The sequence below is a fragment of the Lagopus muta genome, chromosome 4 (genome assembly GCF_023343835.1).
Source record: "Lagopus muta isolate bLagMut1 chromosome 4, bLagMut1 primary, whole genome shotgun sequence".
Classification (NCBI taxonomy): domain Eukaryota; kingdom Metazoa; phylum Chordata; class Aves; order Galliformes; family Phasianidae; genus Lagopus; species Lagopus muta.
The window spans coordinates 58,327,746-58,471,924 of NC_064436.1; the positions used below are offsets into that span (position 1 = coordinate 58,327,746).

At 37.7% G+C, this 144,179-nt stretch overlaps 2 protein-coding genes and 1 pseudogene across 5 annotated transcripts; 1 reads left to right on the plus strand and 2 right to left on the minus strand.

Moving 5' to 3' along the window:
• Window positions 1-26,279: 26,279 nt before the first annotated feature.
• On the minus strand, window positions 26,280-26,373 carry LOC125692791 (U2 spliceosomal RNA; annotated as a pseudogene).
• Window positions 26,374-53,866: 27,493 nt separating this feature from the next.
• Window positions 53,867-103,947, plus strand: CLNK (cytokine dependent hematopoietic cell linker). Its single transcript, XM_048942147.1, has 18 exons — window positions 53,867-53,959; window positions 69,279-69,350; window positions 70,308-70,357; window positions 74,579-74,619; window positions 76,816-76,978; window positions 79,151-79,224; window positions 79,519-79,564; window positions 82,499-82,527; window positions 82,859-82,878; window positions 83,903-84,031; window positions 86,784-86,811; window positions 88,868-88,886; window positions 90,042-90,111; window positions 91,113-91,153; window positions 95,462-95,595; window positions 95,956-96,033; window positions 97,948-98,103; window positions 102,370-103,947. The coding sequence occupies exons 2-18, from the start codon at window positions 69,295-69,297 to the stop codon at window positions 102,514-102,516; spliced, it is 1,281 nt and encodes a 426-aa protein (XP_048798104.1). The 5' UTR covers window positions 53,867-53,959; window positions 69,279-69,294; the 3' UTR covers window positions 102,517-103,947.
• A 1,279-nt stretch (window positions 103,948-105,226) lies between these two features.
• Window positions 105,227-115,624, minus strand: ZNF518B (zinc finger protein 518B). Of its 4 annotated transcripts, none has more exons than XM_048942133.1 (2): window positions 115,481-115,624; window positions 105,227-109,035 (listed from the first exon to the last, which is right to left on the minus strand). In XM_048942133.1, exon 2 carries the CDS (start codon window positions 108,831-108,833, stop codon window positions 105,582-105,584), a length of 3,252 nt encoding a protein of 1,083 aa, XP_048798090.1. In that variant the 5' UTR covers window positions 108,834-109,035; window positions 115,481-115,624; the 3' UTR covers window positions 105,227-105,581. The 4 variants fall into 4 exon arrangements, with proteins under 4 accessions (XP_048798090.1, XP_048798093.1, XP_048798091.1 ...); XM_048942136.1 differs by lacking the exon at window positions 115,481-115,624 and adding an exon at window positions 115,335-115,453; XM_048942134.1 differs by lacking the exon at window positions 115,481-115,624 and adding an exon at window positions 114,847-115,172.
• Between the last annotated feature and the right edge of the window lie 28,555 nt (window positions 115,625-144,179).

A 144,179-nucleotide genomic window follows, 5' to 3' on the forward strand; every position in this document is an offset into this window, starting at 1 on the left:
AATCTAGGAGCTAATCCAGAGCAATAAGATCATCCGGGGTTGTTAATAATTGTAAATGATGACTGGACTAGGAAGCAGACAAAGAACATCTCAGAATGTAACTGCAGAAAGATATCACAAATTCACAGATTCATATGTGTTGGAAGGGACCTCTGGAGACGACCTTTTCCAACCCTATTCTAAAGCAGTTTCCTACCGTAGGTTCTACAGGAAAACATCCAGGTGGGTTTTGAGTCTCAAAGGCAAAAACAGCTGCTTAGGCCTATATAGGCTGGCTAGAGAATTTACCTATGGCTGCGTGGCTGAGGATGCTAGGTTTTGGATTTGTTTCTATTTGTTTCTTTCTTTCTTTTAGTTTCCTTGTTTTCTGGGGATACGTTCATACGTGAAATTCAAGAAACTTGAAGAGATCCTTGTCTCAGTTCTACTTAAAGTCATAGAAGAGCACCAATTATGCTCCTAGCTGTTTCTTCACAGGGCAAAAAGATATATTTTTTTTCCTCTGTATCTTGCTGAGCGCAACTCTTTGAAAAAAAAAAAAAAAAATGGAAACAGCCTGGTAATTATGTACATACTAAAACGTACTCAGTCATTCATAGCTCATAATGTCTTTCAGAAAACAGAGAGATAGTGGTGTGAAATCTCAGGCCAAATTCAAATTCTATTTCTTTCTTTCTGAATACACACATGAAAAAAAAATGGGGCAAAAGAGGAGGGACGCCTTTTACCCTGGACAAAGTTATATAAAGACAAATAATCATTAGATAAATTTAAAAATATATTTTATTTCTGTATAAGGTATATTTAAAATTAGATTATTTATTATATTTAATTATTAGGAAAATAAATTAGAAAACAGTTGTCCACAAGAAAACTGATTTTAAAGTTTTGCAGCTCAGGTGGATGCCTTTACCAGCACCAAATCCATCAATTGCATGGCCTTCTGCTTTTATGAGAAAAGAAACTGAATGGACTTGGCTGCATAAACACACAAAAACAAAAGCAAGGTAGTTTACCACACCAAAGCTTTAATTCAGCATATATTTAATCAAGATTGTATTTTTCTGTTTTGGTAATTAGGCTGGGTTTTTTGTATGAATAAAATTACTGTCTTCTTCTACACTTCCTCTGTAATTCTTGCTCAGTTTTACACAGACTAATGAACAATTTATTATAGAATAAATTAGTTTCTATACTGTATTCATGCAAAAATCTCAGCATGAAAGGTGAATTCCACTGTTTTATTTTGCTAACTCTAAAAAAGTTATTTCAAATAAGGAAATTAATTCACATGAAGCTGAGACACGGCATGTCAAAACAAACAAACAAACAGGTATAAAACCCAAGTTTTCTACAGTGGAAACTGCTGCCCTATGAATATATGTGGGCAGCATTAGCAGCAGTGTGGATTCCCAGTCTTGTGCCAATGCCCAGGTACATCCCGAAGAAGATGCACCTCATTTTGCTTGTTTCACAATTGCACAGCACAGCATCAGCATCTCTCATTCCTAATATTACATTCTCATGCATAAGGTCCTTCTTACCTCCCCATCCCCTGCAAAGTAGGGCCCAATCCTCTCCCTTCCTATACTCACTCAGGTTCCCCACATTCATCTCTGTCTTTGCTATGTCACATTTTCTTGACTATGCTTTCATATTCAGAAAGGAAAATACAAATCTTCTGAAAGAAAGTTAAGCTCAGGAACAAGTTTTATGCACATATGTCAGCAATATACCAACAAGCATCATTGGTTGTCAGTATACGTATATCTTACAGACCAAATGAAATCTCTGTAGAGAATGTCATTATTATCACATTAAAATGATCACATTCCCCCACTGATATATATATCACCTTTTTTAAAAACTGCTAGAGTCAACCAGAAATCTTCTAAAATAAAGAATGCAATTCCCCTTACAGTATCTAAACAGGTAGGATTAAGATTGGATATAAGGTAAAAGTCTTTTACAGTGAGGGTGGTGAAGCACTGGCACATGGGTTGACTCATGTTATCTGCAATGCAAGGTTAAAAATCTCATCATTTGTGACCTTGTACCCATTTTGCATGATAAAAGATTCTTTTGTACTTATGGCTTGCTTTGGTAGGAAGTGGGGCAACAGAGAGGACAGGACATGTATGTATTCCCAATGGAAAGTCCTAGGTTCTGAAGACGTAGCACTTAAGACTGGTTTCAGCAAAACCTGAAGATAAAGCAATGAGTGTTGAGTCTATTGGGCCTCTAAGAGCTTTTTACAGACCATGGGGATTCCATAGATGATTTCACTGTTCTGTTAGAAGTAACATTTAAGAAGCATATTTTCTGTAGGCTTTAGTGTGCTAGAAAGGAAACAGGTATTCATGGAAAAAGCTTCTGGAACACATGAGAAACAGATTGGAAGAGCTCCTTAATGGTGAAAACTAGCCAGTTTGCAGCAACAAAAGCTCCAGTTCATGAAGATGCTCATTTGAAAGCTTGAATAGAAACAAGTGAGCTTTATGCTTTTTAAACTTGTTTGAAACAGTATTCTATTGCTGGAAACAGCTTTTAAAGTTTCAGGCAGGGGCCATGCATCAACATCCTAGTCTTGTTGCATTGGAAGTGCAGTGAGAAACAGAATCCTCTGCTGGAAAAAGTGTATCTCTTGAGGGATGATATTCCAGTCCACATTTTACAAATGTGTCACAGGAGATTATTTCAGCAGGAGAGAGAAAGCAAGGCTGACTAGCTAAATCATCTAGAAATGTTTGTGCGTGGGCAGGGTATCTTCTCTAACAACCTTAACCAGTGGAACTCCCCAACAGTCCTGCAGCCCTGGCTGTCAGCCTATATCCACAAGCCCTTGAAACAGGATCAGTACGTAGGAGACTCATTTCTTAGGTCAATATTTGGGGTTTGATGGTTTTGATTTTTTGTTTTTTGTTTGTTTGTTTGTTTGTTTTTGGCTAGTAAAGGAATTTGTGCATTAGCCAGCTGGCAGGGCTTTCTATATGCTTTTAAATTTGACTCCAAACTCAGTGTAACTAAATGGTATCTGAATCAAAAATGTCTACCAATGCTATATATTCAAAAACAGACTTTTTTTTCCTCAATCCGAATTTCTTTCTACTTCCACTATGTGAATTTTAAATGTTTTTATCAAAGAAGGTCTAATTTTCAGCCTAAAGCAAGCCTTTCCCCGTGAAACAATAAAACCATCATATGAATGCAGTAGCAGTGCTTAACAGTAAAGGAACAGGCTATGAATCTTCCAATCCCATATCTTATTTCTACAGATTTTGAAAAAGGGGATAATTTTAAGTGTATTGTATAACACCGGGCTTTAGATTTCCTGGGCATTCTTTGATTGTTTCTTTTCTGTGTAACATTTCGTTTCACAACAGTATTACCATAAGAAAGTAATCCATGTATGCAAACAGTAAGAGACACACATCCTTCTCAGAGGCATAGTTTGAGCCATGGTTAATCAACAAGGTTATTCAAATTTCCCAAGCTAAGACCTGCTTTTTGCTTGATTATGCTATCATGAACTTTGAAATAATTTAGTCTGGAATTTTCTGTGCTCTGAATCCATAAATCAAATGATCTGTGTGTACAGGTTCAAGGAAAGCTTCAGCCCAAACAATATCAGAGTAAAAAAGTTTGTTTTAACAAAAGAGCAGATAGAAAAAAAAAAAAAAAGTTGCCCATTTAGGTTTATGTACTGTGTGCATTGCTGTAGAGAGCTGCAAAGCTCATTTTGCATATATATTTCACCCTCTCTGAAAGTATTTGATCAGATTTAATTGAATTTCTCTCAATCCCATTTTACCTCTTTACTATGTATAATAGATTACTGAAGAAAGTCAGAAGTTCCATCTATCTGCTGTATCTAAGAAACAACATAAACATAAACTTGTATAAAATCATTAGAATCCTGCTGGACTTGAAAGCTTAATTATTTGCAAACTGTGCCTGCAGCTGTCAAGTTTTTTGTTTGTTTGTTTTTGAATGAATTTGACTTTCTCTACACTAGATTTCATTGCGTGTAGTCTCTAGATTCAAAAGGAGCACAGAGACAAAATGTGTCCAGTATTTCCAGTGTCTTCTGCTAAACATCAGCAAATACCAGATGGCTACCTCCATCAGCTGCAAAGGCACAGAACATACTGGGCACAAGAGAACCACATGAAGATCAACACATCAAAGTGCAAAGTCTTGCACCTGGATCATGGCAACCCCACTATCATTACGGGCTAGGACATGAGAAAAGAGAACACAGCCCTGCTGGAAGGGACCTGGGGGTCCTGGTGGGTGGCAAGCTGAACATGAGTCAGCAGTGTGCCTTTGCAGCACAGAAAATCAACTGTATCCTGGGCTGCATCAGAAGAAGTGTGGCCAGCAGGGTGAAAGAGGTGATCTACTCTGCACTTGTGAGGCCTCACCTGGAACACTGCATTTAGATGTGAAGTCCTCGGTGCAGGAGAGATGTGGACCTGTTGGAGTGCATCCAGAGGAGGTCCACAAAAATGTGCCAAGGGATGGAACACCTCTCCTGCAAGGGCAGGCTGAGAGAGCAGGGGCTGTTCATCCTGGAGAAGAGATGGCTCCAGGGAGACCTGAGAGCAGCTTTTCAGTATCTAAAGAGGGGCTGTAAGAAAGAAGGGGACAGACCCTTTAGCAGCATCTGTTGTGTCAGGACACTGGATATATAGAAAAAAAAATTACAATAAGGGTGATGAGGCACTGACACAGGTTGCCCAAAAAGGTTGCTGACCCATCCCTGGAAACACTCAAAGTCAGGCTGGATCAGACACTGAGCAAACTGATTCAGCTGCTCGTTGCAGGGGGGTTGGACTCGATGACCATTAACGGTCCATTTCCACTCCAAGGATTCTACGATTCTATGATTCTATTTTAGATATGAGTAAACAGGGGACAAGGATCCTGGGTGAGAGATTGAGTCTGAAGCTACAGAAAGTATACATGAGGAGGAAGACCTGGTAGACATGGTGAATGGCACTGACTGCAGCCAGACAGCAAATGAAATGATGTTGAAATTATAAACATGCACCCATAAAAACCATGGAGTCAAATTTTCATCTACTGACATAGGACTTTGGCAGAAAACTTCTGTCACTTTCTGGTTTTGAGGTGTTTTTTCAATTTTATTATAATTTTCCTTGTTTCTCCTTTTCCTATCCTGGGAATATTCTGTTTGTTTGTGTGTCTGTGTGTATGCATGAGCACACACACAGAAAAAACAACAACCAGGCAACAAGTGGCTATTGTCAGTTGTACAAAATTACTCAAATTAATACACACACACACATATATAGAGTGATATTCTTCACTCAAAACAATGTCTCTGCCATTTTACTCAGCCATTTCCCAGACTATGCAGCTTTCACTTTCAAGACCAAAATGAGCCAATAAAATTAACAGATTTATCCTTTCACTAATTTTTGAAGAAGCGCTTTTTTGAAACCAGGTTTATTGATGATAATTGACTATAATTAAGCTAAGCTGTTAACTCTTGCTCATAATATTATTATAGCATTGTAAACAAGCTCAGCAATCTTATTAAAAAAAGAAACTGCAAAAACAGAATTACTCATTCCCTCCCAAGCTTTCTTCTATTCATAATTGGCATCAGCATGTTTGCTTGTTGTGATAATTCAGTGATATGACAGACTGAATAAATGTGTCAAGAGTTCTTATCAACAGTTTACTTCTCCCATTTACCACTTTGGGTTGTGTATTACCTTGAATGCTGCTGTTCTGAACTTGTGATTATACTTCTATAGCTGGTCAATTGCAAATTGGAACAGCAGCACCAGGAACATGAGATGGTCTTTGAAGGAGATATTTAGTCTTAAAATAAATAGAAAAAAAAAAAAAAAAAAAAAAACAACATGCTTTTTAGAAGGATTTAAGAATGTTATTTCATTAGAAATAACGCAGGCTAACATTTTCTTGGGATTTAATATAGAATTAGAGTATGGTTATGAAATCTGTTGTTTTGTAGGACATATAGTTTCCCATAAAATATTATACTTGCATAGAACCAAATCTGATAACATGAGGAATGTAACTAAAAAAGCAATTTTCCCATAGCCGAATTACGTTAATACTGGGAATACAAAATTACATTTCAATTTCAAAGAAGTCCAGGAACTCTAGGAAAATCTTAATCGAGACTTATGTTAAAAATACATAAATTAGTGGAATTTACATATCTTAACGATGTATATCTTTGTTAAGTGTTTCTTCAGTCTCACGTGATTTTAACTACATATTTATCTGGTTTATGTCTTCAGTTTAGGGATATCTAACGCATTCAACACTTTGAAAGGGTAGATAATGGAACAAGGGAAAATGGTTTTAAGCAGAAGGAGGGAAGATTTAGGTTGGATGTCAGGGGGAACTTCTTTACAGAGTGGTGAGGTGCTGGAACAGGCTGCCCAGAGAGATTGTGGATGCCCCGTCCCTGGAGGTGTTCAAGGCCAGGTTGGATGGGGCTCTGGGCAGCCTGGTCTAGTATTAAATGTGGAGGTTGGTGGCCCTGCATGTGGTGGGAGGGATGGAGATTCATGATCCTCGAAGTCCCTTCCAGCCCTGGCCATTCTGTGATTCTGTGATTCAACAATTATCATTTATCTTAAATTATGACAACATAAATGTGGGTTAAATTAAACTGCAGTATTTTTTATTTTAAAAAATCTATACTGCTCAGAATAGAGACAATTAGATTTTTTGGGAATTAACAATATAAGTTTCAATTCAGATTGTTTTATTTAGTTATTTATTTTAAATAGCACTGTCATAGCAGTTGCAACATTTCAAAACGGATTAAGTGACTTGGAAATTACTTTGTAAATTATATAATCCTTTGAGAGCTTAAGTTTTGTTTAAAGCTCTTTTAAATTCATAAACAGAATTGCTGACATCAATTACCTATGTATAAATGTTTATATATATGCATTAATGAACATGAAACTTGACATCACATTGAATCAACCACAAAGTGATTAAAATAGTCCCTGAATATTTTAAAGCTCTTTCATACAGAGTTCAAAAATACTGAAAACATAATAAAGTATCAACAAAGTACTTCTATCATTGCAAGAAAAGAAGAAACTGTCAGAATACATAGTCTTACTTCTAGTCTGCAATCAAATATTCTACCTTAATGTAGATACAGTTTTCAATACAGATATTAATAAAATTCAGATCTAATTTTTTGATGGGACTGTCTATATCATGCACAGAAACTTTTTTTGGTCACAGCAGGTAGTTTCAAGTACAGCTTTTCTGACACTCTAGAAATATAGGCTTTCATATTTGTCAAACAATCACCTTCCATATAAAAGTAAGCTATGCTTGATTTTAGATAGAGATTAAAGAAAAAAATTATCACTCATGACTATGAATGTATAGAACAGATTGGTGTGATGGCCAGAGGATTTGACTGTTTCTAAGTGAAGACACTTTTTCCTGACTGCAGTTCAAGCAACACAGCAACACACTGAAACCTAAACAGGTACGGAAATTATGCAAGCCTAACAAGCACAAGTGTCTTTCCATAGCCCTCAGGACTCTGGTCTGTTATTCCCAAATCCCCAGCTCTCAGCCATAAGCATTACAAACTCAAGTAAACAGGCAAACAAACAAAAAAACTCCCTACAAAAGAAAAGCAGACAATATTTTGACAATTTTCAATTTTAAATATCAAACCATGAAATAGATTCCCTGGTTATTTATTTTCATTGAAACAATGCATCAGACAATCAAAAGTTCTTCCTAAGAATACTGGGAAATACAAACAGAATATTGGAGCTTGGTCATTTCTTAGAAAAGTATTCTGAAGTCTCATCTACTGTTTCATAGCAATAGAGAAATTATGGAGAATTTCCAAACTTTTAAAATACTCTTCAGAATACACCTGAAGAAAACTTTCAAACTGATGATGTGAAAAATGCAGTGTGAAAAACAAAAAAACAAACAAAAAAAAACACATGGGGAATTTCAGGAAAAAAATTGGAAGTGTGAGAATAGTCTGATTACAGAAAACTGGAAAGATAACCTCTTTCCCCCCCCCACTTTTCCCATGTCATGACTCCACGCTACAAAATAAAAAGTAAAGGAATATTACAGCAATCTCAGTGTCCCTAGGACAGCTCCCAAAATCTTTTAGATGAATACCCCTGACTGACACCAATAGAGTAATTCACTACTTGTAAAGGAAAAGTAATAAACTGGATTTTAAACCAGGAGAGCAAGCTAATCAAGGAGGTGTTGGGTACTGATAATGAGTCTTTACCAGAAAATCTGGAGGTTGGTTTATTACCTATTTATACGTTATTTGAGTTCAGATCCTATTTATAAATTTGGGCACATTCTCTGCTAGGTGATTCCAATTACTTGGTCTATAATTCAGCTGCTGAATCAATTCTATCAAGATGAAGACGGTGCACTTGATGAGATCCTATTTGCTGAACAATGGTAGATAGACGTTTTCTTAACAAAATAATAATAATAGAAAAATCTGTAAGTAGGCTAGACACAGTGGTAAGTCAGCCTACAAATGCAGGCCTGTGTTCTGTTGCACAATGAGTCACAGCCTCACATATGTGTGGTGGAGTGTTACTTACAGATGGAACTGTCAAAATCAGGTTTTCATTATACAGGATGACAAATGTAATCCTCACGAGAGACATTTCTCAGCATAATGAGATCTAATCTCTTTAATTTCAACATTGGTGTCTGTATTTTTATCGTTAGATCCAGATTCACTCTCTTCATTTGTTTCTTCAACTTCCTTCTAATTACTGCATTTTTTATAAGGGTTCACATGTTATCACTTTCTTTGTCATCTGTAACCAAATGTGGGAGAGAAGGGGAAGAAGCAGAAATACTCCAAACTGAAAATATTTATTCCTCCCTTGCACAGTTTTTTCTCTTATTTCTGCTCTCTGCCACATTGTTTTCCAACTGATGGAACATGGAAAGGAGTGCAAACAAGATCTGTTAGAACTGTGTCAGTATGGCCCACTTGAATTTTTGCTGTTGTGAGGTCATGTACAGCACTGAATCCTCCCATGAATTTGGACTATTGGACTGTGTTGCAGTTTTGTATTCCTGGTTTCTTTGACCATTTGCTGTGGAATCAGCTTCCTCTGAATCTCTGCTTATCCCACAACTGAGATGTCTTATCGACTGCTAAGCTAACAAAGCTAAAGAAGAAGCAGATGAAATTGCAGCTGACAAATGCAGATATCATTGCTGTGGATTCAAAATTTGAAGGTTTTTTTTTTCAAGAACTACAGATTTTCAGACTAAAGTACAGAAAGCAATAAGAAAAAGGTAAAATCTTAAACTTTTCTTCTACAAAGAGGCTTCTATGCTTATATATCCACCAAACAGCTTGTGTTTCTCAGGTACAACAGAATTCACCCAAGGATCTATGTATATCCAGTGAGTTACTTATTTCACAGGATCACAGAATCATAGGAGTTGGACAGGACCTCTGGAGATCACTGGGTGCCCTAAAGTAGGTTGCACAGGGAAGCATCCAGGAGGGTTTTGAATCTCTACAAAGACTGAGACTTCAGAACCTCTCTGGCCAGTTTGTTCCAGTGCTCTGTCACCCTCGAAGTTAAGCAATGTTTCCTCATGTTCATATGGAACTTTCTGTGTTCCACTCTGTGCCCACTGCCCTTGACAAATGTCAGTGGGCAAAACCCTTTTATTTTTCACTGGCTATCCACAAGATGAAAGAGAATACAAAGAGTTATAAAAAAATGAAAATGTAATCACCTCCGCCTTTTATAGTAATAAAAAGACCATATATTTCAGCAGTTATCACTTTTGTACAACTGGGAACTCTGTTTGCTACAGAAATCAGGAAAAAGAAATGTTTTCTCTTGAATTAGTTGCTGCATTTCCTATGCACAGCCTATGCTCATAACCTTTCTTATTCTTCCCCACCCTAGATTTCTGATGCAACTCAAAGGAAAAAGAACATAAATCTATCTACAATACTTCAGATAATCATGTAGTCATTTCCTTTGTGAGTCTTCTGACACAAAGATGACATTTGAATTTGCTGTTTGGGCTCCGTATCTAGATGTCATACTACCAGAGGCTTCAGAGAGAGATGTGCTGAACCAGCACTATTCAAACAGTATCACACTTCTTAGCTTGCTAACCCTCTAGTTCCTGCACAGAGACAGCACTGCAGAACTTTTAGGCCTATGTGCCTCTACTTATATCTGTAACAATGGAAATAAGCATAATACTCAAAAAAGGGAAGGAAAAGGTTGAAAGCTAGTGTAACCATACATAACTGATATAGATGAAGAAGATGGAGTAGCACTTTACTGCCTTCCATCCATAAAGAGCTACGGAGATTATGCTGCAGCCAGTACCTAATGCTACCTCCATTTGCTCTTGCTCAGCATGATTTCAGAAGGCCCTTTGGTATCTGTGGGAGGGAGTACAAACTTTAGTACTTGTATTTGCAGAAACAGACAGGTGTTTGCTTGTCAAGTCAGTATAATGTCCATAATAACTAGTTTGCACAAATCAACGTGCTTGGGTAAGGTAAACAGATGGTGGGAAATGCATCATATTTTCCCACCTGATGCAAACACTTTTGAAAATCTTTTACGAATATTGCCTCAGTAGAGTTAACAGTGTCACAGTCAAACATATTTAGCATCCCTTTTCACTTCTAATTCAAGGTACTTATGCATTTGTACTTTCTCTATCCATGCCCATATGTCTCAAGACATACATTAGATATGATTCTTGATTGTTATTGGACTCTCTTCAAGTCAGAGGGACTTCTGCCATGGATGTAACTTGTGACAAGTAAGATTTTCTCCAAAACCTCTTTTTATTTTAACCTCAAGCTTTCTCCCTGTTTCAACACTCAGCTGCTGCAGCTAAAATCTTCCAAATACACAGTTAACTTCATGTAGATAATGCTTTCCGTCAGATTCTACTAATCTGCTTTTAACGTACACGCTGGATATTACCTGCTTGTTTCTTAAAGCCTGGTTTAGTTAGAATGAAAGTACCACATCACTGTAGGACACAGAGATGAATAAGCATACTATCCCAGTAGCAACAAAGTGTCTGAATCTCCAGTTACCCCTAGCATCTGTAACTCTCTCAAATAGGTAACAATAACCAAGTTAGTTTACTGTAATATCAGCATATGCAATGCTCTTTATGGGGGTCAGAATGTAGACAGCCTTCTGCAGCTGAAGCAGAACCTCTCTGACACCTCAAGATGCCTTTTTGCTCTCTTGAAAGGGTGACAATGGAAGCCCAGCTGCAAACTGAGCCTCAGTTTTGTCAATGTCTTGCCAGTTCCACACACCTTAGAGCTTAGATGGATGTTTCCTACAAGCCTAGCATTAAAATAGAAATAGAAAATCAAACACATTTTATTTCACTGGACAGTATTTAACAATTTAATTTAACAGTCTAATTGGTACATGCATACTGACCTTGTCTTAGCACACAAGTCATGGTCATCTCCATATGCTCTGCTTCTTTCAACTGATTTTCCACACGAAGAGTGGACAGGCACACTCTTCTTGGTCACTGGTGGAACCTTGTGTCAGCATTAGCAGTTCTGTGTGCATGAGAAATGTGAACACCACTAAGCACAGTAACCAGCCAACAAATCTGATAGGATTTGCCTCTCTTATTTCTGCTTCCTACATCTGAATTGGTTTACTAGCTTTGCTTTACTTTAATAAGAAGATAGAGACATTGGTAAATGCAAAGCTCATGTTACATTGTTATGATTTAAATTGAGTTGAAGTCACACCATGTTGATTACATTGGCTATAATTCCTGATGTAAACACTACCAGAATTAAACCAGCTCTTTCACCAAAATAACTTGCTATTTACATTGGAAGGTAAGATCTGACAAATCACTACTGCAAAACCACAGACAATTGGTGTAGTTTTGCAGAATCACAGCCCTGGAATCTCATAGAATCTGTGATTCTCTCACAGCTAGCTCAAAAGGTTACAACTGAGCAGACAGTACTGACAACAGTGCTTCAAAATGTTATAAATATAGATAGCGACAAATGACTACTCATTAACAATACAAGTCAGTGCGAGATCTTACACAGTAGATTTGTCTGTGTTTTGTCATTAGTTCTACTTTAACATCAGACAGGCTGCAAGGAAGCTGGAGGTAGCAGCCAATGGCAAACAAACTGCCACCAGGCACACATAGATTGGAATATAAACTTTCTTTTAAAACTGTCATGTAATTCAAAACAAAATAGGAATACGGAAATTAAAAACCCTGTAGAATTAAAAACCCTGTCCAGAACCCTGTAGAATGCATTTTTTTTGATGCTTTGGCTCTATCATTTTTCTCCTCACACAACAGTTTCAGTGAAAGAGAAGAGGTCTCCTGTAAGTCCCTGTTGTGATCCAGTCATCCTGACTTTAAGTCTAGTCTAAACAGATTTACATATTTCAGGACAGTATTGTACCACTGAAGGTTAATCTGTTTTTTGTTTTTAAAGCACTCTACACATTATTATCCATAGGACTTTTTGGATAAAAAAAGTAGAATTTTGAAAGGAAAAAAAAAAAAGATTTTGACAGTTCTCCAACTTAATCATTGTAAAATTGAAACATATTTTCATTCCAGTCAAAGGGAAGGTGGTAGACTCACTCTTAAATCCCTTTTCTCACAAGGCAGAACAGAAGCTACACCCTTGTCCTTCCAAGGCAGGTCATGAAGGAGCCTCTTACCTTCGTAACCTGAGTCCAGAAAATTCTTTCCATATGCGGTCACATCAGAATTATCATTTTTCTAAAGAGCATTTTGGTTTCAAAAGATGAATATTTAATAATTTTTTTCTCTCTAATTTTTTGTTCAATCTACTTTGGTTATAACAGACTCCCAAAGCAGCAGACAGAGAGGATATTGATTCCAGTGTTGATTCCTGATTCTGTAGACACTGTATTTATTTGAAAGTGAAATAAACATTTTTTAAAATACATTTTTTTCCAAAATGACATTAGGAGTGACAGAGTAAGATTAGAAAAGTCAGTCAATGAATAGTATGATGTAAAGCAGATGGAAAGAACTATAAGCAGCCTGGGACCCTATAGCTGAAGTTATGTCCTGACACAATGTTCTCTGCAGATCATAGTCCCTGTCTTTCTTTGAAATGTAGGAAAATGCAAGTCAGAACAAACAAACAAATGAAGAAAAAACACATACTAATGAACAGAAATGACATATTTAAAGGAATATCAGGTCTCCACAATAGGAATCAAAACACTCAAACTTCAATAAATATACATGGTGATAGAAAAATTAAAAAAAACCTTCTAGATTGCTGCTGAATCAATTTCTTTTTGCAAATGTGATTAAAATTTAATCTCTCTGTCACTGTGGTTGGAAAACAAAAATGAAAAATAAAGACATTCAAACAGCAGATAAAAAAATTGTAAGAACACAGTCTGAATGCACAGAGGCAATCTTTACTCCCTTCTTCACTAAACTTCTAAATGAGCAGTCACTGGCAATAATAAATGCTGTATATTGCACTGAACATGTACCATAAGGCTGCTCAATTCTGACAAGCCTTTTTGAGTAATCCAGGTTTCAGACATTGCTTTCTCACAGCACTAAGCATTCTAAATAGTGATGAGTCAGAAAAGAGAATAGAGCAAGAATAGAATGAATAGGATGAAAATTAGCAAACAAATAAAAAGCCTAACAGCTTGCATCTCCAACTTTTGCCCATGCACTTGCATATTTTTAGAGAGTATGCTTTGATACTGTTATATAACATGCATATACACTGTATAACATACTACTAACAACAAAAAAAAAGCCAGTGAAGATCAAAGTCCTTTTCCAATTACTAATTCTTCAGACATTTCTGAAATATTAGAATTTATTTAGATTAGATCTACTTTTATTTAAATCCTGACACATTAATTTGGAAGAAGTTTTGTATCTCAATTAGAAAACATCTTTCCAGATCACATTAGAAAGCCCAGAACATTGTTCCACAAGCTGACGAAACTGGATATCTTAATTCAGTAAGCCATCAGTCCCATATGCTGAGCCCTAGGACAGTGAAGCTGAGCATCTGTTCTGCTGCACCACATGCACATGAAGACGCCTGTGAAAACCTGACTTCTTCCAAATGGTTCGTAGCAAGTGGCAACCTATTTAGGGTAAATCAAAAAGACAGAAAGACTCCAAAATCTTTGCATCATTTCCTATTTTAAGCTACATCTCAAGCTACTTATTCACTGTTTTCAAAGCCCTACATTGCTTTTCCTTTCCATTCTTCAATATACTATTTAAACCTCTCCTGTTTTTATCAACATGAATGGTTATCACTGCCATTCAGTCTGCTGACACTTGCCACAATTTGTATAATCAGACAAAGGAAATAGTTTCTTCATTCCTGGATAATGATCCATACATAAGTCTTGTTGCCATGACATGAAAATAAGAATAAGGATTTGAATGTATGTAGTTAACAACAACAACTGACATTTAGTATCAGGGAATTTTTTACATTTGTTGGTAAGAAAGATGGAGAGAAACTAACAAGATTTATCCCATGTTTATCTTGCACAGAACTTCTGCAGTAGATAGTTTTTGAACACAATGAATATAACTCATTAATGGTGTTAAATTTGGCATATCAGTTAATTTCATGTTGATCTTTCGTCTCTTTCTTACTTTGAATCATCATCATGCCAAAGATGAAAGATTGTGTAATAATACAAGAAAATAATTTCTCTTCACTGTGAACACACATGTAGGAGGGGTTGGTTTCTTCTTGCCAAGTCCCACATTTTAGTCATAGGATAACGGGAATTACCTTGAATGCTCTCCAAAGCCACATAAAAATAGACCTTGGAGGTGTGTGACTACTGGTGCCAAAGCTATTCTGCTTTGGAGAGACAAGGGGGAACTGCACCTTATTAACTCCATATTAATTTTATAAAAGACTAAACTGTATGAAAAACTGTTCATTTCAGAAAGAACTAGAATACTCAGCTTAATGCAAGACTTTTAAGTGCTTTTACTGAATAGAAATTATTCAAGCCCTTGTCTTTGACATCTGATTTGGACATTTAGAAGACTGTATTTTTAATATCAGTTTCCTAAATAAAGGACAAATTTACAAAGATTATATGGAATTATTCTGAAGGAAAAAAAAAAAAAAGAGAGAGAAAAATATATCAGGTAACAGTGGAGTGGGAAAAGATCCTTAAACAATTTCAGAAATTTTAGGTTAAAAAAATAATCATTTACTAACAAATAAATATGAAATAATGGTATGATCTTACTTTATTTTTCAGGCAGGCATTAGTCATAGAATCATAGAATCATAGAATCATAGAATCATAGAAACATAGAATCGCAAGGAAACGACCTTGGAAACGACCTGCAAGATCATCTAGTCCAACCACCCTCCCATTCCCAGTACCACAAGCACTAAACCATATCACGCAGCACGTCATCCAGATGCCTCTTGAACACTGCCAGGGACGGCGACTCCACCACCTCCCTGGGCAGCCATTCCAGTGCCTGACCACCCTCTGAGAGAAAAAGTTTCTCCTAATGTGCAACCTAAACCTCCTCTGGTAAAACTTCTTGCCATTTCCTCGGGTCCTACTATTTGCCTGGGAGAAGAGGCCAGACCCTTTTGCACCACAACCTCCCTTCAGGAAGTTGTACAGTGCAATGAGGTCTCCCCTGAGCCTCCTCTTCTCCAGACTGAACAATCCCAGCTCCCTCAGCCACTCCTCATAAGACTTGTGCTCCAGACCCCTCACCAGTTTCGTTGCCCTTCTCTGGACACGCTCCAGGGCCTCAATGTCTTTCTTGTAAATACAGCACAGAGGGAAAAAAAAAAAACAAAAAACAAACAAACAAAAAAAAAAAATAAACCTGCAAGAAATCACAGATTTGCAGAACAGTTTAGATTGGAAGTGAGATATTGAGATAATCTAAGACCAACCTATCTGTTCAAGCAGGACCATTAAGGACCACATCTAGTCAAGTGTTGAGTATCTCCAAGGTGTGAGAGCCTGCAACCTCTCTGGGCAGCCTATGCCAATGCTTGGTGACCCTATCTTCTGCTCAGAAAAAAATTCAAGTTTGTTCATTTCTTCCTATTGCTTCTTTTCTTGTTCACTGAAGATCAATGTCTTAAATCTGCTTTCTGTCTCACTTCTGCAGTTATTTTAAATTATCCTTTCAGTTACATCTTTATCTTTTCATCATTTTCTTCTTTTTATGTCATACGTTCACAACACCTCTCCTCATCATGGCAAAATACGAAAAGCAAAACTGCAGCTCACTTAGCACATCCGCAAACCACCTCACTGATGTTACTAGTTTTCCTTCTTATATGTTCGTTATTTTCTCACTTGCAAGAATTCTGAATTTCTCAGCCAGACACAGAGGCACAATTATTTTTACCTTATTTTACGCATCCTGCTGTGTATGTCTACAGGCTCAGAGTCAAATGTCTGCTTCCTCAACAGCTGATAATCTTCCAAGCTCTGTGGGACTTGTTTACTACTCTGTGCCAAAGGGGCACAATGTTCTTTGAGTGGCTCTAGTAGAGTACTGTTAAATTTTTTACAAAGATGAAAATCAATGATGGACAAAAGCAAGAAGGAATTAGCTTTCACTTAAGTACTTCAAATCGGTACATTTTTGAAGGAGAGTTCCATTTACTCAATTCTGCTATTGTAAAGATATAAACCTCATAATTATTTTGGCTGCCTTTGTTGTTGTTGTTATTGTGTTGTTTTGGTGTTGTTTGTTGTTTTTGTTTTTGTTTTTTTTTAACTAAAGCATAAATATGCAATCAGTGCCTGATCTGAAGAAGTCAGAATGGGGTTTAATTTATCTCTTAAAATATCCAGGTTAAAGTAGCAGCAAAAAAAGTCAGATGTACAATATGATTACACAAATCCACCATACAAACTAGCTAAGTGTTTAATAATACCAAAAATAGTCTCTCTATATCCAATATGTACTGTGGAATAAGAACTTTCCTGCTTTTTTGATCAACCACGTACATTGTGATGTAAGATGAAAAAAATGGATCTTTCCCCATGTGCTTTACTGTGTGTGAGAGATAGCCTGTCCCAGTGGACATTAGAACCTAATTTTATTTCATTTTTCCCTTTGCAATTCTGCCTCTGGGTGTCCTGGACAACTATTTGTCCTATGAAACAGGAGTAACAAGGCTGACCTCTACTGAAAATTGCTTTGAAATCTCATGAGAGAAACAAAATAGAGAACACGGGAATTATCGTAACAAGATGATAATCATTTAATTGTTCACATACAAGCAAAACTTTACAAGCTAGTGCAATAATCTTAAAACAGTGTGAAAATTCTACTTTTGAAGACTGCTCTGCTGTGTATTTGCTAAAGAGTATTCTGATGTTTTCCATTTTTCAAGAAGATGCTATTACTTGTCTCTTGGAGCAATACCAGTTATCAGCAACTTCACTGATAAGCAATAACTTATTGTAGATACCTGAATTATTTTGTCAGTGCAATTTGAGCATTTGTTCTAATACATTTGGGTACTTTCAGCATGCTCAAGTTTTGCTTTCCTACAAAATAGGAGAGCTAATAACCACTTCTGTTAAACTATCGAGTTGATTGCATAAGTTCCAGGCAAAATTTAAAGCAATCAAACTTCTGTAAAAGGTTGAGCTGGAACAGCATCCCTCTGACATTTGCTTCCTTTTGGGTAGAAATGGAGAAATTGTCTACTTCAGCTTTATCATCCTGAATTATCCAAATCATACAAGGTTGTACTGAAGAATTTTCTGGAGTTATTCTGTAAGAGGGTTATAAGTCTTAATAACCAGAAAATCCTTCTGGTTTTGGTATAATCTCTTTTAACAATTTGGATTAATTGAAGTAGCAAGTATGAAAAATATGTATGCTAAACAGTAGAAGTCACTGTGAGGTTCTGCAATTCATGCTCTTTTCATAACAGCTGCAGTAGGCCATTCATACCACAATATCAACACGTTTCCCATTTGTTTTCCCCAAAATAAAAATAAGCAAGCAAGCCTTTCCCTCACATCCACCTATTCATTCTAGTGCCTTTGGTGAGTAAAATTTCCGGAATAAGGTGTAAATTAGTTATTCTATTGAAATGTATGTATTTTTTGATTGAGAGAAAATTTTCGTGTATGGCTCTGAGTATTGCTAATTGCCTCAGAAGCCTGATGCTGAAATATGAATAAGCAGTCATGATTATAACTGCATGATATAACAGCCATAGCTGTATGCTTGTCTTACCAGTGTTAAAGAATAACAAATTGATACAGCTACAAATAGAAAGGTTTCTCCTTATATTGCAACCAATATCTTCTATCCTAGTGGGAGTCCAGAAAAAATAAAAAGTATGTACCAAAGTATAATTATGTGACTGTTTTTCTCCTAGGGCCCACACAAGAACAAAGGCATGGATACTGGGGGGCAAACAGCCACCAATTGACATGAAAAATAAAATAAATGTACCAGCTCAAGGATAGAAAGAATAATGGCTTGAATAATTGGTCAAATTTCAGGCACCATGCTGAGTGAACTGTCAAATTTTCTTTGTCATATGCTGTAGACTCACCAGATGAAACAAATTGTTGTATAGTGGTTTAAAAAAATTTATAATATTCAACTACGCTAACTTTTTCCTCTTTACATGACAGAAAACTCAAGTGTTAGGATGAAAACAGTGATACGGGAAGGTACAGCACCAAAGATATAGTAAATAAATTACAAAAGGGAAAATGTATTAAAATAAACAGAACTAGGCAAGTACCTTCTATAGAATAAACATCTGAGAGTTGACTGGAACACATGAAATTAAAAAAAAATCCAAAATAGAACAGAGTTGGAATGAGGTAATACAGAAGAATTAATTAATTCTGTAAATGTTTATTTTCTTGTTTTCCCCTTGGTATATCTACTAGCATTTTAATTTATTATTACTCTTATTTGGTAGTATTGGTAATAAGCTGCTTACTCTAGTTTAACACAAATATATTGTCATTAAGATTTAGAACCATAATGAAATATGAATAAATATTATTTTTGATGTCAAAACATCTCTCATTTGCAATACTATGTTGCAATTTGTTTTGTAAGCTCTCTATGTATCTATATAAAGTAGTATGCTTACACAGAATGCAATAAGCTTATTTAATAAAGAAAATTACTAATTATTCTGTGGCCTCATAAATCAGGTCATATGAGAGATATTCATATGTTTTCCTTAAGGGAACTTACATTTCAGAAGTAAGAAAAAAAATGCATTTGAGGGCATATTCTAATTTAATATACAAAGCTTTGGAAAGCATGCTATAGAAACTGCCAAACAAGATGAAAATTGCGTATTTTAAGCAAGCTGGTATTAAAAACTTGTCTATAAAATTTGTTTATATTGAGAAATGAACTTTCAGCTTCCCTGAATCAGACATGAAGTTCCACATGGTGAGAATGGGTTTTTTTTTTTCCCTCTGGACTATACCTTCTTTAAGACAGCTAAACCTAAGTTCTTGCAGAAATTCTCAGCATTAACAAATCAAATTATTGATTGTTCACACTGACTTTGATCCTGTAAATATTTAAGGAATGTTTAGTTTCAATTCTTTATATTCAAAGGGAGCACCACTGCTACCATATACGAACTAGCTAGATAAATACTTAAACCTTTAAAATATTTGATAACAAAAAATCTAATATCATAGCCTATAAAATTCAATCAGTGAATCCAGTAAATCTGAACACAGCTCATTGGCCCACAAAATCATTTTTGAGATAGGGAATTTTAACATGTGCAGTATACTGACAGTGAAAGGGCCTTTAGATTTCCCAGGTGAATGGCAGTGTTCATCACCAGCTCCAAGAAAGTGGTAGATGATCTCACCCATGGTTTCTGATGGGTAGGATACCTATATTCTGCTAAGAGGAATTTCTGGAACACTAGATTATATTCTGGCATGATTCTTAAGACAGTTGGAAAGTGCCTACACACTTAATATTTGAACTTTTAGAAAGGACATATACATCCTGGGAGCAATTACTGTTGGAATGATTATTGTTTTTTCCTTTCTTTGTTGTCCAGGTTAGCTTGGGGAAAATAAAATCTCCAACATGTTTAAAAATTGTGAGCAAAGTCATACATGTCTTTATTTCCTGAATTAACATTTCTCTTTTGGTGCATTTTTGTAATTCTGCTACAAATGTCTAATTTACAGGGGGGAAAAAAAGCAATCAGCCAAGCATTTTTGCAATTCTGCTGTGAACTGATAGTATTATTCCTAGGATGTGCTAGGCTACTGTTTTCTGCCAAGACCGCATTTGTGTCTCTTAAGAGCTAAATAAATTTAGTTAAATCCTTTTCATCTCTGAACTGGAACTTTTTCCTACTGTGTTTGAATCAAACGCATTAATGCACTAAGGCCCACAGAACCAACTGTATGTCTGTGCCTGAAAACTTCTGCTACATTCAGTTTAATGAGGCAACAAAATACTTTGAAGGGAGAAGTGCCAAATTTTACTGCACTTTACTGTAAAGCAAGGGATGAAACTTTAAAAAAGTTTCCTTCCAAATGAGGAACACAGCAGTTCAGGTTTATTTCTGGTGTGTTTGTAAGTTAAGATGGGTACATCTCTTTGACGTTGTCACTCAGGTGATTTTGGACACAAACAATGCTCTGCATTCCTGCTTGATGCAGCTGAAATGGTGTGAATTGGAAATAAAATACACAAGAAACTCTGTAAAAGTTCAAACAGTTCTGCTCCAAAAGCGATGCCTATTTACTTCCACTGAATCTACAACAGAAACAAAGAGGACAATAACACTATTTGACAGAGCAAATTCTAAGCTACAAAATGCTATTTTTCAACATAGTCAATAGCATTATGAGCTGAGCATTTTCACCTGCAATGAATAAAAGCCTGCATGATGCTATGCTCATGTAAATCTTCATGGTCATCAGAATGTGCCTTGCCTTTCATGTTGCTTTCACCACTGCTGAAACACAACACTCAAAACCTGCCTGTGCTCAAATTCAATCTTTGATTTCCGTAAACATTCAGCAAGTCAATGGGTGCCATTTTTTCCACATGGAGGAATTCAGTGATGCACCTTTTCTTCACACATGCTTCCATGTCAGGAGTCAGTTTGTCAGACTGCCCCTCTGCTGCCATTTGTCACATGGCAACAAAATGTAATGGAATATTGGTGAGAAGGTTCAACTTTTACTGCCATTCCACTAACATTTGCCTCTGACATTGCAGGCTAACATAATAATACAGGAGGCGTTACTTTCAGAGAAAGCACTGCACATGTTATTAAGGAAAATTATTTTTTTAATAGAATTATATATACCTATCATCTTCTTTAAATCACTGGGCATGGAAAAATCACCACTCAGAATATGAGGTGTTTTCCAGTTAACAGATTGTAGGCAACATTCCCTACCTCACACTCCCTGTTGTCCTTACATTTAACTGGAAATTCTCTCAGTTCTTTTCCTAAACTGAATGGCACTTGTAGACAAGTTTCCATTTCACTACTTTTAAACTGATCAAAGCAATTCCTGTAATTATGTGAGCTTCTGGCAGTTTTTGTACTAAAACTACTTCATTAGGTGCTGCTATTCTTTTCTAATTTTCACTGTATCTGTCATTTATAAAAACTCACATCAACATTTCATGCATCCACATTAACTGTGACTAGAGAAACAACTTACTGGATGATTCTTTTGAAGAATCTGCCTCAAACAAAAATTTATTAAATGAAATTACAAAGCATCAATTAGCATACCCTGATACCAATTAGGTAATCTTATGTTAATCTTTCTTAACTCATAGCAATCATGGCATTGTTCACTTAGGATAAGGAACAAAACATGACACACAAAAAAGAAACTGTAGGGGTTAAAACTGAAAATAATCAGAACAGGATATGAAACCAAAATATTCCTAAAATTATCATACTTCATAAATATGTATGAGGCTACTAAATAGAAGATATGCTTTCTTATTTTATCTGTTTGCTTTCTTATCATTTGTCATGAATTATAACTACTCTACATTATCTCGCTATATTCCCCCTTCATTCCCAATTTATGACCTTTCACTATGATGGGATTCTGTTTTCAGCAAAACACACTGAAACTATTCAGGGGATGGATGTAGATTCTTTGCATCATCAATTGAGATGGTAAAAAGGCTCAGCTCCAATAACTTTAACAGAGACAGTTGCCATAGTGCTTTCATCTGCTATGTGTTGGAAATACATGTTTGATGTGAAGTTCAGAAAATCTGTGGATAAAATAATACAACTCCACTGTAGACAAATCTTAAACTTTTGGATTTTTATATGAACTAAATTTATACTAAACTAAAATTATACCATTTGCATAGTTCCCTATAACCACAGATTCTTATCATAAATGCACCTAAATCTATTTTGAAATGGTTGCCAGTCCCTCAGACCTTCTAACAACTCTCATTTTCTTCCCACAGCTCAGTCTCCTCAAACCCCCACATTCTGTCCTTAGAAGTTCTCAGCGTCTCCAGTCTTCTGAGGAGAAATGTATTCAGACTCATGCAACATTTAACAAGTGGCCCTTGGAAGTCAGAGAAAAACCCAATCACCTGTATCATATCTCAGTTAGAAAGCATCGTCTTTGCTTTGGCTCACTCCAACTAGCTCTTTCCCAATAGAGGGAACAAGTTCTAAGATATTCAGATGCAAGCCACATTTATTCTTGAGGAGTAGTATTCAGTTCTTGTGCTTCCTTTACTCAGTAGTATGGACACAGCCCAAACAGGCTCCAAACCCTGAGGGTTCCAGAGATTTCAGGAAAACAATCTGCACACCAGAAGACTGCTTCCAAATTAAACCCAGTCCATCACATTGCATAGGATCACATAATATTCTTTTAGATTAATATGGTAATTAAAAAGCTGGAAATATACTCAATCTGGCATTTTGATAAGTTGTTTCAAACAGGTTTATAAATATTTCTGAGAATATGTGGTCTGAGTACAGTCCTGTAACACGCAAGGTTAAGCACCCATAGAAAATAATTTAAATCTCAAGTATCTCCATGTAAAGTGGAAAAAAATATATTATAAAGTGATATCAGGTAACTGGTATGGAATGGTCATTGTTCAGAGCAGGAAAAATGGTCATTTAAAACTGACAATCCACGGCACTACCACTTCCCTAAAATTGTAAATTTTACATGAAGGAGCTGAATGAAACAGAATATGCCATTACTTTAACAGTGCTGTTGCAGACATCAGCTAACAGAAGGTCTTTTCCTGGCCCTTATTTCTCTTGTAGCACATGGGGCGCTCCAAGGAAAGGTTGGTTGAAGAGCCCAGGCAATCAACAATAGGTGACTCTGATAACAGAAATTGGATTCCTCTACTCCAAATACTGAAGTCAAGTATTGGAGCTGAAGAACTGCTTTGGTTTTAGTAGTCTAAGAGTAGCACAAATCCAATAGCAGTACAGAAGGAAAGGAATGACTAAACGAAGGAAGAGAATTCTTCATTGAAAATTAGTTTGGTTTCAGTAAGTATTGCATTAACAATTTGCATGTGGCTGGTATCAAACATCACATGGCAGAATATATGAAGTCTGTGCAAAGATATACAAGAAAAATATTTTTCTAAAAGCCCTACTTTAATACAGCATCTATCTTTTTTGATCCACCTTATTCTCTCTTCTCATCCTCTCAGACCCTTTCATTTTAGTTGTTCATATCAAACTACCAAAACCTATCAAACTTTAATTGCTGTTAATCTTGCTAATGTCAGGAAGTTTTAGAATAGTTGCAGCTATTTTGTAGTTCCAAGGAGGTCATTTTCATTCTTTATCATATATTGTTACTAAGACAGCACTAAATGGATGCAATTTTGCTATTCCAAACATTTTAATCTCCATATGGGAACAGAAATAAAGTGTATTTACTCAGGGCATTGTTATGTAAGATTAACTATATCCATGAGGAAGTTTCCCTGTATTATGAGTACTGTTAATATGTTGTAACTTTCACATATAGCCAAGATCTCAGTTGATTTAGATTGACCATTACAAGTGAATACAGTAATTTAAATGATTTGCTCTGTGTTCCTAACTCAGTTTAAGGAAAACAGAGCTACTATTAGGCAATTTGGTATGCTACTTTTAAAACAGCAGCTTGTATAGAGCTTGTTTAGCACAAGTAGCTAAATTTGCTAAAGCCTAAGGCCACAGGTCTTGAACTTTTTTACCAGTTATAAGTAAGGAAGATCACAGGGTCAGCTGGAAATGAGGGATAAGCAAGTAAGAAAGACAATACTGACAGCCTGTGAAACTGTTGGTAGATTCTAGAGCCCTAAAGACAAGAAAAGAAACAGCTCACCTAGAAACAGTGAAAGGAACCAAAAAAGAGAAGTAAAATCTCCTACCATATTATTAGTATCGGTCAGGACTGTTAGATAAAAGATTGGGAATGTAGAATGTAAGGAGCAATTGCTCAGGGATTTTTTTTGTTCTGGATTCATTCTCAAAGTCACCCAGCTTGAGCTGTTACTGCAAATTTAACTCTGCAGATTTTTGTTTGTTTGGATTATTAACATTGCAGAAACAGACAGACAAACCCTGTTATGGTGGCTGCCTTGTACAATTTTTATAACAATTATGTAATACATAATTTTCTCTGTCATCAGTAAAAGCCTTATATCACTTTTTCTGTCTCCAGTTGCTATTTATTCCTGGTAACTTGGTGACAGAAACTGTTTATTTTTAATTTTATCTTTAAAAAGTATACATTTTAGCTCAGAGAGAATATATGACCCTTCTGTACAAGGTGTATATATTATTTTCCACCTGTAGCTGATTTTAAACTTACCACACTCTTTGGATTTCTTATTCAGGTTTCTTCCAATATTACCACTATGACTTTTCAGGCATGTGCTTGGATGCCACTGTGAATTTTATGTGTAGTAAAAAAAAAAAAGTATCATATTATAAACCAATGCGTCTATATGCATATATATAAGCATTTTACATAATATAGACACTTCTGATTGTCTATTTTTATTGAGACTATCATAGAAATCCAGGGGATTATTTCATTCTATACAGCACACACCTAGAAAAACCTTGCCTCTACCTTAAGTGTCCAATCTGATCTGACAAACAAGGGACACCAAGTTAACTCTTAGGTCCAAATACTGATAGCTGTAGTGAGCCACTAAGAAGTATGCTTTGTTTTCTGAAAACAAAAACAAACACGCAAAAACAAACAAAACAAAAAACACAAAACCACCAAGAGCTATGGTGCTTTTTCACGCTATTTCCTTTATATCACTGAAAAATTCAGGCTACACAGTGCGTTTTCGGACAGAACAGATTAGAGGTTTCTACTGCAACTGTTTTCTAACCAAGCCTCCTCAATGCAGAAATGTACTCTCTGCTACAAAGGTGATGTCTCACGTTGCTCTCCCTCCTCACTTGTCTCCATTTATCTTGTCATAATCCTGCATGAGAAGGGGAAAGGGAAAGAAAGAAAATGTACATATTCTGTTTACAAAGCAGGACCTGTTTTCATAACTAGGAATACTGTGACACTCTTGAGATATACCCATCTGCCTTATGCTTTATATAACATTTATTTCTTCACTTTCATACTTAGAGCACAGCATCTTCAATAAGTCCAGTGCTGTGCTCCGGAATACTATTATCCATATTGCATTGCACAGGGACTCCACCACCAGACTTTATAGAGATTGATTAATAAACCTGTGGAATTGAAAACCTAAACCTATGATTTCAAAATCTAAATCTTAAACTCTGAGTCATCACAATGTATTGCTACACTAGAAATCACGTGCTTTGAAGAAATATATCATACTGAGAATAGATTGGTGGAATTTTTGTTTTTATGCTCATCAGTTCACTAGGCAGAAGACAAACTCTGACTAGGATTTAACAATATGAATCGAAGTCTGCTACATTTTGCAACTAGCTTTTATCGTTGATTACAAAATATTTATTCAATGTTTACATTGTCCCTCCTCTTGTTTCTACATTTATTTCTCTCTACACTCTAAACACACCTTTATGGCTTTTCATGACAGTATTTAACCTGCTGAGTGGACTATACCAGTTCTGTTTTAGTACATATAGGATCATACCAGCTTCTACTAGTTCAGTACCTTCACCATATGTAGACTATATATAGATATCTTTGTAACTTACACTGATGAGTTCTCTTATCATAGATACTACACTTGATCTTAGCCAAAAGGCTGAGAAGCAAACGTCCTACCACCGATATGTCCATTTCTTTAAATAAATTGCTAAGTATTAAGTATCTTTGTGTGTGATAATATAGTTGGGGCATACACACATTCTGGATAACATTGGAAAAAAGATGAATTTAGTTATTCTATGCTGAAAATCTCTTGATTAATTTCAGTCTTGTCTTGCTCTCCTGTTGTTCTGTTTGACCTATTAGCACAGTATGCCAAATTTTCAAAAGTCCATTCATGCTTCACTGTCACTCTTCTTTAAGCATCATTAAAGCATTGATATTTAGAAATTCCAATTTAGTCAAAGGTGAAAGTCTGTTTTTTAAGTATCTGTCTTCAGAAATGTGACGCTTAAGCAGAAACATTAAAGTATCAAAGAGTGTCTGAATGTCAATTTTTGGAATACTGATAATCATCTGAACTTTTGACATCTGGCATTTTTCTCAACTACCTAAAGAATGTGCTTCTAAAGTGCTATTACAGTGGAGAACGTGATACAAGCAAATTAACACAGACGCAGTACTGATTTATCAACAGAGTGGAAACTTGTTACAGCAAAGAAAACTATTGGTGATTAGCATTTATAATCTTACTTGGCTTGGAATGTATACAAGGGATGCTCTGAAAGTAATGCCTCCTATTTTATTATGTTGGCCTACAACATCAGAGGGAGATGTTTGTGGGATGGCAGTAGAGGTTGGACCTTCTCAACAATTTTCTATTACATTTTGTTGCCATGTGACAAGTGGCAGCGGAGGGGCAGTCTGACAAATTGGCTCTTGACATGGAAAAAAAGGTATGTCACTGAATTCCTCCATGTGGAAAAAATGGCACCCATTGACTTGCTGAATGCTTGCTGAATGTTTATGGAGATGAAAGAGTGGATCTGAGCACAGTGAAGCTTTGAGTCTTGTGTTTCAGCAGTGGTGACAATAATGTGAAAGACAAGTCACATTCCAGTGGCCATGCAGATTTATATGAACACAATATGCAGGTTTTTGTTCATTGCAGGTGAAAATGCACAGCTAATGGTGATGACTTCATTGAAAAACAGCATTTTTTAGCTTAGAATTTACTGTATCAAATAGTATTCTTGTGCTCTTTGTTTCTGTTGTAGTTTCAGTGGAAATAAATAGGAGACATTACATTCAGAGTGACATACATAGAAGGTTTGCATCTGTACTGTTAGAGGAGGAGAGAAACAAAAGGTAGCAGACGAAGTAGACACACTGCCTCTTTCAAATACGTGCTGTCTGTCACCAACTCAGAAAACCTAACAAGGTACATGCTACATGAAAGACCAGAAAAAGATATGGGTTCAAAATAGAGAACTCAGTCAGCCTCTATAACGAAAGGGATTTAACTGCTTTCAGTACAGTGGCAGGAATAGCAGCAAAGAAAGCTATATGATTCAATTGCAATAAGCCCTGCTGGTTGTTGCTGGATTGATAACCCTACAGGTTCTAACCATGAAATCCTCATTGGGTTGCCTCCTAGATTTACAAAGAGTAGACAGTCTTGAATGATTGTAACCTAATCCTTATACCAAGACATCTAGCTTTTAGAGAGCAGAAGACTGGGTAAGCAAATCTCCTAAATTAGTCATCTACACTCCTGTAGTCACTGAAGAGAGATGGACACAGAATAAGGCTATTCATCTCATCTATCTTGAGACAGAATTAATAGTTCTGTAAAGATAGTGATTTCTCTGCACTGACTAGAGAGTGAGCCTGATCACTATCTTAGATTAGAGCTGTATATTTTTGATGGCTGAAATAAAATAAGATGAATATAAGCCAAAATGACTAGAATTTCTAGAAATCCATTTATTTTTCTTTTCATCTTGAGTAACCTGCAATCACCGGGAACAGTACAAATTACTACATTTTCTCTGCTCAGTAATTTTAATTCAGTAACATTTAGTCTAATATAAATTTATTCAAAGATGCCATATCCTGTTCAAGAAAAAAAAATTCCTGCTTTGCTTTCAACTGTTTAATTTTTGAAATAGATTATTTTAACCTTGCATCATCAATTATGCAAGCGTTCCATTTTATTTAAAAAAAAATCTGAACAGTAGCCTGTAAGATGTAAAATTTCTGTTCATGAGTTTTCTTTCACTTTTTCATTCTATCTTTTTACCAGTAACAGAAATTTAAAAGACAGATGTATAGGAAACACATTAGAGAACTAGCATTAAGTAATTAGCGAAAAATGTTATTTTAGTTCAACAAAAAGGCTTTTAGCAACTTGCTTTTCATTGCTGGAGTAACTTTCCTTTGTAATTTAGTACATCTCCTGCCTAGGCCTGTATTTCTCACTTTTACACCCAACATGTATAAATCGCCTCTCCATCTTCCCCAGACTGACTTTGGATTCAAAGGCATGTGGATAGGAATAGCTCCATGTTCTTTCTGCTTAAGCTGCTGCTGCTCAGCAATAAGAAATAAACAGAAGTACAGCATTAGCTACTTAAGCAGACTAAGTTCATGGCAGGGATGCTGTGAGACAGCATAATGATGTACATTTAATACATGATAACCATAGAATCATAAAGGTTGAAGAAGACCACTAAGATCATCTAGCCCAACCATCAATCCATCCCCACCATGCCCACATCTCCCAGTGCCACATCTACCCTTTCCTCAAACAGCTCCAGTCTCAGTGACTCCACCATCTCTCTGGGCAGTCTGTTCCAGTGCCTCCTCTCTTTCTGAGTGGTAGTTTTTCCTGATATCCAACCTGAACCTTCCCTGGTAAAGCTTGAGGCCATTGCCTCTCATCCTATTGCTGTTACCCAAGTGCAGACGCTGACACAACCTTGCCACATCTTCACAGAATCACAGAATCACACAGGATTGGAAACGATCTGCAAGATCATCCAGTCCAACCACCCTCCCATTCCTATCAGTGCCACAAGCTACTAAGCCATCTCTCGTAGCTCCTCATCCAGGCGCCTCTTGAACACTGCCAGGGATGGCGACTCCACCACCTCCCTGGGCAGGCCATTCCAGTGCCTGACCACCCTCTGAGAGAAAAAGTTTCTCCTAATATCCAACCTAAACCTCCTCTGGTAAAACTTCTTGCCATTTCCTCAGGTCCTACTATTTGCCTGGGAGAAGAGGCCAGACCCTTTTGCACCACAACCTCCCTTCAGGAAGTTGTAGAGTGCAATGAGGTCTCCCCTGAGCCTCCTCTTCTCCAGACTGAACAATCCCAGCTCCCTCAGCCGCTCCTCATAAGACTTGTGCTCCAGCCCCCTCTTCCCTTCTTCCTCTCTTCCCTTACAGGAGTTGCAGACAGCAATAAGGTCGCCCTTGATCATCCTCTTCCCCAACCTGAATGAGCCTAATAATTAGATGCAAGCCTAATTTGTACGTTAAGATGCTGATATCTGAGTGGAACAGCTACAAAAGCTCAGTATGCTGGGGTTCTTCTGTTTGCTTTGTGTTTACTACAAGGGCCACATGCATACAGCCAGTAAATTAGACAAGGAAAAGTAAATAAGAAGTGGAGTGAATGGAAAAGGCAAAAGACATATAAAAGAATAGGAATTTGATACTTTAAAACAAAATTCAATGCTCCATAATTAGTTTAATATTATATTCAAACAAAAATCTAATTATTAATAATTTGATCATCAGAGCAATTTCTATACTGTAAATAGAGATTCTTGCTTAACTAATTTGTCTCGAAAGACCTGATTTTGAGTGTACATGATCTTATTTTATTCTTTTTACCGTTGGGAATTTACCAAAGAGAGAAGTGGCCTTTGAGTAAGGCTCCTACCTCTCATTGTGTGTGGGCTTCTATTGGAACATTCCTAAAGGGTCATCACACTCTTACCTACCAGCTCACATGTGGGCAGCATGCACGTGAATGCTGAACTGCAAGGCCCAACACATCTCATTAAGTTTGTCTAACTGAACCCTAGCAAGGTATGTCAGGCTACATGTGATTTTTGGCTAGCAGCCATCAGGTACAAACATGAGAGACTGTGAGGCTGCAGGCACAACCTTAAATGTGGGCCACTTCAGTAGCTAAAACGTGTTATTACAGTTGCCATGGGTGGTTAGCACCCCCCACACACAGTGCTGGTAAGTGCAGTTCTAGATCTCATTTGTTCACGTACGTCCCTGTTTTCTTCCCTTATTCCCACCTCCTCCCTCCATAGAAATGGAGCAATTGCCCACAGGCTTTCTATTATCATGGCTAGTTCTACAGTAGCATTTGTCCAGAAATCACTCTTTCCAGGGCTCAGCTGATGAAAGTGATGAAGCAGGTGCACTGCATGAGTAAATATGTATTGGCAAGATAAAGTGCCATTTCAGCTGAAGTAGTGATTCTGAAGCTAAATCAGCAATGTTAATTCCAGTTTCACTGAGCAGGGGGAAGTAACAAGGTTTGTCAAAGTGATGGTAATTTTCACTTGAAAGAGATACAAGAAAAATATTCTTCTGCAATCTGTACTCTGGTTTTATTTAGTAAAATATTCCATCGATTTTCTCTTAACAGACTTCAGAACTGAAAGGGTTTGATAGTCTGAACTTTATTGTAGTATATAATCAAAGACATTTAAGAAATTAACCATTAATTACCATTTGATGAATAAAATCACTAAAGGATGGGCTTGAGTGGCCAACATCCAGGTTTGATCTTAGGTTTAAAAGTGCTTCCACTGAATGTGATCTGTTTTAATCAAGCGCTTTAAAAAACCTTTTTTTCTTACACTTAGAGAAAGAAGACTCTACATCATTTCCCTTTGTTGGGGCTGTGATAAGAGGGCAACATTTTTTAAAAAGTAAGATGCATACATACATGCTCTCTATGACTGACTGAATAAGTAGTCCCTTTGCTCCTGCAGTTCGATGTACTTGCATCTATAAGCAGTGCTGCGCTTATGCAGGTCTCACAGTTAAAATGGGAACTGCTGTCACCTCAATTGTCACAGTAATAACTGCACTATCCTTCATTCCCTGTACTGCAGGGTTGACATAGTATCTCAGAAGTTAACATAAAATAGCATGCCTCTAAGCTCTAGATTTTACAGCTGTCTCTTAAATGCAAACACCATGCCCAGCCAATTAAGGATGGGACTCAATAACCCACTGCCTAACTGCATATGCCAAGATGAACTTTCCCAGTTGTGCTGACATATGAAGCCAGCATTGTAACTTGGGAGTAGTATCTGCTCATACACCCTGCATAAGCAAAGTACAAAAGAACAGGTTGATTGCAAAAATTATCCACAGGAAAGTTATTCCTCTTTCATTTTCCTATAATAATGTTACTTACAATATCTATTCCAGCATATGTATGCATAAAGATCCATAATTATGCATTAATTTCCTGGTTTTAGCTTAATTAATATTTGAAAATCTCAGCTCTAATGTATAGATAAGTTATAATACAGATGATACTTTCTTGATAACTTCACAAATCATGCTTTGATGAAGCTTTCCAGCCTGGGTTATATTTTAATTGCAAACAGGTTATATATATTTTGATGCTCTTGTGTAAGCATAATGACACAAATAACATAAATTTGTTTAAAAAAAAAAAACTCAGTCATTGAAAAAAAAAGAGAAGTAGTTTTGAAATCTTCTCATTCAGGAATACAGAAAATAGAAACAGCTCCAAGCTTGGATTCTTAATGCATTCTCCTAAAAGTTCAGCTCTACACAGAGTTCAGTGTATAGTCTACATTAAGTTCACTATCTTCAGAATATCAGCCTACAACTAAAACAAGGCAGGACTCTGTCCAGTTAGCTCACTTAGTCTGGCAGTTTAAAGAATATAAAGATTCAGTGAAGTAAATACACAGGCCTGGAAGACAACTAAATTCCATCACTGATTTCAAATAGTACAGTTCCCACATGAGATATGCCTGCCAAACTGCAATCTAACATGGGCAAAGTTTGAAAAAAAAAAAAAAAAAAAAAAAAAGTGAATTGTGCAAGTCTTTTTAACTCATCAATTTGGCTGTAGCTCTCCTGAAGATTTGTATATCTTTAATCTTCCTGAAAGCAGCCAGCATGCAAGGTTACCCTGCAATTCATATTATCAAAAATATCCTCTCAGTTTGAACATTAACGCAGGATTTTCAAGGTGTGAATATTACCCCAGATAAGAACTTCAGTACAAGACTTCAGATATATATGACCATCCCCAAACCCCTTATCTGATCAATACAACTGCTACCTTAATGAAGAATTTACTGCCTTAGGAAGATGAATTATTTTCCAAAAATCTATGAATTTCAGAAATACGGATACAATGTTATAAGTGTTTTGTATATTAGCATTCATTTGGTAGCTCTTCTTAACTGAGAGCAATACCATACACAGGGGACACCTTTATTTTATTTAGCTTTGAGGCAAAAAAAAATAGATTTTCTTTTCCAAAATATTTTGGGAAGTAATTCTTACACTGAACACCTACCCATTAATATATAGCTTCTAAGCAGTAACCAGCAGGCACACATTACACCATTACACTGCTGATATTTGCCACTGAGAGACATAAAGAGAGAGACATGAATACTTTTGAATGCTCAAGTATTTTTCTGTTATAACATTATAGTTCTATATAACAAAACATAGGCAAGGATTTGTACATTTCAGTTCTCAGCAACTGAAAACTCTACCACTTTCCTGCAAGAGAAACCAGTCAAAGCAAATGCACTGGACAACAAGTGCTCTTGGTTGAAACATGGGGTTCTGCTGTGTTCATAGTAATTAGATTGTATTCTGGTCACAGCCCTGCAGGAAAGTGTTTCAAACTGAGCTCTTCCCAGTCATATTAAAGAGCCTATGTTTTTATAAAGGAAGCTAAATCCTCTGTTAGCTATGATGGTCTGGAAACACAAAGTCCAAGTGCTCATGTGAATTCATAGCATTCATCTTCATCTTTTGAATTAGACCTGCTGAGGAGCTGGATTCGCCTTTCAGTTTACTAAGTTCTCAGCAGAACCGAAAAAAAAAGAAATAGTGATTACTCTGTAATTCAAAATCTTTTATGAATAACACCTAAAACAGAATGTTGCAGGTTTTTTAATTACTGGGGAGACTTCTTGACGGTAACTGCACAATCTGGTGAATATATCTTTGAGAAAAGCCTTGACTTCAAAATGGAGGAGTTTTAATTGTTCCTTCATTGCCGCTTGTCAACAGTTGGCACCAATTTCACAAATTTCAGTTAGCAGCAGTTAGTTCCTTTGCTCTGTCGGATGTGACAACTTTGTCACCCCTTTCAATTTTCTGGACTTTTGCAAGTTGTCAGAAAGGAAAATATTAAATTGTGTGACCTCAAAAGTTCAATTGCTATGTGACCTAAGAAAATGTCTATTTATGAATAGCATCTGTTTCCCTTTGACATTAAAATCTTTGCATAAAAAGTGTACAGAAAGTTTATCATTTAAAAAAAGTAAATCAGTTGAAATTCAGATGTGCCTATTCTTTTATAACTATATAAGTCTGGAAATTTTGCATGGCTCTCATTGCTGTATTAACTCAGCCTTGAGTCACTAGAAATGGATTAAAGTAATCTGCCTTCTCTTTTGACATGTTGCACAGACAAAACAGAAAACATCGAGCTTATGAGGATTCAATTAAATAGGTAGTTCCATTCTAACAGGTCTGAAACAGATATTGACTGTTACATCTTTTAGATATACTCTAATCCCCAACTATTAGAAAACAACAGCAGTGATTTAACATGGCTAAAAGGTAATTTTATATAAGTTGAAAAATTGTAGATAGAAATGAATGAATATTCAGTTGAGACAATTTAAATACCTAAGTATTCCTAACATATATCGAAAACATCTGTTTGCAGTTCATTACTTGATTCAACTTTATTACCTATTAAATGTTTTAATTAATTTCCAAAGATATTACCAAAGCTAATGCTTATTCCCTATACAAATACTCATCTACTCTGATTGCTCTTAAATTTCTGAATAGAAATACTTTTAATCCTGCATGAACAGCTGAATTTCAGATTCTCTTAAGACTTAAGACATGATTATATCCTACTATTAATTAAAATTAGCATATAATTTAAAAGAGGAAAAAAATGAATATACATTTTAGAAAGCGATGCTCCCTCCATAGACATACTTGTCCCAGGATTTCTCCATAGACATTTTCCAGAAGCTTCTTAGAGTTAATCAGTGCCAACAACTGATATTTGTGGCCCCTTTTTTAGAATAACAAATATGATAATACAATTATTTGTAGTACAATGCTGCAGCAACAGAGAAAGAAGCGGTTGAAATGAGACTTAGAAATGTTAGAAAGTAATTAAGCCCAAACATCAAAGGTAATGGGTAACTAGGTACAAAAGCTTTTTTATTGCCCTTTTATAAGGATTGTTTTCTGATAAGTAATGGAACTTAATCTGATAGCATCATTCTTTTTATTAAAATATAGATATCAATTTTACAGTAAGTGCTATTACAATCATTTCAGAAGAATATTTTTTTCTAATGTTTGCTTTAGACGTAGTATAACAGTTGTAGTGTAGATATAGCCTATCTATATGACTGTAACATTGTTAAAGATTGACTATGCATCTCCAGGATACGTTACTTTAGCCCTTAGCACATTGTAACTGCAATTATATTTGTGGTTCTCATGTTCATTCGTGTCTGTGATGTTCATAGACCTGCATGAGCATATTGCATGCAGGAGGATGTGCTTCCTCTTCACCTTGCCTCCTACTGCTGACTGTCTTGACAGACAAGCAGATGCAAACAACTGGTAATTCAGATCTATTGTCGGTGCATAGCTTTTTAAAATGTTTCCTACTTGCCATTTTGCAATTTTGCCACAAATTTTCTTGGAATCAAATGACAGCTAGCTCAACTCCACCACACCATGCCCTCACTTCCTCTTGTCAAAAAAAAAAAAAAAAAAAAAAAAAAGCAAATATTTTGGGAAAAAGAAGTCACAGGATGAGATAAGGACAGGGAGATCACTCACACATTACCTCATGGGCAAAACAGACCCAACATGGGTTATACATTCATTTGTCACCAATCACTAGCAATCTACATCAGTGAGAAACTAGAAGAAACTCAAAACATCTTCCTCACATCCACTGTTTTCTATCACTTCTCTTCAAAGAGCACAGAGGAACAGGGAATGGGAGCTGCAGTCAGTCGATATGTCATACAGTATATGGAACATCCTTTTTGCCAGTTTGGGTCAACTGTCCCGGCTGCGTCCCCTCCAAGTTCCCTGTGCACCTCCCAGCCTGCTCACTGGCAGGGCAGCATGAGAAGAGAAGTCTTTTGCTCCATGTAAGAACTGCTCTGCAACAATGAGCCTCTATGAACAAAATTAACTCTATCCCAGCTGAAAACCATGACAGAGCTTTCCATCTAAGTCTGCTTCACTTCCTTTACAAGTCCAGTCTATCAGTTAGGGCAAGCATCACTGAAAATGTGACAGCATCAAAGTGTTCTGGAGCAATGGAATCACTAATGTGCATGCTAAGAATTTAGTCTTGTAACACCAGACCTGTAGCAAATACAGTTTTTGATAAATTGAAGTAAACTAACACAGTATAACATCTGTTTTCTTAAGAAAACTGTTGGCAGGAAGGAACAGCTTCAAGAGAACCTTGCGTTGCTACTATGCACAAAGCAAAAACAAAAAAATTATTCCCAGATGTGAAAATCACAGTGAAAAAAAAACAATCTTTTTAAATGTTAAGATCATCTAAGTATTTGAAACAAAACTAGCTTTTTCCCTATGGATTTACAAATTCCAGATGTTTCAAGATTATAATGCCAGGCAAAATTTTGATTTGGCATCAGAAGAGAAATGGGAAGAATAACGAAATTCAAAGGGAAGAAAAGGAACATAATACATTTGTTGGAAAATATTCCAATATATTTTAAAGAAATCATTATTTTCAAATCTCATCCAGATCTCCCTGCAAAGTTAACTCTTCTCTCACTGGTATTTCAGTCTCCCAGACTAGACCTAAATCACCCTGGTATTTCAGTGTCTCAGCTTACCCAGATACAAGGCCCAAGCGAACAAGGATTTCTAGCCTCAAGCCCTTTCTGTTAGATATCATATACTTGTTTAATGGCTTCTTCACAATTACCACATTTACAAAGTTTTATCCAGATAGTGTGGAGAAGCACAGCTTCATTTTCTTCTGCTCAACCTGTATAACTCGAGCCTAAGGAGCCTTGCTTGGAAGAAAAGCAGTCTAAACAATTCAGCAATACCTTATCAAGTTGGGCATATGGCAACATTTAAAAATATAAGTGTATTTGGATAAATACACTTTTTTTTTTTATCACTTAATATAGTACTGTCCTTTTAGACTTAGACAAATAGTTTGGATTCCAGTAGTAACAAAATTAGGGATCTTTGGTTCAACTCTGCTTTTCCTTAGCCTATCAGGAATAAAAACAGACATGGTACAATGTCCCACAGTTACAAGGCACATTTTGTCAGTAGTCTGCCACAACCTCTCTCAAGTCCTGTGGTTTTGTAGTCATATCAGTTCTGGCATCTTCAGTTTTTCTCTCTGTGCTCTGGCTTATTTCTGCCTCTCTCCAAATAACTTCCTAACCCAAACAGATCAAATAAAAAACATTCGTTCTAAATAGCTCCAACTTCTAAGTGGTTATATGTACCACCTTGCTACTTTTTGGAAAATATTGTAGTCTTCTACAGTTACAAGAGCAGGGCTACGCCTTTCCCTAAGTTCTATTACCTTTAAATTAACAACTATTTAAATTATTTTCGGGTCCATAAAGCAGGCCATTCTTTTATTCAGTAAGAGTTTCCTATTAAGATATTGGATATTTAAATATTTTTTTTTCTTTTTTCCTAATCACCTTCACTGTTTTGGTGTTTATCAGAGGTATTTTCTGGTACTGAGACATTTATTACAGTGCCAACAAATTCTTTGTATTTCCCTGTGAAAGACAAATTCTTTCATTCCTTTCTGCCAAGTGGTTCTCAGTGAAGGTTGATCAACAACCTGCAAAGGCGGGGGACTTTTCCTCCAGGGAACTGCACCACATGTATTTGCTCCTTCCAAAGTAAATGGACTTGAGTATCCAAGCTCAGTATGACCCCAGCTCCTGGATACTTCGTACCGTGGCTCTAAGTTTTTGTCAGCTGTCTAATTCCAGCAGAGCAAGTGTTTTTTTCCACTCCAACTTAAAAGTTGACAGACTTTCCTGCCAGCTGCTCTCTTCTTTCAAAACATTAAAAAAAATATTGCCATTTATGTTTATTACCTTCCAACTTTGGTCTAAATGTGCATTCTCATACAACTTTGATCCTGTCCCAGTTTGTTTTGTTTAGATAACTCTTCCCTCTCTGATATAATTCTTTCTGGTACAGAGAACCTCTTTCCAGAACTTGACAAAAAAGCAAGGTTCTTCCTGCTGATTTTCATCAAATATGCAAAGAATGTCAGAAGAAAAAAAAAGAAAAAACAGACTAATGGCAACACAGACGCAGCCATGTCCATCTCATGCCAAATTTTAGCAAAGATCTATCAATAAGGGAGAAAGTTAGGAAACATCAAATTCTGTGGACCATCACATGAAAAATGTATAGCAAATCTGAGGGTTCTCTAGGATGTTAAATATACTGATTTCCACAGGAAGATAAGAATTTTTTAAAAGTCTTCTAACCATAACCATGTAACATATTGTAATGGAACTTCTCATATTTTTCCTCTAAATAAAGATAACAAATAGACATCTATCAAGCATTTTTGTGCCCAATTTCATTCGTCTTCCTCTTTCACAAGCAACAAGTTCTCTACTTCACAGTAGCAATTAAACATATACTTAACTCACCCACCTGAAAGAGCAGTTGTCAGAAAATAGTAAATTTTTATTTTATCCCACAAACTGCGGGCTATGTTTTTTATTTAAATATTTCTAATCATGACACAGCATTTCAACTCAAAGCCATAGAACCAAAATGACATATCTGTGTTTGACAGGTTGGGAGATGAGGATCGCAACATGCAGGATGCTGAATCTGTTACAAAACATAGTTCAGAAGAACTTAAGTTTTCCCTGTGGTGTTGAATTTATAGACGGAACGCGCAAACCTTGCCCACTGATGCACAACTATGACGGATTAAAACTTAATATATTTGTTTCTTTCTCTTGCTCCTGACCACAGAACAGAGGTCGTTTCTATCCCTCCTGTTCACTTCATATAAATCTCAGTAATATGACAGCTTTTGGGGGTATATATAAGCAATTAAAACAACAGCCATTTCAATTTACATCTGCGTGAATTCGCTATCTATGCTTGTAGTCTCCTACTAGTCCATGCTAAATTCAGCTTCTGAACAAAACACAATTCCAGAGAGAATCAAATACAGAAAACCTCAGATACAGGAATGCAAGACTTCTTGTGAGTGGCTCAACAGAATTTCATTATTTTCTGAGAAATCCTCAGGCACATTTGTTTTGAAAATCCAACGAAAAAGGCTGCTTTTAACTATGCACCAGGGCTGTAAACATGAATTATCCAGTTTCAATGATCTCTGACAAAATTAAATTGACTCCTGGAACACAGGGTTAATTTATCTGCATTTTGAAATCTTTCTGAACTCCACTTGAAAATACAAGACAATGTTTTAGGAATATTCTATCAATCATGTTATCAAGAGGAAGTCAACAGGGGAAAGAAAAAAAAAAAAAAAGAGAAAATAAAAGAGCAGCAAAGTACATCCTTTTACCCTAAAGCCCATAGCTATATTTCCTCTATATGCCTTTTCTCAATGAGAGTACAACCAGACTACATCTTTCCTAAACCTGATTCAAAGAAAAAAAAAAAAACAAAAAACAAAAACAAAACAAAAAACAAAAAAAAAAAACACCACACAACAACATCAATGTCATCTAATTTCAATAGAGGTAAAAGCGAATAATTTTAAACTCATGGTATTGTCAATGCCAATTTATTAATGTCCAGTTCTACCTGGATGAACTGGAATTCATCTAAGTGAGTTTCATCTTCTTTATTGTGCTTCAAAGTTTTACCCCTGCTTATGAAAGCCAGAAGACATTATTTCTGCTGTTAATTTATTTTCTATATTCCTCTGCAAGTAAGCATTTTTTTACATTTTTAAATTCTATTTCAACTAATTAGCAGGTGTGCTAATAAGTCTATCACTAAAATTATATTTAAATTAAATAAAAAGAAAAAATATGTATTCAAAATTGAAGTCATTATTTATTTCCTCTGTTGTTTTGTTGTTTTTATTTTATTTTGGGGTTTGTATTGTTGTTGGTTGTGGTGGGATTTCTGTTTAGTTGATTTTTGTTTTTAGTTGGTATGGTTTGGGATTATATATATATATATATATATAGAAGAATATAAGCTTTGTGTTTTCAAGATTTCCCTCAGAGTTGGAAGCATAATCCCATTTCAAAGAAAAACTGAATCTGGTGTAGCCACATAACTTTGCAGCTGTGGCATTTCAGAGAAAAATAAAATATACAGCAAGAGTCACCCATGAGAGTTGGCAGCTGCAAATACAATGCTGGTCTTTCGATCATCAAAGCAAAATTTGGAATCAAATACATAAAAGAAACCAGCAAAATGTGAGAGAAATATTTTTATCAGCCTTAACTGCATAGAAGTCTGTATACACAAGCCAAATATAACTTGGCATATTCCCTGTAAATCAGAATAAGAAAAAAACTTGTAGGGAACTATGTATAATGTTTGTTCAAAAGCAAAATCTTCTCTGAATCTCAGTAAAAGTAGTTCTGTTGGATACAGAAAAAACATTATTTCTTATTTTCCTTATATCTGTTGTAATTATTTAGTAAGCTGTAGAAATGGAATTTCAAAGACGCTAGCATTTACATGTAAAAATAAAAAATATGTGGCTAAGTTTTATTTCATAATATAAAAAAAAAAAATCACAGCATAAAGTAATCATCATCTCCTACAACTTCTGAGAAAATGAAGAGAGAGGCATGCTTTATCTACCTATCCATAGGATGATGTGTTTTTCAACAACGTGATCCTTTATTGCATCACACAGCTAAGATGCTTCCTTGAGAGTGTGTTCAGTGTGCTTTGAGCTGAGCTCTTTTTGGGAAATATCCTCAAAAAATCTTTCAGTATCCGAAACAGATGTAACCAGCTGTTTATGAAAGCAACTATGTGACTGTCAAGCAGTGATGATCACTGCCCAAGAAGATACAGAATTACCCAGATCTGTCTCTCTAACACACAGCAGTAGTGGAATGAAGTACTTTCTGGAAGTTAGCTGGTGAACAGCCTTCTTCAGTAACATTTTTCATTGTTTTAACTCAAAAGGTCTCATTCTGCAGAATACTATTTCAAACAAATGTTCAGAGTCACTTCTCTTAAAACATCTCTTTTTATTGCTGTTTCCTTCCATGGAAATTAGGAAAAATTACTCAGGCTATTTGAAGTAGCTGTCTGTATTTCCCCCATCAATTCAGCAGCAAAATACACTTCCACTAATAGATATACATTTCCCATGCACGTACACATGCTGTGCAATTAACTCACATAGGCATTCAATACAAAGTATCAGATTTCAAAAGCTGATAAAATATTTTCAATAAATTTGCCTCCACAGCAACCTTATAAGCTTCAGAAACTGATTATTATTTGCATAGGGTTGGCACTGGGCTTTTGCAAGGGGATACTGCTGAATTACACTCAGTAACGCATCACTGTTGTGATAAAGAATTACTCAGTGTCTTTATAGACTAAACTTATTAAAAAAAAAAAAAAAAGAAGAAAAAAAATAACAAGTAACAAATGACATACTCATGTTGCTTTATCCTGAAACGGGGATTCTTCCATTTGCTAAATGCTTCAGATCCCATGTAGTATTACAGTAGACTTTTTTTTCTACTACCATTAGAAAAATGAGCTTTCCTCTAGTACATAATGGGAATTACAAACTGAAGATTAAAGTAATTCAAGAATTCATTTCAATTTGTTAAATATACAATGCAAAAATAAAACAAAAACAAACGCAAAGCAATACAAACTGTATAAAGTAAACTGGGAGGTTTGACTATGAAACAATGAATATGTTGCATACTCCTAGACCCCAAGAGTGGTATTTCTTCTATCTTTTAAAAGAGCAACAGAAAATTAAAGAAAAAATAACTGGAAAATAATAGTAACAACATTGTCAGTACATAAGATACTGCCTACAGTGACAAACTAGAGACTCTACCAACAAATAATAACGGTCAAACATCTAGTGCTACTATGACCGTCACTAGCAGTCCTTTACCTTCATTGCATTCCACAGACGAAGTACGTAAAATGAAAATGCAAGGCAATTCAAAGGAGGGCCAAAACAATGAATGTGGGATAGGGAAAATAAGCCGCGTGACAAGAGATCTAAAAAGCTCCACTTATTTCATAAGTGCTTGATCATAACTCCATGCAATAGCTTCTTGGTAGTGGGAGGCCTTTGAACCTTGCTGACAATGACATAACAAGGTGCAATGACTAGAAATGGAAATCAGACAACTCAACTTCAAAGTAGTTGAAATTTCACAAAAGATGACGTTTCAGGGAAATGACAGCAATTAAATGCTCCAGCAATTTAGCTTTACTAATACTTTGAGCCCAGAAAGTGAGATTAGATATATTTCTCAAAAAAACAAACAAAAAAAAAAACAAAAAACAACAACAACAACAAAAAAACACAGAATTAATTTCTCTTTTTAAAAAGAAATTCCTTGGCTTGTGAACGTGCCATGAATGGAAATAGGGCTCGAGAATTTTTCTGGATTCAAACTTTGGAATTTGATTAAATATCACTCATCTTTTATTCCTGAGTCCCAGGGAGAAGGCACATATCCTAAATGCTCTTCTGCATTAAAGCGAGAGAACGACGTGGAGCTATGTCAGCAGAGGATTAGGAGAAGATTCTTTACTAGTAGATGCTGGGTGTGAAACAAGCTACCCAGGGGTAACAGCCCCAAGCTGCCACAGTTCAAAAAGTGTTAGGACAGTGCTCTCAGAAATATAGTTTAATTTTCAGGTGGTCCTTTGTGGAGCCAGGAGTTGGACTCAGTGATCTGTGTGGGCTTCTTCTAACTTCAACATCCAACTCTTCTATGGTGATATGACTGTATGATTACAAATTTTGTCCTTTTTTTTTTTTTTTTTGTAAAAATGCATGTAAATAACTGAAAATTTCCTCAACTTGAAATTTGGTGCTGCTGAAGCAAGGGTATGAGCTCCCTCAGAAGCACCAGAGTTTAGCTATGGGGAAGGGGAAAATATTGTGAAAGATAAGCCTCCAAGCCTACCATCTAGAATGTCTTATTCCAACTCTATTGAACAGAAAAAAATAATCACTGAATTTAGAGTAGGAAAGAAAATCCAGCACAAATGGCAGAAACATTCAGTTTCCAAAATTCCTAAGTAAAAAGAGTAATATTTCTCTCTCCATGCCCTTGTCACAACAAAAAATTCAAACTTCGATAGCATTTCACTGTTACCCATGTTAAAATGCTTTCTGAGTACAGAAGTCTGTCTTTTCCTGACTTTCATTAAAATAAACAAAGATAAAACAAGATGTTCACACACACATTGTTAGTTTTTGCCCTCATTAATTCCTTTAAATTAATCAAACTAGTTAAAATCAAAATAGTAACATAATCAGGCCTGTATTATTGTAAAAAAAAAAAAAAAAAAAAAAGTGAAATATACCTACATATAAGTCTAAGCATGCAAAACGTGATTGAAGTGCTTAAATAGAGCAATTTCATGAACATAATCCTTTTCCTACTAATGGTGATCGAGGTTCTGTACATGCTATTACTACACTACTTCTTGCCATTTTTATGTTCATAAGTGCATTAGCATTTAGAAACTCAGAATGGAAACCATGAAAAAGATTTTGCTTGTCTCATGCCTCAGCCCAGATGAGTCTGTTATTTCTGAGACAGATATTAAGGATGATCACAATATTTTATCCATATAAAAATACTTCTATATTCTAAACGTGAAAATGCTTTTCCCTATTTTATGTACAAGTCTAGTATTCCAGCCTAATTAAACTTAGAACTAGCTGCCCAGAGAAGTGGTGGAGACACAGTACCTGGAGAAGAGTAGATGTCGCATTCATAGAATCATAGAATGGCCTGGGTTGAAAAGGACCACAATTATCATCTATTTCAAACCCTCTGCTATGTGTAGAGTTGCTAACCACTAGACCAGGCTGCCCAAAGCCACATCCAGCCTGACCTTGAACGGCTCCAGGGATGGCATATTGACATGGTTTAGTTGTATGAAGGTGATGGGTCAGTGGTTGATCTAGATCTCAGTGCTCATCCCAACCTATAACTATGCAATTCTATGCAAGATTCTATTCCAGTCTATAATTCTATGCAAGCTTCCTGAGCAATTCCTATGGAAATCTTGCTACATAGCTAATCTAGCTGTGCAAAGTCTTCCTGTGCTCTATAACCCAGTTCCAAAGCAGTCTGAAAACTTAGATGTGTGTTACTAGAGGTCAGAGGTGCATGGCTAGAGTCAGAATTGCGCAGTCATTCTCTGATCAATTAGGGCTAAAAAGATAATGAGGAACCTGGAGCATTTTCCTTATGAAGAAAGGCTGAGAGACTTGAGACGGTTCAGCCTAGAGAAGAGAACACAGACAGGATCAAATCAATGCTTATAAACATCAAAATGCAAGACTCAGGAGGATGGAGCTAGGATCTTCTCAGTGGTGCCCAGCAACAGGACAAAGGGCAATGGGCAGAAGCTGGAACACAGGAAGTTCCACATGAACATGAGAAAAAGCCTCTTTATTTTGAGTGTGACAGGGCACTGCAAGAGGCTACCCAGAGAGATTGTAGAATCCTCTACCTCATGCTATGGAACTTGTGTTAGCAGATGGAGTTGCTTTACTTATTTATGTTTTAGAGACTACTTTATGTTTTAGAGACTACTTTTATTAACTGAAATCAAAGGGATCTGTACTTTGGATAAAAAGAATGCTATGCAAATATACAGGCTCCAAAAAATTTTCATTTTTGTCACTTTAGAGTCAACCCCCAAAATTAATGGAAGCCTTTTACATGAATCTCTGTTTCTCATCAGTTGAATTCTGATAATACCATGCTTTGAAGATTTATTAGTCAATGTTTATGATGTGTTTAAATACCACAATGATGATGTCATAGGAAAGATTCTCACAAGTCTTTACATTAAAATCACTATCTTCAAAACAGTTTCCAGCACTGTGTAGTAAAAATATAAGATTCAGACTTAAGAAAGAAGAATCATAGAATAGCTTAGGTTGGAAGGGATTTTAAAACCATCCAGTTTCAACTCATATGCCGTGGGCTGGTTGCCATCCACCAGATCAGGTTGCCCAAGACCCCATCCAACCCAGCCTTGAACACCTTCCTGCAGGGATGGGACATCCTCAGCTTCACTACACACCCTATCAAAGTGTCTCATAATCCTCACAGGAAGGATTTCTTCCAAATGCCTAACCTCAATCTATTATCTTTTAGCTTAAAACTTTATTTAGCTTAACCCTTCATCCTGTCTGCTATGAGAGACCACATACCTTTCTCTTCTCTAGGCTAAATGACTCTAATTTTCTGAGTCTTTCTTTATAGATATGCTCCAACCCTCCAATTACCTTTGCAGCTCTGTTCCAGAGCCTAACAGGTTGATGTCTTTTTTTTTGCTGAGGGCCCCAGAACTGAACGGGTAATGTATCACAAGAGTAGGTGATGTCTCAGAGGGCAAAAGAGGAGAATCACTACCTTCAAATAAATCGTTTCTGAACAATTCTCACTCATTGGATGTACTTAACTACTTATTAACGTGAAAGAGTATCAGCTAAGTTAAACAGAGAGAAAAGAGAATTGGAATAATTTTGCCCACACAGGACTTCTGCCATTTCATAAATTCTCAGTTCTGAGTGCAGAACATTCCTAAAGCTCTGCTAATGCTGAATCTTTGTACAATCTCTCAAATTCTCTCTCACATCGCTGTGAGTGAAACAATGCTGATAACACACGCTTTACTTCTTGCTGAGCATCACTGTATGGAGACAAGAATGTTTCAGTTTCTCAACTTCCCATACTGCCCCCACCAGTGAGGGGGGGCTGAGCCTTAGAAGCTGAACCAGGACAGCTGGCCTAAACCATCTAAAGGGATATCTCGTATCACAGGCATCTCATAAACCCATAAAACTGAGTGGAGTTGGCCTGTGCCCACAAGCTCCCCCTATCTCTCTCTCCCATCCCAGGTGGAGAAGAGAACAAAAAGGCTACGTGATTTTTAACCATTGGCTGTGCATGCCACAAGCATTCTTTTAACCAAAACCTTTGTTCTAGTAACCTGTACCAGGAAATATAACCAACCACAAAAAGAACTGAAAGAAAAACTACTAAGAAAAGCATAAGCATTTGCAGAAATCTTCAAGTGGTCAGTTTTTATTTGAGTTTTGTTGACCTTTCTCTTAAGTTTTCTAAGCCATAGTGTGAGGTTTTACTATCTTTTCTGTCTAAAACTTGCCACCTCCAGTTCGAATTTGTTAAACATATCATTAGTAAAATTTCAAAATACCTTGTCTGCACTCAAACTCAAGCATGGGATGTGTTACTTTTGTTAACAAAAAACCCTCTAAATTCAAAGTGCAGACAGCATCACAAAAGCAATGTTCAGAATTCAGTCTTTCAGCCACTGATTTGTTATTCCATACAGAACATCACCTGAGCACTTCCGAGCAACACAGAGAAGCCACTACTGCATTTGACTTTCCCATCTCCTCCTTCACATCCACTGCCATTCCAGCCACCCTAGCAGCTGAGGATGTCCAAGCAAGACTTGAAGGTGCCTTTTACCAAGTTGTGCCATCTGTGCCACAGAGAGATGAACAAAACTTTCTCTGACAAAAAAGTCTTCTGCAATTTGTGCAAAGCCAGATTAGAAGCAGAGCACAGTTCTAAGGAAAGGTTGAGGTTAGAGTAAAAATCCTTCAGTTTAACCTAGGAAAGGAGCAGACACAAAAGGCTTCCTTAAAACTGGAATCCAGGGCAGGTGTGCTTTCAGAGCCCATCAAAGCCCAATGAATCAGACACAGCCCAAAGGACATGTATTTGTTCTATGGGTATGTGGCCCCATATTGAGTTTAACCCTCCTGCAGCATTTTCAGGCCACTGTTCATTGTAGAGGGAAAACTGCTTGAATTTAACTCCATGCAGTAACTTAACCCAGATGGAGACATGGCTTGAGGTTGGCCAGGCACCCTTGACCTTAAAGCTGTGCTTCCTCTGCAGGACTTTGAAGGCATATAGAGATGTGATGGAGATAGAATCCAGCTTGTACACAGACTTCATATCCTGCAACAGGATTGGCTGGAGGAATATTGTTCATGACAATCAGAAGATTAAAAAAAAAAAAAAAAAAAAAAGTATCAGCACAAGAGAACCAAGGGCATTGGTGAGCTCGCTATCAAAGGGGCAGGTGAGGAGCCACAGGAACCTGGAATGGCTTACAGCACTGAGCCTGGGGAGGCACAGCCTGAAACTGCAGCAAACTCCTTGGGAGCCAGGTGCAGTGAAGGACATTCAGGAAGGTCTCTCACATCAAAAGAAATGATCCCATGCACGAGTACCAAGCCAAGGGCCTGTCTTTGTCCAGGTTGTAGAGGTACTGGTGTCTTAATAAGAAGCAGTAATGACCAACAGCCTTAACAGAGTCAAGTACACATCAGATACACCTCATGCTACATAAAAATTAAGTGTGTGCATGGAAGAGGAGGAGGAAGAGATGTGATTTGCTTTTTCCACTTTTTTTTTTTTTTAAATTAGCCCTCAAATATTTTCACTGTATTTTGAGTAGCACCAGAAGTAATTCTGAATACAAACCATCATCTCCAAGACTTTGCTCATCATCTTACCAGAGAAGCATCACCCTGCTCAGTGCTGCACAGTGACTGCAGCAACCCTCAGCTCACCACTGAACAAACCACCCAGGCTGGCTTCACTAACAAGCAACAAAATAAAAAGTACAGCTGCAAAGGGCAAACTCAGCTCTAGTTCTTTCTTCAAGCTACTCTCTGTAACTATAATAATGCTATAAAAGTCATGATCCCAGTTGTTCAAATAGGTCCATAACAGCACATGTCCAGATATCTGTCCACAGTAAGCACCAACTAGAGCTCAGGAGGCAGCATGCAAGCAAGCAAGCACTTATCAAGCTGTCCACTTGTAATCTGCCCTCTTGCAAGTTTGGCAAGGAGAGCACATCCTAACTTTGAAAGTGACTCCTGATTTAGGATTGCTATATCAGTGCACCCTGCAAGTAAAGTCCTCATATCTTCCTCTGAGCCCCAGTGTCCTCAGAATCACCAGATCTGTTTTGAGAAGGGTTTATGCTCTGGGAATAAGACAAAACAACCCAATACACTTAAACTAAATATCTGGCTACAGGTAGGAAGCAACAGGGCTTCACTTCATTTGGCAAACTGAATACAATCAGCTGTAGCAACAACAGATCCCTTGTATCCTTGGTAGAATGTAACTATGCTTTCCTCTCCACTTGCCCCTTCTGCAGAAAGCAAATAAACCAGTACCTCCTCTGAGAGTGACTCTGGAGCAAGAAAGCAAACCTTCCCCCATGAAGGCATACAAGTGGGTAGAATGGGGCAACAGGGAGGTTGACCGTGACCTGAACAAGAATCTGAGGCTCCATGGCCACCCTGTGTTGGCACAGCAAGTCCATCTGCTGCTGCAGAAACATCACCAGCAACTCCCTCAACATCCCAGAGGGTCTCCACACCTAGGCTGGGGAACACAGTGTAAGGGATGAAGGGACATGGGGGAATAGAAAGGCTCCAGCTCTGAAGCAGTTTATCATGTCAGCAGAGAATTCCAGTTCACACAAGGAGGGCAGAGTATCCACCCCCCAATTCAGGATACTGGCTCACCTATTGGCTTCCTTCCAGGCAGCAAATCTAGCCAAGGTCTTCACTAGACAGGAAGTGCTAGCTGAAAAGAATGTGGTTGCCAAGTGCCTGCCCAGAAATGGGACTGTTTAGGTATCTGGCTGCAGGGTCTAAACCTGCTGCTGCGCTGAACAGTGGCAGAGATACCACCTGCATGAGATGTGAGCACCCTATGTGGCATTCAACTTCACATACATCCTGGTGGGGCTGACTGTTTCAGCCACTGACTTCTACTTTCCTGAAGAACATCAAGTGCTTCCTTTGGTGGAAAACAGCTGAGTTTGGAATGTGCACGGAAACCCAGCCAGAAGGACTTCATCCTCATATTCATAGACAGATAAGCTCAGCTTATCTGGTGTTAGTTTTCATAAAGGAAAAGATGAGCTGACGTGGTCAACAGCATCTTGTCTTGTGAACGAAAGAGACTCCTGGCTTATGCTTCCTACTAACTTTTGAACTTAGTAGCAAAGGCAACCTAATTTTTTTTTTTTTTTTTTTTTTTTTTTTAGCTGCATGCCAATCCAGAAGCTTATGGTTTCCAGGGTTGCAAAAAGTCACTAACCACTTACTGTCACTGTGGTACTCTGAACTACATGTGTATACACCTAATAAGACCTGCGTCTCTATGCTAGATAATGTTCATCACTGCTATGCTGAGAAAACATTACTTTTGTCTGTAATACTTTGTGCTGAGGTACAGAAGGTGCTGGTGGGCACAAAGAAGGCAGCCATGGTTTTATTATTATTATTCTATCTGATTGATAACTCTCCTTGGTAATCTGTTTCAAAGCTGGCATAAGAAAAATAGTAAAAAGAAATAACTCATGCTTCTCATCTTTGTAACAAAGACCAGCTTGATTTTGTTTAGGAAAAAAAGAAGAGACAAAATATGACATTTCATTCTAATGCCTGAGAAACATGATAGTGACAATGAAACCCAGATGAGTGAGAAGATACAGAAAATAAACTGCCAAATTACTCAACAGCTCCTTCTTGCCCCAATTAGACATGAGATGAATAAGTCATATCACCTGAACTAGAAGAGACAGAAATAAAGTAGGTTTTCTTTATGTTTTAAAGGCACAACACTCAGCAGTGATTCACTAATCCATTTGGCAATCCCCTATTAACACCAGGCAGCTCCGTATGAGAGAGCATCCTACAGGTTACTGCCTGCTCCAAGAGGCATGATAAGGTCAATCAGCAATTTCTAAATATTTCACAAAGATACATCTAGATACACTTGGTACTTACCATTGAACAGCTTTTCCATATGATGCCCTACTCCCTCAATGGCAAAAGTTATTATGCTAATGTTTATTGTTAAAATGTATATTTTAGAAGTGAAATCTGACAAAATCTAGGCAGATGAGTATCGAGAGATTCACACTGACCCATATTAGACATTCACATCCTCTACAGGCCGGCCCCCAGCACAGAGAACACATAATTCTGAGAAGCATCTTTTAAGAGCTTGGTCCCTCTCAACTGAGAGCAGAGTAAGCAATCTCCTACTTCAGCCTGCTAAGCTTCACGTCTAAAACTTACACTGTGCAAATGAAAAAAGGTAAACAGACCCATCAGCTTAAACAGAGCTAAACACATCTTTGTGGACCAAAATTTCATCTTTCTCGTTTCTGCAGAAGTTACTTTTCCTTCCTTCTGACATGAATGAGTACAAGATTTTTTCCTGCATTTGTTTTCATGTTGTTTTTTCAAGTGTTTGTTCAGTCTACTGAAAACCCATCTTTTTTTTCCACAGCTCAGATTATCAACATAATCTCCCTAACAACTCTAAGGAACTACAGTAACAGTTGTAAATCATATCCAGTAATTAAACAAAGCTCCCATAAGTCTTCCCTGGCATTATGACTTTCATTTTAGTTTGGAAGAATACTTTTAGAATAAGAATGATGTGACCTCATTTATACTGACAGAGTTGATACATTATGCAAACCCTGTGACCTTGATTACATATAGGCATTCCATTAACATGGAAGCGGTCTTCAACCAAAGTGATCACAATGCACAGATCCTCCCACTCCCAACCAGATGTGCCAAACTCATTTACATGAGAACACACACTAGTATTTACAGATCAGAGATTTGGCCTTGTATTTGAAGCTGAAGAATCTGTAGGAAATTAACCCAGGTGTCAGCAAAATCCACTGGAAACAGAGGGAAACATTTAATTTTCCAAGCAACAGAACAAGGAAAATTATCCACAAAGGTTTGAAAATTAATAATTTCTTTGAAAAGTTTAAATGTAATTCTGCAATACTACACCACGCTCACTATTGTTTCAGAGCAACAACGCACAATATACATACACCATGTATAATGGTATTCCATTATTTATTATTCATAAAATTATCTATCAAAAAAAGGGAGAATTGGATGTCTTGTGTTTGTTTGGCTTATGCTGGTTTTTTTGTTGTTGTTCCTGTTTTTGGTTTGACTGAGTTTCCATTGATCAAAACAACAAAAAAAATTCTATCTTACATTATGCCAGCTGTAGCACACATTTTTCACTCCACTTTTTCTAGATATTACTAAAGTTGTGTTGTAAAAGCTGTCCCTTCCCATCATAACATACCAGCACAAAAAACCCACCACTACTTTATTAGAAACTGTGACCCTGTGTTGATGAATGACTACATTATTTCCAAGTGTATGTGATGTACCTTCGCAGTCATGAACAAAATAATTGAGAAGAAAAACAAAAGGTGTAGTTATGAAAGGGAAGTAGAACAGACATCTGAATGTATGGATTTCAGTTCTTTATCCAAGAACTAAAGGAAATAAACAGAATATGCAGTATCCTCCAAAAGAGTACAACTCATTCTTCCTGCTGCTTTGCAGAGACACGTATTACGTCTGTGTTGTTCAATAAAGGGCATCAACACTGATCTCATTAAGCCTCAACTCTTCAATACAGTAAGCTTACAAGACCAGCTTTACATGGGACAAGAGAGCATCCTCCCCACCACAGGAAAGCTGCTAGGACCAAGAATGCCTGGGGTGTTCGTACAAAATTAAGTTTGTCCCACAGGCAGTCCACAGGCTGTGCACCAAAGCAGCCATGCACACAGAAAGCCTGTAGGAAGATAATCATGCTGTGTTTTCATCTGCCTTGGGATGCTGCTATTTCAGAAGCGTGAAGACATGGGCATTGAGTCCCATCCCATAAATGAGACATTCTCTTAACAGCGAACAGCTTGGACGCTGAAGTAGCAATGTACCATTCACTAAAGGCAAAGTCACACTGACAGCAACTGTAATGTTAAAGGAGCTTTCTTGAAGCAAATGAGAACAGAAAATTTAGCAGCTAACCACTTTAAGATACTGTGAAATTTTCTGAGGGAAAATTTCAATTTCCCCTGAAACTTCTGAGGAAGTATTTCAACTTCTTATTGAAATTTCCCAATACTTACAGATTTAAACCTCTGTCAGAAAAAAAAAAAAAAAAAAAAATATATATATATATATATATATATATATATATATATATATATATATATATGTTGCTCTGGGATGACAGCTGCACTAAAATTGAGATTTGTCACTTCACAGTAATGAAACATACCTTGTTGTTCAATCTTAAGTAGATATAAATTTGTCACACATACTTTCATATAATGCGCAGAGCCATTAAGAAAGACTTGTTTCCCTTGAAGTAGTGCTTTTATAAATAGTACCTTTGTCAACTTGCTGAACGTAATCTGAAAATAAGATTGAGCTCATAAGTCTCAAAATAAACTGTTTCAAAGTTATTTTAAAAAAAACTTTCTTCATCTGAAGCATTAGGGAACCTATTTTGCAAGTAGATACAGATTAACCAAAATAATTTCTGCTTGCAAATAAAGCAAGCCTAGGCAATAAAAAACTAATTATACAGTCACGAGCACAGCATGAAAGATGTAATCCCACCAGAAATTTCTCACAGATAGAGAGCTTTCTATTCTACAACATGAGCAAGCACAAACTACAGGGGAAAAAAAAGAAAGATGTCAAGTTAGAACTGCCTCAGTTAGATAAAACACTAAACTGAATAGAAAAGCAAGAGAACAAAGGATAAACATCAGAGGAATTATTCCTGCAGTACATAACAGAGTCCATCCTACAAAGGACGGTAGCAAATGGGACAGAGATTGTAGCATCACCACTATTGCACCTCTTCCCAGTAATTCTTGCAATTAATTTCTTTAACCTGAATATGTAGGACCACCTGTACCAGAGTAAGGAGAGGGGAAAAATAAACACTTGAATTTTCAGGTTGCTTTACAAGTAAAATAAGGTTCATATCGGTCCCCTTCGAGAAAAATTAAACAGAACAGGAAGACTCCTGTTGAATCTAGTTTCTGCTAAATCAAGACTCTATAACTGTGGAGTCTGTAATTATGAAATTGTCCATCTGCCACAATGACTACTTCATGCAAAATTTTGAGTTTTCTTTTATACATACAGTACTGTAAATTGTATGGCTTCAAATGCTTTCATAAAAGTCTCAAATAAAGCATAGCACAATTTCCACATACAGCCAAATCTCTACTGTTTTCATGCCATATGCTAAACGAATTGAGAGTTGGAATAACCCACTCTATTTTAAACTGATTTCTTGGACAATGAGCAGATTTTCAGATAAATTTTTTGGCTGATAACTACAAACCTGCAGCAAAGCTGTACTTGGGGGGGGGGGGGGGGGAATATCAGCCTACAGCAGGAATACTCATTTTGGAAGTAACATTACCAAGACTTACTGAGGCAATACTACTGTGAGTGTCCCATGCATGCTAACTGCTTGATCCTCTCAAATGTTATCACACTGTCATGCTGGACATCACTGCTTATGTTATAGTATGTGTGGACATTTTCATGATCTATAGCTTTCTCTCACATCAGTATTAAGACTTTTTCTATGTTTTTTTCCAGTATGTCAATTTTAACAGAAATATATATATCCTTTCTTAAATACACTTCTAGACATATCTTTTAAAATAGCAGACATAGGTCTTATGCTTAAAATGTAAGGAAAAACATTCTTTGCATTCTACACAACTGTTGTCTATATAAAGGTATGAAAATCCACCGAAATCCCAAGAAGCCAGTGTAATAAGCACATTGTTCCCAAAATATTTTTTCTCTTGAGAATTATATAATAAAATAGTTACACATTTTGAAAATAAATTATCAGCTCTTTGAACAGCTTGAGAAATGAGGAAAAAAGGGAGGAATCATCATTTTTTCCCCATTAAAATTGAGCAGCTGTCTATCAAAAGAAACTTATTTTCTCCTTGCTAAGATTTGAAACAGCAGTGAAACTAAACAGAATTATCAAATGCAGGTTAAAGTAGATGAGTAAGAGAATGCGCTGTCTTCTCTCACTTTGAGGTAGATGTGCAGATAACTGGTGCTCATAGTGCTGATTGGTGCCTTTGTGTGCTAGCCATCCACAGGAAACTCCAAACAGCAGCATTTTATCAACTTGAGACCATCACTGACCTCCAGATAGCTTTGTGAAGCATCGAGCAATGGCAAAAAATTTCTTTACAGCAGCAACCATCTCAGCATTTTGCTAGCTCGAGCCCAAAGGAAAGCAGCTGTGAGTTGCCATTGTTTCTTCCTATGCTCTTCTGATTTGAAAATATTTCTTTTAAGAAATGGATTTTAAGAAAGGGATTAGCCCATTTATCAGTGTATTTTTCTTCTAGCAGGGTAATTTCTACTATGATGTAAAACATTTGGTTTCATGATTTGTAGCCCCTTCAACCCACCTCACTGGGCTGCCTCTTGGCTCATGCTTGCATGAAAACCAAATGCGCTCTTAAATCAGAAAAGCCTCTACCAAACAATTTGGCCCTTTTTTGACTAATTTCTCTGTATGTGACTTTTGCAATGCTAAATTCTGTTTAGAAGTACAATATTAAAACGGTAGTATTACTTTCCACTTAATAAATAGGTATTAATAGCTTTCTAATTGTCTCTATAGAGAACATTGGTGGCTCCTATTAGAGATATTTTGTTACTACAAAGCATCTGGTTGCATTTCTGGCAAGGGATAGAATCAAACTAATCTGCTACTAAAATAAATTGAACAACGTGCTAATTATCGCCAGAAAAAGATTAGTGAAATCAGATTGTATTCATTTAAATCAGATAAGTTCTTCCTGCTACATGTAACTGTTTTCTGTTGTTGTGAAGACAGATGCTGAAAATAATCTTGGCAATGCCATCTGACAATACTTTCACACATGCTTGTAATACAACTCTTTCAGGTCCCACCACCACACTCCACTGTTTTTGCTACAGGAGGCCAGGTACTGCAAAGTTCAGAAAGAAATAGCACAGAATACTGGCAACATGAAAATTAATCTACCAACATTTCCTATACCTTACTTGTAGCTTTATAATTGATTTTCTGAATCACACATGCAGTGAAATTCATCCATTTCAGTTAAAAGTAATCACAATTTTATTATGAGAATACAGGTGGCTGAGGGAGAGAGAATAAGCAGTATAAGTTTTATGCAATAGTATCACAGTCACTGAATGAGGACCTGGCTCCTGGTAGACATTTTTAGCTGTAAGAACTGATACAAAATTTGGTTAAGTTCATTAATTTTTTACACAACTGAATAGCAAATTCTTCAGTTCTTCCTCCTGTGGTACCTGATCAAGAATCAGGCTGTGCTGTAAACTAGATCTTCAAATCTGTTTTTTTGTTTTGTTTTTTGGTTTTCTTTTTTTGTTTTTTTCAGGGGCAAATTATTTACATGGTAACAAATGCTTGATTGGAAAAGAAGTAATCAATTTTTTGCATTAATACCACGTATAGTTCATTTGTTTTGGAGATGGCTCTGTTTTGATTGCTTTACTTTAGATGCCCTGCATAAAAACTTCATAAAAAAACAACATAAAAATGTAATACAAAATCCTGAAAGAGATGCATATGTGTTTCCTTCCTAACTGAAGAAAAATGAATCCATGTATTTCCTCTAATATGGAAATCAATGGAAAGTAAATACGTTAACGCCTTTAAGTCCATGAGCTTAAGCTGTTAAAGTCAGCATACTCCTTCATCCTCAAGCAGACATTCCCAAATCTCTTCAAACCACACTGCAGCATCATCTGGCCTAAGCAGTAAAGGCATAACTCGATGAAAAATAACAGGAATACTGAGAAGGAGAACAATGTTTAAAATGGCACTGACTTTGTACATAATAAAAGAACACTAAAAAGAACGAGCAACCCTTGCAGTTCACTTTTCCACATTCTCTTGTTCTGTGAGTGCAGCATTAAAATAGGGATTTCATCACTCCTGAAAGAGCAGGCTCATTCCTTTTTCTATTTTGTTTTCTCATAAAGCTGACCAGAAGGAAAGCAGCATATCGAAAACTATATGTGGCTACAACTACCCTCTTCAAGGTCTTACAGCAGCCATATAACACACCACTTTAAAAACATGTTTTTTAAATGAACAAGTTGCCCTCGAGGCTGAGGACTCTTGAAACCCCCCATGCTAGATAAAACACAGTGCTTTCGGTTTCAGCTTGGGCTCCTGCTGCGGCTCCTCCTTTGAAGTGCTCTCAGGTAGGGGCAGCTCAACAGAAAGCCCTGCTGGTTTGCACCAAGGAGTCTGAACCCAGAGAGCTCACTTTCTGCTTGTTCTAGAAAAAACTCCTGCTGAGCAGCGGGCAGAGATATTCAAAGAGAAGGGCGATGGATACATTAGAAACACTGCCATTGATTAAATGACATTTTGCATGGGAAAGAGGCTCAAATTTAAGCTAAGGTCTTTACATGTAGCAGACACTCAGCAATAAAATGAATTTAAACCTATGTTTTAAAGCTGGTGGCTTACCTTTGCTGTCAGAGTAGATTTTTAACTACACCTGAGACTGGAGATGTTGTGGTATCACCTGCCTTTGAAGCAGATGCAAAAATAGCTTTCTGCACTGAAAATCAAATCAAATCTTTAAGTCAAGTTCCAGCTAAGCTGCACGAAATTTAAAGCCTGTTTTAAGCTAGCAGGTTGGTTGGGTTTTTTTGTTTTTTTTTTTTTTTTTTTTTTTGTCTGCAGGGAGGAGCTCCAGCCCCAGCTGCGAGTACTTCAAAGGCATCAATGCCACAGCTGTAACTGTGGGTAGAAGATGCCAGCTTCAGCACACAGTAGGTTTTACTATACAAAGATTTCCAGCATCAGTTATAGAACTCTACAAATTTTAATGAATTAGAAGTCATCTATAACATTAATTTACCATTTTAAAACAAGCTTTAATGGAAAATACAGCCACACTTTAAAATATTATTTAGATGAAGTAGACGTTTTAGCATTTGTGAATTATTTACATTTGTCACAGGGTTTCCTTTTCAAAGAATCACAAATATGCCTCCTGTAGTTTTGTAAGGTGCTGGAAGTGAGATTTGCCTTTATTAGTGTGTCAAGTAGAATGGTTCCTGTGATCAGTCAAGGCTTTTGAAATATTCATCCATTATGCCAAGGAATTATTTCACAACCTAGCCAAATTCACTGTAGAAAGGCCAGTACTACTATGCAGAGGGATAAATTCATTGCACAAATTTTGCTCAGAAATAGCCCAAACACTTCATGCACACCATTTGGTTATCTGGAAGGAGAGCTAAGAGTAAGACGGGGGCTTTTGCTGCTCTGTAAAGCACAGTGAGAAGGAGCTCTCAACTAGAGACACACCTTGTTTAAGGGGAAAAAAAAATAGAGGAATAAAGCAATCCTCATGATGTATTTCCTAAATGCTGTTTCCTAGATCAATCCACATATCTCCCCTATCAAGTCCCTGATCCATGGGTATGTAGGTCTACCATTCTCCTCTGCCTTATGAATTTGCAATCTAAGGAGAAGACCTTGGTCCAGACCTGACCAAGTGAAACAAAAGGAAAACTCCTGCTGATCCATTGCCTGTAAGGGGTATGGAGCCAAGAGTGGACAGGCTTTTGAGGGGGATGTAATAATTCCGTTTTTTAGTCATTGGTTTTATTTCTTCTGAAATGAAGCTGTACTAACAAGAGCTTAGTATTTTCATTAAAAAGAAAAAGGGCAAGTCAATAATTTATAGTCTTCCTTGCAAAAAGGGCTCAAACTTCTCCAGATTTTCTTGGTGTGGTGAATTTATTTTACATTGCCTCAATTATTTCATCAAGAAAACAGACTATTCTATTTGGCTACACATTTTCTTCAGAAAACATGGGGGGAGGGAAGGGCAACAAATAGAGAATAAAGTGATATCAGGATGAAAAACTAAAAGAAACTGGAGACAGCTCCATGTTCCTTAATAGCCCTTTCTACATACTCATTACATCTCCCATTTCCTCCCCCAGGCAGAAGGCAGTACTCTATTTCACTAGCCCTCTATGAGAAGCAATATAACGTTTGTTATCTGGTCAGTCTGGAATTACTGTCAATTAAGCTGCTCTGTGAAAGACACATTAAAGTGTATCTCTTACTCCATAACAGAACTTACATTTTGTCTACAGCTGTGAAGTGTTGTGGTGGTTTTTCCTTTATTTGTTTTTTTTTGCAAAAAAAGGGCAGCACAATATCTTTGGAGGGATTATGTCTTATCCATTTCTTACTGGAACTTGAAGATAAGAAACTACAGAACAAATAGAATGCTGTAATTAACTGGAGTGGCTCTGCTGATTTTATTAACCGTGAGCATGTAACTCAAGTGGCTTCTGAATTGCCACAAAGCCCCAAGACTGAAATACAGCTCTGTATTCACTTCATAGCCATCTGTTATTTTTAAATGTTGGATTTTTCCTTTAATATTGAAAGTTTTAAAGTGAGGTACTGCTATGAGACATTGTAGAATGCTTTTCTAGATGGTATATGAATAGGGAAGTAGGCAAAAGTAATAACTCTTTGATACTAAATGTTACTTCTATTTAACTGTGTCACAGTAGAGGCATGCTTGTAATGCTGATTACCCATCTTTTTCCCCAATGCAATATTCATTTCCACTCTAATTCTTCCTTCTGAGCAGCTAATATACATCTAACATAAGTAGAGTGGAAAGCAGAGTTCAAAGACATTACATTTCTCCCCACTCTGCAATACAGAGCCCAGCTTGAAGAAGTTATTGTAGTTACATTAAGGTCAACATCCCAGCAACTGGTAGAGCAGATGATGCTCCTGTGGTTTCGATCTGAACACACTAACGATTTCTTTCCTATCTGCTTTCCCTCAAATACTAACTACTTCAAAAGTTTGTACGCATAAAATTCAGCTTTCCAATTCATATAACAGTACTTAAAGAAAGGTTTTGATTTTTAAGGTGCTTTATATCAACTCTAGCCCCTAAGAAAGTTTTTGTAGGAATAAGAGGCAGCTCATAGAGTTGCCTTTAACCAGTCTTAGATCACCCAAAAAAGGCAGTAATTACAATTCAGTAACAAAGAAAAAAATATCTTACCCTTTCAGAGAATCAGAGCTCACAGGAAACTTCCAAAGGAGACAATCTCCAATAAGAGATGCTTCCCTTTCAGTTGCCATCTCTTAGATGAGGCTAAGGACAGGTGGAACCTGGATCTACCCTTTCCCATCAAATAGGTGAATTGCTTGCACTTGTGCTCCCATGTCCCCTCACCAGGTGCTCAATCACTGGTTCAGACTGTGACCTAATGGTTCCATACAGCATGACTGGAACTGTAGCTGCAAGAGTAAAGCTTTAGCAGGTGTCAGCCCTTATGCTCTTAGAATAGAATTGGATATTCTTGATTTTTGCAACTTCCCTTATTATATGTAACTTTGCTCTGGTTCTATTTCTAGGAATGGAAGGCACATCAAGACAAATGATTAAAAATATGAAATTGGTCACAACAGGGAACTAATCATTCAAAGGAATCAAAGAAATGAACTGTGCTAGGTGGTCCCCAACATTTTCCTTTCTATTACTACGATCAAAAAACCTCAAGTATCCAGCCAAGTACCCACAAGTCTCTGTCAAACTGTAGTTACACAGAAAGAACTGGGGGCTGAGATGAAAGCAGTCAGTAGAAGAGTGAAGTCAGTTGATAATGGGCGTGGTGCTGATACAGAATAGTGGAGTATTTTTTTAATTTAGAACATAATCAGATACAGAGTACTGGAGATTGAGACCAAAGAAACTAGAGCTTATTACTGAACAGCGAGGCATTTGGAGTTAAATGACAGGCATGCACTATTAGGTAGTATAATGTTCTTAGACTATAAAAACTGGAAAGGACATTGTGCAGCTGAATGCTGGTGAGACTTGTGGGGCCAGGACCATAGTCCTTACCAGGAAATACTTGTTATTGGAACTGAGTATGCTGGGTGGACTTCATCAGAGTTAGGATAAGGGATGCCCCAAGGGACAGAAGCTGAAGAGCATGACAGGTCTGTCCATCCTGGTCCATCCACTAGCTAGATGATCAGAGCACACCTAGGGATAGCATCTAAGCTCCAATGATCCAGATGGTGAAGCAAGTTGGTGGCAGGAAGGCAGGACTAGCATCAAGCCAGGAAGTCATTTGCTGGCCAGGGTTACAATCATATCTGGTGAAGTAAATCACATACAACCCCACAATTACTGAGCAGCTCCAACATGATGAGGTAGGTTCAAGGTCAGGCTAGGAAGACCTTCTATAGGTTTTGGCTTGGATCAACAGTCTGTAGCCAGACGTGGATGTCACTGAGCTGGAAGCTCACACTTCAGTGGCATTATTTGCTGGGTAGTGTCTGACAGCTCTGAGCTGAGCTGAACAGGGGGTCTTTACTCATTGGCAGGGATGTGGGGAAGCACCAGGTGAGACTTGTCAAGGCCATTAAGGTCTATTAGTGCACTCAGGTGATGATGAGCAGTTTGCAAGTGTCCCTGAGCTGCCTTTAAGGTTTAGAACTAGAATTTGAGATCTAGATTGAAGTGCTAAATTTAAGTTGGATCCTGTAAACCCTACAGAATCCGGATATATGCTAACAGCAGTGGTATGGTTAGACCTGTGGAAATTTTTTCACAGTCTTCTTTGGTCCTAGGTCATTCATTAGAATATGAATGAAATTGATGATCAAGTAGTGTAATATTAATTATTCTGCCATAGATTGCAGATGTAGCAGAGGTGAAGTAAGTGTTTTTAGAAGGTTATGCCATTAAGTTAGCAGTATTGATTTTTACCAAGTAGCTTAACTGTTGTGCACTCCCCAGGCACTAAGATACTCTATCTCTGCTCCTCTAAGCAATATCTGACAGCAACTAAAGTTCCTACGTGCAAGAAATAAGTACAGAAATGAAAATAAACCGTTGACCCTAGTAGGAAATTAACTAGCCCAGTGTGGATCTGAAGCCCACATCTGTTCTGATTCCAAAGCCACTTCACAGCACAAAGGATGTACAACTTTTAAAGGACAGTCTAAATTTTATCACCTTCAAGTCTTCATGCATTACAGAAAAACTGGACCCAGAAACTTCGTTGCACAGTTACTGACAGAATAGTATGTCTATTTGTTGTTCCTGGACTCTGTTTCTGCTTCTGTTGAGCCCTCTTCAAAAGAACTCAGATAAGGACTATATATTAGGCTGTAATTAAAAGTGATGATTTTAGAAATCTTTTCAAAAAGGGATGTTGTCCAGCCTCTCTGTTTACATCTTTGTCTGATGCCATAATCAGGCATTAACTAGAAAGGCTTCAGAAACAGTGTAGTCTATTTCACTCCAGTCCCTCTCCATTACAAGCATTTTGTGTAGACATCTCACCATTTCAGGTCTATAGCTGTCTGGCAACGTGACCTGAAATCCCAGAAAACCACAAGGCTGAGCAAGTACCCAGATATAGGAGTAGGCTACAACTGCACCAGAGTGGTAAAATGCAAGAAGAGGGATAATCTAGGATTAATCAGGAAGAGAAACAGATAGGACTGGTGAAGAACGTGAGTTCTTGAACAGAAGAACTTGAACTCTGTCTTAAGTGGAGGGTTTTTTTTTTAATTTTCAGAGGCATTTGGCTACAGCTAGTAGAGAAGTCTTTTCAGAAATGACTGCCCACAGAGAGCCAACAGCATTAATTAAAAGACCTAATTTAAGGATCCCAATCTGAGTGACATGAACATTTAAATAGCCAATATAACTTGTTTAGCACAACCCTTTCTCTTGTTTTACTATTTGCTATCTTCCATGAATAACTTTGTGTTTAGGAGATGTTGATGGCTATCATATAAATATACATATTTGTTCGTCATTTGCTCATGATTCCAAAACTTGAGTAGTAAGCATATAAATGAAAGATACTTTAATAACATGTATGGATAGAATTATAGAATCACCAAGATTGGAAAAGACCTCCAGGATCATCCAGTCCAACCATCCACCTACCACCAATATTTCCCCACTAAACATTTCTTGATCACCTCCCTAGGCAGCACCTGACTACTCTTTTGGAAAATAAGTTTTTCCTACAATTCAACCTGAATCTCCCCTGATGCAACATGAAGCTATTCTCCCAGTACTATTGCTAGTTTCAAGTGGGCCACCTCGCCACAACCTCCTTTCATATAGTTGTAGAAAGCTATAAGGCCTCCCCTGAGCGTCCTCTTCTCCAGACTGAACAATCCCAGCTCACTCAGCTGCTTCTCATAATACCTGTGCTCCAGACCTCTCATCATCTTTGTTGCCCTTCTCTGAACATATCCCAGGGCCTCAATGTCTTTTCTGTAGTGAGGAGCCCAAAACCAAATGCAGTACTTGAGATGCAGCCTCACTAGAGCTGAGTACAGAGGGATGATCACCTTCCTGCTCCTGCTGGCAACACTTTCTTGCCTTCCTTTTAACTTAGAAGTATGACTACTATACTTACCTCAAATTCACCATGGAAACCAATCTTGTGAGAATACACAGAGCAGTCATTTTCATCCACTTCTAAATAGGGTTTCACAGGCAACTTGTAACTGCAGTGTAGTATTCTCTGGTTCACAGATACTAAGGACATGCATATAGGTTTACAGTGCAACCACAGTAAACTGAAGTCTTTTTCTTCAGATATATATTCCCTTTCTGCTTTGAGCAAGATAATTTTATTCTTCTGGATACTAAGAGCCATACTTGAGGTTAGACTCCACAGCCATGGTGGAAGGATCCATTTTTATATTCCTATGAAGGTTACTCCACCCTGGCTCAGACAGAGTGAAATTAAATCTGCTTACCTACCAGCTCTCTCCTGACAGCAGATGGGCATGGAGGGATGGCAATACAGCACGTTCTTTTAGTTCAATCTAGTTACTTGCCTGTCACGTGCAATACGTCTGCTCAGCTTATTTTATGATTTGCTGTTGTGGAGTGCCAGCACGACATCAGTATTTCAGTGTTAAGGAGGGAGTTTTAATTCCAACAGTTAACTCAGAGTCAAATGTCTCCAGAAGCAGCAGGTTTGCCTGGAGCTATGGGAAGAAAGCCAGACTCCCCTGTCTGCTAGAAAGGGGTATACGTAATGACAGTACCCTGAGCAGCTCTGGGTTGCAGTGCCTCCCCACATTCTGGCAAGTAGCCCCAGCCAACACTGCATGCTCTAAGATAAGATATAATCTGCTTGCTTCTTGCCTGTTCCCAGGATATTGCTCATCTGTGGAGGAGGAAGATGATGATAAAACATCATCTGCTGAGAATGGAATAACTCAGTGTTCTTTAACTGGAAAGCTAGACAGCTTTGGCATCCCTTCTCACACCAGGCAGTCCCCAAGCACTAGGGAGATAATTAAGTTAAATATTTTTCCTCAGACTTCCCCAGGTGAACAGGGATTTGCACTCATCATTGCAAGATGCAAGGGCAGAGATAAACAGAGCATCCTAATGCATGGACTTAGAAAGCCAGTACAAATTCTTCTAGGTAGCTACACAGAACACATCTGGAAAATATACTGTTTATAAGAAGCAGAAGTGAAAACAGGTTGAAATCTGTAGATAAACCTTCTGAAAGACATGTATTGCAAGCAGAGGGAATGCTTCAACTTTAGCATGTCCTCAGAGAGTGTCTATTACCAAGACCTTCATGAAAAAGTAAAACACACTTGTTTCCCATTTGGATGTTTGTTCTTCATTCCAGAAGAAACTCTCTACTGTTTAGATGCCACAAAGTTGAAGGGCTTGCAGAGAAGTTAAGAAACATGAACATGAAAATAGTTGCAGTGATGCAATCCTACACTTCTGTGAAGTTTTAGTATCATCCCAGGACCAAATTCAGATGAGGACTTGTAATCGAATTACTCTGATTTCTATCGTCAAAAAAATCACAGCATTTCAAAAGTATATTTTCATTATTATGTTCCCATAAACCATTTTACATGCATTAAGAACTTCCCTTATTCACACCCAAATTAGTATTTAACTGCTTGGACTAAAAAATATGAAAACCTTTGAGATACCCAGGTCCCCCACTCTCCTGACAACGTGTGCTCAGCCTGCTTCACAGAGGTTGAAGCTACATGCACCCAACAAAATACATGTATTTGTACTGAGATTACAGAACGGGTTGCTATCCTTAAACAAGTTCATATTGATGTATATATAAATATATACATACAAATATATATATTTATATATGTATGTATACAGAAGGTGCTGCCTTTTGCATTGTATTACTATTAGGAGACATACCAGAAGGGTAAGGCACAGAGGGCAAAATATTCATGCCACACCCCCTCGAGTAAGCTTTGCAATGTGGTTTATATTATATTGCAGCATTTGGCTTGAAGTGTTACAAAACACACTGTTGCTATTTGAATATGTTTTGCTTGATTTGATAGAACAGTTCTGAGGAGAAATCTGTGCCAAACACCAAACCTTTTCCAGGCATTTCTCTGCACAGTATGGTATCATACACAACAAAATATAAATCTCCACTTTGCCACTATAAAGGGCAGCTTCTGTTTGCAAATAGGGTTGAGTATAATCCTTCTTTTCCTTCCAAGATCACCACCACTTGACTTGAAAGATACCTTAGTGACTTGCCATTCCTTTCCTCAGCCACAATGGGTAATCATTTTTTTTCTCTTTTGAACTTCTTTCAACCACTGCAAAGTCACTGGGCTAGGATTCATTACAGCTCCAAACCAGATGAATATAAATCTGTAACACAAATACAAGTGTGTTCTGTGTATCTTGATTGGCACCCTGAATACCTATCCTATCCCATATTACAGAGATAGGAGCCATGACACCTTCACCAGGGATCTGTTTCCTGATAAAGGCAGCTTTAATATCTTCTAATATTTTATTAGTGAAGCCTCAATTAGCTGTCATTTTGCTGACTGTTAATGCAGTTTGGCACCAAGAAAATGTTTCAATTCAGGACTTCCAAATCCATATTTAACCAATAGGGTAATTAAATAATTTTCACTTTATCTGTGATTCTACATGGTTATTTGAACTGACACTATGAAGACTGCTTGGGGTGTTTCTATGTATGTCAGTTTAAAGGTTTTAAGGGAAACCTACTGCACTTTTTTTTTTTGAAGAAGATAATTCAGATGAATAATGCCAGCTGTAATTAAATAGTTTTTCAAATGATCAGACATATAATTATGCTAAGAGAATTTAACCTTTAATATTTACTATTATGCACCTAACACTCCCTTAGCTAAAGTCTCTTCCTACTTGACACGCTTGTAGAGCCAGAGCTGAAGCAGCTTCAACACATGAATCATACCAGCATCCGTTTATGCATTTTTTTCTGTTGTAACAGCACTGCATACAATGCTTTCATGGATGATCTTATTACTGATTCATAAAAGCTGACCTTTACAAATTAAAAGCAAAAGAACAGGTTTTTTTTTCTGGACGCTGTCTTGGGAAAGATTTCAGAAAAGCGGTTGGGCCTTTGCGTCAGACCTGGATGATGCTTATATTTATGTGCCTGTGTTAAAAATTGTCATCCTAAAAAACAAGTGATGCAAAGGCTTTCACTCACCGCCTCCCATGAGTAGACCAATGCCTAGCTGGTCTCCAAACAGCATCCATCTTCCAAAAAAACCCTCCCTCATTTTTTATTGCTGAATGCAATGTTACACGGCATGCAATATCCCCTTGGTCTGTTGGGATCAACTGTCCTGGCTGACCCCATCCAAGCTCCTTCTCACTCCCAGACTTCTCAGTGAGGAACAGACTGGGATGAAAATCAAGGCTTGATGCTGTGCAATCACTGCTCAGCAACAGCCAAAACAGTGATGTGTTATCAACACTGTTTCAGCCACAAATTCAAAATGCAGCCCCATATGGGCTGCTACGATGATTAACTCCATCCCAGCATGTATGGAGCTCTGCAAATTAGATCAAATACATAGAAGCATACACCCCCCATGTGCACATTACACTCACCAGTGGCATTAGTCTCCAAATGATCACTGCTGCCCCTAGGAGGGATGGTGCAGGGAAGCCCACTGTCCTCCTATACGTAGTTATGGAGTTCAGGAAAAGGAAACTTTAGACTCACATTCTTCAGGGATTCTTCTTGAGCTGTAACAGGGGACCAGGCAGGGTGTGTTTGTTGCCCAAGGTGGCAATGAATCCCAGTGTTGAAGCAACTTCAAAACTCCCTTCAATAGTGAGCTAGCCCAATCAAGCCAGACTCATGCTCTCTCTTACTAGCCTGTATCACTTCCAAAAGAGGCGGTGAGTCTGACAGTACTCTCTGCTGCTAGATTTAAACATTATTTCTGCCTTATTGACTTTAGTTTTGCTTAACTGGAGCCACAAAAAACAGTACCTAACCCTCCTCCCACTCCAAGCCATTCTTCTAGGTAATTATGCCTGTAGAGAAAGATGCTACAGAAAAATGAAATTATCAGTACCATGCACTTTTAAAGCGCCATTTAACAGAGTGACCTCATGATTGCAGTGTCCCCAAAATCTAACCACACTGCCACATGCAGCGCACACAGCACATTAAGACACATGCCAGAAAAAAAACCTATTTTTTTAATTTAAAGCATCCTTCATTTACCACCCTGGTAAGCACTTATTAGCAAAATAAGCCATGAATTGGGATAATCAGAATGATAAATACTAGGAATTTTGTTTTAGTTATGTAGACAATAATAATACTGACTACTTTATATAGTAGTAATGATACGAAGTTTGACAGGTACCTAGATTTTCAAACCGACCCCCTTCAGATGTCTGCAGTCAGCACAGGCTTGCAGACTCCATAGAATCATAGCATCATAGAAGGACTTGGGGTGAAAGGGACCTCTAAGACCATCCAGTTCCAAACCCTACTGTGGGCAGGGCTGCCACCCACTCTATCAGGCACTAGATCAGGCTGCACAGGGACCCATCCAATCGAGTCTTGAACTCCTCCAGGGATGGGGCATCCACAACCTCTTTGAGTAGCCTACACCCGTGCTTTACCACCCTCTCAGTGAAAAACTTCCCCCCAACTACTAACCTAAATCTCCTCTCCGTTAATTTAAAACCATTTCACTCCATATTTTATTCCTTTCCTTTAAGCCCAACTTTTTCTACCTTCAGTTTATTTTGTACTCCACTTGTAGGCGGTATCCACCTCTTTTCTCATTTTATGCATTCTTTGACTTTATGAGTGTGAATCATCCAGCACAATGAGGATCCATTTTATGAGAAGCGCTCTCAAACATTTCTGCCAAACCAAATAAATATGCAAATAGCTACAAAAATAAGTAACTACAAAAACAGATAACTACAATAATGTTTAACCAATAGGGAATTGCTTTTGAATACTTTGGGCCAAATGATGGCATTTACAATCTCTCGTGAAGAAGGGTTTAACACAGAAATATGGTAGAGTGCTTGGAACACATAATTTATGGAATAAAATATCAGGCAACACTGAGCTGCTTCATGTAGAGTACTGCAGGCAGAGGAGAGACCCTGAACATGATAGTTACTTTTGTTGTTATTTCACTACTAAAACAGAAGAGAGAATAAAGGCAGGAAGAAAATGACTTTTTTTTTCTTTTTTTTTTTTCTTTTTTTCGTTTTACCATTCATTTATTGATTTAGCCATTTTTCACTCCTGGCAGGTAAAATTTACCCTAGTAATAATCGCCTTAAATGCTCTGAAGTAAATAAACTTCCAGATGGCATAATACAGCTACGCATTTCATGACTTTGGGAAATTCTGAAATTTGGAAACACAAACATTTATACATCAATTCATCATGTATTAATCATAGTTTATTGCAACAGAATCCATTGAGAGGAATTCAATTTACATTAATGTAAATGTTACTTGGATTTCTTTACATGCTCCGTAACAGTTTGTCTGCCATTAAATTTAGTGAAACATCAAGTAATGGGAAGCCCAGCCTACATTTTCTCCTCAGTATATCTTCTTGCCATATACTGAACCATAAACTGAACCTTGAGCTAAATAGGATTTGCTGCTCTCTCTGTGCCACTAAACTGCACTGTTAGAGACAATTTAGGTTTGGCATCTGATCGGTCTGAAATGTTTAATAAGTGGAAAAAGTTCTAAAACATAGACTCTTAAGTTACATGAGGTGAAGCTTTCTTGTTGCCTTTTGCAGAAGGAGGGAGAAATGTCACGCCTGTGACAGTGTCAACAGTGGTGTTGACAAGAGAAAGAAGAAAATGCGATGCAGGCAAAATGTTTTGGCACTGTAGACATAGAAACTTTAAGATATTGCATAGAAATACCTTAAAGCAATAAGTGGTGGAGGACTTTTTGAAATCTTTTTAGGCAAGGTAGGTATTTTACTACATTCTGAACCCATAGTGAGCTGATAAATCCTGTAGTTTATGCTATTAGTTACTTTTAAAATGTCTGCAGTTCTGAAGGACTACAGATACAGCCATCAAAAGAGGTATTCAGCCTCAGTGCTGCATCCCACATACAGGCAAAGCCGTATGAAGCAGATCAAAATAGTTCCCCCACTGTAGGCTAGGCAGAACTTGCAGAAGGTCACTTTTCAGGTGCAATAGAAAATTAACCACACAGAAGAGTTCGGGAGGAATGCTGCACAAAAACTGTGTTCATTGTAATCATGATGCTTACATGCAGTAGAGGTTTGCATTTGCAATACGCACTTCATTAAAAGGAATGCGTAAGAATTTTGCAAATAATGAAATGGTTCTTTTAAAAGAAAAAAAAAAGATTATACATAAATTACAAAGAGGATATAGCTGATAGAAATCAGTTAACTGATTGTATTTCTGATGTTCTACAGAGATAACTCAGCAGCAAAATTTAACCATTTATACTTCTGGTGGCTAGGGATAAAGCTTCTAAAGGTCTTGCCTGGCAAACTAAGAAATACACAAAGTTCAGAATTCAATTGTAGCCAGTGCTCAAAATTATTTCTTATACTAAATAAAATCATGTCTTCTCTAGCATTTCTGTCTTTGCATTTGTGGCCATTAGTATTTTTACGCTGAGAATTACAAAATGTGCATGCATTCACATATTAAGAACTTCTATTTTAAGAATTTTTGAGCATATATATATGTAAGGAAAAATCTTTATTTGGCAATACTGTTTATAGAATCTATGAATTTAGATGAATTTGGGACTAAGCCCAAGAGTTCAAGAGAACATGACCATCTTGACAATCTATAGGTATTATTTGGCAAGATAATCTTCCTTTGCTGCTAACACTGATGTTTCCAGTAGTTAAGAGGTAAAAGTGGAAATCCTCTGTTTCAGATCAATATTATTTTAAATGAGTAAATTAGGTTTCAAAGTTAAACTCAAGAGCAACAGAAGCAGGGGGCCAAAAGAACAGGTCTTTGTTACTTTGATATCTACAAGAAAGAAAATCATGTTTGGGGTGTAGATGGGAATCATTTACATACATTTTTCCCAGAATTGATAATTTCATTTTAAATTCACATTTATTTTCCACTTACTACTGCTTGCTAACAGTAAGCTTTGTTCAATTGTGGCAGAACTAACAGGAAAACAATGATACAGCACCCAACAAATTCAAATGGGAGGAGGAAAACTTTGCCAAAAAATAGGTAAGCAAATTGCTGTTTAAGGTGCCAATAAGTAACTTCAATAGAATTTTTATTATTAATGTGGCCATGCTCTAAGCAGCAAACAGCAAAGACCAAATGAATCTACTGTGGTTTACAGACTGCTCACTAAACAGGAAACCACTCAGCTTCATTGTGTTCGAAAGCTGCTGCTAACAGAAATTTTGTTGTAATTAGAATAGTGGGGCACTTGAAGCTTAGTTGTTTCACAAACTTTGGGTAATTCCAAGGGCCTTCAGAAATTAGGTAAAACAAGTGTTAATACAATCCTAATGCAAACCCTGGCTGCATATTCACTGAGAAATAGTTGTTGTTTCTGAATATTGAGTTATAGTACTGCAATTATCTGTTTATGCTGCTGGTCAGGCTGACATGGGGCCAAGGACCAGTAATAAAAGAGGGTGATAGTGAGAGAACTATCATCCTTGACAACAGGGTTAAATGAAGACCTGTCAATGTGTTTCTTCTGAACTCAGCATATCCCACATATTCCTACTAGCTGAGTTCCATCCTAAAGCAAGATGGAATAATATCATGACAGGATTGGGGGAAATTGTGATACCCATGGGAGCTGGCAAAAGGGGAAAGGAGCCATGTGCAGTGGCACAGCCATATGCTAAAAGACATTTAGATCCTATTTCCCTAAGCAAAATCATCCCTCAAATTATGTTCTGAAGATGTAAAAGCATTAATAAGATTGTTGAAATATCCATGTCTAAAATTGATATTTGTAGTATCAGTAGAGTTCTACTTATCCAAATTTGAGGCTGTAAGAGATTGCCAAAAATGCCAAATTTCTGTATCTAACAAATTGTTTTTCAAGTTTAAATTATTGCACTTGCAGCTTGCACTTGTTCAGCTAAGTTACACTGTCTGAAAATTTTCATAGATCAATGGTAATTTCTAATATTTAAGTGGATCTTTTTTTTATGTCCTTAGTTCTTGTCCAAGTTTGTTTGCAGAAATGCATCTGGAAATACATCCAAAAGGTAAAATTCTTCTAGTATTGAAAAAAGAAGTACTACAGCATATCTTTTTGACATAATAATTACTCAGTCAGTAATAGCTCCTAATTAAGAAGGGCCAAAATAATTTAACATCATAAAACAAACAAACAAACAAAAAAACAGAACAAACAAATAACTCCCCCCTTCTCTCCCCCCTCACCCCTTCCCCCCCCCAAAAAAAAAAGCAAAAATAAGTTGCAAGAAGAGAAGGAAAAGAAAGCTAAGTTCTTGGATATCTGCTAATGAAGAAAGTAAGAAGACGTTTAGTTCGAGGCTACTCCAAAAAATGTTGGTTTCGTGATGTTATACATTGAAACAAGTTGAATATGAGTGGTCATCCTGCTGGAAACCTCACACTGGCTGATAACTTCTAGAATGCAATTGAGGGAATTTAAAAGGATGCACCGCTTTTAAAACAATCTGGTTTTTTGCTGTTCCAAAGCAATGGGACAATGACATAGGAGCTCTGAATCTCATTCCATGGCAGTTATGGTCAGCACTAAGCATGTATTTGAATCCCATTTACTTCTTAAGCACAGATCCTATTCGAGCACTTGAAAAATGGCAGTGTTTCACAACTTTGGCTGAGCTTAGAGATGTCTAATGCAAAGTACGTAAATTATCTGACTAAATGGGGGCACAACCATCCAGATAAATTTATTTGGTACACTATGTTTATTGTGTTATGTGAAGTTTTCTCAAATGGATGCAATATAATACACAAGATTTAGATTTAAGGCTGGAAAAAAAAAAAAATAGCAGTTCTGGAAAAATATAACTCAACAATCTAGCAGTATATCTTTTATTCTGTATAGATAGATAACTAGCCATACCACAAAAGCTCACAAAAGTGACATTTTTTACACATGCTTTTCACAGTCTCTGAAGAGAAGACTGCCTAGTTTCTTCCTTGGTTGTGGAATCATAGTCATATGATTTATGAAGGTTTTGCTTGTCTTACCTAACATCTCTAGAGGTCAGAGGAAAATACTGACATTTTTACACTGTACTTCAGACCAGAAATATTGACACTGAAAATTCCTATGCAGATTCTTCCTTACCATTTTTCAGCTACATTTTTTTTTTCTACTGAAGGGCTAAGAGACACTGTAAGGATCATGAGATTCATTGAAATATAGCCCACAACATTTTATCACTTTCTGTCACTTGCTGAAACACTACAAAAATGACTGAAAAAAACCCACAGCGCGCTCATAGACTCATCGAAGTCTACGGAAACAATTTACCTTCTGCTTTCTCATTTAAATAAGGGATGCAAGTCTGATATTGGGTTTCAAGCAGAAATTGTTAACCTGTCACCCTTTTGAACAGCCTTTTTTAGGTCACCAATAAAAAGTAAGTTTGCCACAAAATACACGCAATTCTATTTCATTGCAAATTAATTAAAAAATCATTTCTTCTCTTTTGTCCTTTTGCATCAGACATTCTGTCAGCTGGCAGAAGCACACCCACACATATGCCATAGAAATATAACTCCTTACTATTGTTGCAACTGACACACTCCATCTATTAGTTTTACTGAGGCTGTAGCATAAGAAATTTTAATACTGAGCTGGAGGTGTTCAGTTTCTATAGCTTGAGAAAAGTCCCACCAGCTGTAAGTTGCCATATTTCGCTGAAAAAATAATGATGGAGAACATCCCCTTGATTGCAAACTATCTGGTAAAAATATGAAAAACTGCTAAAAGAGTTGTAATTGTTCAGGATAGAGAAAAGAAGGCTGCAGGGAGACATTCCAGTGGTTTTTTAATAACTAAAGGAGCCTAAAGAACAATGAAGAGAGACTTCTTATAAGGACCTGTAATAACAGAATAAGGGGCAGGAGCTTTGAAATGAAAGCATGTAGATTTAGATTGGAAAAGAGGAAGAAATTCTTCATGATGAGGGAACCAATTGTCCAGTGAAGCTAACAATCCCCTATGCCTGGAGGTATTCAAAGCCAGTATGGATGGGGTTTTGGGCAAGAAGGTCTATTTGGAAAAGTCTCTAGTAAGTAGCATCTGACTAGGTAATCTTTAAGGTCCCTTGCAACACAAAGCATTCCATGATTCAGTGATTCTGTCCTCTTTCATACCTATACAACAGGAAGTCAGGGGATTTGAAGTTCTAGAATGATAAAATCATAGAATGGCATGGATTGGAACAGACCTCAAGGATCATAAAGTTCCAACTCCCCTGCCACAGGCAGGGTTACCAGCGACTAGATCAAATACTAGATCAGATTGCCCAGGGCCCCATCCACTTAGAATGCATATATAGTAAATAACGGAATTCATCTCTTCCTAAGCGGTGAGTCTCTTTCATAGCGTTTCACTACCTAGCCAGCATTTCGCATTGCAGTATCTCTAGCATGTCTATGGCCCAATATTTCTAGCATAGGTGACAAAATGAAACATTCATTCTTACTATCAAAATGACATTCTTAAATTACAGGAGGAGCAAATTCAATCTGGTGTGCACTCTGTAGCTAACTCAAAGCAAATATCTGGGAATTCATCTCATGTAAAAGGAATATCCACAGGATACCAGCAACTCTACTTCTTCCTTCACTGGCATTGTGCAAAGCACACGTTCTCAAAAGAAAAGGAGAGGGAGGGCAGCAGTTCCTCCAAGCTGTGGTGACTGCTGGGTAACAGAATAGATTATAGACTAACCTGGACATCAGTTTGTAAACTGACATTAAATATCAATAAATCATCCTGAAGTCTCACATCTGCCTCCTCTTAGAGTTAAGTCATGAAACATGTGGCTTAATAGCTTTAATGTTTACCACTATTTTTCAATTCTGTTGTTCACTGTGGAAGATAGAATCACATTTTTTATTAACAGAAGTAAAAGGACAACTATTTAAAGACTGTGACTGTCTTTTCATTGTTATATTGGCCCTGTCTAATTATCCTCTTATCTACATCACTTTTCCTCAATGCCATTGATTTAATTGGGCTTATTTCCGATCCACATCAGCATAACTAAACAGAAAATCAGACAACTAATTCACATAAATAACTCTGCCTCTCATTCATGACCCTCTGTGTAAGAGATTAAAACACTGTCTGTATTGTATAAATGAACATTGAATGCCATCTGCTGGGGCATACAACACTCTGCAATAACAGGCTCATACATTACTGAAACCTTAAAAAAAAAAAAACACTTCAATAATTTTAAAGAGGCTGTGTATGTAGACTGGTTTCCTTGAGAACATCTTTGGAAGACAGGTTACTAGGGCAGCACGAGATAATCTGACAATCTACTTTCAGCACTGAACTAGAAAAGGAGCGTGTTATAAGTTACTATTGACAGAAGAACTTTAATGCTCAGCTTTTGAAACCAGACTATTATGCAGCCACAGATACAAGATCTGTGAGGCTAAAGACAGGCTGTGCAAGGGTTTGTTCAACAGTCCACACAAGGGCACTTGCTGGGTATGTACATACCGTGGCTGTTTTGCATTCACCAGTCCACAGATTAAAAGTGTAAATCAAGTTAATGGCTAAACTAAGAACTCAAACAAATGCACTTTCTTATTCATTGTCCCCTTGGATCTGCAGCGTGCTTTTCTTGATATCATAACATCCATTGGCAAACAGCTACCAGTTGTAACAGCTTGCAGCCTGATACCGTTGCTCTTGATTTTGGGAATTGTGGATTTGAAGCTTCCCAAACTGAAACCAGGACTCCGATCTCCTGGGCAAGAGCTGCAGATACTGTGCTATTACACCAAAGACATCAGCACAACTCTTTTTCTAGTTCCATCTTGAAAGCAGGAGGTCAGACTTTCTTGTACCATTAAAAGGACAAGATATTTTTCTATGCAGAAGAGGGATTTCCAGACCATGATCCCTGAGCTTAACAGCAGCAAACCATGCAGTTCTGCACCAGGCAGAAAAACTCAAAAAACAAGGAGGAGCTCAAGCATGAGCCACCGGAGTGGTTTCTGTGAGTGGGCTCAGACAAGCTAATGGTTGTGAGTTACAGAGTTACTACAGAGTTACTACAGAGTTACTTATTCATGCTCTGCGCAGGTCAACAAACTCATGGGTGGACTGTCTTTTGTTTAAACCACTTATCTTTAAAATACTGCGCTGATGACAGAGTTTTATTCCTTCATGTAAACTACTAGTTATTGTATCCTTTTCTACAGAATGATATCTGCTAACATTTTTTCTCTATTTCATATAGAAAATGAAAGAAGGAAGGTTCCTGCTAATACATATTGTACTGTAAGTATCCGTTCCTCCTAAATTTTTCTCTCTTTCACTCCTAAATGTGTGTTCTAGCTACAACACTGGTAGCAGAAAATGTAGTCCTCAATGTTAATAAAGGGAATTTTTTTTTAAGTACGTAGAACAACTTTCACTTTGTATTAGTGGGAGCTAACTGAATTGACCTAATTCTCTGTTTACAGTATGTATCTGAAATACTCCTTTACTGTAAGGTCATGCAAAAGTAGCAGGCGTCAAGATGAACAAGCACAAAAATCATAAGCCTCGAGGTTTAATAAGTAACTAATGCAAATAAAAGCTGAAAAGATAACAGTACATATTTTAAACATCCTTCCACTTCTGCGCAAAAGCTCAAGTTTCAGATGTCAGACGTATAAGAAAAGACTGCAAACACCTTACAAGTTAGAGAAAGAGGAAAAGAGAGCACAGATCTGTTGCTTCAAGAGCAAGCTGAACAAATGAAGGATGAGTGAAGAATGCTGATATAATCAATATTTTGGCTGCTTCAGAAAGGTTAATTAATTACAGTCAGATACTACATGGAATTAATACCAAGTAGAAGGCAGTAATGGCACAGAACAGTACAGGAAAAGAACTGCTAGGACAGCATTTACTTACACTAAAGCATCTAAAGAAGAATTTGAAGTAATTTCTGAGACATTAATTGATTATCTTTGGGATCATTCTAAAATGTTCCTAAAGCAACAGGGAGAAACAGGGGCAACTTCAATTTTTATTATTATTATTTTTATAGCAGATCCTGAGGGTGTACTGGATACCTGGAGAGGCTATCAGAGTTTGGAAGCATTTTATTAAAAAATATGCCTAATTATTTAAAAAATACTGCTAATGTGAACAGGGACAATGATTCATCGAACAGAAATAATTTTCTTTTTAGAAGAAATACAACGCTGGGAAAAAAGAAAGCAGTAGATGTGATGTATCTTAAATTTTGTTAGGTCTTTGGCATTTCCCAGAAGAGAATTTCACAAGCAAACTGTAAAAATCTGTAAATATTTGTAGTATTTTCATTTGTTTGAAAAAGATATCAACCCTCACTGTACTTCCCAGAGTTCTGCTACTGAACTGGAAGTAGTCACCCAGCAGAATACCCTGCAAAACCCATGTGTCATGCAGGGTGTGTGCAGAGTATAGCGGTATTTTTTTTAATTAACATCTGCAGTTATAGAAAGACAAACGTTACCCTGAAATGTATCATCAAAAACAGTATATTCTTGGACATCTCCCTGGTGTTTTCATGAAGCTGTGCATAGCCTTGAAGAGTTGACGGAAAAGTAATACTGGAGATAGAAGGATCAAAATCCTTCGAGTTGGCTGAGAACTCAGAAAAGGCTTTAAGGAATTGTTCTTGCTTAGTCTAGGAGTGAGGAGACTAAAAGAAAATATAATTATAAACATGGAGTATAATAAAAGTTGAAATAAAGTGGTTAATAATCAATTATTTGTGTGTGCCTTTAGAGGGTGACACAATCTGGTATAATTTGTAGCACTCGAGAAGAAGCATTAACCGAAAGGACAGGTAGCTAGTGGAAGACAACGCCTTGGGAAGATATTGATTCCCCATTAGCACAATATTTAAGAGCAGATTAAAACAAAGAACAGGGAAGCTGCAAGCACACAGTGGGTGGATACACCTACACTGTCTCTGGTAGTAAAACATTCTTTACTGAACTTTGGGTACCTTCAGTTGAGATGATGCAACAGTAATCTCAAGTCTGTGCTGCCTGTGCATTTCCCCTTAAAGAAACCAGCAGCATTGCCCCAGCATGCAAATGGTGAGCACGAAGGGCAGCGCAGAACACCAGAAAGAAATTTTTAGCCAACCTGGAACAAGAGGATAGGCACATCTAGAGACATCTTGAGTCTCTTGGATTGTTAATTTTCTAGTATGAATTCTCAGAAACAGTTCATGTTTTTATTTTAAACCATAAAATATGCGATGAACTAGTTAATATATTCTTGTAGATAACAAAATGACTATTTCATTAATCAAATTCAAAGTTCAGATCCTCAAAACACTTCCTCAGTTATTTTCCAACCTATCAATTTCCACCAGAAAATGTCCTGTGTACCAAAATACCTGGTTCCAGACCTCAAGTATTCCAAATATTAAGTTAATCTTGAACTTAAACTTGTTTGCATTATCTGTATATATCCCGCCCTTCTATGTAGGACAAACATTTCACAAAGAGGGGACAGGATGAGTTAAAATTATCCTCCAAACTATCTGATGCGGATGAAGATGTTTATGAGACAGTAAGTTCTTCCACTCTGGAGGCTGTCCAAGATTTGAGAATCCTTCCTCCCAAACCTCAACAGGATTCCGTATACGCAGGTAACTTTTTCTGTCTGCTGGAAGTGAGCCACACATAGACATAAATAGGAACAGTACATATTTTTTGTGTTTTCATTCAGATTTTCTATTGCTTTTTCTATATATTTTTTTAATGATATAGTTTAATTGAAAAATAAAAGACTAATAGGAAGGGACAAGAGAAGAGCTTTATCTTCAACTGCATATTCAAAACTTACCCTTATTTCCCATTAAATTATGTTAAATTAATAATTGCTGATTTCTTTTCATTATGGTATTGCCTTCATGATCTCATTCTATGATCTCATTTCATATTAAATCTTCAAAATCTAACTGGTCAAACCCACAACCATTACAGGAAAGCACACTGTTACTTAAGCCTAGAAAACTTTGAGATGGAAAACACACTAGAAACATTTAAAAGTTTCCTTCAGATTATAATTTGCAGATGAACAAATGTAGCAGGCTTGCCAAAGGCATTTTCTGACACTTGTAACATCAATAATAAGAAAGTACTTAGAATGTATTTCTCAAGCATTCTTAACCTTACAAGATAGTTGCATTAGTCACATTTTGGGTTACTAAAGCAATCTGAAATCAAATTTAATGCCCAAATATACATAACCAAATAATATCCAGCCTACAGAAGCTAAATATCATCCCAGATACCTATGTCTAGAATTAACATATTACAAAGATCTTCTAGAATTAACATATTACAAAGATCTAAAATAACTCTAAAATTGAGAAAAATTTTAGATGAGGAAGAATGGAAAGCAGAAGCCAAAAATATCTGAACATACAGGATCAATATATACATATGGAAGTTCTCTCCAGTTCACATCAAATACCATTAAGATTTTCCATTGTTTTTTGTAGGAGTGTATTTGATCATAAAACCCCAGGAACATTAAGGTTGAAAGACATCTAAGATCATCTAGTCCAACTACAAACGCATCTCCACCATGTCCTACTAACCACACCACTCAGTGCCATATCTCCACATTTCTTGAGCACCCCCAGGGACAGTGACTCCACCACCTCCCCGGCAGCTCATTTCAGTGCCTCACCACCTTTTCTGAAAGGTTTTATTCTCTAATATCCAACTTAAATCTCCCCAGGTGCAATTTGAGGCCATTACCTCTCATCCAGTTGCAGTTATCTTGGAGAAGAGGCCATCTCTGACCTCACTACAACCTCCTTTCAGGGAATTGCAGGGAGCTGTAAGGTCTCCCTGGTAAAATTAAACAAACAAACAGACAAACCACAGCTCCCCAGTACCACATATTATGCAGTCAAATCTCCTGCATTTGGGGAAATCACAAGAGTAAATACACCTAGAGCTCAGGGGATGAGCCTCACATCACTGTATCTCTCCTGCCAAGCAAGTATGACGTTTTACTTGATCACAGACATTCTGAAGAACCAGATACTCTATGTAACGTACAAAGACTCTTTTAGGTATTTTACTTAGAAATCTAAAGTAACTCATACTCTTTTTATCTTGGTTAGTAGAAAACACTTTCAGTCCACAAACAGCATCTTTATTGTTTTTGCAAGACTGTCCTGAGGGGGGAAAAAGAGAAAAAAAAAAAAAAAAAGAAACCAAATTAAACAAAATGCTGCTTTTTTACCTTCATGTTATGCCCAGTAAGTATATGATACAGGTGTGAAGAAAGGTTTTGAAATGTACTTGAAAAAGGCAAAAATTCATATACCATCCCATTTTGCCATCTTACCTAGAAAATTAAAAATGCCCTTGACATACAGTTAATGACTTGAGAACACATGCCAGTTCATACTTCATGTATTTCTTCTAGTGGGCCATGAGTGCAGTATTTATTAGAAGCTAAAGTAAAATTAAAAGTTCTATGAAGGGCAAACCCCTCCACCTTACACTAAGCCCCAGCAATTCATTCAAGATAATGAGCAAATTCACAGATCTGCTCACAGCTTAACTGTGCTTTAACTGTGTACCAGCTAACAAAGGTTTATTTATTTATTACCACTGTGAGGTAGGTGATCAATGCCTCTACTAAAGTAATATGGAAGGAAAGGCAAAATGAAAATGCTATAAAAACGGCAATGCCTGACATCAAAACCATGTTCTAAACATTAAAATTTCTTCATCTTGAAAGACAGCATCTTTCAAAAGAAAGAATTACTCAAGATTGCTTTTTCTTCCTCTTACAGATAAACATTGTCTGAAGCCTTCAGGTACTACCCACACAAGCAGTCACCCACCTCAGCCCACTCAGTACTTGCCTGTAAGTAAAGACCATAAGCTCTGTCTGCAAACGCATTTCCTCTATTCTGTAACATAAAGCTACATGCACTCCAGTTGAAGTCTAAGGCATGAACAATTTGATTTTTGCAAGGTCACGTAGGATCCTGTTTTGCTATGCAACAACATTCTCTCAGCTCACCTTCTTTTGTTGATGCCTGAAGTCAAGAATGGATCTACCATTTGCAGCATCTCAGTCAAGAATAGCACTGTTTTTACCAGCTACGGTTTCAAGTATGATGCCTAACATCACACCTTTATTTGATTTTATTTACAGAAACATACGTCTGCTCTAGAGGCGAGGAGCGTGTCAAATGTTGAAGGTATAATTAAAAAGTCTATCTAGTTGTTCAATCAGAAAACAGTGCTTCCATATTTAGCTTTGATACATATGTAGACATTGCAGATGATAGAAAAAACTGTTTTCAGAACAGCAGCCACTTTCCCAAATAATCCTGCTGCTAAATTTCAAGCACTATTTCAACAACCCAATACTAAGGTAATTGTCTAAAAAAAGTAGATATACTTTAATCCAGAACCTCAATTTCTCAGTAGAAATGGCTGCTCCAAAAATAATGCCTCCTGTTTTATTATAATAGCCCACAGCATCAGAGGCAAATGTTGTCGGGATGGCAGTAGAGGCTGAGCCTTCCCACCAATATTCCATTACATTTTGTTGTCGTGTGACCAATGGCAGCAGAGGGGCAGTCTAACAAAATGGCATCTGAAGTGCACATGAAGAAAAGGTGTGCCACTGAACTCCTCCATGCAGACAAAAATGGCACTCATTGACATTCCTCAATGCTTGCTGAATATTTATGGAGACCAAACAGTGAATGTGAGCACAGTGAGGAGGTGGGCGGTGCATTTCAACAGTGGCAACAGCAAAAGCAGGTCACCTCTGATGGTGCACGGCATGCAGGCTCCTGTTCATTGCTAGCAAAAATGCATAGCTAATGATAGTGTGTTGCAAAATAGTATTTTGAAGAGAATTTGCTCTATCAAATTGAGCTCATTGTACCTGATGCCATTTCCACGGAAATAAGCAGAAGGCATTACTTTCAGAGCAACCAACATATTTACAAAAGCTACCTGACAACATTCTTCTGTTCAGAACACACTAAATCTATAGAATTACCTGATGTAAATTTGCTTCTCTGCTCCTTTGCCATTAACTTTAAATTAGCTTCAAATTTCTACATTTTTGAATTGTAAATATGCCTTTCATTTTTTGTTTGTTCTGTTTTGTTTCTTGTGATTGAATTGCATACAGGCTGCTGTCTGAGTCTTAGGAATTTAATGAGGTCTGCAACTATTAAATTCTTTACAATTTTAATCAAGAATAAGTTTCTATTAAAAGTATATTTCTAAACACTTTATTTCTATACATTTTTCTACATTTTTGGTATACTTAAGATATAGCAATATATCACAATGTCAACAACTGAAGAATTAGATGTTCAATTCACCTTGAAAGAGAACTATGGTTTTTCATTTATCATTTCAAATCTTTGAACCATATCCAAACCATGGTCAGAAAGAATGCAATTACCAACCCAGGAAAATATGATCACCATGTTCACTGTAAATTTTCAGACATCTGACAAGCCAGAAAATTAATGCAAAGAATCCCATGCAATATAAGGTTGTTTGGTTTTTCTTTTTTTCCCCTTTGTTCCACACTCAAAGGATTGAACCAAATAATTCCCACAGATTATAAGAAATTAAGCAGTATGAAGTTCACAAAATGAAAAACTGAATCTTGTGAGCAAATACTGTTATAGTTTGTACAAAAGCTGAAATAAGAGCAGGCCACCTTCAAAATCTGCAGAAATCAATGATATAGGTACATCTGACAGCTGGCCAGCTTTGATAAAGCCTCAAATTCCATGTTGAATTGAAGTTGGCTTCATTGTTTGTCTGCCAGCACAAGGTATGTGCTGATATCAACAGAGATGAAGTAAGGACTGTGCAGGCAGCTAACTTGAATTCTGCAATTTGAGGATGGAGCCCACATATATTTGAGTACTTCCTGAGCCAATAATGCCTGTGGATAATTTATTATTTTTAAGTAACTACCCTGTTGTTAAATATTCTCACATTTATTCTCATACAAAGTGCTATTAAGCGGCTTTGCCACCAGATGGCATAAATAGCACAAAAACTTTTTTTTTTTCCAATAGCTAATTTTTCCAATTGCTAAATACTTAAGGTGCCATTATTTTAGTTCAGAGCAATTTGCTATGGCTTACCTGAGGGGAAATCCAGGCTCTACTTCACCATTTTTCACATTACTTAGGATGTCTGTACATAAAACTTCTAAAAATATTTAACAAACCAAACTCTACTGCAAATACAGTAAAAATCTTATCTATGCATTTTATTTTAACTAGCAGGATGTCCCATATGCATTTAAAATCAGTCAAATAATTGTAAACTCAGAAAGAGCAACAACAGAAAACAGATTTTTTTTTAATCAAAACAAGCAAAAAAAAAAACACAAATAATCAGCACACAATAAAGTCTCAGAACAATACTTAACTTTACAAAATATCTGAATAAATATCAGCTTCAAATATGCCACTTTGAAAGCTAGGGACAAAACCGAACTTCATGCAGTTTTATCAAGTAGCATGAAGATTATTTTGTCTGCTCTATTTTATATTTTGAGGTAATAAAACATACTTGTTTTTTCCTACTTTAACTTCAGGTAATAGTTATGTCCCTTATAAAATGAATGTCATTTAGAAAGATTCACCTGGCTGCAGTACAAAAAGACACTCAATATTTCCAGGATTGCCACAATTATCTAAGTATACGTAGTCTAGTATTTAATTGGAGAGAGGTACAAACTATTAGAAGGAATCTTAAATTGCATTTCAATCTATCTGTGAATCCACCCTCAGAAAAGGCAAAATAAAATACAGAACAAAAGTCACTGCGCTTACATTAAAATTCAGAGCCCAGTCTGGCCAACACAAAGTGCGCGCTCATCCCCATCTCCAGCAGCCTCAGCCTTCACTCCCACAAACAATCTCTCACTGAACCACTGAAGCTTCCAGCCCCTACAAATAGGTTGATGTTAATTAATGCCAACCGTTAGGAAGCAGGAAAAATGGTGGAGATGTGGATATGTTTGCAGGATGAATGTGGTGGCAATGAGTTGGTGGGTGAGGGTGGGCTGTCAGTAATAACAATTCTGGGATAAAGCTATATGTAGACAGTGCTCAATTAACAATTATTAATAATTATCTTAGGAGAAAGAGTGAAAACACACGGACTCCAGGTAAGCAGTCTCTGACCAATTACATTTGCATTGACTGTTACGCTGTGGAATGTATTTGTAAAAAGCACACTCCAGTTTTGCTAGCACTAACTGAAGGATGAGAAGTCTGCAGGCCTATGTTACCTCACTAATTTGTATTCATGATTTACAATGGCATCTTTTACTCTTCAGTGATTTTAAAAAGGCATATTTAAACCTATGTTACGTGTTGTGGAGTACATAAAACTTCGCCTGTTGACACAGATATGCCTGCTTTATCTGAACTACTTATATTTCTGCTGGTAAAACAAGGGAGAAAAGCTCAAACATATTTTTGTTTTTTCTTTTCTAGAAACCCTTGCCTCCCCCACGGTAAGATCAGTTCAGAAATAGCTTTCATGCTTTTCCCAACATAGGATGTCCAGAAATCTGGAATCAGGTCCAACCCAGCCACAAATTGTTGGGGGACTCTTGGGGAAACTCTTCATTTATCTAATTTCCTTAGATTCTACTCACAATACCATATAATCTCCAGTCTTTTAAATCTTTCTGCTTTTTTTTTTTTTTAATAAGTTCAAATCATGTTAATAGAAATCAACTGAGTTATTTACTCCCCACAGTAGACAGACCAAGTTCTATTCCATGAACATGTATGAAAAAATTTTTCTATCATATGCCAACAAAAAAAAAAAAGCAAACATTTTTTTATGGTTTTTTTTTTTTTTCCACTCTCAAACAATTATAGTTGCTACAAATAAAACAATTTAGAAAGGTAATCCCAAACTGCTATGTTTATTCCTCAATGCCTGTATTGAACGCAGTAGGATATGTAAGCAGGTTTGAAATATGATCAGAACTATAGAACAAGATATCAGGAAGAAATTCTGTACTGTGAGGGTGAGGAGACACTGGAACAGTTTGTCCAGAGAGGTTGTCAATGCTTCCACCCTGGACATGTTAAAGGCCAGGCTGGATGGAATTGTGAGCAACCTGGTCTAGAGGGAGGCTTCCCCACTTATAGCAGGGGGATTGAAACTAGATGATCTTAAAAGTTCCTTCCAACCCAAACCATTCTATGATTCTATATTACTTAAGCTGGAGGGCATTTCCCAGCTGGGCCTTACCCACCCAGAGATATCAGCACTGAAGAGCTGGCATGTACTGGAGAAGAGCATGAAAGCAGTGCTAAGTGGCATAGAACACAGTACAGCACACTCTTGCAAATGCAAAATATTATCTAAAATTATTATTGCTATTGAATCAAGCTCAGCACAAATACATTGAAATACTCTTGGAAAATCCCAGCATTTTCCCTTTTGCGCTTGCACTTACAAAGCAGTCTTTGCACCTCCTTCATTCCCTAAAAGTTCTTCCAATTCTCCCTTGGCTCTTTCAGGCCTCTGAAGACACTGCCAAAACAGTATCATCCACTTCCTCCAGCACCGAAGATAAGCAGCCATGTCCTCCACACCAGGGAAACACCCAGCCAGTCTCATACTCCTCCAGTATCAGCAAAGCCCACAAGGTACTGCTACATTTATTCATGCTAATTTCCTGAGAATCAAAACACTCTCCCTGTCAAAACCACCAGATTTCTCCATCGCACTTCTGCCTATACTTAAGAAAATAGCTGTTGATTCTTTAGACAGCTGTGAATAATCAAGAGAAGTGGTATTTAGCATAATATGATACCAGCATTTCTTAAAGAAAAAACTGCCAAAATAATGGTAAAGAGGTAAAGGAGTGGAAAAGTACATGGAACTCTCATGAACACTTCGATTAAAGTCCTATTTTTTTTTTTTCACTCATATTTAGAGGTTTGGCAATCACTTCTAAGTAAAAGTAATTGCATTTGCTCAGCACAGCTGGTAACGGAAAGCCAAGTATGGGGAAACACCCTGACTGTACCAGAGAGATACAGAAATACCTTCATATCCCAAGGATATTACATTCAGCAAAAGAGATGTTAAATCTGTAGCCAGAAATCTTGCTCCAGCCGCCACAATCTTTTATGCCAGAATCCCCCCAGCTTCTCCTACGTCATACAACACACATGGTCATACAGCATTTGGAGAGCATGGATAGAGGCTGAGTCCAGCAGTTGTGCTCAGCTGCATGATAGAGCATGTGTATGTCAAGTTACGAGACTGACTGCTATTTTCATATAATATATTGAGCTACATGAAAATGAATATGTGCTGCTCACTGCCCTGTAGACAGATACATGTGCACTCCCATGTGACCAAAATATGTGTACAGAAATGAGGCAGGCGGTGGACACACTGAGAACAGAACTGATACACATCCAGGGGCAGTTGGATATAATGCACAGTGCCACTCTGAAAACCTACTGCAGCCAGAATTTTGGGTACAACTGAGCCATGTCAGTTCTACCCAACCTTCTGCAAATACATTCAATTTCAGTTCATCGAGGTGGAATTTCACTTCATTTTTACAAAGGTCACCAGAGTCAAAATCCTATAGTACAAATCCCACGAGGAAAGAAAGAAAAGAAAAAAAAAAAGCTAACAAATCCATGAAGAAATTTACTTCAAGTATATACTTAAAGAGCTAGCTCTGAGTATGCTTTATTTTTCCTGAATGGCACTTAAATTCTTTCATGGATTAGGTTAAAGCTGTTGGTTGTTAAGACATTTTGTTAATATGAAGTAGCTTCATATTCAGATGTATGACCTGACCTATAATTGAGAAGTTCCAAATCCCATGGCTGATCCCTCCCCTTGGTAGGGCAGCACATAAATCGAATGCTGTGAGAACTACTACAGGCTGCGCTTGCCAGCATCAGTATGCAAAGCACTTGGACTTGAAAGGTCCTATTACAAAGCCAAACTCTTTAATATAAATACAAGTAATTTCTTATTCTAGAAGTGAAAGGAGGCAGAAAAAAAATCATAACCACAAGATTCTGCATTGCAGTTATAAATACCAAAATTTTTCTAAAGCATGGATATGTGAATTGCAACAGATTTTTCAGTGTCAGAGGTAGGAGAGGGGCAGCACAGACTAAGACCACACATGATCTGGGAAGGCACTTCGCATATTTCCAACATAAGCACTTCACTCGAAATACTTGTCACCCATCACCAATCCAGTCATAGCTTGGCAGGGAGAAAACACATGTAGGGACTGCAGCTTAACTTTACTAGGCACCCAACATTCTAAGCAGAGTCTTCTGCTTGTCATAAAATGACCTCAGAGACCAAGCTAACAAATCGCATGTTAACACAAAAGCATCTATCCAAACCTGAAACATGTCCTCTCCTTTCTCCTACCCTTGCAGAAATGTCCCTCCAAAAGATCCCAAATCTCTTGTTTTTTAACACACTTAATTTTAACAACTTATGTTTTCAGCACAGGTAAAAAGAAGAGACCCCTCCTCACTGAAGAAGTCTTGAAACATAACTCCCAGGGCTTTTTATATACTTTCTTCCTTTTGCATTCTCTTTGGATGATTTAGTAAACCATTGAATTTTCAGAAACCTGGAGCCTTTGCAGAATTACTAGGTGCTTATCCATATCTTATGTTCCTAAAAAACTTCTAAAATCTAGACCTCAATCTCTTTTATTATGAAATACACGCTATATGCGTTCATCAAACTTAGGACATCCAATAAAATAGGTCAGATTTGATATGCTGCCCCTTTTGAGGGGCAGAATATTTTCTGGTGATCCCCTCTGAGGATAGAAAGGTATCCTTGTTGACAAGGCATATCAGAATACAGCATAAAAATGCCTAACTACCAACTTGATTTGGGACCAGAAGGAGCATTCTCCACTTCTCTTTACCAGCTTGCATCTTGAGTTCCTGGTTTTCATCTCCTTGTATCTACACTTTCTGCCACTGTGAATGTTTCATTTTTTAAAATCCTCAGTCTTTAAAAAAAACACTGCTTCTACTTGACTTTAAAGTTTGTAATAATACTTTTAGAATAAGACACAGGATACAGAATAAAGCTTATAACTGTTCGTATCTCTTCTCCTCTCCTCTCAGAATAAATCCTAAATGGGACTTCTCTCATTTGCCATAATTAATACTGTGGAATGCTGTTCTTCTTTATGGAAGTCTATAACCTTTTCCTGCAAATAATTTATGTCAAAAAATAACCAGCCTCTGAATTTCTATAGCAGTAATAAAATGCCAAGGGCTGTTAATTTTCAGGAATAATGTAAAGTATTTAAAGTTTAAAGTATTTAAGTTCCCAGTCATTTTTATTTTATGATAATGAAATTTTTACATATAATTCTTTCTTTTCCAGGCATCTATCTTTTAGAGACCTGAATGAAGTAAGTAATCATCTTTGTATATATTATTGCTGCCAAAACCATACACTTTTCAGGGCTGCACAACTTCCGATGTAACAGTATTTCAGTCACGACTTAGCCTGGTAGGTAAAAACACTATAATAACCAAATTATTTTCGGTCATAAATATATCTTTATGTATATAGTACTTTCAAAACTGCTGTGCTATGAACGACAGTTAAGATCCTGAAGTTCCTTACAGAAATAAAAGCACACACAGTGTTAAGCAACTTTCCCAAGTAGCCAAATAAAAGTGCATCTCATCAGTGCCAAATGCTGCAGATGTCTATGAAAGCTGTGCAAAATGGAGAGTCACTTGAGTGCTTTCAAGGCCAGTAATGCTAAAGAAGAATCTCTGGGCTCTCCTTTCCAGCAGAGGCTGCCAACAGAAAGCTCTCCCTCACCGCCCACACCTCTAAGCAGCCTATGGACAGAGGGCAGAAACTGAGACGCAAAGCCATGAACTCACTTAAAGGCATAATACACTGCTATAACGTTCTTTTTATCTCACTGCAAGGGAGAACAGGAAATAAAGGAACCTCTACACCAGCTAAATATAGCCATTTCCTAACACAGATGCAGTATCACAAACCTATAAGCTAGTCTAACTTCAAAATGATTTGAATTTTAATTCTGCACAGTCCCAACCAGAGGGCTGCCCCAGAACCTCACTCCTGCGATGGTTTGAAACTCCTATGCTTTGAGAGGTTATTAAAAACATGCTTTGATTGCAATATTGTAATTCACATTTAAAGCCAAACAATATTACCAAGAAAGATAATATTTTAACACAAAAGCTTTGCCATGTCCCAGATACTGATTCATTACAGAAACCAAATAAAAAACACTCCCAAGAACAATAAACATCTTACATCTGTAATTAATATTTCTGGCGGGTCGCAATACAGCTGTGCAAATACTGCAGCTCCTAACAAGCTCATAGTTTGGCTACATCTTAAGGAGAAATACTGTATATCTCATAACACAGAAAAGACAATAAAATTGGATTTGAATGGGTTCACCTCCCATTCATATTGCTCCTAAGATATAAATAGCTTCAGCACGATCTAGAGGAGGAGACGAGATGCACCCTTGCCAAGTTCTTGGACACCAAACTGCAGGTCAGAGTGATTGAGAGGGGAAAACTAGAAAAAAGGAAAACAAAAAAATTAAGAGGGTAACTATGAGGATACTGGAATAGGTGACCCAGAGAAGCAATGAAGACTATGTTCTGGATGTCTGTAACACTGAGGTGAGCAAAGCTCTGACTTCACCAACCATCTTGTGCTTTGAATAGAAGTTTGGTCTAGATACTTGCCCAGATCCCTTCCAACCTGAATGGTCAAACTAATTTCTAAGAAATGCAAGAAACATTAACGGGAAGATAAGTTTTTGGGAAGACTAAAGAAGCAACATCTACACAGAGCAAAAAAACCTTCTCTTTAATATTTATGAATTATATTCTTCTAACGAATCAGAAACCAAAATAGTTACCATTCCCATGTGAATCAAAATACTACAGAAATATAGTGAAAATGCACCAAACTCTGATCTCTAGATACCTATCTGTCATTCGTTTCTTTGTAATATAGTATGCTGTATTTAGACTCTCCACACAGCGATTTTGAATGAAGTATCTGCCATGACAGCAAAAGTAATTACACTATCAGTTTAAGACTCTGAAAAGAAATAACTGATTTTAATCTTCGGATAGCATGTCTCCAGTAAATCAAAATCTCTTGATTTCATACCAAATCGATGAGGAACCATATTGTTAGTTAAACTGACGTGCGAAAGCAATCATGAAATGGCGATCATTGCAATAAACCCTAAGTTCATTTATACCCCTGAACATTCATTTCTCATTGTTGCCAGTGGACTGAGATGAGAATTCAGCCTGAATTTCTGACAAAGTGATCAGGTACTCATAGTTGAATGTCTATAAAATGTTTTAAATTGAAAAGATATTTGGATTTGTTGTGGTAATTCAAGTTGGCAATTAAAAGAAAAATATTGACTGTGTTATCATTTTATATAGGCATCTGGAAGAGATAAAGGTCAGTATTTAATTATACAATATTATTTTGTTTTCTTTCTTTTGTATTACAAGACCAAAGTATTCTATCATTAAAACTCCATCTGAGGTAATCAGTAAAGGAAACTGACATATATCCTGCTATATAGGATCATACAGTATATTCAAACTACTATTAGACATCCCATTGATATACATCTGCTGAGAACAGAGAGATTTAGACTGATCTGTACACTTGTGGGAGTTGAGCAGAAAAAGGAATTTAACTCAACACTTGCTACACCTATCCAGGGAAGCCGAGCAACATACTCGTTCCAGGCAAATCAAAATCTTAAGGTCCTAGGGGAAAAAAAAATAATATTGGAACCTTAACAATATGAGAGAGGGATATCCTGAAAGGTTAAAAAGCCAGGCACAATTCTAATCTGCCAATACATCATCTCCTTTCTCTCCATCTTGACTCTCTCCTGAGAGATGTGAGGCTGAGAATTTTGAAAGAAAGATTTTTGGAAGCTACAAATAAAACAATGGGTGGTGGTTTGGTTTTGTTTTAAAATAGTGTTTTAAAAATACATAAATTCTTTAAATGCACACAAAGCTTTTAAAAGAACACCTTATGTCACTCAGTTTGTATGTATGCATGAAGGTCCAGGAAAAAAATATGTACTTTTTTTTTTTACTTGACAATACCTCAAAGACAGACACAGGCTAATTAATCATGATGCTGTTTACACCTCCCTGTCAATGAGTTCATAATTTCTTCTGGCAACCAGTTCATTTTGTGAATTAAGATGCAGTCTCCTGATTTTCAGGTACAAACAGTACTGACTGCATTGATAATTCTGTCCCACTCTACAAAAGGGATTTATAAACTCTCCATACATTTCTAGTATAGCATTCTGTTCTTTACCATTCTGTTAATTATATACAGTACCAGCAAAACCTGTGATGCTCAGCATCACCATGTAACATTCAGTACTACAATAATGTTTCTCAAGGAAATAATGAGTTGACTGATTTAAATTAAGCTAATTGTAGCCTATTTCTCCATTGAACTGCTTCCCCTCATATATGAACTTGGTTAACTTAATTCTTTTTCACAGTAGTTGCTAAATACTGTTAAAGTTACACATAAGAGGAAGTAATAAATTCTTACACGTTTTATTAATTGACACAGATACAAAAAAGAAACTTGAATTGATTGTACAAGATCAACAGTATAAAGCAAAGTATCTTCCTAAAACCAGGTAAGAATTTCATTATACTAGAAGCTTCAAGACCTACATTTTCTGCAGCTAAAAAATTTTACTTTACTACGTAATAAAAGCAAGATTATAACACTTCTTGATGCCATGGAGTGACACACTATGTTTTTACCTGAAGCACAAGAGTAACCATCCTCTGGAAGTTCTTTCAGGCTATGCTTGAATTGTTATCTTTATTAGCATACTACTGTATTATATTTTTGCCTAAGTTTTCAAGAAAGAGTGTTAAACATACCATATGAAGTCACTCTTCCACCTCCAGCCTCAGCATTTCCACTACATTCTATTTTCTATTTTTATATATGAAGAATATATGCATGGCCTTCTTAAGGCCAATTACTATTCCATAGAAATCTGCTACAATTCTCCTACTTTTTTAGCTTACATAAATCTTTTGTAAATGTGTTATTCGATCTAAATCCACCACACCCCTCCCAAAGCACTCAATAAAATATAAAAGTATAGGATAAAGTATAGGAAAGGTGTCTATGATTTAATGCCCTCCTTAAGTAGACAAATGCAGCAGAATGATTGAACAGAACCTCTCATCTACCCTTCTTGATGACAATAGTACTTCTCCAAGATAATTACCTGTAGTAAACGTGGCAGCACAAAAGACCCCTAGTACTGTACCAGTGGCTCTGTTATGAGAAGTTATCTGACCACTGTACTTCCCAGTTCTAAATAATACTGGAACAAAACATCATAATATAACATGAAAATCTTGCAAAGACTTGCCAGGGTCAAAAAAGGTATGTAACTTCAAAAAGTGGCTGGAGAAATTAATAGAAGAGAAATCAGCCAAAAGCTGTTAAACACAAAATCACCACCTGAAACCAGAAGTGTATAAAACATCAATGCGTTGAAGGATTAAAGAATATTTTGGGGCAGCACAGCTGTACATTGCTCTGTTGATCTTACTCTTAAGTAATTGCCACTGAGAGAAATATTTGTCTGACATTCCTTTCATTGCTTTCTTCTAGCTTTCAATACACACAGAGCTCCAAAAATGTTTGCAGCTCAGGTAAGAACCAGAAATCACTTTGAAAACTAAACCAGGAATGGAGAAATGCTAACCACAGTTATGGTGACACATTAAGCACCAGCTCTACGGGTCTGTGCGTGTGTGTCTGCACTGGGCATTTTTGATGCACATAGTCACAGAATCATAGGAGCTGGAAGGGACTTACACAGATCATTGAGTCCAACCTCCTGCTAAAGCAGTTCCCTGCAGCAGGGCTCACAGTCTCCAGAGGAGACTCCACAGTCACTGTGGGCAGCCTATTCCAGTGCTCCATCACTCTGTCAGTAAAGTTATTCCTTGGATTAGTATTGGAATTCTCATGTTCCAGTTTCCACTCATTATCCCTTGTTCTATTGCTGCTTGCTACCCATTAGGATCCACCCCTATTACCTTGACTCCTGCATTTTAGATATTTATCTCAGCCTTTCCTCATATGGAAGATGCTCCAGGCCTTTAATCACTCCAGAAGTCCCAGCACAAGGGGAGCAATTGTTTTTGTTTAAAAAGACAAAACAAAACAATGGCATAATCAATAAGAACCAGTAGAACTTACTGGCCGTACTGTGTGCATGGCTCAAGTTCAGAAATGCCTCAGCTGGGACCTCAGAAAAACAAGGAGATTGGGAGGAGCTGCTGAACAATGATGGGGATGGGAGCAGAATGCAAATAGCTGGGCAAGCAAAGAGATATGAAGAAAGGGCACTAAGCAGCACAGGCTTCCTCCTCAGTCAGAGCTGTGGTCAGCTGACTGGAAGCTGCAGATGTTGAGGATGTTATTCGGCAGCTGCTATTGTTTTGATGACTTTAAGTGAACGCGTGGATCTTTCCTTTGTGAAAACTGCTTTGGGAATTCTGCAGATTCCTAGAGGGAGGGACTTGCAGGTAGCATTCTGGGACAGTTCTGTCAGTGTATTATGGCTAGAAATAGATGACTCACTGAACTGCATAGCATTCTGTGAAGGAACAAACAGGCTTGGGAGCCAGCAGTGATGGTTGTGCCCAGCCCCGGCCCCTGGGGTGGCGTGTCCAGTAACCATGGCAATGTCACTCCCGTCACTGTCCCTGTGCCGTCTGCAATTCCCTGAGCTAGATGTGCCCAGGAATGGTTTCTTCACTCTATCTCGTTATTCTCGAAGATGATATTTCTACAAACATCCTTAAAAGAGGTGTCAGCTTTTTGCTGTTGCATCTCATTGGACCTGTTGCATGCTAACCTATCTCTACTAAATAAATAAAAAGCTTCTTTTTATTTAATCCTTTAGGCCCCAAATTTCTATGTTTCATGTCTCCTTATCAACATACTTTCCATTGCTTTAAAAAGCATTTTCATAAAGGAAGTAAATAAGATTTAAACAAACAGCATCTGCTTACAGACTTCTCAAAGCCAAAAATCGTTCATGAACCCAACTATATGGTAAGAATTATGCAAGCAAAAGAAAAATCTTATGATTGTGCTCTGCAATTTTTATTTATTTTTTTGCATAAATATATGATGAAGTGAAAAGATGCTAGAAGGGAAATTCTCTCAAACATTGGCCTTTCATTATGAAATTGAATGACGAAGATGTATACTGTAGGAGGAGTACATATAAATAACATGATCCTTTTTGTTTTGCTTTGGGTGTTTTTTTGTTTGGTTTTTTTTGTTGCTTCTACTATCAAATTTGAAGTACACCAGTCAGGTTCACCCATACTGTATTTCAGTTTTTAAAAGCAACTCTTTGAGAGTTCGTGCCCTGGGAGACCCAGGGGTTTTGGGGACTCAGAGGCAATCAGACACATCTGTGCAGGTTAACCTCCTGCTATCATTGTCAGCACTTACTGTACTTTCATACTCTCCCTCAACTGCCTCAACAAATGCCCTATCAAAAACAGAAACTTTCAAGCTATTCTGACAGCCTGGGTTGCATAATCTGAATTTATGCTGTAAGTAGATAAACACCAGTGCAACACTATAAAGTGATGGAAAGCACAGCAATAGCAGGGTAGCAAAGTCCCAGGCTGCAGCAAGTGAGGGTAAGCCAAAATGCAGAGCTGTAGACACAGAAGCAAAAGAAAGGATCTGCTTACCTTTAGAAGGCCTCAGACAGGCAGGGATCCTCCACCCAAACATCCTTGCCCCCATTGTGCCCCCATTGCCAACCCTTAAATGAAGTCTGGGAAGGGGTGGATTCTGGCTCTACCCCTTCCAGTCATCAGGTTCATTGCATGCACCTGAGCTCCCTGGGTTGGCCCTGCCTTCCTACCAGGTGCTCAATCACTGGCTCAAGCCATGACTTAGCATTTCCACTACAACCAGGAAGCACGTAAAGGCCCTATCATTTGTTCGAAGTAGGATTTACCTCAACCTCAGCTAGTCCCAGGTCAAAGATGCCCACCTCCCTCAGCTTCCTGTCACAAGCTCCAGCTCTACAATGGTGGTGGCCCTGCACTGAGCCACTTCTACCTCCTGACACGTTAGTCGCGCTGGCAGCACAACTCCATCTGTTCCCCTCCCTGCACATCTACTAAAAACCTCCCTTTACCTCTGTTTCCAGCTGTTCTCAATAGTCTCTCAATCCTCTATTCTGCACACTGATATTGATTCTTTTTCCTAAGTGCCCTGTACCAATTTCAGGTCCGGAAACTTCCACTGCTCCTCTTGGTCATTCAGTCAGGTACAACTCCTTTTCCCTCTGTACAAACACTGCCCTTGTGAAGCAACAGGGACAGAACAAACAAGTGCCCATACTCCCCTGCTATCCTACAATTTTCTTTAAAGTCCACATTTGAAATTTAAAAAATATTTCATAAATACAGTATTGATTTTATTAGATATATACAAAAACCTTATTTTTTTTTACCATATGTAAGCACATATTTCTTTCACACTGATATTTTTAGTTTTTGTTGCTAAAAACAAATAATTACCTGCAAAAAATGAAACCGTTCTTTAATTTCTTGGTGAGCATCTCCATCCACTTCTCACCCTACAATTTAAGATACACCAGAAAGAAATTCTACAGAACATATCACAAATGTAGAACTAACCATGAAGTCTCTTTTAAAAATAAAGTATGTGGGGACAGTCACAAAAAATCAAATGTGAATACAAATGACAGCTTCAAGGTATAATAAACCTAATAGCAGCATATAAGGACTTTAACAATTCAATCTGATCACAGAAAGAAAATGTAGATGCTTGGCTCCAAACCCTTTACACAATTGGCTTATAATTTCATTTCTGAGCAGATCAATTGCCCTCTGAATGTGAATCAATATGTAAAAAACATTGCTTTTTTCTTACTGACATCAGTGGACGTTGTTTACAGACTTAGAGACAAATGTAATGGTGCTGTAAACCAGAACATGGTACGTACAACACGAAAACATGAAACAATTACAATTATTACTGTTCTGTATGAAAAAGTTTCTGAACTCCCTTCATATGCTATCATATTTTATGTATAGGTAGAAGAATAATATACTGATAAAACATGAACAATAAATAAGAATATCATTTTGGCAAGCAGTGCTATCTCTTATGACACAAACCAGAAGGAAAAGATGGAAGCCATCAATTATTACATTTATTATTATTATTATTCTCATTTACAACAATCATTAAGTCATTTCTCCAAATAGCGCTGCATGTAAGAAACAGAGGCCTTCTGTTGTAAGGCAGGATAGGCTTTTACGCTACAATTAACCATTTTCTTCTCATGGTGTGCATCTGCAAAATGCATCCTAACCATACACCTGGAATCTTTTCTAAGGTTGTTTCCTCTGCAGCCTCACCTGCCTCAGTCAGTCCAAGCTTTCCCACATCACCCCACACTTGATGCTCCCACCTTGCCTTGCACGCTCGCACAGATCCCAGGTGATACTCTGCTGAAGGCAGCATTAAACATACAGACTACAGATCACTTGCTTTGGGAAGACATTTTTCATCTGTCTTAACATCATCAGATGGGTAAAAGCAGAGCAGAATTACATATGAACATATACGTCCCCCATTAATTATGCCACGTAATACTTGATATTTTATTAATAATTTATATTTAATATTTCACTATGCTCATAGAATGATAGGATTGCTCAGGTTGGAAGAGACCTTAAAGATCATCAGAAAACATTATATTTCTTGAGGCATGAATCTGATATCATTGCTGCTGCCTATGCTGGCCTAAGGGCCATCATAACAAACATTTCTAAATTTCAAAGGTTACCAAACCACAAACGCTATTCCATTGTATAAAATTCATAGAGTAAAATTAAGACCAAACTAAAAGCAATACAATTCTTTTCCTTCTACATTTATTTTCACAGGGTCCACTGTAAATGCAGAGAATTTGTCAGTCAAGAGGTCACCGCCTCCCATACGCTACACAGCATATGAAAATAAACCGAAACATTCACTTGTAAAAGAGGAAATGGAATATATTGCCCAACCCACCCAAAAGGTAAAGAATGCTTTACTTAATGGAAAGGATTTTTAGAAAACAGGATTATCAGTCTATAGCATGCACACATCTAAGAAATGCTGCCTACTGAAAACATTTCTCTAAGAAATTAAATAGCCTGAAATCCGTGAGCTTTCAACACGCCCGAAAACAATCCAGCACGAGCTGATAACAATTTAGATGTTTATTTTGAAACAGATTTTCCAAAATGATTTCATGATACAGATGCATTATAATTATTTTAATAAACTGCCATAAAGTTGCTTTAAATGCAAATTAGATATAATCTGTTTTTACTGACATTTGCTTCTGCAGCTGTGGTTCATTTCTATACACTGATTATTATGTCTTAAAATTAAGGACTTAAACAAATATGAATGGTACGTGGGAGAATACGATCGCCACGAAGCGGAGGCAGCGCTGCTGGAGGAGAACACTGTGAGTACAATTTATCCTGAAACTCATGGTGTAAACTTTTAGAGAAAACATCCTAAAACTGTCCAGAGCAGCTCAGGTTTTTTTGTAAATTAGCCATATAATCCATACTAACTTTGATATATAATACAGAGTTTAAAATGTTGCCAACATACATACGCTACCAACTCGTCCACTGATTAACGCATCAGACATTACTGATGAGGTTAAGGACACGATTTTACTTTTTAATTAACTTCTTGTCATAAAAGCATCCACTTAACTTGCTGTTTTGCAGTCATTGTTAATTTCCAGCTTTGAAAGGCACAGCCTGGAGGGAGCAGGGTGAGCAGAATGCTGCTGGAGGCAGAAGGTGAAGGGCAGATACACCAGACCCACCAGAAAGAAATTCTACAGAACATGCATGCCACAAATGTAGACATTTCCATGAGCTTTACTACTGATTTCAGCAAGCACAGAATCAGATACACTAACATTATTAACAGCATTCCTTGATTGATATTATCTCTTGGTTTCTTCATTTACTGCATATCCTTAAAAAAAAAAAAAAAAAGTTTAGTACTGGTGGTGCAGTTGGCAGTTCTGGTCAGCAACTCCTGCAGCTCCTACTAAAGTGACATTAATTTGTTATTATTCACATAAAACCTAAAACTGGGGTAATGCTTGGAATTCTCTGAAATTCTTAGCTTTGTTGATTTTTTTTTTTTTTTAAAACGGTATTCTCTAACACTCTCACAGTTAAAAATATGGAACCATATATGTGGGTACCCACTCAGTGCAATAAATTAAAGAAATAGTAATTTTGAAAAGCTGACGTTTTATTTTCCTTTCCTCTGCACTTCTACTGCATAAATGAGAAATATCATGTTGGCATGATACAAAATTGCTTGCATGAAATAATACGGGGATGTCTTCATTCCATCACTGTTAACATTTTTCTTTCTACAAGAATGACCTAGTTAGACAGATCACAGAATCTGAAACATTTTCTAAATAACATTTAGGTTCATGAACTCCTTAGGCACATGAGGGGCCTCACTGTGCTGAGTGAAATTGCTACAACATTTGCAGTCATGCAAATGTTTACCTACATACTGAACTTTATGACTATGAACTGCCTGTTAACAGATTCTGCAGGGGTGTCAGCTCCAAACACACCTGTAAATGGCCGAAACTACCTTTCAATATTATTTCCCTGTTATTAGCAATATTAGTTCTCACTGTTACATTTTGTGGGTATCATTTTATTATTCCACTTTCTAAAAGAAACTCACTACAATTGAAATTGTTGTAACAATTGTGTAAAAGTTGTCTTACGCTTCGAGATTACCCCAACAGTGTAAATATGTATTAGATCAGAGTAAGACTCTCTACAATTTAGAACTCTAAGGTCATATCAAGCATTAAAAGACCATATCTTTGTATCATAAACAGCTGTTTCATCCATTCGCTGTCTTTGAAAGCAAATAGAAAACCAGTGAATTATAATGCCTTTACTCTCTTCCTACTTAGTCACTCATTAACTCCTCTCTTTTAAGCAACTTGACTTTCAATATCCCATTTAAACTTTAAGATCATTTACTAGAGTATGACAGATTTCAGCTTAACAATGTACAATACGGCAGCACATGATTCTTCACTGTTATCAGTCAAACTATTGGCTAATTATATACGACTTATGGAAATTACTAACACAGAGCTGAATTACATATAAAGAAAATACTTTTTTACATTGCTTTTTTTTTTACATTAAATTTCATTTAAAAAATAGTTTTTCTTCCAACTGTACAGTATCGCACTGTTACAATTAACTAATTCTGCAAGATTTTAATCCAAGCAGCAGTTACGGGTAAATGTTATGATATACTTTTTACCGCAGTGTGCAGTATAACTGCTACAATAACTTGTGTTATACAGGATGAGACTTTCTTGATTAGAGATTGTTCAAAGAAATCAAACACCGAACCATATGTTTTGGTTGTCTATTATGGAAGAAGAGTATACAACATTAAAGTACGTTTTCTGGAAGACAGTCAACAGTATGCACTGGGGACAGGGCTCAGAGGAGACGATGTAAGTAAAATCCCTGCTTATGTTTTAGTCTACTGCTTCTGTGTCACACTATACAAGTTCTTAACATCAAAGACAGTTACAAACTTCTCATATAACATACTTGCTATGCTTCATTAAAGTTTGTTTTACAATACCGGCATTTGAATTGCATCTCAGTGTTTCAAGAAACCTCAAGTTAATAATTTAAAATCAAATTTTACATAACATGCTCTGATTTAAAACAACATGAACGTTTCCTAAGTACTTATGATTTTTCTACCTACTCTAACATCTGCAAAGTAAAGGGGAAAAGTCCTCCCTTTCCAGGTATGTATTGTTCTACCTATCACTGTAGCTTATTTTGTAGTCTGGTATATTTAAGATAAGCAGAAATATTAGAAGATATACAACTCCGTATATCTGACAGCTTGGCCTGCTGCTGTTATTAGTGCATAGCCAGATTCTCTAATCATTTGTCACTCATATAACAAACTGTAAATCAATATTAAAAAGAAATTAAGAAAGAGGACAAAAGCAGTCATGGATATTCAGAAGCCATGAAAAAAATGTAGGAGTGTTACTTTCCCCTCTAATCAGTCTTTCAAAGATGGTTATCTTTCAGTCAGCAATTCGTTTACATTAGTAGTGTTTTTTCACAGCTAAACTCAATTATATTCAATTATATGATGAAACTAGTTCTTATCTTGTCTACGTGCTTAAGTATCAAAAACTCTATCTGCATGTCTTTCACACAAGAAAAAACTAAACAGTCATCTTATAAAGATGTGATAAAGAAAAAATAAAAAATTACTCAGCTGAGCATTAAATTCAGCTACACAGAAAAGCAGAACAAGAAACCTCTACAAAGGTTGTTAGATATGTAAATAAACATATCCCAATGAGGTGAAATGGTAAAGCCCACATAGCTGAATCTTCAATTACATCCTTTTTATACATGTTAGTACTTTTAAAAGTCATCCTGCAGCCGAACACCACATGGCATGGGGGAAAGGAAAGGAAGAGTAAAGGCAAAACAAGCCAAAGATCAAAAGTATTGTAAGAAACAAAGGAGAAGCGGAAGAGAAAGAAAAAAAAAACACACAAAGGAAGTGATGCAAAAGCAATCACTCAGCACCTCCCATGGGTGAGCCGAGGAAAAGACGGCTCAGCTCCTTACACCCCATCCACGCCCGTTTTTATTGCTGAATATGACATCACACAGCACAGAATACCCCGCCGGTTAGCCCAGGTCATCTGCCCCTTGCGTTCTCTCAGCGTCTTGCTCACCCACTGATCTATTCATTGCGTGGGGGGTGGAGTGAGAAACACAAAGCCTTGACGCTATCTACTGGTCAGCAGGAGCTAAAGCATCCGTGTGTTACCATCTAAAAACACTGCACCACACGACCTGCTATGAAGGAAATTAACTCCATCCTCACCAGACATGTCCAGACAAGTCAAAAGCTAACAAAGATCTGAATTCAAAACCTACCCAAACTAATTTCAGTCATTTAACAGGTCCAAGATTTACAGTTCAACCCTTCATGGAAATCACGGGAGAAATCACGAGCTTTCAGGCATATGAGATGCAAGTTAACTAGCAAGTTGTTTTTCAGCAAGATTGCTTTAATAATGAATAATAAACCAAAATCTTTACTGTACACAAACAGTTTGGGAGGCAGGAGGTCAGAATAAATTGTACTGCTGGTACCATTACTGTGGCATACTGCAGTGCAGTCTGCTGTGAAATACTGTCTACAGTTCTGAACTGAGCCTCACAGATAACTTCCTCGAGTTTTACTATAAATTAAGAGACTGAGAGTTTAGCTTTCCATGACTTTTATGTTGTTCAGTCTTCCTGTAACTGCCCAGATGAAAAAGCCTCAGACTAGAAACAAGGGATTTAAAAAATTGAATGAAACTGAAATATAGTATACTATGGAATAAAGATAAAAATGCAATCTGTTTGTCATTTGAGCAGACTTGACAATTAAGAACTAAAAAATTACATGAATATAAAAACCAACTGGGGGGAAGGGATTTTTACTAAACTAAAAGGAAGCAGAGCACAATCTCACCATCTCAGGAAATACCATAACGAATGACTCTCTTGTTTGTTTCATCTTATGCACAGAAAAGAGAGCATCTTGAACAGTGGGTCTGGACTGAAACTAAAATTGGAAAACTGCAATCTGAGAACAAGGATTTGAAGTATACAGTTAATCATAGAATGGCTTGGGTTGGAAGGGACCTTAAAGAACATCCAGTTCCAACCTCGTGCTGTGGGCAAGGTTGCCAACCACCAGATCAGGCTGCTCAGGACCCCATCCAACATGGCCTTGAACACCCCCAGGGATGGGGCATATACAGCTTCTGGGGCAGCCTGTGCCAGTGCCTCAGTGCTCACATGATTTTTATGTCATGAAGAAGGTTCCGTCTTACTGATATTCTGCAGTGCGTTTAGTCTATTTCCATTCACTGAAAGCTTGTATTCTTAGACATTGAATATAAATACTCAAGTTTTTTCCCCCTGGATTTTTCACATACAGGTTACATTTTGTATCGTGATTTTTTTTTTTTTTTTTTTAAAAAAAAAAAACACACTGAATTCAACTTCCAGAAGAGCATCACTAACTCTTAATGCCCCTCTGCTCTTATAGCCCTTTATAAGGGGCCTGTAAGGTAGAAAATAATTCTCTGATTATCAGATTTTTATTTTAGAATGCTTTTACTTCTATGCCAATGTAATGGTGATCAGAAGCAATTTACTGAAATTCCTTGCAGATAAGTTAGCATCAAGCAGGAATGAATACAAGCAAAGACGACAAAAAACAATTTTAATTCTGTTAGCATCTTTTACTAGCAATATAGCCAGATTTCTTACATTGTACTAAGCTTGCTCCAGATCAAATCACAAAAGGCTGCAAAGATCAGATCCACAAGCGGGACATTTAATATGAAATCTAAGCACTTACATTCAAAATTGCTGTTCTGAACATCATTTACTTCCCATCCCCTTCCCCCCCTTCAGCCAGTTTGTTTTCTTTATTAAAGATCCACAGATAGCTGTAACACCACTGGTCTTGATGCACACGGTTCCCATGACAGAGCTAAACAACTCAAACCTTTGCTCATGTTTAAATCTCTTCACAACAAAAAATGGAAAAATGCTAAATGGAAAAAAACTATACAAGTAAACATGAAAAAGAAAAATAACAATAATTAGCTCATGTTCTTTGAAGCAGAATAACTTTTGTCATAAAATACTAAAGAGCAGTTACACCAAATGACATCCAATCCCCTTGCTCTAAACTGGGTGTGGATGAGGTGGAAGTGACAGTGATTTCCAAGAGATATCATCATGCATACAATATGACTGTAAATAGAGCAAATGTGATATAATAAGCATTTCTTTCAAAGTAATAAACTAATAGTTTACTTACATTGTTGTGTACAGTTGTAGCAATTTAATCACAATGAACCCATGAATTCAAGATGAATTTTGTAATGGTGATAGTAAAAATCACTTACCTCCAGAGTTAAAATTAGAAGTCAAATTTGTTTCATGTGCAAAAGTTTAGAAGGTATAGAGAGAGAGGTGTACTACTTAAACTGAAAGACACAGGATGATGACTACAACACTGCCTGAAAAGTAGAAAAGTAAAGGATTGCGAACCATCAGAATGGCAGAATCAAGGATGGAGTTTCACCAGTAGGGCAGGTGAGGGCAGCTTTCAGTTCCAGTTTGACTCAGTTTAAGGACCTTGAACAAAGCCATCATTTTAACAACAGGATTAAAGGATGTCACTGTTTTCAACACCAGTGAATAAAACTAAAACTGTCCTTTAAAGGGATTTTATATTCACTTACTTGGTAAACTGAGCATTGGGGGGAAAAATAAATAAATAAATAAATAAATCAAAGGACAGAAAACTAGCAATGTTTCCTGTACTACTAACTAAATGTTATTTTTGACAAGGTAAAATTTTAGTGAAAAGATCAAAAAATTATCATTGCACCTGCCATTACAAACTTGCACAAGTGATACTGTGTTCCCAGGGTTAGACATGCTCCCTTTTTGCTCCAAGCAGACAGCTGTTCTTCAATCACGTGCAACAAAAACAATAAATGAGGTGCTTTTTGTCTTATGATAGTCTGATCATAATTTCATTCAAAATATTGCCTATTTCTAACACTGTCAGTAGCTATTGTTTTGATTTTATAGACAGAGATATGTATCACTTACATTTTTCAACCACTAATTTCATTTTTTTCTTTTTCCCTCAGAAATTTAATTCTGTGAAAGATATAATTGACTTCTATAAATATGTTCCCATCACACTCATTGATGGAAAGGATAAAACAGGAGCCCAAAGAGTACAATGCTACCTTACACATCCATTAAAGCTGTGCAAAAGACGCATCTTACCTTAACATCACCAGCTTTTGAATAAATATAAATAGAACAATTATTTAAATGTGTAAGAAGCCAGGTTAACCTTTGAGTGATCAGCTCTCCATATTACAAAGACTTCTGCATGTTCTACTACATCTTCTCTCCAACTTGTATTATAGTTCCAATTTTGAATTCTTGCAATATGTTTTTATCTAGAAGATGTAACAAAACTGAGGACACAGGTAAAGCATGTCATTGTATTAACTCACATACAAGCATTAAGAGACTGACTCCTGATACTCTGACAATGGTTGAGCAATTTGCTTATCTTGCTTTGTACCTAACACAAGATGAAAATCAAACTCAGTCTTGCTTACTTGAGTGTCACTGAAGCTCATTCAGTAGCAAAACCCAATAAAATATTCTGTATTAAAAAAGTGTATTCTTTCCTTTAAAAATACACATAAGACACTATTTGGGTATTCGCTGTTTAACACTTTAATCCTGTACATGTGTGTATCTGCACAATAAAAATCCCTGCTTGGCAGCCACTGAAATCAATGGGTGTCAGCTGATGATCCAAAGTATTGGACCAAATCCTAAGGACACCTTTAATGACGAAAGGTCTATTGCTTAACATATAACCTTTAGCTCAAGCAGCAACTATTTGTATTCCACATTTGAATGCTCAAACACACACATTAGGACCATTAAAGAAATAGCCCCTCCAAAGTCTTACCACGTGCAAGGATACAGATAAAAACCATCAGCAGAAACAGTAGAAAAGTTTCCAACTTACCTAAAAATGTTCCAGAATGTATCAAAGCAGACAAAATGGTGAAGTATTTTTCCAGCAAAAAATGCAATATCTATTCATACAATTTAAGTTTTGGAAAGTTTCACCACGAATGTGAAAGGAAAGTACTGACTGTAAGCATCAATGAACATCTTTTCTCACTTTGACAGGGTAATTGGAAGAATTAAAACATTAAAGCCCAGACCATGAGATTCCAACCCAACTTATGATGCACTGTGCTGTGCAGTGGCACAAACTAGAACCAAACTAATCTGAGCAGTTGGTTGCTGACTTCCTTGCAACCTTTTCATTTCTCCAGGCTGCATCATAACACAAAAGAACATTCATTGTACTTACGTCTCTCAAACCACTGGGACTATCAAACTTGGAGGAAACTATTTTGACATGACACTATCTAACCATGGGAGTTCTGCTGAGTTTGGCAGAACTCAAAAAGGAAATGAGGCATGACATAATCTGCTTTCAGGCTTTTATAGTCACCATACAATTTAACTTACGAAAGGAATTTACATTAAAAGAAAAATATTTTTTTCTAAGTTAAACCCACAATAAAAAAGAACAGCTTAACAATTCAGACAGCAGACGATGTCAGAGACACACAAAGCTTCGTAGATGCTCACCAAAACAGCAAAGTTGCTTACTATAGACACACGTTATTAGTATACTTAACCCACCTAGTTTATAATGCTGAGCAGCAACATTTTTTCCACACACACACACAGAGTACAGCTTTCATAAAGAATGTTCTTATTTTGCCAGCAACAACTCTTAAGAAGCAAATTCAAAGCCATTTATTTTGTAGCTTCTACAAAAACAAAATTAATACGGACAGTAACCTGGACTGAAAGAGTTTAACAAAGGAGGGATTTTAGCCATATTTTTCTTATGTTAACAGTTCTAATATTTATTGTATGTGATATGCCAGAGTTTTAAAATGGAAACTATTTTCAGAATAAAAAATGTAAATAGTACTGTTAGGTTTGGCATAAAAGTACATGAAGTGAAAAAACCCTCTAGTGTACCCATCTAAAAAAATATAATTCCATTTGAATACAAAAATGAGAACTGTCCTTTCATTATTACTGACAAAACAGAGAAAAGGAAGTTTGTTCTGTGGAATACATTAGCCTATGATACAAATGATATAAAATTTTCCAATGTCTGATGAAGAAGGTCTCACTTAAAGCACCAAGTCTCTGAACAATTTTAACAGTATTGCAAAATTATTGGAAAGCAACCTTTTAACTGTTCAGCTTTGTCGTACTTTGAAGTCTTAAAATATTTACATTTCAATACAGATACCATACATACTTTATCAAAACAATGAATAATCCACCAGAGTATATAGAAAAATATTCCCAGCTTAGTTAAACTGTTTACAAAAATGCACCAAGAGTGAAAATGAAGAGCTAGGAACTACCAGTGTTTCAAAACAGTAGTTCCGGTTCAAACTTACAATACACATCCAGCATTAGAGTTCTGAAGTCTGAGACCACACAGAAAAGTTCCTCTCCTCTCAGTCCAAGTTTAATGTGTCCTCCAACCAACCCTGACTGCTCAGCAAAAGCAGTTCAAAAGGCTGGCGTGGTTGTGCTCTTTTTTTCCCTCACATCTATGCAACACAAGCTAGGTAAAAACTAAGTACTAGAAAAAATTAAGCATTTTAGTGCTATTTTACCTAGTGGGAGTAACTCTCATCTCACAGATTTCTCATTTACAGCCTTTTATTCCTTTAAAGTCAGTGGTTTTCTTCCACTGAAAATGAGTGCTTGAATTTAAGTTTTACTTCCTATGTTTTGTGCCTGAATTGCCACTAAAACCTGTGATATACACTTGCAGCCCACAGAGGATTTGAAGGTGCTGTTCATTACATGTATGCCTAATCTCTGAAATACTATGCTGTAATAAAACAAATTAAACCATGTTAGATATCATAGTCTAGGATTTTATTTGTACAGACCCAGCAGAAACCAGGTACAGCACAGAATCCTAGAACAGATAATGGCAACAAGAAAAATGTTTGCATAGCAAATTCTTTTCAAATTTGTCTTACGGAAAAGATGAAGCTGACCTCCAATAAAAGTTTCAAACATGGGAGTGCAAAGTAGTGCTTAGTTCTCAGCGTAAGCTTCTCAATAACTCAACAGCTCTGCTCTCCTTTCTGCTTTGTAACAGTACAGATTCTCTTGCAAAGTAAAGCAGTTTTTCCTATCTTGTTTTCCAAGGAAATTAACGGCACTCATTGAAATTAAGAGTAAAAACAAACAGACAAAACTAGTCTCTCAATTAATGCTTTGTTACTGGAAGCGAAAGAACATCCCAACCCTTGGTTGCCTCTATCAAGTGCCTCTGTCCATGACTTATCCATTCTTCTTGGTCCGCATATACTCTTCCACAAAACCAGCACTTAAACACACACTGAAGTGCTTCAGCTGGTGAGGCTTCCACCACCTGGTAGTTGTTTTTATGGGTCTTTTTCAGTTTCATTTTTAGCATACTCTGCTTTTTTGCTTGGCTTCCTGTCTCAGCATTCTGAAGAGTAAGACGCTTTCGGTAACGTTTGACACCAAGACAACTACTTGTCCTTTCTGAGAGAACTACTTTCAGGACATGACCTTTATATTTGTTGATAGTCTTCATTACATTAATTATCTCTGGGGTATCAACATCAGGATGGTTTAGCACCACAACTGGCTGGTTACGACGAGGGCATTTAATCAACTGATTCATTCGCAGAGGGACAAGCCGAAGACGTCTTGCTGTCAATAGATACGACATGTCAGAACCTGAACTGGTTTCTGACTGTGTTCTTGTTTTTCTCTTTGGAAGTTCCCTGAAACCTGCTTGTTTTACCTTATTTTTGTGTCCTTGCTGACTTTTTGAATAGTGTTTGCTTTGCTTGCTTACATCGCCATTTTTCTGATATGATATAACAGTTTGCTTGCTACTAGTTTTAGCATTCATCTCTCGCTTTGGTCTTTGCCTGAGCGATATATTACGGGACTGAGTATTTGGATCACTCTGATTAGGCAAACATGGCAAATTACTGCTAAGTTTCTCAGAAACACTGACAGGAACCGGACGAGGCAGAAGCATCTCATTGCAATACGCAGAAGGAGCTGAAGCTTCACTCATTTTTTCTATTCCTCTGGAGTTTTGACTGCTAGTAGCATTGAGCACTCTCAGCATTGTCCCTTTGGGGATAAACACTGGAGAAGCAACATTGGAATTTTTAGTCATCCTGCTTTTAGATGTTCTTGCAAATGTAAGTAGCTGCTCATTACTGTGTTCATCACTACCAGTTACATTATTTCCACCGTGCACTTGAGGGAAAGACATAGCTTGTTCCAATTCAGTGGCAGAAGCAACTCTCTCACAGCTTGCTGAATTTTCCTGAGGGAAATGCATCTTTTTACTAGAAGCTTGGCATCTCAATGGCATAGATTTCATGTTAGATTCAGCAGCAGACATAAGCTGAGCAATTTTTCTACACAGCAACGTTGTTGACTTCTTATTGCGTGTTGTATCATCCCATCTGATGCCCTCTGGAACATTTTCAGTCCCAGAGCTAAGAGAAAATACAGATGAAATAACAGGTCCCTCAAAAGGATTGTTCTTATTCTCCATTTTCTGTAATTCTAGTGATTCCAGAAGAAGATTATTTTTTTGATTTACAGTCTCGGCTTTCTTCACTTTGCTAAAGCTAAAAGTTATGTCCTCCCAAGGCGAAGTTTTAGTAACATGAAAGTTTTTTTCTGCTTCAGAACATAGAACAGACTTTCTATCAAAACCCTTAGCAGCTAAATGCGTTTCTGCAGAGTTGACTATCAGACTCCTACATTCTTTGTCATCCCTCTTTAGCGGAAACATATCTTTTTGTTTAAGGACAGCAGAAGAGTAGAAATTTTTCCCCTCCTGAGTAGTCTTTACTGAATTGTTCTTGGAACTTTTATCTTCAGAAACAGCGGCATACTTTGGACGAGATCTATCCACACCTTCTTCGTAACAATACAAATCGTAATGCAAGTTATTTTTTCCATCCACTTCCCACTTGGGTGATTTAAGACCACTTTTTTTTTCAGTACTATTAGTCACCAAAGACTGAGAACAAAGTTCTATAACACCTGAATGCACATCAATACCTTTCACCAAATGAAGGCATAATTTTGATGAATCCTCTTTCTGAATTGATGCAGAGTTACAGTCTGAATACTGAGAATCGGATGAATAAAGGCATTCAGAATTCTTGTCATATTTACTGTCTAAATTAAGCTGATTATTAATACTGGATAACTTGTCTACATTCACTTCCATGGTTAGTAATTCATTTGAAGATACAGATGTTTTTTTTCCTTCTGCACTTCGCTCTGTACCTTGATTATCAAGTCCCAGTTCAGCACAGTTCACAGGCCTGCAAGCCGCTTCTTTCATAGGAATCAGTTTAAGAACCAGCTGTTGAGCTCCATTCACTATCTTAATTTCTACTATCTGAGCTAAACAGTTAGAAGGAACTACAAGTTCAGATGGCGCAATTACAGTTAAAGGCATTCCAGGTTGTAAAGGCTCCATTTTTGGAGAATAAACCTCAACTTCCACACTCTGATTCTCACACATGCTTATTTCAGATGGCTCCAATATTGTTTTATTCTGCATTGAAGCTGTATTGATGCTACCTATATCATGAGATGAAGAGATTATTTTAGTCACTTTATCTGGAATCTCACAAGTGATATTTGAAGACGAATTTGAAAGTTCATTCTGAAAAGTAATTTCTTCATATTTCTGCTTTTCAAATAAAGTGCTTTGACTTGGTAAGCAAGACTTCTTTTGCTGACGTTTTAAGCCAGTATTTGACAGCCGTTTTTTGGGCGCTTCATGCACTCTTCTTGTATGTTTCACTATATAATCATGCCTAACAGCACCATATTCACAGTATTCACACTGATACGGAAAAGTTCCAGTGTGCTTCACCAAATGTCTCTGGAATTCACCTTTGGTGTAGGATATATAATTACAATAGGAACAAATAAATTTAATTTCTTCATGTTGACTTACATGCTTTTTATACTGCAAAGGATCCTTTGTTGAAAATCTACATTTATCACAGTAGTATTTACCAGGCAAAAAGTTTTTAACTTTAAATGCTTTCTGTTTTTTCCTTGGGTAAGTTTTATCATGTTTCTCGAAGTCCACGGCATTGGCACCTTCGGGGACAAAATGGAAAGCAGGCGGTGTAATATGACTGCACATCTTGCAGATGAAGTTTTTGTCTTCAGTCCACCCAACTTTCTTCTGCTTTTCTAAATCTTGCTTTGAAATTTTCTGAATAGTTCTGCATTTCATACAGCTTATCAATGAGAGCTTACTATTCTCAGCCTCAGTCCCCTGGTAACAGTAGTTCTGATTATCATCACCATTTGATGGATTTGTTTTATCTTCAAACGATTGCTTTGGGGATGTAGTTAAGGAATTATTTTTACCATTAACTTGGCCAGGGTACAATCTTGGTAGAATTTCCCTCATTTTTTTCAACTGCATTTCAGAAGATGCAAATCTGCACCAGCTTCGTCAAACAGCAGCAACAGAATGTTTTCCTGATGTTAGTCTGGTGCATGCAGCTTATCAATTACTCGCTCAGTCCACCAATCCGCAAAATATGCTCTTTGGAAGAAATGGTGATCAAGGAATTGCATCCATATTATACTCCACGTTCTTAATTTTATTCAATCAACTTGCAGCACTAAAGAATAGAGAGCAGAAGAAAAGTCAGTTATGATTTACTAATCATTGAACTAGTCAACTATTAGCAAACTACGGCCGAATTACACTGTGCAAATCTGTTAATATATTAAGATGGTTCTACTATGCACAAAGAATCATTAACTCTAAGTAAAACATGATCAGTTAAATAATCCCTTAGTATTTGCTCATTGTCAGTGCTCACAAATTCACAAACTGATCTGATATTTATCAAAACCTACAGAGCGTATGCTATTTCTTCCATGTCATAAGGACTTTACATTTAAGAAGATGTATTTAAGCCCAACAAGGAGGACACTTCATAACGGAACTCAGCAATAGAACTTGCTTTCAGTTCTATATACAGTCAAGGACAGAATATACAGTTAAGGACAGTTTTAAGGACAGTTCTCATAGATCCAAGATCACACAGCAGCATCCAATTACTACAATACTACCAGATTGAGAACTTTAAACTACAAAACACATTTACAATGCTTGACAATGAGTAAGTATGTGATCCAAAAATATACTGGCAGCACAGAAAAGACATTAAAAAAACATTACAGGTACCACTCATTTGTGAATCCCAGGAGGTAAGACTTCAGTGACCACAAGGGTTACCAGAAGAACAAAACTATGAGATTGCTTTTAAAAATCAAAGACTTTTAAGTAAAAATTCCTGAAGTACAGATGGAAATTCTTTAGAAAAGAACAATACCAATGTTTCAGGTCCAGTCTTGCTAATACGTAATCACATGCAAATTCTACTTCACATATTCTCAAAATAATAAGCTACAACAACATAATTAATTTAAAACAGTCAGCAGCTGCAAAAAGTAATTGCTTTCACTCCTATTAATAACACAAAACAATCACTTCTACGTATGTCAACAACCATATAAATAATTCATTCCAACCTGACAGTACAAACTGTGTCAATCAAGTAAAATAAGCAAAGCAAGAGAAGACAGAGGTAAAACAGTAACATCAATGCAAAACCACTCTGTTAACTTGTGCAGCATGTTTGGCCCCAGAGCTTCTAGAACTCTTACCGTCTCCTTTATATATTTAACATGAACAAGATCTCTGCTTCAAAAGCTTTTGCCAGAACTATAAGAGCACTGATACTTAGAAAACAGAAAAAAATGTATGCTTTTGAGACATACGTAAGATAAAATCTAAAGCTAACAGCAAGAACAACTCAATTCAATACCTTTCTTATTCAAATTTTCTCGCTTAAAGACATACTGTTACACAGATCTGCTCCATTTTAATACATCTTAAAGAAGATGGGCATTTCTGCACCTGGGAGCTAGCTCTTCTCCACATCTATCCAGAGACAGACTTGATTTGGGTTCCAAAGCCCCCTCACAAAGCTGAGATCATAAAGTAGCATCCTATTACTGTAATACTGACAGAATGAGAAGTTTATACTATGGAACATCTTTACAGTGCCTGAGAATGAGCACTTAATCCATTAAGTTTTTCTTACGTCTATCTGTGCTCTATCTGCTAATATTCCTAACTGATGTGAGAACACTGCCCTAGAGATGGAACTCTGCAAAAAGCAAGTATACTGAAGTAATCTCAAACAACAATAAGAAATTAGAAAACTGGTTAAAGACAAGATAATTGTATTTTCAGTCTCTAGCAGATGGATGGCTGCAAAGCTGTACAACTCATCAGCAGGAAGTTCCTGTGACTGTAGTAATCAGTCAACTGCAGACACCTGTAGCTACATCCCTGTGTGAAAAACAAATCACAAGGGCAGCTTCCTAGGAACAAGGAAAGAATACATTACTGGATCATGATCTGAACGTTTTTTGTGCGTGTAGTTTGGGGTTGGGGTTTTTTGTTTGTTTTGTTATTGTGTGTGTGTGCATTTTCAAATCTAATGTTCATAACATTAGAATCTGGATAACAGAGAGCATAAAGAATAAAATAAAACAAGTAATTCTGATCATCTTGGACGGACTGCACTTCCCATCTACAAATACCACTTCTCAGACATGAGATGAATCCTGTTGACATGTAAGACTAATGACAGGTCTATGTTCAGGAGATTCATTGCTTCATTTCAGGATAAAGATGCTATGAGCCCTCAATAAGCTGTAGTGTTGTGTCCAGACCAAAAATGCTTCAAGAATTTCTACAGCTTTAAGAAGTAATTAGAACTGTATTTGGGAAGGATGGGTGAAATTCAATTAAGATTGTCTTCGCTTTTTTTTTTTTTGCTGTAACTTCTTACTCTTACTGAAACTACACCTGACATCAACTGACCAACACATAAGCATAGAGCACTTTATAGACATCACAAAAAAAAGTCTTATATTTTTTTAATTAACATTGTAAACTTCACCTTATAAGACAACATGAAAATGGATCCATTACCTTTAAAAAACAAGACAGTAACAGAAGTTGTCAAACACCTGACAAATGCTTCAATTGCCCAGGCAGATCTGGATTGCTCAGCCCAAGAAGGGACTGAAAGATTACTAGCCTGTTCTTTGAATTACCTCTTTTAAATAATTATTTTATAAAATTAATTAATTAATTCAAAGAACAGGTTAGTAATCTTTAAAATCTTTCCCAACTCAAGTACCTCGACATTTGGGGAAAAGAGAAAAATGGGTGTAACAATAAACGTAAGCTTTTATTCAGATTTGTGAAAAATGCTATGTTGTAATAATGTTCTAATGGAGTTGTTAGAAACCAGGTTTTTAATGTTGAGTGCTGCAAATGCATTTCAGACATGCAGTGGGTTAAACCAACCATCATCTAAACAGCTGCTTGCTCACTTCCCACCCCTCCTTGTGCAGGAAGGAGGGCGAACTTGAGGACAAAAGCAAGAAAACTCATGGGTCAAGACAAAGACATTCAATAAAGGAAAGAGGCCAGAGGTAGGATAAGCAGCGGTGTAAAGAAAATCACTTACAGCCTCCCACAAGCAGATCGATGCCCAGCCTGTCTACGAGCACCAACCACCTTGGAAGCCAAGCCCCCTCTCCCCTTCTCTATCCTTCCCTTCCAGTTGTTACTGCAGAGCATGACGTTGTACAGTACGGACCGCCCCTCTAACCGATCCTAGCCAGCTGTCGCAGCACTGCGCCTTCTAGCTCACTCCTAACTTACTCTCTGTGAGGTGGGGGAGGGCCGCAAGGAGAAAAAGGGCAAGCCTCAACGTTATGCAAACGCTGTTCAACAACAGCCAAAACACTGGCATATCATCAGTGCTGTTTTAGCCACAACTTCAAAACACCGCATCAGACACACTGCTCTGAAAAATTTTAACTTCATCTCATCCAGACCCAGTACGTGGTAAAAAAAAGAACAAAATAACCAGCAGCTGCTGAAATGACATCCCCTGTTGTCTTCACTGTTTTGTCCACCTATCTTTTCTTATTAACTATTCAGTACTCAGAAATGACTGGATACAAAGGACTCAATTTTATCGCTGTTTTGGCTAAACCAATGTGTACTGTAAAATGTCTTTTACTGAACTGAATTTAATTTGCCTTTTTTACTAGACTGAAATTTATTTGCCTTTCCTGGTTACTTCAGAGAAATGAAACCAACAACATACACACAGAAAGGTGGTGTAATAATCCAACATCCATTCACTTCATATCAGCAAGAATGGTTGAGGGGGAGAGGCCTGAGGAATACCCAGAAGAATTTTTGAGGTAATTAAAAGTATTAGCACAGACTTGCTCCAGAAGATTTAATGAAATGATACGTACTGTATTCTTCAAGTTACAACCAAATCCAGGGCACACAGAGCAAAACAAAAATAATATTGAAATAAGATTTGAAAGTCCACAAGGATTCTGAATTGCTACTGCGGGAATGGGACAGATGAAGAACAAAGTAAAATATATTAGAAGTGTCAAAAATCAATTCCAATCACTGTCTTTACAACAACAGATTTGGAAAATGTGTGTGAAAATACCTCAAAATACCACAGACCTTAATTTTGGGGGAAAAAAAAAAAAAGACAACAAAAAGAAAATAAACCAAACTTTCCTATTCACTCTTCTCAAGCACGTGCTCAAAGTATACACTGCTATCAAAAAAAATGGATGTGACAAGCAATATGCTTTTATCACATGTGATCAAATTGCATCAGCAAAGCGTACACTTCTCACATACTAAGCTCATAGCCTGTACCCAACAATCAAGGCCTGCTTTGGTACCAAAAAACCCATGCAAGTCTTTTCTTTTTTTTTTTTTTTGAGAAAGATTTATAAAGAATAGGAAGACACTGCGCATCGCTGAATCAGGAAGTGTGAATCTCTATGGCAGAACTTAAATCTCCACGTAAACCTATCTCATCTGCTTCCCACATTTGTATGCTATGCCATATACTGCCCATTTAACATTGGTTGGATGTCTCTATTAAGCAGTTAACTGTCCTGCTGACCCAACATGTAATAATCAGTCACAGCTTTAGGCCTCATGACTAGGAAAGTGCTAGACTAACATATTAAACTAATCAAAATAACTGATTTTGTATTAAAAACCAGTGACTCAAATACACCACGTTTATTTATCTGTCATTCTTCTTAAATATACATTGTTTCAAAATGACAGCTAATCACACAGACACAGTGCTCTCTGTATCTGAAATTCACATGAAGCCTTTCCACCAAAATGAATGAGGAGTGTCAATGTAGGGAGTGGAGAAGAGCAAAGACCACATACCAGGTTTTTAGAGCTCATGTTTATTACAGAATATACAGTTATTTCACTGCTCATGAAAATAATTACATTCAGAATTTTTAACACTTACAGTATGAAGTTATGCAAAATATTGATTAAAAGTAACTGTTTTCCTAACGCACAGGCAAAAAATTGTCTAATTAACATTGCAGGCATCTACGGAAGGCAAGTGCATATTAAGTGCATTATGCAGTGCTCTACTGAAACCAAGGTCTGCTTTTCTAAGGCTCTGGGCCACAGGCCTAGCTATATCTGACACATAAAAGACTCCGACATATACTCCAATTGATTGATGGTCTTACTGTAATACAGCAAGCAAAGCACCCTGATGTATAATCACTATAACAAAGTAGTTATTTTTGACAGTGCCCAAGAAGATGCTAGTACAATTTCTCATACAATATACAATCATCCTATAGATTTATGCTGCACATCTTCTTATTTCACAGAATTGACAGCCATTTCTCTAAAAATCTTTCTGTACATCCCAAAGATTGAGTAGCATTTGCATTACCTCGCTCCAAGCTTTAAGGCCTGCAAGCAACAAAGCAAGGAAACATGGCACCGCAGATAATAGCAGAGGAAGGGCTAAAGAGCTCAATGAAAGCACATATTCCTCTGTGCCCAGTCCTCCAAACACTCATGGAGACAGCAAAACTCATCGCCGTGTTTAATTCCTGATCAAATTGGCCACTTACATAAGGATCTGCAGGAAAAAGGGCCTTGACCACAGCCTGGCATTGTAGTAACAATGCAGAATAGAACAGCAGCAATCCCTATGGAATACCATCAGTCTTCTTAATTGAAAAAAAGAAAAAAAAAAGACTTATTTTTATTAAAAGCGTGCATTAAAGCACTTAGACTACCTCCATGATAACACAGATCTATTTTTTAAAAGAATTCTAAGTCCTTTTATATATGAAAATAGCCCTAAGCGACCAATGCCATACATTTTTATGATACATTCTCTAGCAACAAAATTAAACGTAGGATTTAATTAAGAGAACCTTCTGTCCGAATACTGTAAAGCATTAAACATACGCATGCAGGGCGCAGAACGCCCCATTTGCTCAGTAACACGGCTACTAACCCGAAAGCTGTTCTTCTTCAGGAGGAGCAGCCAGGACGCCAAGCCAAGACAACAGCCTCGCAGTGCAGCCGCCTCCACCGCTGCCTCATGGCGCCCGCGAGCCGGCAGCATCCGCCGCACAACACCAACAAAATAATCCCATTTGGGGGCGGCTCGCCCACCCACGCAGCCGCGCTGCCGCCCCGTGGAGGACGCGGGGCCGCCCCCGCTCGGGGTGTATCTCCAAGAGGCAGCGCTCAGCCGCTGCCCGACGCGCCGCTCGGCGGATCCTCCGCACTCCGCGCAAACGTTCGCCCTCTGCCGCCGCCGCCGGCGGGGAGGCGGCTCCGCCCGCGTTAGCGCGCAGTGCCGGCGGCGGCCGGCGGGGGGCAGCACTGAGCAACGCCGCGGCCCACGCTCGCCGCAGGGAGGCCGGTTCTCCCGCCGCGGACAGGCGGGGCGGCGGCTCGTGCGCGGCCGGCGGCGGCGGTGGTCTGGAGGAACCTTACCTGGCTCGGAGAACGAGACGAGCGCCGTCACCCGCAGCGGCGCCGGGAAGACCCTGCCGGCCGGCCGCCCACACGCCCCTCGTCTCTAGCCGCACGCTTCCTCCCGCTGCCCCAGCTCGGCGGCCGCACGGCCCCGCGCTACTTACCCCAGCGAGGGCGCACCCGCGCCCCTCGTCGCCGCCGCAGCCTCGGCGGAGCGCAGCGCCAGGCAGCGGAACTGACCTCAGCGGCGGCAGAGCGCCCATTGGCCAGCGCTGCGCTGCCGTTCCCGCCGGCGGCGCCGTGTAGAGCTCTACAGCAGCGCTCTACGCTCGGCGGCGGCGGCGCAGGCGCGTGGCGCGCCCCGGTCCGGCGTGGTGGGGACCCCAGGGGGGAGAGCGCGGCACTGCGGGGGCACCTCGAGCTGCGACGGGGAGCGCGGGTCATAGCACCGTGGGCTGCGCTGGCTTGTAGGACGCTTAAAGATGTCGTTTCATCTCCTCTTGCCATGAGAGCGGCCTGATGTCACGGCTCCTACCGTGCTGCGTTTCGTTCTCCTTTATAGCAAAGGGTTCTGACGGCACAGAACACTGAACGAATGTCTGTTGGTTACAGTATTTCTCTGCGCTCCCACTGAACTCGTCGTGTTCCGTTAGAATGGGACGTGGGCTTAAATTTCGCTCAGCCAGACAGCAGCATGGCGTTCTGATGGCTAGTTTCCAGTTGCTTCCTATAAAACTCAAACTTTAAATCAGACAAAAACAACTTATTTAAACAGAAGGGTGAAAAAAAAAAAAAGCTTAATATTTTGGAACTTCACCTCCTAAAAGTCCATTTAAAGTCACAGCAGTATCTAATTACTCTGCTTAAAGAGGAAGCCATATTTAACATTGGATCAAGAGTCCTTTCAGTGTCCTTAAAACGGAGCTTTACAATACATGACTTCACAGCTGCACTTTTTTTTCTTCTTCTTCTTTTTTTCTTTTCTTTTTTTTTTTTTTTTTAACATAGTTTCTGTGTGATACAAACTGCCAGTAAGTTGCATCTTCTGGGCTTGACCCAGCCTTGCCATTCTCTAGGTGTGCCTGACCAACAGCAGTTGTATTGTATATTCTTACTGCATCATAAGCATTCACTGTGTTCTGTGTTGCAGATAGGTTATGAGAGTGGCCTGACCTTTGCTTGGCCAGGTTTGTTTCTGAGGTAGTTAACACTGTGAACTATCTGTGTGGATGCCATGAAAGCCAGGAAGGACAATTTGCACTTGACGACTTGTGTCAGCTGCTCTGCGAAGATAAATACATGGGCTACAGTTACCAGAGAGTTTTCTTGAAAACTAAAATCAACAGAAACGTTCCTAAAATACAGGGAAAGTAGTCTAACACAAGTAATAAGAAATAAAGAGTTTGCTAGTCAGACGGTGGGGTTCTTTTTTTTTTGCTTTGTTTTGTTTTGTTTTTTAGCTTAGCTAGCTCTATCTTTAATAGATCTGAGAGTGATAGGTAACCATGAAATGGAACCAGTTGTCTGATACACAACACTGATTAACTTTCACCTTTCTTCCTTAGATATGTGTGGCTGGCCTGCTCTGAGGTTAGAAAGGCAATTGCCTGTAGCAAAAGCAAATAGATCATTCAGTATTTAGATAAGGCCAGACTAAACAATGTCACCCAGAAAAGTCTTTGTTATGTAAAGCTTGAGTCAAATTGCGTCTTCCAGAGTGTCCTCCAGCTACACTAAATTCACTCTCTTCTCTACATTTCACGGCTACTTCATTTGCTTTCACTGTCACATAGATACTGTCTTCAAAGAAGTGAGTCAGATGAGATCCTTTCTCCCCTTTCTCGTTTGCATTCAGCCTAGTTCGGCTACTACAGGGAAGATAGCTGTTGCCTGTATCACCTCCTCTCCTCTTTCCTTTGCCATCGACCACACTTCCTTGCTGATGTCTGAATTCTTGCTCCTGCAAAGTATTCATTCCTTCTCTATTTGTCCTTTCCCTGACTCTCTAGGTAGCAGCAGTGTTATTCAGGCACTTGTGGACACCTGCACAGAGGACCTTAAAGCAAGGGGCATTTCTTAATAATGGCAAGCAAGAAGTGTGCCTTATTTCACAGTGAGTTTTAGTTACTGCAGCAAGGAGATTATGCCTTTCCACCATTTGCAACATCTATTATTTCTTTGTCCTTTGCATTATCGGTCACTGTGCGATACCCACCTACCAGTAATTCACCACAACTCTGCTGCTGCTGATTGTCCTGCTGTCAACCTGCGTTTCTTTCCACTCAGTAACAAGATTATCTGATACAAAATGCTGATCGTGGCTTGTAGATTGAGGAGGGCTGCAAACAGAGTGGCACAGATTTGCTGCTGTAGAGCTATAGCTTTGCTACTCAGCTGCAAAATTATGAAATATCTGTGCTTGGAGAAGGCCAAGTAGGAAAGAGAACAAAGAGTATAAATGCTCTAAGAGCTTTTCTTGGAACAGTTTTGCTTTGCGTATTACTAAACTCATAAGTCCCAAAAAGCAGGAAAAAAATGTACTGGAAAACCTGAGAAAACGAGTAGTGATAACAAAAGTTGACAATGAAAATGGACACTGTTTTGGAGACATGCAGAATCTCTCCTTGAGCTATGGGAACACCCTCACATAACAATTCTCCTCTCTCATCAAATGTATAGTCAGATGGGTAAGTTTTCACTATATGCTGTGATAATGCAACAGCACAGTCTATTTGAATCTGCGAATGGAGGGGAAAGTGCTTCTTTGGATGTGTGTTCTGTGAATCATAGAATCATTGAGTTGCTCAGGTTGGAAGGGACCTCGAGGATCATCAAGTCCAACCGCAGCCTAACCATAGTACCCTAACTCTAACAACCCTCTGCTAAATCGTATCTCTGAGCACCACAACCAAATGGCTCTTAAACACATCCAGGGACGGTGACTCAACCACCTCCCTGGGGAGCCTATTCCAATGCCTAACCACCCTTTCTGTAAAGAAGTGTTTCCTAACGTCCAACCTAAACTTACCCGAATGCAACTTGAGGCCATTTCCCCTCATCTTGTCACCTGTCATCAGTGAAAAGAGACCCACCCTGCTCTCACTGTAAGCACCTCAGCCACCTCTTCCCCAGACTAAACAGCCCCAGCTCCCTCAGACTCTCGTCATAGGGTTGATTTTACAAGCCCTTCACTAGCCTTGTTGCCCTTCTCTGGACCTGCTCCAGCACCTCAATGCCCTTTCTGAACTGAGGTGCCCAAAACTGAACACAGTACTCGAGGTGAGGCCTCACCAATGCCGAGTGCAGGGGCAGGATGACTTCCCTAGTCTTGCTCACCACACCATTCCTGATACAAGCCAGGATGCCATTGGCCCTCTTGGCCACCAGGGCACACTGCTGCCTCATGTTCAGCTGACTGTCCAGCAGAACACCAAGGTCCCATTCCATCAGGCAGCTTTCCAGCTACACCTCCCCAAGCCTGTAGGGTTGCCTGGGGTTGTTGTGACCAAAATGCAGGACCCAACACTTGGCCGTATTGAAACTCATGCCTTGGCCCATCGATCCAGTCTGTCCAGGTCCCTCTGCAGTGTCCTTCTCCCCTCTGGCAGATCAATACTCCCTTCCAGCTTGGTGTCGTCTGCAAACTTACTGAGGATGCACTCAATCCCCTCATCAAGATAATTAATAAAGTGGTTAAACACTTAAGTTTAGTAAGTGTGAAGTACTGAGCCCTGGGGACACTGCTCGTGACCAGCCGCCATCTAGATCCAACTCCATTGACCACAACTCTTTGGGCCCGGCCATCCAGCCAGTGCTTCACCTAGTGGAGCGTACACCAATTCACACCATGGGCAGCCAGCTTCTCCACAAGAATGTTATGGGGGACAGTGTCAAAGGCCTTACTGAAGTCCAGGTAGACCACATCGACAGCCTGACCCTCATCCACTGAGCGGGTCACCTTGTCATAGAACGAGATCAGGTTTGTCAGACAGGATCTACCATTCGTAAATCCATGCTGACTGGGCCTGATTCCCTGGTTGACCTTTTTGAACATACTTTGTAGATGTGAATTATATGGAGAGTTGAACATACACTTGCAATACAGGAACATTCTGGCTTCTAGGGTGAACATATACTGTGTTGTAACATATTTTCTGTAGTAAGACTATAGAATATAATGTAGTATGTATAGCCTACATTATAAGAGTTCAGAGCACTTAGAAAAGGAAAACTCAATCTTTCTTTTCTGAAATGTGCAGTCACAAATAACAAAATTGAGAATTTAAAGTAAAAACAAAAGAAGTTTCAGTTCTGAACGTTTCCCACCCCTTCATAATTCAGGCTCGGACTTAGAGACAGAAGAAACCAGCTTAACATTTCTGCAGCTGGTCTCAGTGATTTACGGTACCTGATTTAAGTAGGTAAGCAAAGCGAATGTTTTATAGGATACCTTTCAGATGCAAGTTGCTGCTGATTACCAGAGTGCTCACTCCTGCTATTTTCTTTCATTGGAGGGCATTAGGACTGTTAAGAAATGGCAAGAGAATACTGTTATATTATGATGTTAATGTCTGCGTATGTATTTCTTAGCGTTTCATCTCTGAAGAGTGCTTGGATTTTGCTGTACTGAGAATACAACTACTGGTTATCTGTTGCTCTCTAGTGGTCAACGTGTAACCCTGCTCCTATTCCCTATAAAGATTACCGTTTTGTTTTGTTATTGAAGTGCATTATAAACCCCCCAGTGGTCATTTACCTTCAGATAAGGAAATTTATACTTCAATCCTTAAAAAAATAAAAATGCAAGTTTCTTCTATTTTTTATCTTCTCTTGCTTTGCATTTCTAATATTTCCACCTACATCCTTATTTCTCTGTGATCTCACAAACTGAGAAAGCATTTCCTTTCATTGCACCAAAACTTTGCACAAAGCCTAACTCCTCTCTGTTCCTGAGCTACATCAGAGCACATCATTCTGGCTTCCGTCAAGCAAAACATGCTTTCATGACCTCATCAAGTAACAGAAGGTAGAACAGATACTAACTGATTAGGTTGTTTTAGTTCTCCTTCCTCCAGCAAATTACCAATTTTTACAGTCTTACAATTAACTCAGTCTGTACTTATTTGTCAATTTGCTTAATTTAGGAAGCAAATAAAAAATTTATGGCAATAAACATGAGGTTGAAGGTTGGAGACTGACCACATAAAATTTCTTCTCTTGGAAAATCAGGTTAACAACTGAACTCAAATCATATTAACCCAAGGAAGTGAGAAGCCAGCGGTGATTATAGTCAGGGCAGAACTTGGGACTGACCTAATGGAGGAGGTAGCTTCGGCAACAACTTTTCAACAAATTCTATGAAATCATGAATTTAAAGTTCACATTGGCAGTTTTGCAAAGGGCAACAGGCAGTTATCACCTGCAAAGGGACTGGAGCAGAACCAGAGCCCCTTCTAGCACTGTGCTACCTGCTCTGGAGCTGAGAAAAGCCCTAGAGCAGACATGACCAATGTGCAGCCCATCCCCTGCCCTGCACCATCGTGGTGGCACTTCCCTGCCAACTGACCTGGCACAACTGCAGGCACACACTCTTTGCTCAGCCCCAGCTACACATCATTGTGTGGACAGCACTGTCTGGGCTGAAACCAAAGCATGAGGAGGACACAATGCAGTACTTACACAAGTTGTGGCAAATAATTGTATGCACGGTGATACACTGGCCAAACACAATCCTGTGAACAACAAAAAATATGCAGCCACACTTTCTGTTTTGATAAAGGAGTTTGAGAATAGGTTTCAAGATCGCCAAAAAAATCTTTTTTTTTTAATATTTGCATATATATTTGTATATTTTGTATATTTGCAACTCCATTTTCAGTCAACATAAGCATATTACCTCTGAATTTCTGAATATAATGCATAGTTTCAACCAGGTATTCAACTCCAAAATTTGACCACGTCTCTTCAACAGTCTTTTATAAGTCTTGCCTAGTGTAGAAAAATACCCCTCGCTTCACAATCACACCTTATTCATGTCATGGCTTTTTTGGCATTATGTGCACTTGTGAACAACTCTGATCATCCATGCTGCTTCCATTTCACGTCTGTATTTATTAGTTTTAATTCCTAAACTGTTAAGGTGATGAATTACTATAAGGAAATATTATTAGGCATTTTTCAGGGTCTATAATGAGCTCTTATTTCAGTCAAGCTCCTCTTTCTCTTGTTCAGCACCTTAAACTCCTGGAGCTGCTTTGTCAGCACAGAGCTGAGTACGGTGTGTGCTTCATGACTTACAAGCCTTTCAATACAGCCCTGAAATGTGATATCAAAACTGCCTTATCCTGAATATCATCCCAAAAATAACATTTAAAAGGCATGTCTTCTTTTTATGTCTCAGAAAAGGTGAGAAGATTAAAATTTTATATAGATTCTGTCTTAACATTTTCTCAAACCTGTAGATTGCTAGAAAATCTCTCAGACTTCTGACAGCTGATGTACATCCCTGTGATACAAGTCAGAAAGAGAGTGTAATTTTTCAAGCAGTTTTCCAAGAAGTCTACTATTGTAGAATTTATTCCACATTTATTCTTTGATGCAAAAGATCTTGAAATTTAAAAAATGCTGGAGAATCAAAATTTTCCATACTCAAGACCCATGAGGTTTTTAACATTTCTGCCAGTATGGCAACGTTAGCAGTAAATGCATATCAAATACCACTTTGATGAGTCACGTGTATGTATTAAACTTTCTTTTTAGTGAGCTACCAATTCTGTTCAAAGAATTTCATTGGTCTTTTATAGTAATCCTGCACTCTCTATAATCTAATGTTAAGGAAGAAGAAAATAATATTTCAGATTTATACAGTCAAACAATAAACACTACCACATTCCTGGATCTTCAGATGGTAGCCCCAAGCGTAATGGGAGGAAACATTGCTTCACATTGCTGAAACAGCTCCAAAAGAGAGCCTTAACAACTTTTGGATAATCACACGTTTAAGAAACAATTTTGTTAAGCACTGAGTACAGCACACTAAATGCTACAAATTTGGGTTATCTTCACTAGTGTTTATCAGAAATTAGATCTGATAAATCCTGTCACACTTGCTCCCTGCACACTGCGGTTATAGACATTTTTATTTTAAATGTACCTTGAAGAGAAAGGTGGTGAGCAGCAAATTACTTTATACAAGGCTAAGAAATAAATTTTTTTAGTATAACCTCTTTTCAGCACCACACACTTACTTTTACCCCCAGCCTTTGGAGATTTAAATATCTTACATTACATAGACAGGCTCAAAACACCATGCATAAGAGGTCCTTGTGAGAGCTGAGGTGAATAACTGAAACATCTCTTGGGTTCCAGAATTACCTTTCTAATTCAGGTTTAATCGTATTAGTCTGGACAGTTCAGACCACATTGGGTGGAAAATGGTACTTGCAGCATATTATATACTCAGAGACCTCTGTATTTGATGACCAATATACCATTAGTTTTTTTGTTGTTTTTTTTCATCCCTTACCAGTTGTATCAGAAGAAAATAAATCTGAGCAGCTTTTGATGAGAAGAGACCTAGATATAAATGTATTCTAAATTATAATTACTTTTTATGTATGTTTAGTCATGTAATCATCACTGAAGAAAATGTGCACAGTTTTAGAAAGGACGTTTTTAAAATAAAAGTCAGTTAGTAGACTTTGAACAGATAATGTATGCAGCCAGTCTTTGGAATAGACATAATGAGCTTATTTGGCTTTTTGAAGTCAATTTGATGTCGCAACAGGCATCCTTAGTGATATTTTTAGTTGCAGTAAACAATTTGTAAAATAATGAGGTTTGCAACAGGGAAATCTTTCATCAAATTGGAATTCCAAGGCGAGAATGCATTTCTTAGCAGCTGCACATTGGTTTTTGTTTTTTTTTTCAAGAAAGATATAGACTTCTACTGCCGCTCGAGGAAAATATGCCATATAAAGTTAACCAACAACAGTCACATTTCAATAGAGACACTCCTTATGCTGTCACTTTACTGTACTTCCTTTTATTCTGCACTGGTATAGTTAAAACATGTCCCCGAGTTAAAATCAATTTATTTCACAAAGCCCTGAAAGAGAATGGTTGTTCTGCATAAGATCTTGAGTTCAGGCATAGAACATTAAAAAGCAGTTTTCCACTAGAATCAAGGCACGAGTTTACTTTTGAGTTGTTACTGAGAGTTTCTGGGAGTCCTGCTCATAAAAAGAAAGAAAAAAATATAAAAGCTATATATTCAGCAACCATTGATTTATATAAATTATTACTATTTTTTGCAAAAGCTCCAAAAATCGGCCATTGCAGGAGAATTAGAATTAGAATTAGAATTAGAATTAGATAGCTTAGAATGTTGTACAGGGCAGTGAACTCTGAATGTTTTCATAGTAAGACATCTGAATCTCAAAAAATAAATGCAACAAGACTGAGAGTAGTTTGTCAGATGACAACATTATGTAAAAAAATAAGAATCCAGAAATTCGGGACATTTTGAAGCTCTGAATGAATATCTAGTACATTCCACAGACAATATACATGTCCTAGAAAGAAAAGTGGATAATGAAGAAATATTTCCCAGGAATGAGGAAACACAATGTGGGATCAAAATAAATTATCATAGATCTGATCGAGACTAACTTAAAAGGGAAAAAACACTGATGTACATTTCTTTGTGAGAAAAAGGGCGAGAGTACATTGTTCTAAAAATATGCATATCAGCTAAGGTAGAAAACATACAACTGTTTTGTGTGATAAGAACCATGTTGAATTAAAACATATCTCTGAATACAAAAAGGGGATATTAACCTTTTCTTTTCAAATTACTCATGGCTTTGAAGCAGAATTTAAATTGAGTAGTAGCCTGGAAGCTTTGATTTACATCAAATAATTGGATATGAACTTCCAACACGCGAAGCAGGCAGCTGCTGAAAATGATCTGAAGCAAAACAAGGCTTTCAAAGTCATCACTGAGTTATTGGTAACAAAGGCCAGGTGTACTGGGAACAAAACCAAGAGTGAAGAAAGTATTAATGATCAAATTACTCACTGGTAAAGTGTGCATGTAGAATAACAGCCTGACTGCTGCTAACTTTCAGACAAAAGATATGTGTTATAAGTGAGAATTTTAGGAAAATTTTAATGAAGTGTTCAAATGGTCAAGTCAGAAAACAAAATGCTATAAATGACAAAGAAAGGAACACTGAATAGACCAGAGAACATTACTTTTTTCTGTATGGAAGCAGTGTGCCCACACCTTGGGTACTCTCAGCTTTTATGATTCTCCCATCTCAGACACTAGAACAGACTCAGAGAAGGGCAGTGGGGATTATCAGAAGCTGAACCGGTTCTGTGGGAAACACTTGCTAGCATGAGAAATAAACCATTAAGAAGGGAGTACAATAGCAACCTCTACTGCCATTGGCAACACAGAGAATAAATAGAGAACAATTGTTTCTAACAATCCAAGAGACAACGATATTATTCTCAAATAAAAGAAGTAGGCAGCAGATACAAAACAAATAAAAGGAGGTGATCTTTCACACAAGCAGGTAAGCTGCAAGAACTGTAGTGACATAGTGTAGTTCATAGTACAAGTGCACATGGATTCAGTGATTGAAACAGATGAATACCACTCATAAACGCCACTGCGTGCTTCCTGGGTTTGTACTCTTCACCGAGCATCTGCTGTTGGTAACAGCCCATCGCTGGTTAGAAGGACCTTTGGCGCAGTGTGCTGTTTGTATATTCTCAGGAAGCTGTAGGGATGTGCTTGCATTTTAAATAGATCAGGCTGATTCACAGTACAAGTGATCTTCCACTCTGTCAGAAAGAAACGATGGAAGCAATGAAGAGCTGCTGATAGGAATTAATAAAATATAACTAACTGAAAGATATCGATGGTGATTTTACCATCAAAGACAGCAGTAGGCATTTGATACAAAACAGCAGGTTTGTTACGCCACAAGCAGAATGAGTATGTTAAAAATGGAGGTAACAAGATTGTAAGTATTTGGGGCTCTCCAGCACACAGGAATAAGTTACCCATAGATATCTGGGTCAGATGTTCAGCAAATAGTGCATCCACTTAGTACATTTTATATAATATGAATACTGCCTTTTTTTTTACAGAATTACTCCACTAGAAAGAAATAAATAAAATTATATCCTACAAGAACTGATCCAAAGATTAATTTTAAATGTTAATTTTAAAAAAAAGAAGTTTTTTTAAAAACAATAGAGTCAGAAACAAGTTCATTAGTTAAACATAGGAATAAACAGCAGTGGTATAAATGCTCTTGAAGAAAGTAAGCTATGGGTAAAGTAAGAAGAGCTCAAAGAGAATGTCTGTCCAAAAAATCTTTTCAGATGCAGGAGTAAAATGGATGATTGGTGAGAACAGTTAAGGCAAACCTCTTTTCTTTAGTGGTTCTTGAAAAAAACTTATGAAGACTGCAATGCTACTACAACCTTACTAGGTGAAAAAAACTCACTTCTTTGATTTTTTGAGATTCAAGTGTATTATTCAAATCTTATTGTTCCTCTCCTTATTTTCAATAACTTAGTTCAGTTCTTTTGCTGAACGAGTTTATGGGAGGATTTATTTTTAGTGTCTCCTGTCTCTGCTGCACACTTCCACACTCAAGACAGTTGTGCTTCCTCAGTAAGGCTGTGGAGCAATGAGTAGGGATGATGGATGGAGGGCAATATATTCAAGGGCTGATGTAACTGAGTGAGGCTGAATTTCTTGGGCTCCTTCTAGCATCCACAGTTGGAGATGGGGTCCTTCAGAAGGAAGTTAAGAAGGAAATGAAATTCCAGTTTTCCTACTTGGAATTTCTGGAGAGTTAGTTTATCTCTACAGTGATTGTGGTGGGAGCCTGGGAGATCTGGTTTGCTTGTTGTGTTAATATTGAGCTTTGAGATGCTGTTCTCCTTTGAAGATCTGGCATTGTATGCCACAGGCTTATTGGATTTCACAGAACCAAAGCAAAGACTGCAGGACAAGATAACCACAAAGGATTTAAGACTAGAGGCTCAGGCCCCAAGGACATAAGCACAAATCACAGAAAGTCAGTGACTCATCTGTTTGAGAATGCAACCTTGGAGTTAGGTTGAGCTGATTTTAGGGTATCACAAAGAGAAGAGAGTTGTATCTAATATATGTAAAACATTATTAAACAATGAAAATGCAAAGAAGATAACAAGAAAGTGCAATTAACAGTCACTGTCCCTCCTGGGAAATAGAAGGACAGAAATAAGGGAATTTCTCCAGCTTCCTGTCTTGCAGAGGTTGTGTCTGAACCGCATCATTACTTAGCCACAGCTCTTCCCTCCCACGCTGTTAGCAGAGGAGAAATCTCTGATATGCCATCCCTCACATTTTGCCACTGTGACTCAGCATTTATCTGAAAAGAGATTCTGTAGAATTAATTAGACAAGAATTTTGAAGAACAGTTTGTGTATTCTGCTCCAACTTTCCCACAGTACAGCGTGATTTCTTATCACAGCATCTAACCAGTGTAAACTGAAGTGCAGTTGACAAAATAGTGTGCTCACATAGGAAATATTTAGCAATCCCAAACAGAGCACAGCATGAACAACGCACTTCACCAGAAAGTGAAGTTAAAATGATGGGATGACAAAATGAACAGCGCAAATAACTATTAGAAGACAGAGACAACGATGAACCGATGATTTAATAAATCTCACAAGATTTTTTCAAGTGTTAAAAAAAAAAATCACACTTCGACGTTAAAAAAAATCCATAGAATACAACTAGATTTTACCAATCTAATGTACAGTGTTCACCACTGAATTACTGTGCTGAGCTGTTAAATTATCACTGCATTACTTTACAGATGGAATATGCCATAGATAGTGTACCCAAAAGTAGGTTCTGTCGTCTGCATAATAGTCTTCATATATATTATACAAAAGTCTTTGTTAGATGAAATAAAGTCATTACCATTTCTTCCTGTATGACTGTTTTGGCATTACAGCGAATATATTCAGCCACTTCCTTGAACCGTGAATCTCTTTAAGAGCTTTAGATTCTAAACTCTTAGTAATTTCCTGCATACGTTCCTCTGCAGCACCCAGCATTATGTTCTTAAGAAAATAATTCACCCAGCATGGGGAATGTTTACTCTTTTATTAAGAGCCAATATCATCGGTCAGTCAAGTATGGGACACAATATCTGCCAAAATGACCTCTGTTTGTGAAAGAGATAAGAGAGTCCTTGATTTAGGGGAGAGGTGCCGGAGCGTTCTCCAAGTCTGTTAGAGAGGAGAAAGAAAGACTTCAAGAAAGGGACTGATACAGGAAAAAAATTTGCTCCGATAGAGCAAATCTCAGCTACAAAACACTTTTTCAGCATAGTCACTACAGTTAGCTGTGCATTTTTGCTAGCAGTGAACAAGAGCCTGCATGCCATGTTTATAAAAATGTGCATGGCTGTCTGATGTGGCTTGTCTTTCATGTCACTGTCGCCCACTGCCAAAATGCGCCACCCACCACCTCACTGTGCTGACATTTAGTGTTTGGACTCCATAAGTGTTCAGCAAGCATCAGTGTATGACAATGGATGCCATTTCTTCTACATGGAGGAATTCAATTCCACGCCTTTACTCTGTATGCGCTTCCATGTCAGCAGCCATTTTGTCAGACTGCCCCTCTGCTACCATCTGTTGCACAGCAACAAAATGTAACAGAACGTTGACAGAAAGGTTCAGCCTCTACTGCCATACCACCAAAATCCAACTCTGATGTCGTGGGACACCATAATAAAATAGGAGGCATTACTTCTGGAGCAGCCCTTGCAGAAACACATGGGTTGAAGACATTTTTTGTAATGATTGGTTGTAATTCTCTGGTCTAATATGTGATCTTGTGGAATGAGTCTGACACTTAGCAGACAAGAGGGTATATTTAGCAATTGGTTATATATACGTCTTAGCACATTTATTCATGAATATTTAGAAAGCATTAACAGTTCTTCCTCATTCTGCCTTCAGACATCTAATGAAATTACCCTATTCTCTGAGCTTATGAAATATGTCTAATGGTGAACAAACTCAGGAACAGTCTTGAAGAAACCTGATCAATGATCAGGTTTCTTCAGGTTTAGGCGTATTGAGTTTAAAGAAAAGACCTTTTGGAAAAGAGCCATTTAACTAAAAAAAAAAGCCTTTCATATAATTCATAGTGAAGAAAAAGGGAGATTCAGTAGCCTACAGGAGGAATTCTCTGATCTAATGTGTGATATTGTGGAATGACTCTCAGCATCCTGAAGGAGTTCCCAGCAGCACGGGACCCAACGGACCAGTGATGTGAGATAGAATGCTATGAGTATTATCAGAATTGCTAAACTAGTTTGCTATGGTTCCAACTAGAATATTTGCTAAACTCCTGCCAGTAGTAGAGTACAATAGTGAAGGCTTCAAATGTATTACAACTGTCAGCCAGCTGGAAAGCAGTTGCATTCAGTGAGTCAGACCAGTGCTAAACTAGAATTTGAGGGATCTATTTTTGTTTGGAATAGAACAAAACCTTAACCATATTTCTATCCAAACTGTTGAATTTAAGCTATAGTGAGTTCAATAAAGAAATTCAGATTGCTGGTAAATAAAGCTTGATCGTTGATAATCCTCTTGATCAAAACAAAATGTCTAACAGATGTGCAATCAGGAAGTAACTGTGGAAAACTGCCACAATGTCAGTCACTGATAGAGGTGCAGGAAGTGAATTGGAGAATTCTTTCTTCCCCATGGAGGAGAGAGGGCCATGCTTTTTTTCAGCAGTACTCAGTGCCAGGACAAGAAGCAACTGGCACAGACTGGAATGCAAGACGTTTCCTCTGAACATCAGGAAGCACTTCTGTACTGTGAGAATGATGGAACACTGACGACCTTAAGCATTCTGTGATTCTGTGATTAAAATGCCAGCTGGAATATCAACCATCTCCTCCTTTGCCAAATCCATACCAATTTCAATGAAAAGAGCAAGAAGAAAAGGCTTGAATGGGTAATTATGGCCCATGCATATAATATACCAATTTCTGCTTTCATAAGTGGTCAAAGTCAAGGTGGAAGTTAGAGTAGCATGGCTCTCTAATTTTGCAGTTGAACTCCCCCATGAATGTGTCCACATTTTAGTTAATTTTTTTCATTTAGTAAATGTTGAAGTCCCTATTAATTTAAACAGAATTGAGCTTTGGTGCAATGTAGACTTTGTTGAAAAGGAAGCAGATACCTTAGGATAGGTACAGTTTGAAAACAAAGTTAAAAGGAATCATTTTTTCTGAACTTTGACAGTAGAGTTAAAATATGTGGTTTCCCTTTCTTTAAGAGCTTGTTTGGATCAGTGCCATTAGAACAAATCATTCATTACCCATAAATAAACACTTTGAACATTTAATGCAATTAAAAATCAGAAACTTGTGCTGACACTACTAGTTTCTCCAAAATTCAAGAAGCTTTTTATTTTCTCAGACCTCCCACCCCCACTGCATCTGGAATCCATTCTGGCCTTGTGTTCTGGACATATAATACAGCTGTTGATTAGCTATTTCTTAAAGCAGCACCATTTACATGACAGTAATAAGTGTCTCTTTCACATAAGGTTAGATATTTGCATGAGCTGATTTTTCAGTTATGCAGGATAGACTTGTCATTGTTTTCTAGGTTTTGGCTGTCAGCTGAATGTTTTGATATAACATCCCAAGTCTGTAATCAACAACACTCAGAGGATTCATTACACTACAGTGTTCAGTGAAAATGTTGTAATATTGTAATATCCGAGATTTCAAATGATGTGAGGACAGTATTTTAGTTTACAGTTATATCTTTGAATTTGACACTGGTGAAATTTACTTGCTTGTTAATAAGAAAAGACAATCTCTGCCTGTCCTAAGCCATTTCAGAATAGTAGAAAATACGATTACTATTTGAGTGCTTACAACCAGTTTCCAAGCCTAAAGCAGGCGATTTCTCCATAGCCTTTCACATCCAGTCCCTTCCTTCTGACAGGACTGCATAAGGGTTTGGCTGAAAATTCCTTGATGATAGATACTGTAATCTCATTCTGAAAACACACCAGAATTTTCTGCTCTTCCTATAAACTGGCTCGCAGTTTGATAGTGAAGATTTCCAAATGAGTATTAACCTTGCCAACGATGTGTTATATAAAAATATTTCATTAAGTAAAGGGGTTTTTTTTTTCAAATAATGCAAGCTATGTGAGAGCTACATCCCTTGTTAGACTTCTTTTAAGATAATTTCCTTGCAGTTCCCAAAACAATGAACAAATGTCTCTTGGATGTCACTTCCCTTTCCATTTCCAGCTCAGCAATTAAACAGATAATTGCATATACTGGTACCAGTAAGAATCATAAATGCTGAAGTTGTGGGAAGCTAAAGTACCAAATTTGAGATCCAACAGCTGTTTTCTTCACAGAAGAAAATGCAGTCTAGTTCAGAGCTATTTTCTAAAAGCTCATCATGCCGTCCTACAAATGAAAATAACTTACATGCTGTGCTTGTAACAGATTTCTTGTAAATGGCCTGAATAATAATCACTCTTGGGACAATATCTGTGGCTAAATTATCCTTGTGTGCCATGGAATGATTCTCAGCATCACACTGCTTATGTCTGTGTAGTTGTTTACTTACTCTCCTTTTAGAGGAAAGAGAATGAGAATATGTTTTGGCCTCAGTGTCACACTTACAAAGTATTTTTGAAAAACCACATGCATCATCTTTGTGGAGAATTCACATGTCTTGCTACAAGGCACAGAAAGCTGTTCGTTGCTGAAATATCATATCCTGTCCCACAGAGTATAAATAGAGAGACAGGAGATAGGAAGAGATTTGGGAGCAGCTAAAGCCCTCTCCTACACACTTCTTTCTTATTTTGCAGTGCCAGAGCCAGGAAGATGGCCCACCTAGGGCAGATGGTACAAGCACAGGAAGGGCAATCAGACCTTGACTGTGCTGATGGTGTGGGAAGCTGGAAGAACATAAAGATACTTGAATGCATGAATGCAGACCACCCCGGTGAGACCTTATCTCTTGAGATGAAACCAATGAATGCATTCTAGGTGTAACACAGTTCCTACAAGGCCTGGGATCCTGCCCTTCTGTTTGGTGTTAATACTCATCAGCCACAGCTGCTTCCACATAATGTCTTACAGCTGCATCATGTATAAGCGGCATGGATGATCAAGAGATATTTATGTCTTCTGAGGGCAATTAGAAGTGGCTGAAGAGCCATCCCACTGCATCGTGTGACTACATCAAAAATAGCAATTGTTTCAGTGTCAGCACTGCTTGAAGGATGTGGTTTAAAGCAGGATTCAAAGCGTGCAATGAAAAAGCACAAGAAGGAACAATGCACTATCAAGTTACTGAAGCAGAATATTTAAGAATTCTGTTGATCCTCTGTCCTTGTGGGACCCCTGAATACTGACTACAATTTCTTAAATGTGTGTGTCTATCGTATCGTAGCATTTTGAAACTTCATAAACCTCTATAAGTCCTTCTGTGACCTGGTGAACATCAGGACTCACCACCTAAATAGCACTCCTGAGCAATTTCCCCTTTCAGTTATGTGCCTGGAAAACAGAGGAAATTTTTTCTCAGATATACAACTCTTGAACAATTTTCCTCTCTTTTATGGTTTTGCTGGTTAACTTGAGTAAATCACCATCATTTCTGGTCCTACATCACCCCAAAAATGCCTGAAATATTAAGTCAACTGCTGAGAGAACTGTTTATAGGTATCTTAGTCCAAGAGATGCTTCAAAGAGAAAGAGTATATACTTCTAGAAATAGATGTTTCTAGTTTAAGCCAACTAATTCTGTGCATTGATACATATCTGAATGTTAAGATGAATGTTTCAAGAATCGATAGTGCAGGTAATATCCACTCTGCATATAATGAAGATTTGATGAACAAAAACACTGCCATGGATGAAAATCCATTAAAACAGAGAAAATGCTCGTTAGCAAAGTTTCTCTTGCTATTCTCCTGCTATTTCTCTTTCTGTTCTCTGCATGACAAAAATACGTTGTAATTGCAAAAGTCAGATAGGGATTAAAAAAAAAAAATTAACTCCTCCAAATTTCTCTAGGATATCTTTCAATAGTTAAACTTACATGGAGTTTTGCAATTTCTGATCACATACCAATACGTAGAGAAATACAGACATGAATAAATAACTTCTCATTCTACCAATAGTATTCAATAACACATTTTATATGATAAGGAATGTGAGTTATGAACAGAGAAAATGTATGCTTACAAACTAATTATAAGTATTCCTTACTTTGAAACTTAATGAAACCAAACTTGCAGTTACCTGCAGATGACACTAGGCTGGCAGGAAGTGTTGATCTGACTGGGGGTAGGAAGGCCTATAAAGGATCTGGACAGGCTGGATAGATGCATGGGGGCCAGTGGGATGAAGTTCAACAAGACCAAGTGCTGAGTCCTGCACTTTGGCCACAACAACCATATGATACAGGCTTGGGGCAGGGTATCTGGAAGACTGTGTGGTAGAAATAGACCTGGAGGTATTGGTTGATGCTCTGCTGAACATGAGCCAGCAGTGTGCCCAGGTGACCAAGAAGGACAGTGGCATCCTGGCTTGTGTCAGACATAGTGTTGGCACCAAGAGCAGGAAGGTGATCATCCCTCTGTACTCAGCTCTGGTGAGGCTGCACCTCAAGTACTGTGTTCATTTTTGGGCCCCTCACTGCAAGAAAGACATTGAGGCCCTGGAACGTGTCCATTGCCCTGGAAGGGCAATGAAGCTGGTAAGGGGTCTGGAGCACAGGTCTTATGAAGAGCAGCTGAGTGAACGGGGATTGCTCAGTCTGGAGAAAAGGAGGCTCAGGAGAGGCCTTATAGCTCTCTACAATTACCTGAAAGGAGGTGGTGGTGAGGTTGGGGTCAGCCTTTTCTCCCATGTAACTTGTGACAGGACAAAAGGGAATGGCTTCAAGTTGGATCAGGAGAGATTCAGTATGGACGTTACGAAAAACTTCTCCAAAAGAGTGGTCAGACACTGGAACTGCCCAGGAGGTAGTTTAGTCACTGTCCCTGCTTGTGTTCAAGAAACATTTAGATGTTGTGCTGAGAGACATTAGTGGAAAATATTGGTAATAGGTAGATTGTTGGACTGGATGATCTTCGAGGTCTTTTCCAACCTTTTGATTCTATGATTCTATACTATTCCTGTTCAAGCAGGCAAGTAAAATTCTTGAGTAAAATTCTTGTCAAACTTAGTGAACACTGGGAAGAAGGATGAAAATAGAGGAAAAGAGAATGGGTGAATTTAAAAAATCAAAAAGCCAGAAAACTGTGAAAGCCCTGAGGGCACTATCAGGCTTCAATTGCGCAGAGCAGCCTCACCAGGGGCACCAATCCGTGCTCCCACTGCTAGATTCCAGGACCTTTTGTTCAGCTCAAGCCTGGGCACTCTGACCTTGCCCAAGACAACAGTTTAAACGTGCCTGTCTCTGATCCCACTTCCTTCAGCTGCTCAACAGACATGCTGACTGCACCACGGCCCTGGCTCGTTACTTGCTGATTCTGGCACTGACAGTGGACCCTGCCACCAGCCCCTGACATTGCCCAGTGTGCAGCACATCACTCTGTGCTCCCACTCTCCATCCCACATGCAGTAGCCCCTCTGTAGTTCTGCAGAAGTTCAGTGCATTGCAGTTGGGAAGAAACAACTCCTGGAACACGGAAGATTCAGCTTTGTAGAGTCAGGGGAAAACTCTCTTCAGCAAATAGCCTGAAAGCACCTATAAGCATGTAGAAGAGAAAAAAGTTACGGGGATGTGAGGCATATTTATAATAGTATGTATTGCATTTCTATGTGTATTTCTTGCAAAGTTAGTATTCCCATCTTCTATTCCTCAGGTAGTAATTTCCCATGTAATAGGAGGGCTTATAGGAGGGTGACTACGAGAACTCTTGATTAATAAACCCTGACAGCATCCATCCATCTAAAATTTAACAACTCAAACAGAAATGTCAAGCACACTACACAAAAGAAATGAGTTGACAATGCAGTGACTGCAGAAAGCACTAGGAGAGCCCTATAACTTTCTCTAAAAAAGTAAAATGAGCTATCAAGACATCCTAATGCTGTCTGTCCTGGTAATCTTGTATTACATTCTATCCTACTTTCCACACAGCTTCATTTCTTCAATTATTCTTTAATTTAAAATCTGCACAAAAAATTTACGTGCTCCAAGTCCTTCATAATACGTAGACACTTACTTAATGTCCTGCCACAACTGCCTTCAAATTGAGAATACCTTTCTGAATTTGGAGACTTGTGTTTCAAGAAAAATCCCTTCAATACGAACAGAGCAGGTAAACAAAACTTACCAGCTTTTATTTATGTTTTAGTATTCTTCAGATAAATGAAACAAGAAAAGTGAAAGAGTAAGAAACATCACAGAATCTTGCATACAAATCTTTGTATGCATATCCTTAGATAGAGCAAATATGTACTTTTGTTTAAATCAGGATTACCATCCTTGAAGCTGCTAAAGTGATTAAGTAGAGGAACTCTTAATCACAGTGCCAAAACTAAAATTGTCTTCGTAGATATGAGCATCTTAAGAAAACTTATGGTTAATAAGCATGTCTAGCTAGCCAGCAGGTAGGAAGATTAGCCCTAACTTTAGCTGACCAATTAGAGGCTAGAGGCTGTGTCAGGGTAATGGTCAAATGATAAGAGTAGGAATAAAAACGTGTCACAAAAATCCTGGGGTGTACTAGCTTTGTGAAAGGCCACCTAGCACTCAAACTTGTGCAACTTTACAATAAATCAATATCCCATTACTGTATGTGAGACTGGCCTACTGCACACTAGGTAACAAATCTTCCATTTCAGACATCACTTTGACTATGCCCAAACCTATGTCTTTTTGGTTTCCAATAGAAGTACAAAGCCAAGGATGCTTCCATGCTGTAGGACTCTCAGTCAACTCTGTTCCTCACAGCAGGATCCAGACAGACCGTATTTCACAAAATCTGGAATTTTCTCCTAATATAATAAAAACCCTCCTCATTTTTTTTGACCAAGACGAAATTCAAATGTAAATCTTAAAAAAAAAAAAGAAACCCACAGTGATAAGGTATTGCACTTGGTCTGGCTGAGATGGAGTTAGTTTCCTTCAGAGCTTATGGTGCTGTTTTGGATTTATGACCAAAATAATGTTGAAAATACACCAGTGTGAACAGACTGTTTCACACTTTCCATTCCACAATGATTAGGCATCCAGAATGAGGCACCACAGTTTTCCTGCTCCCAGGACAAGGTTAGAGGCAAAGAAGGGAAGGGCTGTGAGTGAAAAGATCTGGATACAGCTGCAGCCTGGAGTAGAAGTCAATCTGTGAGGATCACACTACTCCTGAGCTGGCACAGGTCTTCTGCTGCCTCTTACAGGACATTGCTGCCTGTGGTAAAGAAAGCAAAAGGAGGTGCTAGGATAACTATTGGTTTTCCATTTGTTGGAAAGCATTATGGTAATAAGAAAAGGTAAAGTTACTAGCCTGGCACTCAATTCCTCCCCAACATCTGATTGCCCTTCCTCATAAAGCTCTATCACTGAGCAATACTTACGCTCCTCTATGTGCACACTCTAATAAGAATAGAAAGCCAAAACCAGCCAAAAGAAGACAGAAAGACAACTGCAGACTTGTTTTTCATATTTTCTGAAACCAGATCAGCCTGATCACCCCATCTGCCAAAAAGGGAGGCTACGTCACCACCTTTCCATAAGGAAAAGCCATCTGGACTAAGGAGAGATGCTTGTTTGTACAGTAAATTATTTTGCATTGATTAAATAACTCTGTCCTTCTTTCCCAGTTTTCCTCACAAGCTGGCAGTATAATCCCACATGTAATCCCTGTCTGGTCAAGCCAACATAATGCACGTACAGACAAGCAGAGTTGGTATGACAAGCACTATATATATTCTCTCTCATGTACGGAGTTTAACTTTCATCCGGATTTTCACAGAAGTAATAGCAAACATCAAGCATCATATCCTTTCTGCATTTTTATAATGGGAAGTACTAGGGTTAAAGAATATTTCCAAAACTAAGAAAAGTGCAGGTAGGAAATACATTCAGTTTCTTAAAATTGTCTATAGTAGTTTATAGTTTATATAAACTGCATGCTTCAGTGAGAGTGAGCTCCAGACTTTATGCATTGTGAAGTAAGGAGCTATTGCTCACAGGTAATGACTGGCCCATAAGGAACAGCCATACTGCCCTGGGAATGCAACCTTCCAGGCAGAGAAAGACAGGATTCTGTAATCGTATTACAGCATGTAGTAAAGAACATATTTCATTATTTACTGCTTTAAGATTTTATTATTGTTTTCTTCTTTAAGAGGCACAATACACATAATATTAGAAATGTCTGGTATATTTTATATAACACATAATATATAAAACATGTATAACATAACACATGTATAAAACACACACGTATAAACATATTTTTAAATACAGTGCATTTTAATTCTTGTCTATAGCTGCACACAATGCTGCCTTTTGTGGTTGTTGCTAAAATTTCTATTTGTTCCTCAACAGAACATATAAGTACAGCACTTTTCATACAGTTGAATTTTCATTAACTGCTGTTTTATCAGGCACATTACAGGTAAAAGCATAGCAACAGGAGAATGCTGCAGCTAAATCAACATGTATTATTTCAATTTGTGATGGTGAAATAAGAACCACATGCAAGTGGTTCTGTTTGAGCTTGATAAGACTGGGAACAAACATTCAGTCCATGTTTTGCTTGAGATTGTCAGTGTTTTAATATTATGTGGTAGGCAAAATGCTACAATCAAACCGAGAACAGATGGTGAAAACACTAATGCTTTCCCAGACTGCAGAACACAACTGGATATTGTACCTCAGTCGTCACCAGGGTCCACCATGCACTCATCATGCTACTTTCAAATGATGGGCAAAGAAATGAAACACAATATTTTAATAAGTTGAAATCACAGCATTCATCATATTAACTACAAATGAGACCAGTACATCTTCCTTAATGAACAGATTCATCAGCAATGAGATTCACATACAGTGGAGTCAATGGGGAAGCAACATCAGAAGACTTCACCCCCAGTGTAAAGGTATCTTATATATCAGTGAGAGATCTCTCTGCTCCTTTTCTAGAATGTTTAGAGTGGAAAAAAAGCCCTGAGATTAAAGGATATTGCCAAAGCATCAACTAGATAGTAAAACACTGATTCTGAAATGTTCACCATGTCTGTATTTTCATCCCAAACTGCTCTCTCAGCACAGCAAGATATGCCATCCAACATTATGAAAAAAATTTCCTCAGGTATTTTACATAATCAAAAGCATAGTCTGTATCTTAATGTTACCAGATTTCTCACAGTTACTTTTGTGGCATGAAAAGTTAACTTACAAGAGAATGCTCAGAGCCAGTCCTTGTCTGCAAAGCTTGCTGTCCTAGAGACAAGCACAGGTGACAGGACATAGGCTTTTTACTAGCACTTCTTTTAAGAACTCAGGTAAGCTAGCATGTGAAGTTTTACCCAGTATCTGCCAGCATCCCAGAAATCCCGGAAAGTATAATGCTCTCCATGAAGGCTCTGATGCAAGAATAGAGGGAATCTTTGACAGTAGGACTGGCTACAAAAACACAATGCAGAAGTCCTGCAGACAGGCATAAAAAAAGAAAATAACCCAGAGAAAAAATTGGAGCTGTTTCTGGAGTGAAGAGCGACAAGATAAAAGACTGGACTGCTGAGTGAGATGGGGCTGCAAGGGCCTTCAGGATAAAGATGAGATACTAAACCATATAGTGGAGAAGAAAAGAGAGGAAGCAGTGGCAGGTATAGTGGGGTGTTGTAGCTCCCAAGCAGGCTGCAAGGAAAGAAGTTATATCAAAGAAGGAAAGATATATGAAGATATGCTAACCTTGCAATGGAGGAAATGTATTTAATTGTACAGAAAGAAGGAGCAGAGATACTCAGAGCCAAGTCAGGATGTGGAGGAATAAGAAGACTTTACTTCACATTGTGAGCCTTACTGGCAGGATGGAGCTGTTGTCCATAGCAACAGAAAGGCAAGAGTGAGGGGATTAAGGATGAGAAATAAGAAGCTCAGTATTACAACGCTAAGCTTGAGCTGTCGGTGAGTCAGGCACTGACATGCCAGTGGTGGTCCACAGCCAAAGCTGGGCACATTGTGATGACTCACCAGTGGAAAAATAAAATCCAAAGCAATGCATTGGATTTACAGAGTAAAACCGTTTCTGCAATTTAAAGAAAGCAACCTTCTGTAAAATCTTCACTAATGAACAAGGAGGCAGTGTTTGCTTCACACTCTCTTCTATTCCTCACTTTCTTGAGTATTTAAAGCTTTGTGGCTTTGGAGTGTGGTATATTTGATAACCCATTTTCTTCTCTTACATTTGTATATGTTGCAACATTAGCAGGAATCTTTTGATCCTTGAGTTTTTGTATTCTGAGAATTTCAATCAAAAAGATGTAAAAGCATTTCTTCCCCAAAGTATAGATAGAAAGATGTTAATAATTATGCTGTGATCCAGCTCCAACTTTTTCTGTTTTATTTTCACTTTGGCTGTCTGATATAAACAAGATAGATTTTGTTTCCTAAACATGATTATTTTGCCTTGTAGATGAAAATGGATAAGGCTCTCAACAGATGCACAGGAAACAAAAATTGCCTATACAAAATCTTAAGAAAGTATCAGTTACAAGAAAATTCATGAGCACATTTAAAAAACTAAAACGCATGTACATATAGAAGGAAAGTGTGTTTTAGTCCTTATTCCAATAAGGCAGGGTTTATTCATTAGTAGCAATTATTGACTTATTTTTAAAGATTAAAATATATATTTTTAAACTAATAAAACAACAGAAGCTAATGTTCAGAAAGATGATAAAGTAAGTGGTTTGTTTTTGTTTTTGTTTTTGTTTTCTCATTCAGCGAAATACAATTAGTTGTGTTTCTGGTCTTTAAGTTGCCTTCTGGTGGGGTGCCTTAACCAAGCATTAATGAATGTCATTGTGACTGTTGTCCCTACTGTAAAACTTGAACAATACAACTGCCCAGTTCTTTCCAGAATAACTTGGAAGCCTGGATTAATTTAGAATTAACAAATAATATTACATCAGGGAATACGTCTGACAAAGCTGTCGTTATTTTCTTCACTACAGACCAAGGCTAAACAGACACCTCTCCCTTTCAGCTATTAAAATATCAGCTACCCAGAAGTTCATGGCTGGCAACATCAGCTGAAGCATAGTGCAAAGGAAAAATCGCACATCTGGTTGTGAACATCAACCAAAACAAGAGTTCTCATCGCTTTCTGATCACAGTAGGAACCAACAAGCTTATGCTGGAAATTTATATTGAGAATCAGAAAATTTGAATACCTGTGCCAGGAAAAGAGGTGGGCTGAAAGTGAGGGTAATGTTAGGCAAGTAAAATAGCTTGGAAGAATGCACATCTTGTCTCTGCCATTAGAAAGAGTGGAATACCAACTACCCAGCAGAGTCCCCAACCCAACACAGTGCTGGTAGCCTCACACTTTGCATTTAGATTGGCAACTGCAACAAAGAACCCTCCAAGCAAACCTAAAACTTTTTTTTCCAACAAGCATGTGGGAAACTGCAGGAAGTCTGCTAATCAATAACAGAATATAATGTCATTCTAATAATAGAATTAGAAAGGTACAGTCAGCTTCAGCAGAGAAGGATAACTGCTTACAGATACAGCAAAAGTTGTCTGTATTGTTGGTACAGCGTCAAAGAAATAAGGGTTGACACAAGTTATTGAGCATTTATGTTAGAGAGGAAATCCCTACTACCTCATACCTCCAGGAAGCTCATACTGGGGATACCAGGAGTACCCTTGGGAACAGCATCACAGAACATATACACTCACCAGTGTGGTCCAGTGAGAAGAGCAGAAATTCCTGAAACAGCCTACGATCTCAAGAGATAAAAAAGCAGGGATTAAATAATCAAGTGAATGAGGACCGGTTCAAAACTATCAAGCTTACTGGAATATTTACATATCTCAGTAAAAAGGGATGCAGATAGAGGCTCTCAATATTTCATACATAGTTGGCTCTATGTTTAATAGTGATTGCAGCTGAGAAGAGTACATTTTGAATCCTCTCATTTTGAACACAGACTTTCCTTGCAGACATGAACTGATTAGTGATAACGTTCTCTGAAATCTGAATCATAGAATCCTTCAGACTTCAAAAACATTTTAAACAGAATTTGTGCATCCTTACCAGTTCTATGAACACACTGGTTGTTTTGTGTCACATTTACTTGCAGAAGACACTAGTCCATAACATGCTGTAATTTTTCATGTTTGCTCATTGAGAATGTTGACTTAACTTATGAATAAAGCTTTATTTTTGATCAGGACATTTTATAAAGAGACAGTGGACACTGGAATCTGTGCACACTGGAGAACATTATGTCTTTGTCATTGCTGTTTACACATCTAAGCTAATTGCAGTTCACATTTTTTTACCTGATCCCATAATCTATGTGTCACAGTGTTAGTCTACTCTTGAGACTAATCCTTTCGTTAGAAGCATAAACTACCACCTGATTATGTTTAGAAAGTGAGTTCCACCACTGGAACATCTTCACAATCTAGGAACATTTATAAACAGCCAAAGAATTCCTTCCACGTCCTCACTCATTTAACCAGCCTGGATGGCAGCAAGTCCAAGAATTCTGACAACTGTGAAAATCCTTTGAGGTTGCTGCTTGGAATGAGAACTCAATTCAGAGCTCTGAGGAATCTGAGGAAATTCAGATTCTTGGCAAGAGCCCCAGGTAATGCTCAAGCTGGTATCCAAGTAGGAGAATAATAACGCCAAGAGTCTAACTGTTGTTTTCACTTTTAAAATTATGCCTTTCTTTTTAACTGATTTTGTTATAATCCTTAAAAATCATACTTTTATGCCACAGAATCAGGTCAATCTATCCTGATTGTCTGCTGAACTCTAGGACAGGAGAAGGAAGTAGAGTGAGGTTACAAACAGAAATCCATATGCCAACAGGGAGGCATTTATTCCACTGGCCTGCCAGGAAACTCATTGGAAGGACTCCAAAGAAAACACTGTTTCTGTTGAGTACAGAGCAGAAAAAAATGTTGGTTAGACATTATTAGGCAGATACATCAAGTTATAGCCTCTGCACCACAGTCTGTGATAATTCTGTGATAACCTGTGATAATTCTGCTACTTGAAAACCTCTTTCTTCCTCTCCTTTCTAAAAACAAGACTCTCTCCTCATCCTATAGTCACCCCTGACACTTTGTATGCTTGGAATAATCCTGATAGATGATATTTTTTTGGTTGTGTCTCCCTACCTTGTGGTACATCAAATAGATAAAAACACTTAAGACCACCAACAATAAAATATCTCATTGAGACCAGAAAGAAGGGAAGGGAGCATTACACTGTAAAGAAAACTGGATTCAATAAGGCAGGTTTCAAGGCCCGATGGGGTAGATGCTGGTGTGAAACCTCCTATTTGGACTCTTGTCACTAGATGTCGTTGCCACCACATCTCCAGGAGGACAGCTGGCTTCTGCTGCAACTCTGCTTCAGTGCCGCGTTGGCAGAGGCTTGTCCTTTGCCGTATTTATGAATATAGACCTTTTGCTCTTACAGCTGTAAATACACTTGCCCTTTTCTCCAGCTTGTTTTTAGTACTATAATTTCAGCCACCGACTGATGCCTAAATAGTCAGGGAAAGAGACTGCTGTAGCAATGGATAAACGTCAGTTTCTTGGGAAAGTTCCCAACACCCAACAGGAATGTCTCACTCCTACACTCTGCCCCTGAGTTACACCAGTATATATAAAGCTATACATCGGTGAGTATCCCCAGCCAGGCATGCTGCTGGCAAGAAGGCAGGAAGGGCCTCCCACTGTTAAAGTTTCACAGGCACTGTTGGAGGGGGGACCACAGGACAGCATCTTCTTCACACTCAGCATGCCTTGCATTCTTCTGTGAGAGTGATGAAGGACTTTCTTCAGCCCTGTCAGAATTTCATTGGTTCCTGACTTGTTCACATGCAGGGTTAAAGATTTATCAGTTTTCAGCATGGTGCGAAGTAAACTCCCCTGTTCTTTTTCATACTAACCCAGAAATAGTCGGGGAGGGGAGGAGGGGGGGATAAAATAAAAAAAAAATGCCGGTAAAGAATAAGTAGAAAAGAATCTAATGCAATTGGATGGCGGAGTATCATGCTGAGGATAGGGTCAAGTGAGAAAGATACAGCTCCTGTTTTTACCTATGTCTTTGTTTATCTGGCCTACAAATTCTTTGTCTCTCATATGTGGAATACTTAGAACAGGTGACCTCAATTAGGGCTTCCCATCACAATGGTAACACAGATAAAAAGCCAAAACTATGGGCATGCATTAGAACTCCAAGGTTGTATTTGGAGTTCTAGGCTGCTATCTGCAGGTTCTAACTGTTTTCAAGGATTATGATTTTTGTAAATCAGACAAAACAAGAAGTTGTTGTCATCAGATGCTTCTGTACTACTGGTAAGAAAAATTCCAAGTTATTTTTTGTCTGCCTATCAGACCTTCATTTTCAAACAATGCATATTGAGACATAAAGTTGTCATTCTTGTTTATAACGGGGATTTATTAATTTCCCCTTTAGATAGTTTTTCATGGAACTCTGACAATCCTGTTATGCTTCTTAATTCCTTCTAGAAGGACTGCTTCTTTCATTAATTTATTAATGCTCCTTGATCTGTAGACAGCACTAGACAAAGAGTATTTTAGTAGCATTTCAAACTATATTTTTATTTTGGGATGTTTATTTTTATTTTCTAAATAATCTTTGTCATAGTACAATTCAGTATAATAAGTGGTTGCTAGAAAGGGAATTTTTCCTTTTAGTTCTATGATCCAACAGGATTTGATGTTATCCAATATAGAGAATAATAAGATGCAGAACACAAACTTTGCCAGACTGGAAGTACTGTTCTGAAAATAATCAGTTATTTTTCCCTTGTTTTTGCAACTAAAAGAAGGGATTTGCTATGCATCTCTGCCCCACACTTGCACCCCTAGACCTTCTTAACTGTTTCCAGAAAAACAGATGTCATCATAAGCACTTCTTTTCCTTTTTTTTTATTCTTTTTTTTTTTTTTTTACTGGATTATTTACTGAACTAATGGGATTAATCTCTGTAAACTCTATCTAATTTGCTTTGGAGATTCTGGTTTGCCAGAACAAAATATCTTGGTAACACAGCTAAACAAACACTTGTACATCCCTAAACAAGAACTAGTGGCTATCATCACAAAGCTTTCTTTTGCTTCTTTCAGAAGCCAAAGAATACATCTTCAATAACCCAAAATGCTGCATTTCCTCATGTGGGGCCTGAAAGCACAACACATCAACCCGTATAATGATACAGTATAGCTGTATGGGACATTATTGACCTCACTTTAACATGGGCTAGAAATCCTGTTCTGAACCGATTATGTTTTGCTGCTGAAAGTATACCAGCAGGATAGTTAAATGGCTGCTCAGGAGTGCCTGCAGAAGGCAATGGTCCAGCAGAAAAGCCATAGCCTAGTACAGAGTGGGAAACCAGATCACACAGGCTTATTCTGACCTCCCAGCAGACACTCTTTCCCAAGCGCACTCACTCAATTCTGCGTTCTTGGCACCTATTGAGGCTCAGGCACGCTTCATGTTCCTGCATCATCTCTATTTCTCAGTCCCCTCACT

Coding starts and splice junctions, on each gene's coding strand:
- ZNF518B (XM_048942133.1), bottom strand. CDS start 108,833: ATGCAGTTGAAAAAAATGAGGGAAATTCTACCAAGATTGTACCCTGGC.
- CLNK (XM_048942147.1), top strand. CDS start 69,295: ATGATACAGCACCCAACAAATTCAAATGGGAGGAGGAAAACTTTGCCA. Junction 79,565..82,498: donor GAGCGTGTCAAATGTTGAAG/GTATAATTAAAA, acceptor TAATTATCTTAG/GAGAAAGAGTGAAAACACAC. Junction 95,596..95,955: donor TTGCCCAACCCACCCAAAAG/GTAAAGAATGCT, acceptor CTTAAAATTAAG/GACTTAAACAAATATGAATG.